We start from the raw sequence: 144179 nt of genomic DNA on the forward strand, positions 1-144179 counted from the left end.
AGCATTTACAACCATTTGTGCCATAATTGCAGAAGCTGTTTGTAAATAATTTCAGTGGGAAACCTAAAGTTTTTGACAAAATTTGTGAAAAAGTGAACTTTTTTTTTTTTTTATCGCATTTGGCGGTGAAATGGTGGCATGAAATATACCAAAATGGGCCTAGATCAATACTTTGGGATGTCTTCTAAAACAAAATATATACATGTCAAGGGATATTCAGGTATTCCTGACAGATATCAGGGTTCCAAAGTAACTAGCGCCCATTTTGAAAAAAAGTGGTTTGGAAATAGCAAAGTGCTACTTGTATTTATTGCCCCATAAATTGCAAAAAAAAGTAAAGAACGTGTAAACATTGGGTATTTCTAAACTCAGGACAAAATTTATAAACTATTTAGCATGGGTGTTTTTTGGTGATTGTAGATGTGTAACAGATTTTGGGGGTCAAAGTTAGAAAAAGTGTGTTTTTTTCCATTTTTTCCTCATATTTTATCTTTTTTTTTTAGTAAATTATAAGATATGATGAAAATAATGGTATCTTTAGAAAGTCCATTTAATGACGAGAAAAAACGGTATATAATATGTGTGGGTACAGTAAACGAGTAAGAGGAAAATTACAGCTAAACGCAAACACTGCAGAAATGTAAAAATAGCCATTGTCATTAAGGGTAAGAAAATTGAAAAATTGTCCGGTCATTAAGGGGTTAAGATAGTATGTCACAGACCTCCAGTGACACAGCTTATAACAATATTGTCATACATTAAATAAAAAAGGGGCAAAAAAGACAGGGCAACAACCTGAATTTCTGGAGATCGGTCCACAGGGATAAATACAGCAGGTTCTGATGGTGGTGCCTTTGGCTTCCGAGTTGTTTTCTCTTGTAATGAGTTTTCCTTGGGTTCTGCCTGAGTAGGCTCTGATGTACTAGGACCTTTAAGCTTTTCTATAGTACTGCTGCTCTCTAGATCTTTTTCCTGTATTACACTATCTGTTTCTACTGGATCATCATCATCTCCAGAGCTGATAAAAGTTTCTGAAAAGTCTGACTCTTCTGCCTCCTCCTCCTGCTCTACATTGTTTTTTCTCCTGCGTTTCTTGTTTGCACCACTGATGCTGCTGATTCGTCCTTGCAAGGAGCCGTCAACCTCATCTAGAGTCCTAAAGAGAAGCATAATTGGGGTCAATTAGTACAGAAGACAGTAAATTCTCAATGCCTAATGTAATATCCCAAAAAAAAAAAAATCAACAACAATGTATTCCTCCTAGAGCATACCCTCATAACAACTCTAAATATTAACATGGCTTATTTTGCCATGCAGAATTTATATACGGTATTAAGGTATGTAAAGACAAAATAATTTTCAAATGAACATGTTGTAATGTAATAAGCTGTTTAAAAAGGTCACAAAACAGAGGAGCTAGCTTTAAAGGGACAGTCTAGGCCAAAATAAACTTTCATGATTCAGAGAGCATGTAATTTTAAATAATTTTCCAATTTACTTTTATCACCAATTTTGCTTTGTTCTCTTGGTATTCTTAGTTGAAAGCTTAACCTAGGAGGTTCATATGCTAATTTCTTAGACCTTGAAGCCCACCTCTTTCAGATTGCATTTTAACAGTTTTTAACCACTAGAGGGTGTTAGTTCACATATTTCATATAGATAACACTGTGCTCGTGCGCGTGAAGTTATCTGGGAGCAGGCACTGATTGGCTAGACTGCAAGTCTGTCAAAAGAACTAAAAAAAGGGGCAGTTTGCAGAGGCTTAGATACAAGATAATCACAGAGGTTAAAAGTATATTATTATAACTGTGTTGGTTATGCAAAACTGGGAAATGCGTAATAAAGGGATTATCTATCTTTTTAAAACACAAAAATTCTGGTGTTGACTGTCCCTTTAATGCAACACTTCCTTGTCTTTATTGTATACTCAACTTTCCCATAGCTTAAATATATTTACATCCATCTCAGCATATTGTTCCAATTTCTCCCATATTGAATTGTAAAACATATGGAATTATTGATTACATTTTTTTCTGATTTTATATTTCAAGGTTATGGGACATATGTATTTTTATAGATTTTAACATTTTTTAATATTTAATACCACTTTTATATCAGAACAGCATCTCTTATGCAGCACATATTGCAGGGCTAAGATGGAAAAACCAGGCATGAACTTTTTTTGTGACAATTTAATCATACTCAGTGTTTAGTATTGCTATATCTGGAGCATAAGAAGTAACAATTTCTTACTTAAAATCATAGCTGTAAGAGCCAGGGGCTCAGTTACTGTAATTTACGTCTCTGTTTCATTTCACCGAAGACCATTTGTTCAGAAACCCTACTTTTTTTTTTTTATAATTTCTATTGTGGCACTAACAAAAATAAATCCCACACATAAAGCGGTCTTGAAAGGATTCAAGAGTAAGAATAAAACATACAATAAAAATTTGCAAACAAGGCTATATGGAACATAAGGTTGTTCAAGTAAATATCTAACAGGGTTTACAAGGCTGTTTGCATCGTCTTTGCTATTGCAAGGAAAGATAGATAAGGGGAAAACAAGCTTAACCATTAAGGTACCTAATACTTTATAGAAACTAAATCTTTTACACCTATATCTGCAATATTTAAAACAATTAATTTAATTGCAAAAAATATATCTACAAATTATTCTAAGGCTAATCTTTGCTTTGAATACATCATCATGTCTATCATATAATTTACTATTTACTATCGTTGAATCTCAACTACAGTTTAATAAAATGATAGTGGAGCTAATCATACATTAAATGGCAAAATTATAACTCTACTTATTTAACATTTTAACCCTGAAGACTATAGGACGTAAGTACTACGAGGCAGGGTACTTTGCTCAGCATACCCTGATACATATATATATATATATATTTTTTTTTTTTATTATTATTATTTTTTTTAGTTTTGTTTTTAATTTTACACATAGACACATACTATCCCTAAAATGCATACTGGCAGACTGTCTGCCAGTACCCAAGATAGTGGTGACAAGGGGGGATGAGGGAGGGAGGGAAGAGAGCTGTTTGGAAGGGATAAGGGGGTGGGAGATGTCAGGTGGGAGGGTAATCTCTACATTAAGCTAAAATTAACTTTACAAACTACTTTTTCATAACAACCCATATAATGCATAGAGACCTCCAAGCCCCACTTTAACCCCTTAATGACCGGACCATTTTTCAATTTTCTTACCCTTAATGACAATGGCTATTTTTACATTTCTGCTGTGTTTGTGTTTAGCTGTAATTTTCCTCTTACTCATTTACTGTACCCCCACATATTATATACCGTTTTTCTCGCCATTAAATGGACTTTCTAAAGATACCATTATTTTCATGATGTCTTATAATTTACTACAAAAAAAATAATAAAATATGAGGAAAAAATGGAAAAAAACACACTTTTTCTAACTTTGACCCCCAAAATCTGTTACACATCTACAATCACCAAAAAACACCCATGCTAAATAGTTTCTAAATTTTGTCCTGAGTTTAGAAATACCCAATGTTTACATGTTCTTAGCTTTTTTTGCAAGTTATAGGGCCATAAATATAAGTAGCACTTCGCTATTTCCAAACCACTTTTTTTCAAAATTAGCGCTAGTTACATTGGAACCCTGATATCTGTCAGGAATACCTGAATATCCCTTGACATGTATATATTTTTTGTTATAAGACAACCCAAAGTATTGATCTAGGCACATTTTGGTATATTTTATGCCACCATTTCACCGCCAAATGCGAGCAAATAAAAAAAAAAAACTTTACATTTTTCACAATTTTAGGTTTCTCACTGAAATTATTTACAAACAGCTTGTGCTATTATGGCACAAATTGTTGTAAAAGCTTCTTTGGGATCCCCTTTGTTCAGAAATAGCGGACTTATATGGCTTTGGCACTGATTTTTGGTAATTAGAAGGCCGCTAAATGCTGCTGCGCACCACACGTAAATTATGCCCAGCAGTGAAGGGGTTAATTAGGTAGGTTGTAGGGAGCTTGCAGGGTTAATTTTAGCTTTAGGGTAGAGATCAGCCTCCCACCTGACACATCCCACCCCCTGATCCCTCCCAAACAGCTCTCTTCCCTCCCCCACCCCACAAATGTCCCCGCCATCTTAAGTACTGGCAGAAAGTCTGCCAGTACTAAATAAAAGGAGTTTTTTGTTTTTTTTATAAAAAAAAATAAAATATTTTAGCTGTGATGGACTCCTGCCTTAGCCCCAACCTCCATGATTTCCCCCCCCCCCCAGCTCTCTAACCCTCTCCCCTATCTAATTGCGGCCATCTTGGGTACTGGCAGCTGTCTGCCAGTACCCAATTTGCCCCAAAAACAAGTGTTTTTTGTTCTTTTGCTTTTTTTTATTTTTTCTGTAGTGTAGCAGCCCCCCACAATACCCCTATCCCCCTCCCCCTCCCAGATCCTTTTATATTATTTTTTAAAAAAATATTTCCCCCCCCCTCTTCCCTCCTCATTGGTGTCAGTGTCAGTGCCAGCTAATGCGCGATCGCGCACCCCGCACGCTCCCGGCACCCGGCGTGCACATTGCACTTCAAGGAACCGGATGCCGGGTAGCGATGGGCCGCCCACCTGCCTCCCTGTTACGCTCCCACCCACCAACGAACCGGCACCATCGCTACCGGTGCAGAGAGGGCCACAGAGTGGCTCTCTCTGCATCGGAGTCTTCTAAATGGTATTGCAGGATGCCTCCATATGGAGGCATCACTGCAATACCCTGAGAGCTGCTGGAAGCGATTGCGATCGCTTCCAGCACTCTCTTAGACAACTGACGTACCAGGTACGTCCATTGTCATTAACTGTTAGTTAATGCATGACGTACCTGGTACGTCAGTTGTCATTAAGGGGTTAAAAAAGACCCTGTATAGGTTTAATAGCCAGGTGATCACTGCAGTAATAGTGATCATCTGGCATGAATAAATGTGCACTTATTTGAGTAGAGGCTCATGGAAGCCCTTAGGTGCATATCAAGAGTTACATAACCACACCCAAAGTATTTTGCTTTTAAGATGTTAATCTTCACAAAAATAGCCAGGAGATATCAAACTTAAACAAGTTTAAAAAGCAAAACATTTAAAGCTTGTAATTAAAACTATATTGTACTTCTCGCTACTAAACCTACACAGGCATGACTTACCTTTTACTACTGTACAAACGCTCACCAGTGCCAATTTTGGATGTGGTATAAAGTAGACTCAGCTCCTTCTCGGAAGCCTGAACTTCGCTAAGTTTACTTAGAATGTCAGATCGCTAGAAAATAAACAAACATACATTATGGTAGACTACTTTACTATATCTGCATAATAAAATATTAGCTATACGCTGGGTAAATCAAAGTTGTACGTTACCTACACAATTGAAAGACACTGTCATGGAATGATGTATTATATATATATATATATATATATATATATATATATATATATATATATATATATATATATATATATATATATATATATATATATATATATATATATATATATAAATATATAAAACATAAATAAGAATTTACTAAGTAATAAAATGTAGTATAGTGCCCAGAATTCTTTATTTTCTGTGTCAATGGCTAAACACATTTTGCCCTTCATACATGTATCAAATATATTGGGTAGGGTTATAGACATGATCCAAACCTAAACAAAAGTTTACTTTTCAAATATGGCTATACAAAAAAAAAAGGGGGGGGGGGGGAGTACGTTTTACTAACCTGATTTTTTTTCTCTTTCTGCTCCAAAATCTTTTGCAACACCTTCTTCTGCTTTCGACTTAATGGCTTTTTTCCTGTTCCGGAATCAATTACTTTTTTCCTTTTGGCTTTTTTGGATGGTAGGATTAGTGCATTGCTTTCATCCACTCCTTTTAGCTGCTCAGCTCCTGAAACAATCAACTATTTTATACACTAAAACCAATTATGACACTGAACAGAGTAATACACAGATATTACACTGTAAAAAGGCAGAGCATGCACTTTTATATAGTAAATTCTTCTGAAAATGTAAAATATATATATATATATATATATTTTACATTGGAAAAAGATTTAGAATATGAATGTCATGTTACGGCTTACACTGGACTTGGTGAATACATTTTAATAAAATGAACAAACAAACAAACAATCTAAGCGTGCAGTTGATAAACAAATTTCAGGGACACTGAACCCAAATTGTATCTCTCATGATTCAGATAGAGCATGCAATTTTAAGCAACTTTCTAATTTACTTCTATTATCAATTGTTCTTCATTGTCTTGCTATCTTTATTTGAAAAGCAAGAATGTAAGTTTAGATGCCGGCCCTTTTTTGCTTCACAACCTGGGTTATCTCTGCTGATTGGTGGCTAAATGCTGTCCAGGGCACTGAACCAAAAATAGGCTGGCTCCTTATCTTGGATGCCAACTTTTTCAAATAAAGATAGCAAGTGAACGAAGAAAAATTGATAAAAAGGAGTAAATTAGAAAGTTGTTTAAAATTGCATGCTCTATCTGAATCATGAATGAAAAAAATTGTGTTTAGTATCCCTTTAAGAGGCTGCAAAAACAAAAACAAAAAAAAAGTATAAAAAAAAAAAAAGGTGCCAGCTGCACACTTATGGAGGCAGAAAAGGGTCAATACATAGATATACATATAAAAATCCAACCAAGAAACACAGGTAAAACATTTTTTAGAGCTCCTTGGTTTATAATATATTCAAGTGTGGATGAAGTCTGGAATGAAAAGTTACCAGTCTACTCAAAAGTTAAAAGACAGCAAAAACTGCTACAACGTATGTATGTATGTATGCATGTATGTGTATATGTGTGTGTGTGTATGTGTATGTGTGTGTGTGTATGTATGCATGTGTATATGTATATGCATGTATGTGTATGTATGTGTATATGTATGTATGTGTATATGTATGTATGTGTATATGTGTGTGTGTGTGTGTGTGTGTGTGTGTGTGTGTGTGTGTGTGTGTGTGTGTGTGTATGTATGTATGTATGTATGTATGTATGTATGTATGTATTTGTGTATGTATGCATGCATGTATGTATGCACACATATATGAGTAGAGTGACTAGTAAATGTAGCCACCAGCGAGCTGAACCAAAAATGGGCTGGCTCCTAAGCTTACATTCCTTCTTTTTCAAATACAGATACTAAGAGAACAAAGAAAATTTGATAATAGGAGTAAATAAGAAAGTTGCTTAAAATTGCATGCTCTATCTGAATCATAAGTGAAAAAATTGGGTTTAATATCCATTTAAGGCCTTTTTTATAACTATCAGGCTTTCCTGTGAAGCACTGTATTATAAACAAACTAAGCAACAGAATCCAACCATCAAACTCTAAAGCATCACAAAGAAGATATTTCCAACTTTGGCTCCTAGCTACATGGATGAGTGGCGTGTAGTAACTATAAATGTTTATGGAGAGATACATATACTACACTGTAAATTAGAGGGCCATAATAGTGATAACATTACATTCTCTAATTTGTAAGAGCAAGTAATTTTAGGACTAGTGATGCTGCAAACCTATGTACTTAAAAACAGCAAAGGGGTAAAATCAAAATGTATGCTTACCTGATAAATTTATTTCCGGGCATGGAGAGTCAACGAAAAATTCTAATTACTAGTGGGATATTCACTCCTGGCCAGCAGGAGGAGGCAGAGAGCACCCCAGCAGAGCTGTTAAGTATCCTTACCCATAACCCTCAGTCATTTGGCTGAAGGAAACAGAAATAAATTATAACACAATTGTATAGAGGTGCCTGAGGACTATACAAAAAGAAAATGCAGTTTTAAACAGAATAAGGGTGGGTCGTGGACTCTCCATGCCTGGAAATAAATACATTTATTAGGTAAGCATAAATTTTGTTTTCTTTCCTATGGCATGGAGAGACCACGAAACATTCTAATTACTAGTGGGAACCAACACCCAAGCTAGAGGACACAGAATGAATAGGGAGGGAGAACAAGACAGGTGGACCTAAACTGAAGGCACCACCGCTTGAAGAATTTTTCTCCCAAAAGAAGCTGAGGCAAAAGTATCAAGTTTGTAAAATTTGGAAAAAGTATGTATGGAAGACCAAGTGGCCGCCTTACAGATTTGCGCCACAGAAGCTTCATTTTTGAAGCATAGTATCTATGAATTTCTCAGAGAAGCCACGTCTAGCCAAACTTAGACGTTCAATCTCCAAGCAGTCAGCTTCAGAGCAACCAGATTTGGATGAAGGGACCCTGAAGTAGAAGGTCCTTCCTGAAAGGTAACCTCCACGGCAGAAGAGATGACACTATCCCCAGATCTGCAAACCAGATCCTGCGAGGCCATGTAGGAGCTATTAGACTCACAGAAGCTCTCTCCTTGTTTGATGCGAGCAATTACTCATGGAAGCAACGCAATCGGAGGAAACAGGTATGGTTAGATTGAAGCTCCAAGGAACCACTAGAGCATCTACCAGAATGGTTTGAGAATCTCTTGGCCTTGAACCGTACTTTGGAAGCTTGGCATTTTCACAAGACGCCATCAGATCCAACTCCGGAACCCCCCCCAACTGAGAGTTGTTATTGTGAAAACCTCTGGGTGGAGAGCGCACTCTCTGGGATGAAAAGTCTGCCTGCTTAGAAAATCCGCCCCTGGTATGTGGATGACAGAGAGATGGCATTCGTGAGACTCCGCCCACTGGAGAATGTGAGTCACCTCCATTGCCAAAGAATTTCGAGTTCCTCCCTGGTGATTGATGTAGGCCACTGAGGTGATGTTGTCCGACTGAAAACTGATAAATCTCACCAAAGCTAGTTGAGGCCAAGCTATTAAAGCATAGAAAATTGCTTTCAACTCCAAAATGTTTATTGGAAAAGACGACTCCTCTGGAGTCCACAGACCATGTGCTTTTAAGAAACGCCAAACGACTCCCCAGCCTAACAGGCTGGCATCCGTGGTCACAATCACTCAGGAAGGCCTCAGGAAGCATGTGCCCCGAGACAGATGGTCCTGTGAAATCCACCATGAGAGTGAGACACTTGTTGGGGGAATACAAATGTATCTTCTGCGAGAGATCTGAGTGGTACCCATTTCATTGACCGAGCATGCATAGTTGCAGAGGTCTCAGATGGAACCAAGCAAAAAGGAATGATGTCCATGGAGGCAACCATCAGTCCAATTACCTCCATGCATTGAGCCACAGATCAACGAATAGCAGACTAAAGAAAGAGGAAAGAAACATGAAGTTTGGATTTTCTGACGTCCATCAGAAAAATCTTCATGGACAGGGAATCTATGATTGTTCCCAAGAAACACCCTTGTATCTGGAACAAGGGAACTCTTTCCCAGATTCACTTTCCACCTGTGAGAACGTAGAAAAGACAACAACGTCTCGGTATCAAATTTTGCTAGATGAAAAGATGGTGCTTGAACTAGAATGTCGTCTAGATAAGGCGCCACAGCAATACCCTGGTACCTCACCACTGCCAAAGGAGTCCCCAGAACCTTTGTAAAAATTCTGGGAGCTGTAGCAGGGCCAAAAAGAAGGGCAAGAAACTGGAAATATTTGTCCTGGAAGGCAAACCTTAGATACTGGTAATGATCCCTGTGACTAGGAACATGAAGATACACGTCCTTCAGATCTATGGTCATCATAAACTGACCCTTTTGGACCAAAGGAAGAATAGAACGGATGGTCTCCCTCTTGAAAGAATTGGTTGAGACACTTTAGGTCCAGAGTGGGACAAAAAGTGCCCTCATTTTTGGAAACTAGAAATAGATTTGAATAGAATCCTAGACCCTGTTCCTCAAGAGGAACTGGAACAATCACTCCCAGTGATGATAGGACCTTTACACAGTTTAAGAAGGCCTCTCTCTTTAACTGATTCACAGATAACCTTGACAGGTGGAATCTACCTCTGGGAGGACAAGATTTGAATCCTATTCTGGAACCGTGGGATACTATATCTATGGCCCAAGGATCTGGAATATCTCGTATCCAAGCCTGCCGAAAAAAAGAAAGCTTGTCCCCCACAGGATCGGGGACGGCCCCTTTGTGTTGATTTAGAATCAACGGAAGGCTTCTTGGCTTGCTTCCCCCTATTCCAAGGCTGACTGAACCTCCAAGAAGACTTGGATTGATCCGACTTGGAAGAGGAAGACTTCTGTCCCTTAAAGTTACAAAAGGAACGAAAATTAGAATTCTGGCAACCCATATGTCTATTCTTTTTATCCTAAGGTAGGAAAGAACCCTTTGCATCTGTAATGTCAGAAATTATTTCTGCCAGACCTGGTCCAAACAAGGTTTTACCCTTATAAAGCAGAGATAAAAGCTTGGCCTTGGATGTAACATCTGCAGACCAAGATTTTAACCACAGAGCTCTGCGAGCTAAAACAGTAAAACCAGAAATCTTAGCACCCAGCCTTAGAACTTGCATGTTGGCATCAGAAATAAATGTATTGGCTAGCTTGAGAGTCTTGATCATGTCTTGGATTTCCTCTATAGTAGTCTCTTCTAGGATAAGATTAGATAAGTCATTGCACCAATAAGATGTTGCTCCCACAACTGTAGCAATACTAGCAACAGGTTGCCACTGTAATCCATGATGAATGTACAACTTCTTCAAAAAAAGCCTCAAGCTTCTTATCCATGGGATCCTTGAAAGAACAACTATCTTCAATAGGAATAGTAGTTCTCTTAGCCAGAGTAGAGATAGCTCCCTCTACCTTGGGCACCGTGCGCCATGAATAATGAATAGCATTAGCAACAGGAAACATATTTTAAAAACAGGGGATGGGGAAAAAGGAATCCCTGGTTTATCCCATTCCATACGGCCTGGAACTACTTCCACAGATGAGGGTACATCATATACCCTATTAAGCTTACTAGACCGCTTTGGATTCTCCGCAACAGATGCGTCAGATTCTTCCAAAGTAGCAAGAACCTCCTTCAAAAGAACTCGAAGGTGTTCTAACTTAAATCTCAAATTAATCTCCACTGAATCTGCAGAATTGGTCACTACAGTATCAGAATGTGACAATTCTCCCTCAGAAACCACTGAAGATTCATCCTCATCAGATAATTGAGACAAACTGACTAATGCAGCCTTAGCGGAGTCAGCCTTACTAACATCAATAAGTTTAGATTTCCTCTTTCGTTTACCAGAAACCTTTGGAAAAGCTGATAAAGCTGCAGAAACAGCAGAAGTTATCTGCACAGTGAAAACCCCAGATAAATAAAAACACCCCCAGGAGGGGGAGAGGAACCGCAGGGCACTTCATGTGAAGCTTGAAGGGAAAGCTGAGGCGTAGCTAGGATAACACTATCCTGAGAAACAGGAGGCTCAGGGGAGAGACATCTTATCTTTAAACTTTAAAGTTTTATTTAAACATGAAGAGCAAAAACTGTACAGGAGGAATTATCTTAGCCTCCAAACACAATAAGCATTTTTCAAATTAATCAACTTCTGCATTAGTATCCATAATTGGGTATTAGTTCCTAGCAAATAACATTTATAAATGCCAAATTAGGTTTATTTATATGAAGCAATAAAACATAAATAAGCACCTAAAACCATCAGCTCTGCTGAGGTCTTACCCTTCCATAAGTTGCTATCCCACTAGCACAGAAAACCGGACACACCTGGTAGCAAAATACAACTCCTTGTTACTGGAACAGCCCAAATCCACTTGCAACTGTAGACAGAGGAAACTGCAACCACCACATTTGACACGGCAAACTCCAATCTTAACAGAGAAGCCGAAAACCAGAAGTGCAGGAGCGGTCATGTGACCTCAATTTAAAAAAAAAAAACTTTTTTTAAATTGCGCCAAACAAAAACGGCGCAAAAACCGACAGCAGCACAGCAAAAGTGATTGGGCCAAATAAGCGGAGCTAAAAAGCGATTGCAACAAGTTAAAAGTAGAACCAACACCTGTCAACGCTCTCCATCTCTGAGCCCCAATAAAATATGATGCCTCTTTTCACATATAAGCAGTGCCCATAAAACAGATTCAAAGGCTTTCCACAAGGATTTAACCCCTATAGTGCCGGTACCTTCAAACCTAGAAGGGAAAGCACTTACCTGTGGATCATGCTCTGTCAGGCAGGAGCTGTTTTCTGAGGATGTGGCAGCTTCTCCATTTCTACCAGGGACCTATAGAAAAGAAAAAAAAAAAGGAACAAAGTAACCAACCTTGGCTTTCTATAATAGGGGTAGCAATAATGTTAGAAGTTTAAGCAAAGACCACCTCGCCGTCTTCTAACTGCTAATAGCCACCATTACTCTAACTAAAGAGATTGACATGGACACATCTAGACCCCAATCCTTGCTTGCAGGGAAAAGTACTCATAAAAGGATTAAAAGAAATCTTTAGACACCATCTTAACCATCCTCCCGTGATCAAGGCAAAGAGAATGACTGGGGGTTATGGGTAAGATAAGTGATACATAACAGCTCTGCTGGGGTGCTCTTTGCCTCATCCTGCTGGCCAGGAGTGAATATCACACTAGTAATTAGAATGTTTTGTGGACTCTCCATGCCATAGGTAAGAAACACATAGTTAAACTACTTCTGATCTAATCAGGAATGCTTGCTACGCAGCTGGGTCGTGAAACTAGTGCTGCTAATTGGTTCAGCAATAGTTTCTGCTCTGGGCCAGCAGTGCTCTGCGGGTCCCAAGCAACACTAACTACTTATTTAACACCAAAAAGGAATTGCAGCTTCACTAGTGATAGTTATATAAGTTTATTACTGTAGTTGCCTTTTAAGGACAAACCAATAATACCTAAAATTAAAGTGATACTAAACCCAAATTTTTTTCTTTCACGATTCAGAAAGAGCATGCAATTTTAAGCAACTTTCTAATTTACTTATATTATTTATTTTTCTTGCTATCTTTATTTGAAAAAGCAGAAATGTAATCTTAAGAGCTGGCCCATTTTTGGTTCAGCACCTGGGTAGTGCTTGCTGATTGGTTGGCTAAATGTAGCCACTAAGTTCTACCCAAGTTCTGAACCAAAAATGGGCTGGCTCCTCACCATAGATTTCTGCTTTTTCAAATAAAGATAGCAAGAGAATGAAGAACAATTGATAGCAGGAGTAAATTAGAAAGTTGCATGCTCTCAGTGTTTCCCAACATACTGATAATACTAAACCCATTTTTTTTTCTTTCAAGATTCAGATAGAGCAGTGTTTCCCAACCACGGTCCTCAAGTACCCCCAACAGTCCTGGTTTTCAGTATAGCTGAACTAGAGCACAGGTGAAATATCAGCTGATCAGTAACCATAGTTATTAACCTGCTCTCATCCATCAGAGCATTAATTCACCTGTGCTCTAGTTCAGCTATAATGAAAACCAGGACTGTTGGAGGTACTTGAGGACCGTGGTTGGGAAACACTGCTCTATATGAATCATCAAAAAAAATGGGTTTAGTATCACTTTAAGTACTCTAAATGCTTTTTTTTTCAGTTATTCGTGATTTGCAAATACTACACATAAAGGAGCAATTACTGCTTGATCAGAACTAAGCGCTCACTCCCAACACACAAAAAGGAGTCATCTCCAGAGAAACAATAACCAAATGATCCCGAGTTTAACACAACCAGTGAATGGTAGTTAAGTGCATTTGCTGTCACTGACATGCCATGTTCAGCTATAATTAGGCTTACCATAATTTTTAGAGGTGAAACTGGGACCACCTGGTACGGTGCCAATGGGGGTGTGGTCAGGAGTGTGGTCAAGGGGGCGTGGCAATTACCGGTCCTTTTAAAGTAGTAGCTTTTATGTGTGTAATGTTTTGTGGATACTCTACCCTTCCTCAGTCAAACAAGTGAATCACACAGTTTAAATAGACCATAACACCACCCCCTAGTGAAAAAGACACCATTACGTTGTCATGGCAAATAAATCATCATCTAAATCTCAGATTCTAAATAATGCCAGACATCAAGCATAATTATCACTTTCATAATTATCAATTTCACAATGTAATATCTGCAGTGTAATATGTGTTTTGTGTGTCTAATTAAGGAACAGAGCCAAATACTGATAAGGCATAAATACAACATTGAATGAAAGTAAAAAAGAAACACGTACCTGCTAAAGCTGTTTAAGAGGCTACTCTATACCATAATGCAGGAAGATTACAGCCAAAATGCTATCCTGCCTGAAGTAAAGCAAGATCCAGGCCAAAAATCCTTCCTGTCTGTACTTCCTAGTCATACCCATATGATTCCCCTAAAGGTGTATTACCGGCAATGTCACCAGGGGTCGGGGGTGGGGATGTTAAATTCTTAGAAAAATAAACCAAGTAGTACTACAAAATTAAAAAAACCCTATGCTGCTCACTCAGCCTGTATCACTAAATGTAAACTTTGAAGGACACGAACGTTAAGCTAAGCAGGGCTGTATATAACAAAGTACCAGCATCCAACTATGCTGGAGAGTCACAGTCCAGTCATTTTGAATAATGTGTCTGGGTTTCAGGCGGTCTGAAAGCCGGACACATGATTTGAAACCTGGAGGTGGCATCCCTACTGGAACAGAATGAACAACTGGGTGGGACACTGGGACAGCGCCTCCAAACCGGGACAATCCCAGTAAAAGTGGGACTTCTGGTAAGCCTAGCTATAATGGACTACTAGTATATAGCTAACTGTGTGTTTAACCCCTTGTTATCATCCCTTTATTAGTTTATATATATATATATATATATATATATATATATACACACATACGCGCGTGTGTGTAAATTCTACCAGTAATAACACACCTAATTCAACTTCCACATGCTCCTGATGATCTGAAGTAGTCTTGATCTCGGTGGTTTGTACCTGCTGTCTTGCTTTCCAGTTATGTCTTTTTCTTAATCTCCCCATGGTGATAGAGATCTACAACATATCAGAGGTTAAAAGTATTACTGTAAATTCACAACTTGATTGTACTTCTCACTTACTACAAACATTAGAACCGGAACAACTCATAACTACTTATAAACAAAAAACACATACGATATCCACAGAATCACACTTCACATTTAGCACACATGGTACTTTTGAACAGGAAGAAGGGAGGAGCGAACAGAAAAATAGGCGGAAGTGACGTATTTACCTGGTAACAGAACTATTGGTCCCCAGCAACGAAACTTAATAATAATATCCGCTGCTAGTGTCTCATCATAGCAGTAAGGCTACAGTAATGGTCATCAACGTACTTAGCTAATGGAAATCTAGTGACTGGCTCGCTATTAATAACAGGGCATAACAGAAATATAGAAGTAGGGTTAGAATTGGTGCACGGAAATGCGCTATAAAGCACAATGATATTATTAATTAACTTCTTTATAATATTACTGACACGCTGAAATACATAATCGCCGTGTTTAAAAAATAAGATAGTATGCTCAGAATAGTTACATACATTAGAATATTCGATCTCATTTCAAATAAAAATAAAGTTAGTGAAATCTATTTTAACATAGTAATACAAGTATTCCAGTTAAAATGGAATATAATTAACGACAGTATGGGAAAATCGTCTTTTTAAATATTAATGGCAAAGCAGAAGTAATAGACAGCAATGGTTCTAGTCGATCATGGCTAAATGGTCTGTTAATATGGGGGGGGGGGGGGGGCTGAATTGTAGTTATCTAAATGCATTCTTAAAGGAGGTATAAGCTAAAGTATCTTTACTTAAAGCAGTCTAATTTTTATTTCACAGCTTATTTTGCTTAGAAAATTGCGGTTAGGTGATATATTGCAGTAATTGTAATAATAACAAATATGGGAGTATTAAATTATTTTATACACGACTAGCAGCAGCCCTTCTAAATAATTTTGCCACTTATAAAATTATCAAGACAATACACACATTTATATAAAAAAAAATAGGTTAATTGAAGCCACCATAGATAGGTAAGCTGCAAGCTGGTAATACATTATGTTGACTATTTACAAATATTGGAACCAGGAGATATTATTTCTTCTATCTAAAAGGAGCATCCATGCCACAAAACTATCAAAATAATTTGTGTTTTGGTTTAAAAATACTATGTTGCTTTAATAAACGTAAGACTTTTCCATGAGCGCTCTTACCGTATATTGGGGGCGGTAAATCCATCTTTTTTCCTGAACAAAATAAAATTATTTCTATTACAGCAATATAAACAAAGTGTGCCTTTTAATTTCATGGACCTTGCAGAATTATTTATTTACTATAACATGTCCAGGGGCCCAGGGGAACAAACTTTAAAAATGCTATTAAAAAAATATATATATACATGTTTTTATTAACGCATTTCAAAGTGTCACAATTTATTAACTATCCCTGCAGGCGGACAGATTTGAAAGTAGTGACAGCAAACCACAATTCAAAACTATTGTGATTTATTGCACTGGACGGCTCCAAAGTATCGGCATGTGATTTATTGCACTGGATGGGCATATTCATTTGTGAGTACCCGACTTATATTATACGCCATTGCTTCACTTGAATCTCTCAAGTTATTGCACCAAGGGCACCTCTTTTGTTTTCTTGTCTCCTAGGACTTGTTATCTATGCAAGTAGTTAACCTGTCCGTCTGCAATCGCCACTTGTAATGTTGCATCACACAGCAAAATGTATCATTACACAAGAGGATTCTTGTGCAATGCCCCCCCCCTCCGGTGCGCTAGAGCAGGGAATGTCGGGGTGATTGATCTTGCCACCTCTGAGGTGGCGGGCGGAGAGGAAAAGGAAGCAGTTTCTGCTACTTAAATATGAGCTAGATTTACTATCCGTGCAGGCGGACAGGTTCACAAGTAGTAAAAGAAGGCGCTCAAATGGTATAGTATTTCACTGCTCCACTCCACCACACAGCATTTCATACACGAGGAAGGATACTCCCAATTTGAAATGCACTAAAATAAGTGCAATATAGGCAGACTGGATGAATCAGAGCCCCCAGCTAGCTCCCTCCAGTAAGCACAGCTTGCTCAGGAACAGAAATACACTCCACTAGTATCAAATGGATATATTAAATCATCTAACCAATGTGATTGAGTGGAAAAAAACTAATGCACATAATGCAGTACTAGAAAACGAGTTGCAGTATTTTACTATTGTTTTTAAAGTTTTAATAAATAAATCCCCTGTGCCTTAGTTTTTTTTCCACTCAATCACATTGGTTTGGCGATTTAATATACCCATTTGATACCAGTTTCTGTACCTGAGCAAGCTGTGCTTACCGGAGGTAGCTAGCTGGAGGGCCCTGATTCACCCAGTCTGCCTTTATTGCACTTATGTTAGTGCATTTCAGATTGTGAGTATCCTTCCTCGTGTATGAGATGCTGTGTGTGGTGGAGTGGAGCAGTGAATACTATACCAGTGGAGCGCCTTTTTTTACATTTGAAGAAGAGCTGATCCTTGATGTGGTTTTAACCTTTGGATGGAAGCCTGAACTGGCGCCTTTATTATGTAAACTTCTTTACAGTGGGACACATTTTTTATATTCACAAGTAGTGAACCTGTCCACCTGCAGTCGCCATTTGCGATGTTGCATTGCTGACAAAATTTAATATTGAACAAGAATATTCTTGCGCAATGCCATCCCCCTGCTCTGGCGCAACCAATGGCACATAAGCAAGTGTTGGGGTTATTGATCTCGCCACCTCTTAGGTGGCAGAGAGGAAAAATAAGCAGTTTCTGTTTTTTTAAACGTGGCAGCAGGCTCGTTTATGCAAACCTACATAGCCGATAAAGCTGTGAATGCAACGTAAAAGGTTTACCTCACAAATAGATCACAGAAAACATAAAGCAGATCCGTGCCAAGTAGACACTATAAGCCAGAAGTGGAGAAGTAGTTTGTAGTTATTCACTGGAATAATTAGAGCCTGCAATTTGGAATTATCAGAAATAATCACTGATAGATAAGACTAGAGGTGTTTATATCACATTCTTAAGTCACAACCAGTTTCTTCACAACTCTATGACTTTGGAAAGGGCAAAAGTGCAGCTCATTCATGTGATTCTGAAACACTGCATCCATTCATAACAAAATCCATATAGGAATTTTGTACAATTTGGTTTATACTGATCATGTGTTACACTATTAAATCCCTTTAAATAGGAGTAGTTAAAATCAGAGGTTTATAATGATATCATTTTAAAGTTTATGGGCAGTGATATGTATATTTAGGATAAAAAAAAAAAAACATTAAAGAGACATTAAACCCAGAAATGTTCTTTCATGATTCAGATAGAGAACGCATGAAAGGACGTACGCCACACGTCCTCAAAAAAAATACAGTTAATGACCGAGGACGTGTGGCGTACGTCCTTGGTCTGGAAAGCAGCTGGAAGCAATCCTGCTCGCTTCCAGCTGCTTTCCGGTTATTGCAGTGATGCCTCGATATCGAGGCATCCTGCAATAACCCCCCTTGGCCATCCGATGCAGAGAGAGCCACTCTGTGGCCCTCTCTGCACCGGACATCGGTGGCCGGTATCGTTGGTGGGTGGGAGCAAGTCTGGGAGGCGGGTGGGCGGCCATCGATGTGCGGAGTGGAGGGGGGCGGGACATACGGGGGAGCGCGCGCATGCACGGGGTGGGAGCGGGAGGGAACCGCTACACTGCAGAAAAAAAAAGTTAAGAAAAGTGTTAATAAAAACAATTATAAATAAATAATACTGATCATCTAAGGGTTCCTGAAGGGGTGGGAGGTTGGTCTTGGGGGGGGGAAGCTACACTACAGAAAAGGGCAAAAAAAAACCCCAAAAACATACTTTTTGTTACTAAACTGGGTACTGGCAGACAGCTGCCAGTACCCAAGATGGCGCCCATTGGCAGAGTTTCTGCCAGTACTTAAGATGGCGGGGATAATTGTGGGGTGGGGGAGGGAAGAGAGCTGTTTGGGAGGGATCAGGGGGTCTGATGTTTTAGGTGGGAGGCTGAGCTCTACACTAAAGCTAAAATTAACCCTGCAAGCTCCCTACAAGCTACATAATTAACCCCATCACTGCTAGCCATAATACACGTGTGATGCGCAGCGGCATTTGGTGGCCTTCTTATTACCACAAAGCAACGCCAAAGCCATATATGTCTGCTATTTCTGAATAAAGGGGATCCCAGAGAAGCATTTACAACCATTTGTGCCATAATTGCACAAGCTGTTTGTAAATGAAAGTTTTTTTTAATTTGATCGCATTTGGCGGTGAAATGGTGGCATAAAATATACCAAAATTGGCCTAGATCAATACTTTGGGTTGTCTACTACACTACACTAAAGCTAAAATTACCCCTAAAAGCTCCCTACATGCTCCCTAATTAACCCCTTCACTGCTGGGCATAATACACGTGTAGTGCGCAGTGGCATTTAGCAGCCTTCTAATTACCAAAAAGCAACGCCAAAGCCATATATGTCTGCTATTTCTGAACAAAGGGAATCCCAGAGAATAATTTACAATAATTTAAGCCATAATTGCACAAGCTGTTTGTAAATAATTTCAGTGAGAAACCAAAAGTTTGTGAAAAAAGTAGTGAAAAAGTGAACAATTTTTTGTATTTAATCGCATTTGGCTGTGAAATAGTGGCATGAAATATACCAAAATGGGCCTAGATCAATACTTTGGGATGTCTTCTAAAAAAAAAATATATACATGTCAATGGATCATCATACGCCAATCTCTTCATGAAGGAAATTAAAGAAAATTGTGTATATCAAAATGCATTATTCAGAAAGTATGGGGCTGTATGGCTCCGCTACATTGATGATGTGTTTGGCGTATGGTGGGGCAACGTAGAGTCCCTCTTACAGTTCGTCAAAGAGCTCAATATGGAAGTAAGAGGTTTAGAGTTTACTGTAAACTACAGTGAGGAACATGTAGCTTTTCTGGACACGAAAGTCATCAAAGCAGGTAGACTCTTAGAGTTTGATCTACACTGTAAAGAAACAGACAAGAATAACCTCCTTCTTTATAATAGTTTTCACCCCAGGAATCTGATAGAGTCACTCCCTAGGAGTCAACTTCTCAGAGTTGATAGGATTGTGAGTACAAATGACAGGAAGTCTCACAGATTTAAAGAAATGAAAGAAAAGTTCACTAATAGGGGATACCCTAGTAAATTATTGGACAATACTTTGTCTAAATTGGATAGAATTAAGGACAGGAACACGGACAAGAACAGGGATAGAATGGTTTTTGTAAGCCAATATAATCCACTTAGTAACAAAATAGCAAAATTAATACGCCAGAATTGGCACATTTTGGAGGAATGTAACAAGGGAGTGACACAATTTAAAGAACCTCCTCTCATGGCATATAAAAGGGTTAAGAGCCTAAGGGACCAGCTTGTAAGGACAGATGTGGGGACCATGGGCAAAATACAACAGACTCTTACTGGTAAAAAGAGGGTAGGTACCTTCCCTTGTTACAATTGCATGAGTTGCCATTCGATCATCAAAGGAGAAAATTTCCATCACCCTCAGAGTGGTAGGAAATATAATATTAAAGGTTTTTATACCTGTGAGACAACTCATGTAATTTACCTCATTAAATGCCCGTGTTCTTTGGTATATATTGGTGAGACTACTCGTAAGGCCCGTGACCGTATGAGCCAGCACAGATCAAATATCAGGTGCAAAAATAAAGAGGCCCCAGTCTCAGGTCATTTCTTAGAGAAGGGACATAGTGTCAGCCAGATGAGGTGGCAGATAATAGACCATGTGGGCCCTAATAGGAATGGAATGGATAGGGAACGTCTCCTGCAACAAAGGGAAATGTGTTGGATACACCAACTAGCCACACTCCAACCTAGGGGTCTCAATAGAGACTATGATTTGTCTTGTTTTTTCTAAAGGTTATATTTAAATGTTTCACAACAAGATTTTAGTCTAATATTAGTCTGCCTTGTTTAGGCATTTAGAAATGTTGCGTAGGTGTGAACGGCAGGATATGGTAAGTGCTTGTATATGTGGGTTGAATGTGAGTTCTAAATCAAGACAGCGGACCTGGGGTGAGGTGTTAAGAGTAGAGTCTCCAACCGTAATAGAAATGTCAGGTGTTAGATGTCTCGAAGAGGGGGGAATAAGAAGCAGCTCAGTTTTGGACAGATCTCTTCGACAAAGAATAACATGAGAACGAAGGAAATTTGACAATAGAAGAACTTTTTAAAAATTGTACTCTCTTTCTCAAAAATGGAGAAATAAATTTGTATGTCTCTTTAACTCCTTCACTAACGGGAATTCCAGAGAAAAATTTGCCCAAAATACTGAATCATTTTATCATTTTTGCTGTCACTCCATTTAACAGATATAGACCCTTGGTTTTATTTTTGTTTACCTATCAAAACTGTTTTTTTTTTTAATAGACAGCCCAAGGTTCAGTTATAACACAAATGCATTTAAAAGCTTCTCTGGGGTCCGATTTGTTCAATAGTAGCAGATATGCATCGCTTTGCCATTGTTTTTTGGTAATTAGAAGGCCGCTAATTACAGCTGCCCACCGTATTTCGGAAATTCCTGGTAGTGAAGGGGTTAATTAGTTAGCTGCCAAGGGTTTTAGGATTTTACTAACTAACACCTCCCACTGCCTTGATCTCCAAACAGCTTTTACCACCCACACTCCTCACCACCATCTTAGGTACCATATAAAGTTTTAGGGCTTTTTTTTTTTCAATAAATTAATTTTTATTTTCTACAGTGTAGGATCCCCCTTACCATCCCACCTCCCTGATCCGTCCCAAACAGCTCTCTTACCCTCTCTTACCCTCCCCCCTCCTAATAATGTCCCCCATTTTAGGTACTGGCAGCTGTCTGCCAGTACTCAGTTTAGGTGCTTATTTATTATTATTTTTTATTATTATTTATTTATTTTCTGTAGTGTAGCAATCCCCTCCCTGTGATCACCAAAGTAGGGCCCCTCACCCTGATTCCCCATTTTTCTCTAGTGTAGCATCCCTTCACTCCCTTTTTATATTTTCTCTAGCGTAGGGCATGTCCCTCCCTCCCGCACCTCCCACCGGCACTGAAGGAGATTGCTACAGACAGTGACATGGACGTGTCACTCTCTGTAATGATATTATAATCTGAACTCATATGGTAAAGGAGCACCGATCGTGCTCTGTTACCATGAGGACAGATTGTCTGCAGCTCAGAAACAGAAGCTCTCGGCTGTCACTTTACAGTGGAGACCGCTTGAGCTTCCTGAAGCTGCAACGTATATATACGTTGTGTGGTACGATGGACTTCGTACTGCATGACGTATATGGGTTGGATTGGGTAGAGGGGTTAAATTACAGGAAAAGGGGCAAAACAAATAATAAAATATATTTAAATGCTATTTGTATAATTAAGCATTTTTGAAAAGTGTTTACTGTAAATTGTGGTATATTCCTTGTCCTTACAGTGGCTGGAGTACATTCAGCAGGATTCTGAATCTAGACTGGATTCTAAACATTATATGCTGTTATTTTCTTAATAGGTACAGCAGCTCCTTTATATATATTCTAAATTGGCCACAGCAAGGAAGTAAGATTAATGCTTCTCATGGGGCATTTCTTGACCCACTTTTGAGATCTTGAAATTATTAGACACCACTTTCGGTTAATTTAAACTACCGTATGTAATTTCAGTTTTCTATTAGCCAATCATATATATGTGTACACTATATAAATGGCAAGGAGTGTGACTGTTAACAGTCTTGAGAAAGGTCCATTTCTGGGCTGAAATGCGTAGACAGTCACTCCTATGATACATTCTATGGTGAGCAGATTTTATCAATTTTTGGTATTTGATATAAACTTTTCAGTATTGCACTATTATCTTTTCTTCTTTTATGTGATATTTGTAAACTATTTTTTGGACTACACCTTCAATTATTGGGACACACAATATTTATTTTTTAGGAACATTTTTAATACATTTCTTAGGATATTTCCTTTTTTATCAACACATTAGAATAATAAATCACTTTGGGATTACATCAGATATTAATCAATTTTTTTTGGGGGGGGGCTTTTTTTCTTGGGACAGATTTTGTGACAACACTTTTATTGCATTTTGATCTTTTTTATATGGATCCATATACATTTTGTGGTTTTTAATGTAACATTATACCAATTGTATGCAATACATTTAAATAATTTATTGTGTTTTTTTTATTGTTACACTTTATCCCTATTTGGGTATATTATTGCATTTACAAAACACGTTTTGTGTTTTGTATATGTCTAGGGTGATTACAAAGCCTGTGCACCCTTCACTTGTTCCAAGTTTGTTTGATTGAGAGCTTGCATTGTTTGGCTGTTTTAGGGACCCAGGTTTTGGATGGGACCTTGACATGGTACCTGGGCTTGTCCCATTTGGCCAGATGCGGTAACTAACCCTTCCATTTTTGCTTTTAATCTTAGCTGAGAGCTTGTGAGTGCTGGATTTTCTCTGTGTGTTGCATTTATATTATTGCATTGTCTTATGGGATATGTCCCCGGTCTGTAAACCCTGCAAATGTAGCTTACAAATTGCAAATAGAAGCTGATTAAACAAGTGATATACAGTTGTGCTCATAAGTTTACATACCCTGGCAGAATTTATGATTTCTTGGCCATTTTTCAGAGAATATGAATGATAACACAAAAACTTTTCTTTCACTCATGGTTGGTGTTTGGCTGAAGCCATTAATTATCAATCAACTTTGTTTACTTTTTTAAATCATAATGACAACAGAAACTACCCAAATGACCCTGATCAAAAGTTTACATACCCTGGTGATTTTGGCCGGATAACATGCACACAAGTTGACACAAAGGGGTTTGAATGGCTATTAAAGGTAACCATCCTCACCTGTGATCTGTTTGCTTGTAATTAGTGTCTGTGTATAAAAGGTCAATGCGTTTCTGAACTCCTGACAGACCCTTGCATCTTTCATCCAGTGCTGCACTGACATTTCTGGATTCTGATTGATGGAATATATACCTAGCGCCTGTGTAATCCTATATGCTCCGGCTGTCTTGACCTCTAGCTGTCAATAAGGAACTTTAAGAATATATGGATGTAGCCTGAGCACCTCAACTAGAAGTGGGCTAGAATGTGAATAGGTAGAACACTTGTATTTATTAATGACAATAAATGTTGACAGTTAAAACAATTAAAACAATAATTAAAACAAAAGTTTAAAACACTAAATAATATGCAATATGCAAAGGTACCTATGTGGAATATTCAAATAGTAAATTAACATGGATCCATGTTTATCAACATACAAAAAGACTGGTAAGATGTGAAAGTAGACAATCTTGATAATAATATGCAAATAAAAGCTATATATATATATATATATATATATATAAAAAATATATATATATATATACAGGGAGTGCAGAATTATTAGGCAAATGAGTATTTTGACCACATCATCCTCTTTATGAATGTTGTCTTACTCCAAGCTGTATAGGCTTGAAAGCCTACTACCAATTAAGCATATTAGGTGATGTGCATCTCTGTAATGAGAAGGGGTGTGGTCTAATGACATCAACACCCTATATCAGGTGTGCATAATTATTAGGCAACTTCCTTTCCTTTGGCAAAATGGGTCAAAAGAAGGACTTGACAGGCTCAGAAAAGTCAAAAATAGTGAGATATCTTGCAGAGGGATGCAGCACTCTTAAAATTGCAAAGCTTCGGAAGCGTGATCATCGAACAATCAAGCGTTTCATTCAAAATAGTCAACAGGGTCGCAAGAAGCATGTGGAAAAACCAAGGCGCAAAATAACTGCCCATGAACTGAGAAAAGTCAAGCGTGCAGCTGCCAAGATGCCACTTGCCACCAGTTTGGCCATATTTCAGAGCTGCAACATCACTGGAGTGCCCAAAAACACAAGGTGTGCAATACTCAGAGACATGGCCAAGGTAAGAAAGGCTGAAAGACGACCACCACTGAATAAGACACACAAGCTGAAACGTCAAGACTGGGCCAAGAAATATCTCAAGACTGATTTTTCTAAGGTTTTATGGACTGATGAAATGAGAGTGAGTCTTGATGGGCCAGATGGATGGGCCCGTGGCTGGATTGGTAAAGGGCAGAGAGCTCCAGTCCGACTCAGACACCAGCAAGGTGGAGGTGGAGTACTGGTTTGGGCTGGTATCATCAAAGATGAGCTTGTGGGGCCTTTTCGGGTTGAGGATGGATTCAAGCTCAACTCCCAGTCCTACTGCCAGTTTCTGGAAGACACCTTCTTCAAGCAGTGGTACAGGAAGAAGTCTGCATCCTTCAAGAAAAACATGATTTTCATGCAGGACAATGCTCCATCACATGCGTCCAAGTACTCCACAGCGTGGCTGGCAAGAAAGGGTATAAAAGAAGAAAATCTAATGACATGGCCTCCTTGTTCACCTGATCTGAACCCCATTGAGAACCTGTGGTCCATCATCAAATGTGAGATTTACAAGGAGGGAAAACAGTACACCTCTCTGAACAGTGTCTGGGAGGCTGTGGTTGCTGCTGCACACAATGTTGATGGTGAACAGATCAAAACACTGACAGAATCCATGGATGGCAGGCTTTTGAGTGTCCTTGCAAAGAAAGGTGGCTATATTGGTCACTGATTTGTTTTTGTTTTGTTTTTGAATGTCAGAAATGTATATTTGTGAATGTTGAGATGTTATATTGGTTTCACTGGTAAAAATAAATAATTGAAATGGGTATATATTTGTTTTTTGTTAAGTTGCCTAATAATTATGCACAGTAATAGTCACCTGCACACACAGATATCCCCCTAAAATAGCTATAACTAAAAACAAACTAAAAACTACTTCCAAAACTATTCAGCTTTGATATTAATGAGTTTTTTGGGTTCATTGAGAACATGGTTGTTATTCAATAATAAAATTAAGCCTCAAAAATACAACTTGCCTAATAATTCTGCACTCCCTGTATATATATATATATATATATATATATATATATATATATATATACTGTATATGGAAAAAGTATCACTAAAGAAATTACCACTAAAGCAGTACTACACCACCTTGGTACACAAATGGGGCACTAAGCGGTGTAGTGAGAAGTCATAAATTGTTCCTATCAATTGAGTGTAATTTGTAATCCCAGGTTCAGTGAAAATATGATGTAGAATTTCCAAGCGTATACTTAGGTAGAGTCAAATATAATTATGTTATAGATGAGCCCTCATTAGTGATGGTATAGGAGAAAAAAGGGGATGTGACTGAAAGCTCAAAAATAGTGCAAAATAGTGAGAGAGAGAAAAAAAAAGGATAATCCTTCAACAAAGGATAAAAATAAAAAATGTAAAAATGTGAATTTTGTTTTAGCAGAAATTGCCAAAAGATGCCATTGATGAAAAAAAGTGATGAAAGTTAGTGAATGAAAAATTATTCTCAAGGTTCAGTTGGGTGTTGCGAGATTAGTGCAGCTGGGTGCTGCAGGGTTAGTGCTGCGACCACAGGTGGAAATCCAGAGATTTTAGTGGATGTTCTGCTCCTAGCTGGATTTATCTGTAAAAGATAATCAATATAGTGTAGTATGCTCAAAGTAGATATAGATGTAGAAATAAGGCTTACCAGATGCTTGGTCAACGCATTTCAGCCTCCCACAGGCCTTTTTTCAAGACTGGTTTGTTGTATGTGCTGGTGGCCTTTTATACCTGTTTTCATAATTGTTTGCTTTGTGGTCACAAGTTGCTAAAAACATGTGATCATTTTTTTTTATTATAAGTGAATCTTATATATATCTTATATATACTCAAATCGTTTTTATAGCTTTATGATCTTTTGGTCTGTTTGTTTATTTATGATCACCATTTAAGTGCTGATGTCACATCAAGTATTTGTCTTCAAATGTTTCTCAAATCGTTTTTTATATATACACAAACATATTCATTTTTAATTGTTCTATTTTCTATGTTTTATGTCTATCCAAATTCAGTGTAAAAGTTTACTTTGTTTACGGCTGCCGGAATTCGGCTCTTTTCATTGGCTGTGACATCATCACCATGTTATTCTAGTGCTGGGTAGTCCTAGCCAGTTTTCTATTAGGTATTGTGTTTCCATATTTGTGATTGGGGATAGATAGCTTTTCCTCTCCTACCCTCCAGTACCTATTGATAATATTTTAAAAATATAAAAATACACTTTTAAAGGCACTAGATATGCCATATAATGCAGGACAGCAGTGTTTTTTGCAGCAATAGATTTTGCCATTGCGATAATCCTATTTGGTCTTATTTAGTGATGCCGATATTCGGCTATTCCTATTGGGTATGACGTCAACACCACATTGTGTTGACGATAGGTGTGTACATGCTGCCTAGTTCCAATTGGATATTAGGTTTTAACTTGCATATTCCTTAGAAAATAGAACAGTTAGTAATACGAAAAAAGATCGAGAAAAATACCCTCTATCTCTATATAAATATCGACATGTTAGGGGGCTGTGAGGACTTGTTATGTGGAGTTGTTCTATCTCTTTAGTGATGTTATTATGAGAGACTATTAGTATATTCACTAATTCCTGATGATTTTGGGCTGTTGTGATTGGCTATGTCGTCACCGCTCTGTTTACATTAGTGGTGAACGTATATTAATAGCCTAATTCATATGTTAGTGCTGTGTATAATTATATACAGGAATCCTCTTTCAGGGTAGTAACAATGCTTATACTAGTAGTATTCCTATTAAGCAATATTGCTTGTGATGTTCGTGGCAAGCCATGTTTACATTATTGCTTTATACAGTAATATCTGGTTTGGATACTTATGGTGGTGTATAGTATGGAGAGATAATTGTGTGCTTTTTATAAAAACTTCTGAGGATTTCTGAAATCTATTGCTGCAAAAAACACTGCTGTCCTGCATTAAATGGCATATCTAGTGCCTTTAAAAGTGTATTTTTATATTTTTAAAATATTATCGATAGGTACAGGAGGGTAGGAGAGCAAAAGCTATCTATCCCCAATCACAAATATGGAAACACAATACCCAATAGAAAACTGGCTAGGACTACCCAGCACTAGAATAACATGGTGATGATGTCACAGCCAATGAAAAGAGCCGAATTTCGGCAGCAGTAAACAAAGTAAACTTTTACACTGAATTTGGATAGACATAAAAGTCTATAACACATAGAAAATAGAACAAATAAAAATGAATATGTGTGTGTATATATAAAAAACGATTTGAGAAACATTTGAAGACAAATACTGGATGTGACATCAGCACTTAAATGGTGATCATAAATAAACAAACAGACCAAAAGACATAAAGATATAAAAATGATTTGAGTATATACTTTTTGATATAACATTATTACTCTGTGTACACTAATATGTTAATAAAGATTCACTTAAAAAAAAAAATGGTTACATGTTTTTAGCAACTTGTGACCACAAAGCAAACAATTATGAAAAACAGGTATAAAAGGCCACCAGCACATACAACAAACCAGTCTTGAAAAAAAGCCTGTGAGAGGCCGAAATGCGTTGACCAAGCATCTGGTAGGCTTTATTTCTACATCTATATCTACTTTGAGCATACTACACTATATTGATTATCTTTCACAGATAAATCCAGCTAGGAGTAGAACATCCACTAAAATCTCTGGATTTCCACCTGGGGTCGCAGCACTAACCCTGCAGCACCCAGCTGCGCTAATCTCGCAACACCCAACTAAACCTTGAGAATAATTTTTCATTCACTAACTTTCATCACTTAGACTTATATTGCACCTACGAATGTATGTATCCTAACTTCAACATATTTTTTCATCTTTTTTCATCAATGGCATCTTTTGGCAATTTCTGCTAAAATAAAATTCAATTTTTTTTCAAATTTTTACATTTTTATCCTTTGTTAAAGGATTATCCTTTTTTTCTCTCACTATTTTGCACTATTTTTGAGCTTTCATGAGGGATCATCTATAACATAACTATATTTCACTCTACCTAAGTATACGCTTGGAAATTCTACATCATATTTTCACTGAACCTGGGATTACAAATTACACTCAACTCATAGGAACAATTTATGACTTCTCACTACACCACGGCCAAGACCCCACTGGGCGCTTAGTGCCCCATTTGTGTACCAAGGTGGTGTAGTACTGCTTTAGTGGTACTTTCTTTAGTGGTACTTTTTCCATATATATATATATATATATATATATATATATATATATATATATATATATATATATATATATGTATATATAGCTTTTATTCGCATATTATTATCAAGATTGTCTACTGTCACATCTTACCAGTCGTTTTGTATGTTGATAAACATGGATCCATGTTAATGTACTATTTGAATATTCCACATAGGTACCTTTGCATTTTATTTATTGTTTAAAACTTTTGTTTTAATTATTGTCAACATTTATTGTCATTAATAAATACACGTGTACTTCCTATTCACATCCTAGCCCGTTTCTGGATTCTGAGTCATGGGGAAAGAAAAAGAATTGTCAAAGGATCTGTGGGAAAAAGGTAGTTGAACTGTATAAAACAGGAAAGAGATATAAAAAGATATCCAAGGAATTGAGAATGCAAATCTGTAGAGTTCAAACTCTAATCAAGAAGTGGAAAATGAGGGGTTCTGTTTGATAACATACTGCATTCATCTTGCCATCAATTCTGACCAAATTTCCTGTGCCTTTGTAGCTCACACATCCCCAAAACATCAGTGATCTACCTCCGTGTTTCACAGTAGGAATGGTGTACCTTTTATCATAGGCCTTGTTGACTCCTCTCCAAATGTAGCATTTATGGTTGTGGCCAAAAAGCTCAATTTTATTACAAGGCCAGAGACTCCTATTTTGCATATCTTTCTTTACTACTCATATGCAGCCTTTAAAAGTACACAATAACATATACTGAAATATAATAAGAAGCAAACATGAGAGCTGCTTATAACCAACAAGAAAAAAACAGCCAATCAGAGAAGGGAGATGACTATAAACAGACCACTATACTGTCAAACTTCCTCTTTCTTTTGCTGCTCATCAAGAGATAAGTATTCTAACACAACTGTATTTTTATTATTGAATAAAGAATTTCATTTACTTTTGTCATATTTATATATATTTATTTCATTTGTTTTTTCATATTTCATTTGTTATTTACTTTGTTTTTGTGCCTTACTGTCATTTGTTTCTTTCTATTTTCCCTTTTTATTATATTCCGTTTTTTCAAACTTTTATCCCCTGCTGCTCGCTTTATCTCCTTAGCGCTTTTAACTTACTTATTTTCTGTTTTCAGGTGCAGTTTAATCCGCCGTTTTTTCCTCAGCCCCCTAACCTGAGTATCCATTTCAGGTTTCTTCTTCTACTGCGCACATCGGCGCCGCCATTTTGGGGGCTGTCCTGAGGTTCTCTTCCCACTCTCTCTCCTGACATGTGGAAGAGACGCCTCAGTTCAGCTCCGGTGGCCATACTAGCAACTTTGTTGAATTCCGGTTTGTTGCTTTGGCCAATTAATTAAAAAATCTTTGCCGTTTTCTGGGTTTTGTTGCCATCTTGTGGCAAATATTGTATTTACATTACAATTTAATAACAAATTGAGTTTTACTGATAGAGTTTTTTCCTGAGGTAAAAAAGATTTTGCTTTAATATCTGTTACAAATTTTTTTATTTTATTTGCAAGTGTTATATTATAATTTGTTATATTATATATTTAATTATCAGCTGGAGATTTAAATTTATTTAATATTTTCACTTTTGACAAAAAAGTTTTAAATATATTTAAAATATGTCTGAAGTCCCTAAAGGGAATAACCCATTAACTGCACACTCTGTGCAAGTTATGATTGACTCTTCTATGAGTAAGTTATTTAATAAAATGACCAATTTAATGGGTATCAAGGATTCCAAAAAATCTCTAAAAAGAAAGAATCCTTCAATTGCTGTACTAGCAAGAAAAAAATTAATTGTTGAATCACGTCAGTTACTTTCTGACACCTTTCCTCACAGCAAAGGAAGCAAAACTGCTGTTAAACGAACCCTGCACCCCAAGGGTCCTCAAATGGGGAATTCTATGGAAATGTCAAAATCAAAATCCAAATTAAAAAATATTGAAAAAATCCCTTCCTCTAATTCAAATTCTTCAGATAAAAATGACTACACTGACATTAATTCTCCAGCTGCCAAAAAACACAAAAAGATGACAAAATTCTTAAAATTTTTTAAAGAGGAAGATGAATTTTTAGATTGTCTGGGAAACCCAAGATTTAACCCAGACGAATTACACCATCCCCGTTCATCGGAATGGTGCCCTTCAATTGATATAGCTAAATTTATTGATTTTCAGCTTCGCAAACACCTAAAGAAGCAAGCCAGAAATAAAATGAGGGCAGAATGCCCTCGCCCCCTTCTCCTAAAAAAATGCCGCCCTCACCCCCGAGGTTGACCCCAAAGTCCTAAAATTTATTGGCGCCCCAGGGTACAAATTAAAAAAGGGGGTTGACAGATCTTGGAAAATCTGTCAAGATAAGCTTTTCGACACAGTAGGTCCCCTTACTAAATTATTCGAGTTATCTGAAATGGGAGTTGCTGAAAATACTCCATTGGATCCTTTTGTGGTTAGAGAATGGGTCCAAAGACTCCTTTGTTTTGTTGGTAATACCAACTCTGCCATGTCTCTCGAGAGACGCCGCAACATTCTCAGAAAAATCGACCCAAAGATATGTGACTTTGCTTCTAATAGTATTGCCTCAGACAACAATGGTCTCCTCTTTGGAGACTCGTATTTAAAAGAGTTGAATCAATACGTCAACATCTTTTCCAACCTAAATAAAGTAAAATCCTCAGTGAAGAAAATCTTTTATCCATCTCAGAATTTCTCTGAAAGGGCCGGGAGAGGCAGAGGCCGCTTTCCCGGCCATCAACCGTTCATATCCAGGTCTCACTACTTCCAAGCTCACCAATCCCAATATTCCCCACAATTCCAATCTCATTACCAGAGGAACTACCAAGAACCCTCAGCTTCCTCCTTTTTCCTTTCAAGAGGGCACCCATGGAACCAAAGAAGTTTCAGGGGCAGGACAAGACGAAGACAAGCTCCAGGTATGTTCATTATTTCTTCCTCATGCACTTTTTTCCCCAGACAGAATTGGTGGCAGAATCGCTTTGTTTGCCCAAAATTGGGTTTCAATTACCTCAGACCCTTGGATTCTTCAAGTGGTCTCAGGCATTATAATAGAATTTGTTTCTCAACCTATTCAAATAAAACGTCCTCACCCTATCCAATTTTCAAAAAACGACGAACTGCTGGTTCAAAACGAAATCTCAACTCTTTTTTCCAAAAGAGCGATTTTGCCGGCTCTATCTCCTCACAATGCTTATTTAAGCAACCTTTTTCTGGTCAAAAAGAAAAACAATCAATTCAGACCAGTAATAAATCTAAAATCCTTCAACGCTTTTGTTCATTACCATCATTTCAGGATGGAGGGCATTCATCTTTTAAGAGAATGTCTGAGAGAAAACGATTGGTTAGTTCGCCTAGACCTCACGGACGCGTATTTGACCATTCCGGTTGCCCAAGAACATTGGAAATATTTGACCTTCGGTTGGAAAGACCAATTTTGGAATTTTACCTGCCTTCCTTTTGGTCTATCCTCAGCTCCTTGGATTTTCACTAAGCTATTGAAACCCGTGGTAGCTTGGCTGAGACTTCGTGGTGTTCGTCTCATAATTTATTTGGACGACATTCTTATTATGGATCAAGATTTCCTAGCTCTTCAGAATCACCTATATTCAACAATTTCCTTGTTGGAATCTCTAGGTTTTATCGTGAGCAAACAGAAGTCAATTCTCCTCCCTACCAGATCTTTGATTTTTCTAGGATTTCAAATAGACACAGTCTTATCTACCTTGAGTCTTCCTTCAGACAAAGTGAAGAATATCAAGAAAGAAATTTTGAAAACTTTATCCAAGGAGTCAGTCCCTATCAGGACTATAGCCAGGATAGTAGGGTTACTTTCATCCTCTATTCAGGCTATATTCCCCGCTCCATTACACTATCGCGAACTCCAGAGATTAAAAATTCTTCATTTGAGAAAAGGTTTTGGCTGGCTCGTTTGCAGTCAAAAGTTTTGCCAAATTCTCTTCTCCAGTTTCCATTCTCCTGTGTATGGACAATATCTCAGCGGTACGATATCTCAATTGTTTGGGAGGTACCAAATCCTGAGATTTATCCAATATAACCAAAGAGTTTATTCACCTTTGTTTAGACAGGACTATTTCTATCAAAGCAGAGTATATTCCAGGTCAATCAAATTCGGTGGCAGATTGGGGATCTCGTCATTTGACGGATTTCAGCAACTGGAAATTGGACAGGAACATTTTCCTTTCTCTCCAATCTCTCAGGGGTCCCTTTTGTTTGGATCTTTTCGCATCCACAATTTCAACTGTTCACAGGGATCTTCTTCGTTTAACGATTGTAACCCCCCTTTGTCCGACACAATCGTGGTACCCCTCTCTCCTTGAGATGTCCATCAATCTCCCGATTCTATTTCCTCCCCTGCCTCATCTTCTCACGAACCCGGATTGCAGTTTTCACAACCTTGTTCTCCAAGGCTCTCTTCTCCTAGTAGCATGGACGATCTCAGGGGACCCTGGTCTCTCCGAGGCCTTTCGGAAGGAGCTAAATCTCTCATCCAGGATTCCTGGGCCCCAGGGACTCGTAAATGCTACTTCGCAGCATGGTCTAAATGGTCTTGCTGGTGCTTGAGGAGAAATTTGGATCCCTTTTCTTCAGATGTAACTGACATTATTAATTACCTGTCTCACCTTTTTGATTCAGGTCTTGCTTACAGAACTATTAATGTTTATCGTTCAGCTATTTCTGCACAACATAATTTAATTAATAACCTTTCTGTGGGCAAGCATCCTATGATTTGTAGAGTTCTCAAAGCTATCAGACTAAAACGTCCTCCGGTGCCTAAACATGAGTTTTTCTGGGACGTTGATTTAATTTTTTCCCTTTTTAAATCCTGGCCCGATAACGCTTCCTTATCCCTAAAACAACTTTCTTCCAAACTCGCTACTCTTCTATGTCTAATTTCTTTTAGAAGAGTTACTGATGTTAAAGCTTTAGATTGGAATTCTAAAAAAATTTCCCCTGAAGGAGTTACCTTTTTTCTGTCTCGTAGGACTAAAACTCTTTCTACTTCAATTTTTTATCCTTACCTCCCTTCTGAACCTTCTCTCTGTGTGGTTGAATGTCTGAAGTCGTATGAATCTAGAACTCTGTCTTTCAGAAATCCTTCTGACAATCAGCTCTTGATTTCTTTTGCTCCTCCTTATTCTCCTATAACTTCTACTTCCATTGCAAGATGGATTAAATGGGTCATGAAAGAAGCCAGTATCGATATCTCTTTTACAGCTCATTCTGTTAGAGGTTCGGCTGCCTCGAAGACCTTTATAAAATCTGCCCCTTTTCAACAAATTTTGAGTGCGGCAGATTGGTCTTCGGATTCTATTTTTAAACAATTTTATTTCAGACCCATTCAACACGCTTCTCTTAATCTTTTTTCCTAATTTTTCTTATTAAGCTTTAAACTTGCAAAATAGGAGTCTCTGGTCTTGTAATAAAATTCCGATTATCCTAATTCTTTGAAGGTATAATCTAGATTTTATTAAAGACACAGAGACGAGTATTTTCCCACCTCAAATATGTTGTTATATCCCTCCCTTTTGTCAATTATATATTACTAATAAGCTTTTTGTCTTTAACAGTTTCCATCTGAATGCAATCCATTCTTTTTATCTGGATTTAATCCTTAATTTCAAGATACCCATCCTCCTTCTAAGAGATTTTGGACGACTTTGATTTCTTCAATCAATCTCATCAGTTCTAAAGAATTCTTCAATCAATTCTTCACCTCATTGGCTTCTGTGATTATATGCTGTTTTGGACTTTTTGGACTGTTTATGTTTATTAATATTATGTTCTTTGTGAGCATCAATTAGATAGAGGAGGTTTGACAGTATAGTGGTCTGTTTATAGTCATCTCCCTTCTCTGATTGGCTGATTTTTCTTGTTGGTTATAAGCAGCTCTCATGTTTGCTTCTTATTATATTTCAGTATATGTTATTGTGCACTTTTAAAGGCTGCATATGAGTAGTAAAGAAAGATATGCAAAATACTCATCTCTGTGTCTTTAATAAAATCTAGATTATACCTTCAAAGAATTAGGATAATCTGAATTTTGGTCTCATCACTCCAAATGACTTTGTGCAAGAAGGTTTGAGGCTTGTCTCTGTGCTGTTTGGTGTATTGTAAGCGGGATACTTTGTGGCATTTGCGTAGTAATGGCTTTCTTCTGACGACCCGACCATGCAGCCCATCTTTCTTCAAGTGCCTCCTTATTGTGTATCTTGAAACAGCCACACCACATGTCCCTGTATTTCACTGAAGTTATATGTGGGTTTGTCTTTGCATCCTGAACAATTTTCTGGTAGTTGTGGCTAAAATTTTAGTTGGTCTACCTGACTGTTTTTAATTTGATGTATTGTGGTTATTATATCAAATGAATAATTGGATTTTCAATGCATTTTAAATTTTATCTAATGGAATATATTTATTTTTTGTCACCTATATATGGATAAATTGATTCACATTGAATATTTTTTTATATTTTTTTATATATGTTAATTATTTCACATATGTTAAATATTTGTCTGATTGACAGTATGATGATTGCTCACTAGGTGGCGATATATTCAGTCATCAAAATGCACTTTAATACATGTTTGGATGTTATATTGTTGCTGTTCACTAGATGGCAACAGTGTACATTTTTAATCACAATATTTGGCGCCATTATGGCTATTTAAATGTTTGTTTAGTCATTTATGGTCAAGCTTGAGAAAGGGCCAATTGTGGGCCTGAAACATTGCTTTGTTTGTATCCCAGATTGCACAATAAAAGGTTTTTGCACCAGCTGGAACATTTCTGCTTTTTTCGTATTAATGCTGGGTTTGGTAAACCTGTTCCTTGCTGTGCAGTGAGTGCTGTGTTTCATGCTACATAGTTGCAGTCGTGGTTTGGTTTCAACAGAACCCCTCATTTTCCACTTCTTTATTAGAGTTTGAACACTGCTCATTTGCATTCTCAATTCCTTGGATATCTTTTTATATCCCTTTCCTGTTTTATACAGTTCAACTACCTTTTCCTGCAGATCCTTTGACAATTCTTTTGCTTTCCCCATGGCTCAGAATCCAGAATCGTCAGTGCAGCACTGGATGAAAGATGCAAGGGTCTGTCAGGAGTACAGAAACTCATTGACCTTTTATACACACACACTAATTATAAGAAAACAGATCACAGGTGAGGATGGTTACCTTTAATAGCCATTCAAACCCCTTTGTGTCAACTTGTGTGCATGTTATCAGGCCAAAATCACCAGGGTATGTAAACTTTTGATCAGGGTCATTTGGGTAGTTTCTGTTGTCATTATGATTTAAAAAGAGTAAACACAGTTGACTGATAATAAATGGCTTCAGCCAAACACTAACCATGAGTGAAAGAAAGATTTATGTGTTATCATTCATATTCTCTGAAAAATGGCCAAGAAATCATAAATTCTGCCAGGGTATGTAAACTTATGAGCACAACTGTAAGTATACAAAAGGGCCCTTACCCCTTTGATGTACGCACATCGCAGCCTGCAGGCGCATGACAAGACAAGATATTTTTGTCATGCAGGGGGATCGCAGTTAAATGCTGTTTTCGGCAATCCCCCGCACTACATGCCGGAGATTGTTGGTGTCCTAGTGGGAGGCACCCCCAGGCTTTATGGGAGTGCCCGTAATGTCACCAAGAAAGCAGGTGGTGATGTCACAAAGGGGCTGAACCAACTAGCTGCAAGGAGGCTGCAAGGGGGGGGTATTCAAACAGCTCAATCTCAGCTCTTTTAGCAGCTGGAGCAGTAATATCAAGCAGATCCTTTTTTTTTTTTAAGTAAAAAGAACCCTTGCAGATTTGCTTGAAGATGCTACATTATATTCACAATAAAAAAAATATGGTCTGTCTAGAGATACTTAAAGAAACAGAAATAAATTGGCACTGTGACAGTGATATATGTAGGAATTGAAGGATTAAGTAATCCCTGGTGCTCACCCTTAAACTGATATGTAGTATCTTAAATGGAAAGGGGAAGTAGGACAAGAAGGGGTTAAATAGCACTCATTCCAATACGTATTGTAATACTGTTGAAAGATATTTCAACTATAAAGTTAAGCTAATTTAAAAACTTAAATTTTATTGTACACTTATTAAAATGTAATCAATATAACCACCAGTAGATTAATCCTAATATATTAGATAAAGTCTCCCAAAGACCAAATAATGCGGCGCACTATAGAAGGAAAGGAAAGCACAGTGCAACCACCCCCCCTGTATTCCTGGCTGGTATCAGGATACCCCGGCTTCAGGTGACAGGGTTGGCCAAGGACACTGAGTTCCTAAGGTAGCCACAAGCTAGAGAATACGGAGACTGCTGATATATTAAATATTAAAAACAACAACCATTCACACCATCACACAAACGCGTTTCGGCCGAGTAGCGGCCTTTCTCAATGTGCTTTTTAAAATTGACAAGACGAGTGGTATGTGGGAAGGTCCTTAAGTACCCTGTGTTATTCTCCAAGAGCCAATCATTGAGCGAATAACACGCAATGTGATGTAAAAAGGAGGAGAGCGGGTGTCGTGTATAAACGTGTGTGTTGATAGGCTGCTGGTATATTGTACCTTAGCCAATCCAAAACTCAACACTTCTTGTTTTGTTTACATGCAGCGTGATCACTGCTATACCACGATCATCATCATTTAAGTCCTTGCCAAATATCTCAGGTTTACTTTCCCAAACTTTGCGTGCACTTTAGGAAGCGAATGCATACGCCGCCATGTATATCCAAAATGAAAGCTTTTTTGTATGATGTACATATTAAGATTACATCAAGTTATATTTATAATTATTGCTTTCGTAAGTTATCTGCGGCGAGGAAAAAATTGCTATTCCTAAACTGTGTCAAAAATAGCCGTAGGATGATTATTAAAACTTCTTACACAGTATACATTGTAATAACCGTTGTGAACCACATATTATTTGAAAAAATTATTATGTAGTACCTAAATCACAAGGTGTAATTTAACTGTTACGATAGAAATTATTTCAGACATATCTCTGTAATTTAAAAGGTTATAATGCCTTTACAGTAGAGGAACTTCAAAATCAAAGAGTATCTGCAATATAGAAAAAAGTGTAAAATAACTGCTGTATATATCAGGTTCATAGTATCTTTCCCGTTTTTGTGCAATATTATGATGTACTATTTGCACCTATAGGGTTAATGAACATTGGAGGTATGAACTGTAATATTAAAAAAAAAATGTATTTATATAAAGAAATTACAATATACAGCTCCTATTATTTAGATAAATTTGACATGATGAATGAAAATTTCTACCAGGATAACACTTTAAGTGATAGAGTTTGACCTAAATCACCAGCTATATGAAATATGCGGCCTGCACTTCAGTCACACTCCCAGGCCTGGAGACAAACAAGGAGGAGGAGTAGGAATTCTCCTGTCTCCTCACAGTACCTTTCACTGCATTCCTTCACCCCCCTCTCTTTTCTTCTCATCTTTTGAAGTTCACGCTATCCGCCTCTTCTCCCCTATAGCTCTTCGTGTTGCAGTTATCTATCGCCCCCCTGGCCCAGTATCACAATTTCTGGACCACCTTGAAGCCTGGCTTCCACATTTTCTCTCTTCTAATGTCCCTTCTCTCATCTTAGGGGACTTCAACATACCCCTTGATAAGCCCAACACGCCTGCTGCCTCTAAACTTCTATCCCTTACCACCTCTTTAGGCCTGTCCCAGTGGACAACATCTCCAACACACTGTGAAGGCAACTCCATAGACCTGGTCTTCACAAATCTCTGTGCTGTTTCCAACTCCCTTAACTTCCCCTTTCCTCTCTCTGACCACCATCTATTAACTTTCTCTCTCACTCTACCTGCTACATCTTTGCAAGCCACCAAAAAACTGCTACCTCACAGGAATTTAAATGACTTGGATCTCACAGACTTTTCCACTCAACTGAGTCCTCTGCTCTCTGACATTTCATCCCTCTCTTGTCCAACCCTCGTGACTCTACAGTATAATTCGGCACTAAAATCAACACTTGACAAAACTGCACTCTCCACTCTTCGACGTACATCAATCACTTGACGGCAACCGTGGCACACTAAACAGACCAGATATCTTCAGCGATGCTCACGGGCCGCTGAACGGCAGTGGAGGAAATCACGCACCTTTGCTGATTTCCAACATTATAAATTCACCCTTAAGTCCTACAACTCTGCGCTCAGCCTGGCAAAACAAGTCTATTTCTCCTCCCTCGTGTCATCTCACGCATCCAACCCCAGAAAACTGTTCTCAACCTTTAACTCCCTTCTACGTCTGCCTGCCCCCCCCGCCCACTACCAACCTCACTGCTCAAATCATTGCTGATCACTTCAAAAATAAAATTGACACCATTAGAAAAGAGATCTGCACCTCGCACGCCGCAAACCCAGCGATCCTACCCACCCCTTCTATTAACAAAAATCTATGCTATTTCCCTCCTGTAACAGAGGAAGAAGTCTCTGCACTCCTATCCTCGGCTCATCTGACAACCTGCCCACTTGACCCTAGTCCTTCACGACTTATTCCCCCTCTCTCTGCTTCACTAACCCCTACCCTAACTCATCTCTTTAACCAATCCCTCACTGCTGGCACATTTCCTGACACATTCAAGCATGCGTCAATCATACCAATCCTAAAAAAGCCCTCGCTTGACCCCTCCACGCCTTCTAACTATCGACCGGTCTCCTTACTTCCCTTTGCTTCAAAATTATTGGAACGACTAGTCTATAATCGGCTAACTCAATTTCTCACAACTAACTCCTTACTTGATCCACTACAATCTGGTTTCCGCCCTAAACACTCAACAGAAACCGCTTTTGCTAAAGTAACAAATGACCTGTTATCAGCCAAAGCAAAAGGCCATTACTCATTACTAATTCTTCTTGACCTGTCCGCAGCTTTTGACACAGTTGACCATCCTCTCCTCCTAAAAATACTACATTCATTTGGCATCCGAGACACAGCCCTCTCCTGGTTTGCATCATATCTTTCAAACCACTCGTTTTCAGTTTCCTTTAACAACATATCTTGTGATCCTATGCCTCTCTCAGTTGGAGTACCGCAAGGGTCTGTCTTAGGTCCCTTGCTTTTCTCTCTTTATACATCCTGCCTTGGAAAACTTATAGCCTCCTTTGGATTCCAGTACCACCTATATGCTGATGATACCCAAATCTATCTTTACTCTCCTGATATCTCTCCCTCTTTACTCAACCAGATTTCTGACTGCCTCTCTGCAATTTTCTCTTGGATGTCTTCACACTACCTCCAACTCAATCTGTCCAAAACTGAGCTGCTTTTTATTCCCCCCTCTTCGAGACAACCGACACCTGACATTTCTCTGATGGTTGGAGACTCTATTCTTAACACCTCACCCCACGTCTGCTGCCTTGGGGTCACACTAGACTCAGAACTCACATTCAACCCACATATACAAACGCTTACCAAATCCTGCCAGTCACACCTACGCAACATTTCCAGAATTCGTCCCTTCCTTACTCATAATACTACAAAAATACTTATTCATTCCCTCATCCTGTCACGCATTGATTATTGCAATCTACTCTTAAATGGCCTTCCAAAACACCGCCTCTCCTCCCTCCAATCTATTATGAATGCTTCTGCTAAATTCATCCACCTAAGCCGACGATCTACATCAGCTGCTCCGCTCTGCCAGTCTCTACACTGGCTCCCCATACACTCCAGAATACAATTTAAAGTATTAGCCCTAACCTACAAAGCACTCAACAGTCTAACTCCCAACTATATTTCCTCTCTCATCGTGAAATACTCCCCATCCCGTCCTCTTCGATCAACCTCTGACCTACGTCTCTACACTCCTGTTATCTCTACATCCCACTCCCGCCTCCAAGACTTCGCACGTGCTGCTTCTGTCCTCTGGAACTCTCTACCCCGCTCCATCAGACTGTCTCCAACCTTGTATAGCTTCAGAAGATCCTTGAAAACCCACCTATTCAGAGAGGCTTACCATCTCTCCTCCATCCCGCATCCGAACCAAGCTAATACATGTACATGAACTGCCTGACTCACTGCTGCAAATACAACCGATGTAACAAGCTACCCCAACCTTATGTCTCTGCACCCTAAACCTATAGACTGTGAGCTCTCCGGAGCAGGGCCCTCTTCCTCCTGTGCTAGATTTGTTTAGTCTTGTTATGTTTTGTATTGTATCACAAATCTTTGTCATTGTATACCCCTATCATTGTACCCAGCGCTACGGAATTTGGCGGCGCTATACAAATAAATGATAATAATAATAATAATATGTTAGGACTGTTATTTATGGATGCAATAATAATAGCATTTAGACACAAAAAATTTTGTTTGTTAAATCAAACAAAATAATTTTTGTTGTGATAGCTTCTGGGTGCACGTCAAAAGATGGGAAAAATTTGCAGACTATTAGAGAGTACATACTATTAATATTAGGTTAAAAACATTTATTTATAGGAACACCCAAAAATTGATGTCCTCATTCATGCCATTGGGCATTACAGAGTTCAAATTAAAGATCCATTTTGCTTCCTTTTTTTAATAAGGCCTGCTCTATGTCTCCACCGCGGATACCAGGTCGTAGTGTTTCTAATCCCCAACACCTAAAAGTACTTGTTTTTCCATTATGGTGTTGTAAGAAATGCCTTGCAACACTGGTAATTTGCTTACCATTTTCAACATCTTTAGCAGCATTTCTAATGTTGCTGAGATGTTCAGTCATTCTTTTGCCCATTGGTCTGGTCGTCATGCCCACGTAAAATAAATTACAACTGCAGGTCAAACAATATATTACATTCATGGTTTTGCAAGAAATATGTTTTTGGATAGTCCATTTCTTCTGGAACCTATCTAACATATTTTTCATTTTAACCATATGTGTACATATTTTGCAGTTGCCGCAGGCAACTGAACCCTTATACAAAGGTTTTTTTTTGGCATTTCTATCGAAATGACTGACCGTTAACTGATCACTGCAGGCTCGTCTATAGGTGAACAGTGGTTTCATAGGGAGTATAGATTTGAGATGCTCATCCGATTGTAAGATGTGCCAGTGTTTCAATAACACATTAGATACCTGGTTACTTTGACTGCAGTATGTTGAAATTAATCTTAAGTGATTAGTATTCCCATCTTTGTTTTTTGGTTTTAAAAGTTCCTGTCTGTTTTTGTTTAAAGCCCTCTGATAGGCCCTTTTTAAAGACTTATTAGAGTACCCTCGTTGTAGCAACCTGCTTCTCAGTTCATTTGCAGCCTCCTGGAAAGATTCCAGTGATGAACTATTCCTACGGATTCTTAAATATTCACCCATTGGTAGACTTTTAATCGTGTTTGGGTGATGATAACTGCTTGCACTTAAGATATTATTTGTTGCCGTAGGTTTTCTGAAGGTGTCAGTTTCCAGATGGTCATTCACTTTCTTAATAATTAGATCTAAAAATTCCACCTTTGTATCATCATGTGTCATAGTTAGATGAAGTCCAAAAGGATTATTATTAAGTAATTAAATTAACTCATTCAACAGTTCAATAGACCCCTCCCATACAAAAAAGATATCATCTATATACCTGGACCAGTGGGTGATGTATTGTGTGTACTGTTGTAAAGTTTTGTGAAATACAACAGTTTCCTCCCACCAGCCCAGGTATATATTTGCGTACGTGGGGGCACATGATGTCCCCATCGCCGTACCGCACGACTGTAAATAAAATTTCCCATCGAAAACAAAATAATTATGTCCCAAAACAAATTCTAACAAATCAATTATGAATTGTTTGGCTTCATTAGGTATATTATCAAACTTAATAAAAAAATGGGAAATAGCTTTGCAACCCCAGTGTCTCTCTATACTGGTATATAGTGACTCCACGTCACAGGTGACGAGAGTTGACTGTTGGGTTACAGTTAGTGTATTGATTTTATTAAGAACGTGCATCGTGTCTTTAGTATGTGAGGGTAATGAGTCTGCAATATGTCTGAGCCTAGCATCCACATATTTACTGGCCTTTTCCGTTAGGGACCCAATGACAGAGACAATGGGTCTCCCCAGTGGGCATTTTTGTACATCATACAAAAAAGCTTTCGTTTTGGATATACATGGCGGCGTATGCATTCGCTTCCTAAAGTGCATGCAAAGTTTGGGAAAATAAACCTGAGATATTTGGCAAGGACTTAAATGATGATGATCGTGGTATAGCAGTGATCACGCTGCATGTAAACAAAACAAGAAGTGTTGAGTTTTGGATTGGCTAAGGTACAATATACCAGCAGCCTATCAACACACATGTTTATACACGACACCCTCTCTCCTCCTTTTTACATCACATCGCGTGTAATTCGCTCAATGATGGGCGTTAACGGCGCATGCGATCCGATTGGCTCTTGGAGAATAACACAGGGTACTTAAGGACCTTCCCACATACCACTCGTCTTGTGAATTTAAAAAGCACATTAAGAAAGGCCGCTACTCAGCCGAAACGCGTTTGTGTGATGGTGTGAATGGTTGTTGTTTTTAATATTTAATATATCAGCAGTCTCCGTATTCTCTAGCTTGTGGCTACCTTAGGAACTCAGTGTCCTTGGCCATCCCTGTCACCTGAAGCCGGGGTATCCTGATACAGGCCAGGAATACAGGGGGGTGCTTGCACTGTGCTTTCCTTTCCTTCTATAGTGTGCCGCATTATTTGGTCTTTGGGAGACTTTATCTAATATATTAGGATTAATCTACTGGTGGTTATATTGATTACATTTTAATAAGTGTACAATAAAATTTGTTTTTAAATTAGCTTAACTTTATAGTTGAAATATCTTTCAACAGTATTACAATACGTATTGGAATGAGTGCTATTTAGCCCCTTATTGTCCTACTTCCCCTTTCCATTTAAGATACTACATGTCTAGAGATACCTAATAAAGTTTATTTTCTAGTAGACAGGTCCCTCTCTTAAAAAAATATATGTTATGGGTAAAGTCAGATATTGGGTAATCCTAGGATTACCCAGGTAAAACGGACATTACACAAGCGGCTGTGGGTAAAGCCTGATGTAAAACCATCATCCACTGCATCAAAGTCCCCCTTGTAAACCTCATTCCACAAGGTTCAGTTGCGGTGGATAACAGATGATTACAGGTATTTACAAAAATCAGTGCATATTTTATTTAAAGTTTTTTGCCGCAGCAATCTCGCACGCCATGAATTATAAATAAAATAATCGGAGATTGTGAATCTCCTGGGGAAAAAAACAATATGTAATTTGTGTTGGTCACTCACTGAAATTTTAGGGTTTAAATTTAGGTAGCCAAAAAAAGCTAAAATTTGTCTCAGCATTAGATTAGGGTGAAAAAAGGTTTAGCAGCTAAATGGTGAATAAGCTGAGTGCTAACTTGCTCATAAGCAAAACTGCTAGAGTTTTTTTTTTGATGGGCAGTGATACACCTCACAAACATAAAACAAATATCTCAAACATTTTACAAATATTTTTTTTTAAACCCGCACTTTTAAAATACGTCAACGCACGTTTAAGGCATTCCAGATGTCTACACCTTTTACTAAAAAACAAGCGAGAGAAAAAAACCAACAACAAATAATTGGATGCGTTTCTTTCATACCCATGTTATTTTATATTAAATGCATAAAAGAAAGCAGTATCAGCCTTCAATTTGGCTTTAAATCGGAGCCAAAGGTTCACGCCGACAGCATGGAACAGAGCCCAGCATACGCGTTAGTTTAGGTGTAAACTAGATTTATACACATAAGAGCCCACAATCATTCACACGATGACGTAAATAAAGAGCACAGACTACAGACATAGAATATTTACATATTTATTAAATGGGTAAATATTGAATGAATTAAAAAAACAGCAATAATCCAAGATGTGGGGGCGGAGATCTGTTCATTCTGACTGTCACACACAGCAGGAGTTCGAATCGGAACATAGGAAGGGGCCGTGCTTCCGGCTCGGTGAGGAAGCGAAGGAAGGTGTTGCTGCTCGTACAAAGCATTCCTTGCACATTTCTATCAGTCAGTGCTGCCCGGACATGGATCTCCTGCGCCCCAAACTGTCATGCCTTCTGGTTTTGTTACTCATCTCCGGGGCCCTGTGTGCCCATTCAGCCAGGAGCCGTAGCCCTGAGAAACAGAATAACGCATTCCGCAAGGCTGCAGCCGGCTTCTATCAGACCATGAGCAATATTTTCGGGGAGGACAACGTGAGGGCTGTACAGAAGGTGGGATGACACTGCTACTGTTTGACCACAATTACTAGCAAACAATGCATTTTAGGCCTCATGGGTGGTGGTAGAGGGGTTAATAATTTATATGCTTGCTGCAAAACAGAATAAAATAGGATATTATTTGACCCACTACAGTCTAGCCCATATGTTTAGATCTCTGATCATGCATACCAGTCATTGTCTTATTAGACCGTCGTCGACATATGCCACTATGCCCACTTAGAGATAATATGACAATTATTAAAATGCTCCAAATAAGTGGCCTTGCGAGTTAATACCAAATATGGAGCTAATATTTCCTGATACATATTCCTTTACATGTGTTTCCATTTGTTAAATAATTCAATGTTTGTAACATTTCTGTGGTAAAAGAGCTGCACGCTGTATTTTATTTGCAAGACAAAACCTATAAGTATTTTATAATTTCTTGTAAACCATTATTAAATATTATTTGAAGTTTACTTTTATTTCCTTTAAACTAAAAATGAAAATCTGCAATATTATTAGTAGTAGGCTTACCATAATTTTTAGAAGTGAAACTGGGACCACCTGGTGCGGTGCCAGTGGGGTTGTGGTCAGGAGCGTGGTCAAGGGGGCGTGGAAATTACCGGTCCTTTTAAAGTAGTAGCTTTTATGTGTGTAATGTTTCGTGGATACTCTACCCTTCCTCAGTCAAACAAGTGAATCACACAGTTTAAATAGACCATAACACCACCCCCTAGTGAAAAAGGCACCATTATGTTTTCATGGAAAATAAATCATTAATCTAAATCTCAGATTCTAAATAATGCCAAACATCAAGCATTATCATCACTTTCATAATGATCAATTTCACAATCTAATATCTTCAGTGTAATATGTGTTTTATGTGTCTAATTAAGGAACAGAGCCAAATACTGATAAGGCATAAATACAACATTGAATGAAAGTAAAAAAGAAACACGTACCTGCTAAAGCTGTTTAAGAGGCTACTCTATACCATAATGCAGGAAGATTATAGCCAAAATGCTATCCTGCATGAAGTAAAGCAAGATCCAGGCCAAAAATCCTGTCTGTCTGCACTTCCTAGTCATACCCATATGATTCCCCTAAAGGTGTATTACTGGCAATGTCACAAGGGGTCGGGGGGGGGGGGGGTGTTACATTCTTAGAAAAATAAACCAAGTAGTACTACAAAATTAAAAAAACCCTATGCTTCTCACTCAGCCTGTATTACTAAATGTAATCTTTTGAAGGACACAAACGTTAAGCTAAGCAGGGCTGTATGTAACAAAGTACCAGCATCCAACTATGCTGGAGAGCCACAATCCAGTCATTTTGAATAATGTGTCCGGGTTTCAGGTGGTCTGAAACCCGCACACATGATTTGAAACCTGGAGGTGGCAACCCTACTGGGACAGAATGAACAACTGGGTGGGACACTGGGACAGTACCTCCAAACCGGGACAATCCCAGTAAAAGTGGGACTTCTGGTAAGCATAATTAGTAGTGCACATACTTTAGATGTATTATAACCAGTAATCTGGATAATGTTATACTATTTTGGTTGAAGTAATCTACATATTTTGCAATAAAGTCTGTTACACACACACTCATTTAAAGGGACATTCTATCCCAAATTGGACTCCACATGGGTGCATTTCAGTTTTGAATAGAAGCTTTATTTTATTTTTTGTAATATAGATGCATTAGCAAAAATGCTTCTAATAAAAGCTATAGCTGTTTCAAGTGTTTTTGGGACCAGGGCTATTTTTACATTTCTGCGGTGTTTGCGTTTAGCTGTAATTTTCCTCTTACTCATTTACTGTACCCACACATATAAATGGACTTTCTAAAGATACCATTATTTTCATCATATCCTATAATTTACTATAAACAAAATTATAAATTATGATAAAACAATTGAAAAAACCCCCCCACTTTTTCTAACTTTGACACCCAAAATCTGTTACACATCTACAATCCCCAAAAAACACCCATGCTAAATAGTTTCTAAATTTTGTCCTGAGTTTAGTAATATCCAATATTTACAAGTTCTTTGCTTTTTTGCAAGTTATAGTGCAATAAGTACAAGTAGCACTTTGATATTTCCAAACCATTTTTTTTTTTCAAAATTAGCAATAGTAACACTGTCAGGAATCCCTGAATATCCCTTGACATGTGTATATATATATTTTTAGTAGACAACCCAAAGTATTGATCTAGGCCCGTTTTGGTATATTTCATGCACCATTTCACCGCCAATGTGATCAAATAATAAAAAAAAAATAATAATAATAATTTTTTCACAAACTTTAGGTTTCTCACTGAAATTATTTACAGCTTGTGCAATTATGGCAAATGGTTGTAAATGCTTCTCTGGGATCCCATGTGTTCAGAAATAGCAGACATATATGGCTTTGGTATTGCTTTTTGGTAATTAGAATGCCGCTGCGCACCACACTTGTATTATGCCCAGCAGTGAAGGGGTTAATTTTAGCTTTAGTGTAGAGATCAGCCTCCCACCTGACACATCCCACCGCCTGATCCCTCCTGACCCCTTTCAAACAACTCTCTTCCCTCCCCCACCCCCACAATGTGCCCATCATCTTAAGTCCTGACAGGAATGTCTGCCAGTACTAAAATAAAAGAAATGTTGTTTTTGTTTTTGTGTTAAAAAAAATGTATGTGTGTATATGAATTGGCTTTTTTTATTAAAAAATAATAATCCCAATTTTTCTGTAGTGTAGCTGCCCCCCCCCCTTTCCAGATCCCTTGGATAACATTTATCCCCCCTCTCCCTCCACTTTACAAGTTCCATAGTGTAGGTGGTCCCACCCTGTTTCCTCCCCCGTGCGTCCTCCCGCCCGCGCATCCCGTGCATGCTCCCGGCACCCCCGCATGCGATCCGCCCCCCTCTACCGGATATCCTCCAGCGATGGGCCACCCACCCGCCTCCCTGCAATGGCTCCCACCGGACGATCGGCACCATCGCTGGCCGATGCAGAGAGGGCCACAGAGTGGCTCTTCTTCATCGGGGGTTAAAAAAAAAAAAGATATTGCAGTGATTCCTCAATATCGAGGGCATCACTGCAATACCTTTTAAAAGCGGCTGGAAGCGATCACGATCGTCTTCCACCGCTTGAAACTCCAGAGGACGTGTTAGGCACGTCCTTGGTCCTTAAAGTGAAGGTAAACTTTGAATGAAAGCCAGTTTTTAAAAAAATACTATTAAAAACGGGCAGTCTCATTCATCAAGGTTTACAAAGCAGCAGTTTTGTTTAAAAAAATTTCCTCTCTTCACACGTGAGCAATGACTAATCTGGCTTCTTACAATCACGGCTTTCCCCCAGGGGGCAGTCATTGCCTGACGGCCATGCTGTGATTGGAGGAAGCCGGATTAGGTCATGATGACGTGTGAAGAAAGGATTTCAGGAGGGGGAAGCTGCTCTGGCTGTGCAAAGAAGAGAGGTAAGTTTTTAAATCAAACGGCTGCTTTGTAAACTTTGATGAATGAAAGTGCCCCTGTTTTTAATAGTATTTTTAAAAAACGGGCTTTCATTCCATCAACGTTTACCCTTCACTTTAACTGTATTTTTTTTGTTAGGACGTGCCTGACACGTCCTCGGTCGCCAAGGGGTTAAGAATGCACCGTGCACCAGCGTTTTAAACCCAGCACTTGCTCAGAGAGCCTAAGATGCTTGTACCATCTGGTAATGACTTAATTTGTTAATTGCTCACATAATACAAGCCTCACTGGTGCTCTGAGCAACTGCATTATATAAAGTGCACTGAGAATATCTATCTATGCTTCACATGCAGAGAAAAATGTTAACACTAAAACAGTGATAACTTTTACTCGAAGCATTTTTGCCAATACATGTATATAGCAAATATGTTTCTATGCAAAGATGAAATTCATCTATGTGCATTTAAATTTTGACCGGAATGTCCCTTTAAATAGTTTACAGTAAAGTCAAAATTAAATGTTCGTGATTCAGATAGAACATTCAATTTTATGCAACTTCCTATTTTTCTTCTATTATCAAATTAGTTTTGTTCATTTGGTATCCTTTGTTGAAGAGTAATCCTAGGTCAGCTGATAGGAGCATGCACATGTATTTAGCATTCTAGGGCAGCAGACTTTGCAACCATGTATAACATTGCTATAAACATTGTTACGAACACTGCTGCAAGATGGCTAACGACGTGCACGCTCCTGAGCTTACAGGAGCACTATATGGCAGCATTTTTGCAACAATGTTATGCGTTATCAAGAGCACTAGATGGCAGCACTATTTACTCTCATGTAGAGCTCCAGAACTGTGCGCTGTACCTATTCATATATATCTTCCACAAAGAATAGCATGAGAATAAAGCAAATTTGATAATATAAGTACATTTGAAACTTTTTTAAAAATTGTATTTTCTATCTATAAAATGTGGGTTTCTATTCCCTTCAAAGAGAATCCAGTTTCACAGTGATTTTACTGTGCTTTTGAAAAGAGAGTGTGGCATAAATGATTATGAAATCAGGCCGTGTAGCTGAAACATGACTTTCTGGTCTAACTACTTTCTTAAACATCAGACATGTTTGGTTTTGAAACATGTGCTATGCCTTGGCATGTTTGTGGGGTTTGTTTTTCTGTTGGAAAACATTTCTACTGTTCATTTTGTATCCACTGCAATAAATAAGGACATTCATTGTCATAACAAAAGGTGCCTAGTAGATTGTGATTTGATGTGCAGCATTCATATCAACAACTCAAAGATTTGGGTACATACATTGGGTATGCTATTTACATATTCTCAAAATTTGAATGTTACATTTGAAGCTGTAACAAAAAAATGTACATTAGACCTTGATGTTCGGTATATTTTTGACCCCCTTACGTAATTTTGTAGTAGTAATGGAAATACTGATTTAAACAACATGCTGTATGTTTTCTCATTTGTAATTAATACATATTGTGCTAGCTACGTGTTTTGTTGGATCAGATGTATGAATCCTGTGTCCTTCATCATGCCATCTCAGAGCCCAAATTAGATTTGATCAAATGAATGGCTCCTGCAGCCTACTATTCCAGTTATATTTCAGATTGAGACCAGTTACACCATTAAATGCATAATAAAGGCACTGTAAAAACACTTATTCTGAATTTGAAATGAGTAGTAGATTTTCTTTTTCTGTCAACTTTCAACATTTTCTCTAATTTCCCCTGCTCCTTTATCACATGAAAGCCATCAGCCAATCACAATCTCATATGTATGCACTGAATTCTTGCACATGCTATGTTTAGTAATCAAAAGTTTACATTTAAACTGTAGAAACATTTTGAATATAAGACTGAACGTCAAGGGGAACATTTTGTTCTGCTGTTTTTAAATGCCAAAATAGACATTCGCCTATCCTCAACCAAGATCTTCCAGGTCTTGTCTTGACGTCAACAATTCCTTTTGACTTCCATTTCTTAAAGGAACAGTAAAGTCAAAATTTTAACTTTCATTATTCAGATAGGGCATGCAATTTAAACAACTTTCCAATTTACTTTTATCATCAAATTTGCTTTGTTTTCTTGGTATTCTTTGTTGAAAGCTAAACCTAGGTAGGCCCAGGAGCAGTGATGCCGTCCTGGAAGCTAGCTGCTGATTGGTGGCTCCACATATGCCTGTTGTCATTGGCTCACCAGTTGTGTTTAGCTAGCTCCCAGTAGGGCATTGTTGCTTCAACAAAGGAAACCAAACGAGTGAAGCAAAATTTGATAATAGAAGTAAATTAAAAAGTATTTTTTAAAATGATATGCTCTATCTAAATAGTGAAAGAAAAAATGTTGGGTTTCATGTTCCTTTAAGGTCTGGAACTGTCACCACTAGACTTAGTTCAAGGCCTAACAAATTTAATTTAAACAATTTAGGGTTCTGAAACCTTAGGCGGGGGAAATCGCTAGAGGATCAACTTCTGCAAATTTTAATGTACAATTACTATTTTCTGAATTTAATAGATCGAAAATAAAATAGTATATATAACATTTGCAAGAGTGTGTCAAGTTTGTTCACTGCAGATGTTCTGTTAACCTTTTCACTTGGAAAATTTAACACTATTTTTTGGCCAAGGGTGCCCAAACGTTTGCATTCAGCTGTATATTCAATGGGCGTTTGTCCAAAACATTTTTGGCTCGTAACTTTTTGGGCTCACTCCTAGATTTCTGACTTTAGTTAAAAAGTAGTATCAGGTGCCCTGGTCTGATGGTCTTTCCAATAAATATTACAAAACTTTGAACAATCTCTTGGCTCCACACCTATTAGCCTTATTTTGTTCCATTGATAGGAATAGCCAATTACCCCAATCTTGTTTAGAAGCCCATGTCTGTTATCCAAAAACCTGGAAATCTGAACTATCTCCTTGGCAACTATAGGCCAATTTCCTTATTAAACACAGATTTTGAAACTTTATTTAAAAAATTATAGCTGACAGGCTTAATACAGGTTTATCCCTGTTAGAGAAGCCAGGGATAACCCTATTCATGCATTACAACTAATAGACGTTGCCAAGTTCTCTAATTTAAAACAGTCCTAATCTCTACAGACGGCAAAAAAGGCTTTTGATCGATTAAATTGGGAGTTTTTATATGCCACCCTTTAGAAAATAGGATTAGGTAATATGCTCAAACACATTCAAAGCCTATACCAACAACCCACAGCAAAGGTTAGAGTGAATGGAGTCCTTTCAGAGAACTTCATCATCCATAATGGCACAAGACAAGGATGTCCCCTTTCCCCTTTGCTTTTTATACTCTGCATTGAAATTCTGGCCTTACATATCAGAAATAATCAACAAATCTCATGTATGAAATTAGAAACTAATAACTTCAAGGTCTCCATGTACGCAGATGACATCCTCTTTACAGTGACCAACCCTATTTTATTCCAGAGAGCGAGAATTCTGAGCGTTTAGCAAATTCTCACATTTTTCTATTAATGAATAGAAATTCGAAATGCACAATAGAAATTTATCAAAAACAGAATTTGATAATGTACTCTCTATCTGCCCATGCAAACCGGCTGCTAGATCTTGTTGCTTTGAGAGCTGCTCGATAGCTCAGGTCTGATCTGTTCACACTGATTAAATTCAGCCTGCTTGGCTTACATATCTTTGCTGCAACACAATCGGACAGCTCCACCTACTGGACTGCCCTTATTTTAATCAATGTGCTGCTTCTCAGTGCTTTTCATTAGCAGTCACATGACTGAAAATAAAGGGCGTTATTCTGAAACGGCGCAAATTGAACCGGCGCAAAACGAGGGCCACCTGTACATGTTAGTTTAATTCTAGTTGAAAACTTTCATTGCAGTAATAGAAAGGTAAAGGAGGCATTATAATGACACGCATAAAAGTATCAAATTACATCACCTGATGAAGAGGCGTGGAGCTTGTGTACGAGTCGGCCGGCCGTCTGCGTTTGTCCTTCAACCACTTGCTTTTATCATGGTGATTTTTGCCAACTTTAAGTGCAAGTATTTCTGTTAGTTTTAAATATTGTATTGTACTCTGTATATTTGTATGACTATTAAATTCTAGTAGCAACATATGTTTGAGTTAGCATTTATTTTTTAAAAAGCACTGTCATTTAGATTTTCACTGTTTGACTAAAAGTGAGAAATAAGTTTATTTCATCCCTTTTTTTTTTTTTTTTTTTTAATATAGCTGCTTACATTTTATATATTTTATATTAATTTATCACTAATAGAAAAAATACTATTTAATTCTGTAGGCAGATATATTTTACAGCATTGGGTGCGCTCTAAGGTATGTGTGTGTGTGTATATGTATGTATCATAAGTATATATGATGAGATTGTACAAGGTAAGGTCGCTTCTGTCCTCCTTATACATTTTAATTTGCTTTAATATAAGGTTTTTCAGGTTGGAGCGTGAGTGTTGCTATTTAGTGGAAGATGGGCATCTTGTCTTTTTCAATATAAAGGGATAAGGTTTTAAGTGCAGCGTAACATAATTTTAATTAAGGCAAATCTGTATTTACACGCTAAAATGGGGAGAGAGTAAGCGCTAAAAAGCTTAAAAGGCTAGTAAAAGGTACATTTTAATACATATAAAAATTTACAAATGGCAATCAGACGCATGGATCCATGTCTGACTTAACAAAAAAAAAAAATATATATAATAAACAAATCTAAAAATATCCAATGGAGTATAGCATGTGACGCTGACTTAGTGAGCCAGTGATGAGGAGTTAGGACATGTACATTCAATAATATAAACAACCTAAGTGAGTGATTGAGTGCACACAATAGCTTTCAACAAAGAAAAATAGCATTCACAAAAAATAGTGTTCACAAAAATTGGCGTACATAAAAAATGTTCAAATGTTCAACCGGTTATATGTAAGTGAATCCAGTAGTGTTTCCTCCAAAGTGACGTGTAGAAATATAACGTGAAGTCAATAATAGTAGAATGTAAACGTTGAGTGGGTCAAATTATTGTGGTTCAGCTGCTAAATTAAAAAATTGTAAATCCGTGAGGTGTATAAAAATAAAAATAACTTGTGAAAAAAATCCACGTGGAAAACTTGAATTCAAATGATAGACAAAGGTCAAAAATCAAAAGACAAAAATATCAAAAGACAAAAATAGAAAATCAGTGATAATATTAAAAAGCACTAAAGATCTAGTGAAAACAAATCCTTAATTCAGATGTTAAAAATCCTTGGTAAGATCCATAACAAACAAATACATCGATAAAATACCTAAAAGGGAACAAAAGAGAAACAAATAGTGCAACACTGTATATGATATATAATATAGGTAATTAAAACCAAGCTCACCAGTATGCCAATGCGTTTCGGCCTAGACTAGGCCTTTCTCAAGACTATACTGTATCAGAAAATCTGGGAGCTTTAAGTAGGGTCAGTGTTGAAATGATTGGTGCTGTTTTGGCGCCATTTTTAGAGGCACCTCCCTTTCCTGTTTCACCCATTGCATCTCTGGGATATTTCCTATGTTATGTTTCCTGTTTCACCCATTGCATCTCTGGGATATTTCCTATGTTATGTTTATGTTTTCCCATCTTAAAGGTTAATTGGTTCCTATTATTGCCACAAATTCTAGTATAAATCTAGATTTTCCTATTTATTTGTTTTTTATTTTCATTATTAGGTAATAGTAGCGTTTTGTCAATGTTGTTATTATTATATTCTGTGTTAACTCTGCTAGTTTTCTGGGCGGGTTTCCCCTTTCTTTGGGCTCAAATTGCTTATTTATTTACATGGACTGGTTCTCATTTATGAATTGCCCCTGTTGATGTCAAAAACTTAATTTCAAATGCGATCTTATTTTGAAAATTGCTATGACCGGAAGTGGCCTGGTATCGTGGCATCAACTTCCGTTTTAGCTTTTGGGAGACATTGTTTATTCGATTCACCGGTCTCTATCATGTGACCGGAAGTTCTTTGGTCCACCGGTCTGCATCATATGACCGGAAGGTGCAGCATCATATTCCCCATTAGTTCCCTCACTTATTAGGACTACAGATCTTTCTCAGATATTCGGTATTACCCGATCTTACTATGGCTCATTGTCTCTGTGTCTATAACATATAATGTCAGAGTCAATGTGCCAATATGTAATAGAATCGGTTACTGGGAATAGTCAATTCTTTGAATAATGTATGTAATTTCTTACAATGCTAATCTGTCACTGCTTATAGTAAAACTGCTTCTAATAAAACTCGCTATATTAATTCTAAGCACATTCTTGGATCCTAATAAAACTCACTTTCTTAATTCTAGGCACATTCTTGGATCCTAATATTGAATAGCTTTACAATTTACTTTTATTTGTTCATACTTTCGTAATGGATAGCCGTTTCACTGCTTCCTTCTAGTTCTTTTGAAAATAAAGCCTATGGGTATTCTCAAGGAGCCATTGAGTCATATATGACCTTGATAAAGTATAGACCTGCAATGTTTATCTAACTTAACATTGTGAGACGTTTATTGCATCCTAATGCTGTATCTCACCGCCGATGGTGGGATGACAAACTGTAATGTCTCAAGAGGGATCAAGGATCTTCCTATCTGTTCACAGTGAAGGTGTAAGCTCAAATCTAATTGGGAGGGTTTCATTACATTTGTACGTGTATATAAAGGACTTTAGGTGACCATTAACCAGAAATCAGCTGGTGTAAGATCAGACGTAAATACACTCAAAGTGATGGCTTCTGTTTGACTTTGGGGCAGACGTGGGGTAGAGGATACAAGATACAAAATCTTCAAATTATGATATTTCATTTCACACATTAAGTAGTCCTACATTGGATTGTTATGTATAGACCAGTGTATGAATACAGGTTTTTTTCTTTTCTATGATACTTTTTTAGTTCAATATGACAATTTTAAAGTTGTCATACTGAATGTGTTCAGTTTGACAAAGCTGGGTGTATTCAATACGACATTGTCGCAATTCTTTAGGTCTATTATTCCCGTGTATGGATCTGTTGCCAGGTGTTAATTACTTGACAAATGTACTTATGCTTGTATATTTACTCATTGGTGCTGATGTATCTTTGTGACCAAATTGTCCTATGCCTGATGTTATGTTTCTCTCTCTCTGATATGATTTTGTTCTTTAATGAGCGACTAACATTTTGTAATACAGAACAAGTATTATGCCCACTCTGAATTTTTACATTTCCCTTGGTTTTTATAGGAAACGGAGAGGGTTAGTATTTTCGATTTTCACTTCCACTCTAGTTTATAGCTTTCATGTATTCGATCTCCCTTTTATAGGTACATAGAAAATAGTGATGAATGCAGAGGTAAATATTTAGTTGGGATACTGTGTGGGGTAACCAACTTAGCGGTCGCATGTTGGGATCCTATCTCTCTTAACTTAGGTCATATCATATTTGAACACTCAGAGATGGATGGTGGTTGTTATTTAATAGATGTCATTTAATGGAGATCAGGTGTGCAAGGTCTTCTTTCTGATTTAAACCTCTAGGGTATAGACAGTCCATCATAAATATCCATCTTGACTCATTGAATAGTAGTTTTTGCTCATGGTTTCCTCCTCTCCAGTCTTTTTTGACCTTCTGTATCCCAAAATAACTAAAATCTTTCAGATTCCCCTTGTGGGTAGTTGCAAAATGCTTGTAGAGTGAGACAATGAGCCATAGTAAGATCGGGTAATACCGAATATCTGAGAAAGATCTGTAGTCCTAATAAGTGAGGGAACTACATATCCCATAAGTCAATGGGGAATATGATGCTGCACCTTCCGGTCATATGATGCAGACCGGTGGACCAAAGAACTTCCGGTCACATGATAGAGACCGGTGAATCGAATAAACAATGTCTCCCAAAAGCTAAAACGGAAGTTGATGCCGCGATACCAGGCCACTTCCGGTCATAGCAATTTTCAAAATAAGATCGCATTTGAAATTAAGTTTTTGACATCAACAGGGGCAATTCATAAATGAGAACCAGTCCATGTAAATAAATAAGCAATTTGAGCCCAAAGAAAGGGGAAACCCGCCCAGAAAACTAGCTGAGTTAACACAGAATATAATAACAACATTGACCAAACGCTACTATTACCTAATAATGAAAATAAAAAACAAATAAATAGGAAAATCTAGATTTATACTAGAATTTGTGGCAATAATAGGAACCAATTAACCTTTAAGATGGGAAAACATAAACATAACATAGGAAATATCCCAGAGATGCAATGGGTGAAACAGGAAACATAACATAGGAAATATCCCAGAGATGCAATGGGTGAAACAGGAAACATAACATAGGAAATATCCCAGAGATGCAATGGGTGAAACAGGAAACATAACATAGGAAATATCCCAGAGATGCAATGGGTGAAACAGGAAACATAACATAGGAAATATCCCAGAGATGCAATGGGTGAAACAGGAAAGGGAGGTGCCTCTAAAAATGGCGCCAAAACAGCACCAATCATTTCAACACTGACCCTACTTAAAGCTCCCAGATTTTCTGATACAGTATAGTCTTGAGAAAGGCCTAGTCTAGGCCGAAACGCGTTGGCATACTGGTGAGCTTGGTTTTAATTACCTATATTATATATCATATACAGTGTTGCACTATTTGTTTCTCTTTTGTTCCCTTTTAGGTATTTTATCGATGTATTTGTTTGTTATGGATCTTACCAAGGATTTTTAACATCTGAATTAAGGATTTGTTTTCACTAGATCTTTAGTGCTTTTTAATATTATCACTGATTTTCTATTTTTGTCTTTTGATATTTTTGTCTTTTGATTTTTGACCTTTGTCTATCATTTGAATTCAAGTTTTCCACGTGGATTTTTTCACAAGTTATTTTTATTTTTATACACCTCACGGATTTACAATTTTTTAATTTAGCAGCTGAACCACAATAATTTGACCCCACTCAACGTTTACATTCTACTATTATTGACTTCACGTTATATTTCTACACGTCACTTTGGAGGAAACACTACTGGATTCACTTACATATAACCGGTTGAACATTTGAACATTTTTTATGTACGCCATTTTTGTGAACACTATTTTTTGTGAATGCTATTTTTCTTTGTTGAAAGCTATTGTGTGCACTCAATCACTCACTTAGGTTGTTTATATTATTGAATGTACATGTCCTAACTCCTCATCACTGGCTCACTAAGTCAGCGTCACATGCTATACTCCATTGGATATTTTTAGATTTGTTTATTATATATATATTTTTTTTTGTTAAGTCAGACATGGATCCATGCGTCTGATTGCCATTTGTAAATTTTTATATGTATTAAATGTACCTTTTACTAGCCTTTTAAGCTTTTTAGCGCTTACTCTCTCCCCATTTTAACTTTTGTATTGTTAGCCTACTAGGAGGCTATATAGTTAGTAAGCTTAAGGCCCTGGGTGTAGCGCTCGGTCCACTTCTCCTGTATTTACACGCTATTTTAGGGGATAATTTAAAAGCATATGAAGTCAATGTTGCAACCAAGTGTTCATTTCATGTGACTGATTACCTAGGACCAGTAGGTCTTAATCACAAAAATAACTTCTTTTTTTTTTTTTTTTATAAACCATTTAAATAATTTATTGATTGCAAAGAGCTAAAGGCATTAAGGCTGAACTCTACAATAAGGAAAACAAAAAAGATCCATAACATGTCTAGACTACAGATCATTATTACATTGTTGTATATCTGAAGCTAAAAAAAAGGCCTGCAGATGGTGTCCCCATTTTACTGGCCAATAACTGGATGCCTCAGCATCAGTTGGGGGCACCTTTGAGCAAAACAAAGGTAAAAGAGCAAAATAAAAACAAAGAAAAGTATATGTTTATCCGACTTTTTTAAATAAAAGCCGGACCAATCAGGGAAGAGTCTGTACCTTAGAATCCACTTTTAATTGAATTATTTTAACAGCTAGATTTAGAGTTTTGCGGCCAAAGTGGTGCGTTAGCTACGTGTGTTTTTCCCCCCCCCCGCACCTTTTAAATAACGCTGGTATTGAGAGTTCTCTGAAGGGCTGCGTTAGGCTCCAAAAATGGAGCGTACAGGCATATTTACTGCCACTTCAACTCTCAATACCAGCGTTGCTTACGGTAGCGGCTAGCTGGAAAAACGTGCTCGTGCACGATATTCCCATAGGAAACAATGGGGCAGTTTGGGCTGAAAAAAAACCTAACACCTGCAAAAAAGCAGCGTTCAGCTCCTAACGCAGCCCCATTGTTTCCTATGGGGAAAAACTTTCTAAGTCTGCACCTAACACCCTAACATGTACCCCGAGTCTAACACCCCTAACCTTACACTTATTAACCCCTAATCTGCCGCCCCCGCTATCGCTGACCCCTGCATTTTATTGTTAACCCCTAATCTGCCGCTCCGGACACCGCCGCAACCTACATTATACCTATGTACCCCTAATCTGCTGCCCCTAACATCGCCGACCCCTATATTATATTTATTAACCACTAATCTGCCCCCCCCCCCCACGTCGCCGCTACTTTACCTACACTTATTAACCCCTAATATGACCGGACCTCGCTGCCACTATAATAAATGTATTAACCCCTAAACCGCCGCACTCCCGCCTCGCAAACCCTATAATAAAGCGACACCTAACTTCAAGTATTAACCCCTAATCTGCCGACCGGACCTCGCCGCTACTCTAATAAATGTATTAACTCCTAAAGCTAAGTCTAACCCTAACACCCCCCTAAATTAAATATAATTTTTATCTAACGAAATAAATTAAATATTATTAACTAAAGTCTTCCTATTTAAAACTAAATACTTACCTGTAAAATAAACCCTAATATAGCTACAATATAACGAATAATTATATTGTAGATATTTTAGAATTTATATTTATTTTACAGGCAACTTTGTATTTATTTTAACAAGGTACAATAGCTATTAAATAGTTATTTACTATTTAATAGCTACCTAGTTAAAATAATTACAAAATTATCTGTAAAATAAATCCTAACCTAAGTTACAATTAAACCTAACAGTACACTATCAATAAATAAATTAAATCAATTAACTACACTAACTACTAAACTAAATTACAAAAAACCCCACTAAATTACAAAAAATAAAAAAAGATTACAAGAATTTTAAGCTAATTACACCTACTCTAAGCCCCCTAATAAAATAACAAAGCCCCCCAAAATAAAAAAATTCCCTAATCTAAATTAAAATAGTTAACAGCTCTATTACCTTACCAGCCCTTAAAAGGGCTTTTTGCGGGGCATGCCCCAAAGAAATCGGCTCTTTTGCCTGTAAAAAAAAACACAATACCACCCCCCAACATTACAACCCACCACCCACATACCCCTACTCTAACCCAAACCCCCCTTAAATAAGCCTTACACTACCCCACTGAAGATCTCCCTACCTTGAGTCGTCTTCACTCAGCCGAGCAGCGATGGACCAAAAGAAGACATCTGGAGCGGCAGAAGTCTTCATCCTATCCGGGCAGAAGAGGACATCCGGACCGGCAAACATCTTCATCCAAGCGGCATCTTCTATCTTCATCCATCCGACGAGGAGCGGCTCCATCTTCAAGACCTCCGGCACGGAACATCCTCTTCTCCCGACGACTAGACGACAAATGAAGGTTCCTTTAAGTGACGTCATCCAAGATGGCGTCCCTCGAATTCCGATTGGCTGATAAGATTCTATCAGCCAATAGGAATTAAGGTAGGAAAAAATCTGATTGGCTGATTGAATCAGCCAATCCGATTCAAGTTCAATCCGATTGGCTGATCCAATCAGATTGAGCTCGAATTCCGATTGGCTGTTCCGATCGTCCCTATAGATAAAGATATAGGTTGAAGAAGACAGTTCTTAAAAACAAGTAAGCAAAGTTGCAAAATCTCTTAAAGGATCAGTAAAGTCAAAAATAAAACATTCCTGATTCAAATAGAGAAAATTATTTTAAAAAATACTTTTCAATTTACTTCTATTGTCAATTTTCTCTCTTGATATCCTTTTGTTAAAGAGTAATGCTAGGTAGGCTGATAGCTCAGGAAAGGGCAGGTGTCTTTAGAAGTCTATGGCAGCAGTGTTTGTATAACAATGTTTCAAACACTGCTGCCAGATGGCTAGAGACACATTTTTGCTTCTCAGCTCACTTAGGATTACCCTTTAACAAAGGATACCAAGGGAGCTAAGCAAAATTGGTAACATAAAGTAAATTGGAAAGTTTTTTTTTTTTGTCATTCTATATTCCAATCCATTTAAAGGCACACTCAAGTCAAAATTAAAGGGACAGTCAGGTCCAAAAAAAACTTTCATGATTCAAACAGGGCATGTAATGTTAAACAACTTTCCAATTTACTTTTAGCACAAATTTTGCTTTGTTCTCTTGGTATTATTAGTTGAAAGCTAAATTTAGAAGGTTTATATGCTAATTTCATAGACCTTGAAGGCTACCTCTAATTTTTAAATGCTTTTTGACAGTTTTTCACCACTAGAGGGAGTTAATTCACGTGTTTCATATAGATAGCATTGAGCTCATGCACGTGAATTTACCGAGGAGTGCGCACTGACTGGCTAAAGTGCAAGTCTGTCAAAAGAACTGAAATAAGGGGCAGTCTGCAGAGGTTTAGATACAAGGTAATACAGAGGTAAAACGTGAATTATTAGAACTGTGTTGTTTATGCAAAACTGGGGAATAGGTAATTAAAGGGACATAATACTCATATGGTAAATCACTTGAAACTGATACAGTATAACTGTAAAAAGCTGACAGGAAAATATCACCTGAGCATCTCTATGTAAAAAAGGAAGATATTTTACCACACAATTTCCTCAGCTCAGCAGAGTAAGTTCTGTGTAAAAAGTTATAATCGGCTGCTCCCAGCTGCAGGTAAAATTTTTAAAAAAAATGAAGAAATGAACCGCAGCCAATCAGCATCAGCAGTGCTGAGGTCATGAACTCTTTTACTGTGATCTCATGAGATTTCACTTAACTCTCATGAGATTTCATAGTAAGCTTCCTTTACCTGATTGGTGAAATAATATGAGAGTGCATGAGGCTCATCCCCTAAGCTGTCCTAGGACAGACACACTAAAATGCTGCTTAGAAATCCTTTACAATGGGAGGTGGCTACTGAGGAACTTTTGAGGTAAAATATCTTTCTTTTTTACATAGAGATGTTCAGGTGATATTTTCTAGTCAGCTTTTTACAGCTATGTGAAAAAAGAAAAGAGAACAGCGGAGTCTCTATAGAAGTGCGCAAATGATCAACAGCATGTAGAAAATGGCGGATTCAGCAACCAGCAATCCAAGCAGCTCTCTTAGAAGTTGTAGATGAACGTCGGGAACCTGTGGATGACAGATAGAAGAGGCGCCTCATGGGACAAGTATCGTCTTGAGCAACAATGGAGAACAGAAACAGCGAACCCCCCCCCCCCCACAGAGTATTACTCACAAGAGCGGCGGTACAAACGTGTACCCAAACATACAGGACGGAACCAAAAGTCGCCCATCAGACAGCGCAAGCTCAGTGAGCTAAGGCAGACGTCACTCAGCAGACAGCGTCAGTCGACCCAGCAGAGGAACCAATAGAGTTGATGGAAACTCGGCACAGCGGACCTCCAAGGGGGAATCAGGAACAGAACCAAATTTGCACCAACGGCAACAATAATAGAAATAATGCAGGTGTGATATACTCAAAGAAATATTTATTGAGTATAAACAGATAAAAACATGCGTCCAGCAACGTGTTTCTCAACATATAGTCGTTTCATCAGGCTGATACTAATACATGAATGTACCTGCTCTATTTATAACACACCTGTGCCAATCACAAAACTCCAGCTGCTGACACACCTCCGTATGAAGATAGCTTAGTGATAGGATGTTAATCATAGAGGGAGGTGTCTAAGGAGCCGGAGCTAATGATGGACTGGGAACAACAATTGACATGCTCAAAAAATGAATATACATTAATAACATTCTGGATCAACATTGATTGTTCATATTTAATCTATCCATACAGATCATACATATAATAGATATTCCTATAACAACATAAAACATAAAGAATTGAATCGCTCAAAAATTAAGATCATAATTTAATATAAAATCGGATAACATGAGTATTAAAAAAGTGACAGTATATCATAATATCCGAGTGTCAATAAAAAACTCGAATCAAGGAAGTAATAAATAACAAAGAAGGTACTGTTAAAATATCAGGAGTATGTGCCAATGGTCCAATCTAATTGGATAAAGGGAGGCTAGATGGCAATTACTAAATAAAAGGGGATAGTTTTAAAAAGGGACGATCAATGGAGGGGAGATAAATAGAAGTGGGATAGGACTGGAGAGACCAACATAAAATCAAAGGAACATATAAAAGGACAATTTACAGGTCCAATAAAATTTTGGGTCCTATATACAGCCTGCTACTAATGTAACTAAAATAAATCAGACAGTATTACGAGTCACTGATCGCTAACTGAACTAGGTACTAGGGTGGAAGGGGTATAGTGTGGGATAGGTAACTGGATACAGCTCTAGTGGTTGGCCCTAGTTAATGGAAGGCTGCTAGATCAATACACAAATTTAACCCATCTGGATGCATACATTTCAAAACATGGATCCAATATGTTTCTCTTTGTCTTAATCTAAAATACCTATTATAGATATAGGATTTAGGTACATGTTCTAAAGGGGTCACAGAGAAGCAATTGGTATCACCATTGTGCATGATGTTACAGTGTCTAGAGACACTATGGTGTTTGTAATTCTTCCTCATATTACGTTTATGTTCAGACCACCTTGTGCTGAACCGCCTACAGGTTCGGCCCACATATTGAATGCCACACAAACAGGTGAGTAGATATACAACATAAGTTGATGCACAGGAGATGTGTCCAATGATAGAATATGATCTATTGGTAATAGTAGAACGGAAAGATTTCTGTTTGGTGTCAATCAAATGACACATCTTGCATCTGCTCGCTCTACATCTGAAAGCACCAAAGATTGGTGCAATCGGCTTAGATGTTGTGAGAACTGATTGTCTCTTGTGTTTAACTATCTTGCTAGGAGCAAGCAGGGTCTTTAGGGTGGGAGCTCTCCTGTAGACAACTTTTGGTTTGGTGCCTATCGACTTACCCAAAATGGGATCCTTAATCAAAATGTCCCAATGTTTAGCCAGCACATTTCTAATCAGTTCATGATTAGAATTATATTGCGTAATAAAAAGAGGATTTTCATTAAAAATATTAGTTGCTTGTCCCAAATGTTTGTTTGAATTGGTAAAATACCCGTTCCTATCATCTAATCTAGCCCTTCTGTAGCTTTTATCTATAATACTAAGTGGATAATTTTCTTCTGTTATGTGTGATCAGTCCACGGGTCATCATTACTTCTGGGATATAACTCCTCCCCAACAGGAAATGCAAGAGGATTCACCCAGCAGAGCTGCATATAGCTCCTCCCCTCTACGTCACTCCCAGTCATTCTCTTGCACCCAACGACTAGATAGGATGTGTGAGAGGACTATGGTGATTATACTTAGTTTTTATAACTTCAATCAAAAGTTTGTTATTTTACAATAGCACCGGAGCGTGTTATTGCCTCTCTGGCAGAGTTTGAAGAAGAATCTACCAGAGTTTTTACTATGATTTTAACCGGAGTAGTTAAGATCATATTGCTGTTTCTCGGCCATCTGAGGGAGGTAAAAGCTTCAGATCAGGGGACAGCGGGCAGATGAATCTGCATTGAGGTATGTAGCAGTTTTTATTTTCTGAATGGAATTGATGAGAAAATCCTGCCATACCGTTATAATGACATGTATGTATACTCTACACTTCAGTATTCTGGGGATGGTACTTCACTGGATTACTCTGTAAAAAGTACATTAAACCTTTTAATAGGTATTTATTATGTTAAACGTTTTTGCTGGAATGTAGAATCGTTTGCATTTTCTGAGGTACTGAGTGAATAAATGTTTGGGCATTATTTTTCCACTTGGCAGTTGCTTGTTTTAATTGTGACCGTTTCGTTTCTCTCTCACTGCTGTGTGTGAGGGGGAGGGGCCGTTTTTGGCGCTCTTTGCTACGCATCAAAAATTTCCAGTCAGTTACTCTTGTATTTCCTGCATGATCCGGTTCATCTCTAACAGAACTCAGGGGTCTTCAAACTTCTTTGGAGGGAGGTAGATTCTCTCAGCAGAGCTGTGAGACTTATATATTGACTGTGATTAAAAACGTTGCTCTGTAATTTTTATGTTTCAAATTTAATTATTGTTACGTTACTAATGGGAACAAACCTTTGCTAAAAGTTGTGTTGTTTTCAAGGATTGATGCTATAACTGTTTTTCAGTTCATTATTTCAACTGTCATTTAATCGTTTAGTGCTTCTTTGAGGCACAGTACGTTTTTGTTAAATAAGATTGTAACCAAGTTGCAAGTTTATTTGCTAGTGTGTTAAACATGTCTGATTCAGAGGAAGATACCTGTGTCATTTGTTCCAATGCCAAGGTGGAGCCCAATAGAAATTTATGTACTAACTGTATTGATGCTACTTTAAATAAAAGCCAATCTGTACAAATTGAACAAATTTCACCAAACAGCGAGGGGAGAGTTATGCCGACTAACTCGCCTCACGCGGCAGTACCTGCATCTCCCGCCAGGGAGGTGCGTGATATTGTGGCGCCTAGTACATCTGGGCGGCCATTACAGATAACATTACAAGATATGGCTACTGTTATGACTGAAGTTTTGGCTAAATTACCAGAACTAAGAGGCAAGCGTGATCACTCTGGGGTGAGAACAGAGTGCGCTGATAATACTAGAGCCATGTCTGATACTGCGTCACAGCTTGCAGAGCATGAGGACGGAGAGCTTCATTCTGTGGGTGACGGTTCTGATCCAAACAGATTGGATTCAGATATTTCAAATTTTAAATTTAAATTGGAGAACCTCCGTGTATTACTAGGGGAGGTTTTAGCGGCTCTTAATGATTGTAACACTGTTGCAATACCAGAGAAATTGTGTAGGTTGGATAAATACTTTGCGGTACCGGCGAGTACTGACGTTTTTCCTATACCTAAGAGACTAACTGAAATTGTTACTAAGGAGTGGGATAGACCCGGTGTGCCGTTCTCACCCCCTCCAATATTTAGAAAGATGTTTCCAATAGACGCCACCACACGGGACTTATGGCAAACGGTCCCTAAGGTGGAGGGAGCAGTTTCTACTTTAGCTAAGCGTACCACTATCCCGGTGGAGGATAGCTGTGCTTTTTCAGATCCAATGGATAAAAAATTAGAGGGTTACCTTAAGAAAATGTTTGTTCAACAAGGTTTTATATTGCAACCCCTTGCATGCATCGTGCCGATTACGGCTGCGGCAGCATTTTGGATTGAGTCTCTGGAAGAGAACCTTAGTTCAGCTACGCTGGACGACATTACGGACAGGCTTAGAGTCCTTAAACTAGCTAATTCATTCATTTCGGAGGCCGTAGTACATTTAACCAAACTTACGGCTAAGAACTCAGGATTCGCCATTCAGGCACGTAGGGCGCTGTGGCTAAAATCCTGGTCAGCTGATGTAACTTCTAAGTCCAAATTACTTAATATACCTTTCAAGGGGCAAACTTTATTTGGGCCCGGTTTGAAAGAAATTATCGCTGACATTACAGGAGGTAAGGGCCACGCCCTGCCTCAAGACAAAGACAAAGCTAAGGCTAGACAGTCTAATTTTCGTCCCTTTCGGAATTTCAAAGCAGGAGCAGCACCAACTTCCACTGCACCAAAACAGGAAGGAGCTGTTGCTCGTTACAGACAAGGCTGGAAACCTAACCAGTCCTGGAACAAGGGCAAGCAGGCCAGGAAACCTGCTGCTGCCCCTAAGACAGCATGAATCGAGGGCCCCCGATCCGGGACCGGATCTAGTGGGGGGCAGACTCTCTCTCTTCGCCCAGGCTTGGGCAAGAGATGTTCAGGATCCCTGGGCGCTAGAGATCATATCTCAGGGATACCTTCTAGATTTCAAATTCTCTCCCCCAAGAGGGAGATTTCATCTGTCAAGGTTGTCAACAAACCAGATAAAGAAAGAAGCGTTTCTACGCTGTGTACAAGATCTGTTATTAATGGGAGTGATCCATCCGGTTCCGCGGTCGGAACAAGGACAAGGGTTTTACTCAAACCTGTTTGTGGTTCCCAAAAAAGAGGGAACTTTCAGGCCAATCTTAGATTTAAAGATCCTAAACAAATTCCTAAGAGTTCCATCGTTCAAAATGGAAACTATTCGGACAATCTTACCCATGATCCAAAAGGGTCAGTACATGACCACAGTGGATTTAAAGGATGCTTACCTTCACATACCGATTCACAAAGATCATTACCGGTATCTAAGGTTTGCCTTCTTAGACAGGCATTACCAGTTTGTAGCTCTTCCATTCGGATTGGCTACGGCTCCAAGAATCTTCACAAAGGTTCTGGGTGCCCTTCTGGCGGTACTAAGACCGCGAGGAATTTCGGTAGCTCCGTACCTAGACGACATTCTGATACAAGCTTCAAGCTTTCAAACTGCCAAGTCTCATACAGAGTTAGTTCTGGCATTTCTAAGGTCGCATGGATGGAAAGTGAACGAAAAGAAGAGTTCTCTCTTTCCTCTCACAAGAGTTCCATTCTTGGGGACTCTTATAGATTCTGTAGAAATGAAGATTTATCTGACAGAAGACAGATTAACAAAGCTTCTAAATGCATGCCGTGTCCTTCATTCCATTCAACTCCCGTCAGTAGCTCAATGCATGGAGGCTTAATGGTAGCAGCAATGGACATAGTACCCTTTGCACGTCTACATCTCAGACCGCTGCAATTGTGCATGCTGAGTCAGTGGATTGGGGATTACTCAGACTTGTCCCCTACTCTGAATCTGGATCAAGAGACCAGAAACTCTCTTCTATGGTGGCTTTCTCGGCCACATCTGTCCAGGGGGATGCCATTCAGCAGGCCGGACTGGACAATTGTAACAACAGACGCCAGCCTACTAGGTTGGGGCGCTGTCTGGAATTCTCTGAAGGCTCAGGGACAATGGAATCAGGAGGAAAGTCTCCTGCCAATAAACATTCTGGAATTGAGAGCAGTTCTCAATGCCCTTCTGGCTTGGCCCCAGTTAAAAACTCGGAGGTTCATCAGGTTTCAGTCGGACAACATCACGACTGTAGCTTACATCAACCATCAAGGAGGGACAAGAAGCTCCCTAGCAATGATGGAAGTATCAAAGATAATTCGCTGGGCAGAGTCTCACTCTTGCCACCTGTCAGCAATCCACATCCCGGGAGTGGAGAACTGGGAGGCGGATTTCTTGAGTCGCCAGACTTTTCATCCGGGGGAGTGGGAACTTCATCCGGAGGTCTTTGCCCAAATACTTCGACGTTGGGGCAAACCAGAGATAGATCTCATGGCGTCTCGCCAGAACGCCAAACTTCCTCGCTACGGGTCCAGATCCAGGGATCCGGGAGCGGTTCTGATAGATGCTTTGACAGCACCTTGGAACTTTGGGATGGCTTATGTGTTTCCACCCTTCCCGCTGCTTCCTCGATTGATTGCCAAAATCAAACAGGAGAGAGCATCAGTGATCCTAATAGCGCCTGCATGGCCACGCAGGACTTGGTATGCAGATCTAGTGGACATGTCATCCTGTCCGCCTTGGTCTCTACCTCTAAGACAGGACCTTCTGATACAGGGTCCATTCAAACATCAAAATCTAACTTCTCTGAAGCTGACTGCTTGGAAATTGAACGCTTGATTTTATCAAAACGTGGTTTTTCTGAGTCGGTTATTGATACCCTGATACAGGCTAGGAAGCCTGTTACCAGAAGGATTTACCATAAGATATGGCGTAAATACCTATACTGGTGCGAATCCAAAGGTTACTCCTGGAGTAAGGTTAGGATTCCTAGGATATTGTCCTTTTTACAAGAAGGTTTAGAAAAGGGTTTATCGGCTAGTTCATTAAAGGGACAGATCTCAGCTCTGTCCATCTTGTTGCACAGGCGTCTGTCAGAAAATCCAGACGTCCAGGCCTTTTGTCAGGCTTTAGCTAGGATCAAGCCTGTGTTTAAAACTGTTGCTCCGCCATGGAGTTTAAACCTTGTTCTTAACGTTCTACAAGGAGTTCCGTTTGAACCCCTTCATTCCATTGATATAAAGTTGTTATCTTGGAAAGTGTTATTTTTAATGGCTATTTCTTCGGCTCGGAGAGTCTCTGAGTTATCAGCTTTACATTGTGATTCTCCTTATTTGATTTTTCATTCAGATAAGGTAGTTCTGCGTACTAAACCTGGGTTCTTACCTAAGGTAGTCACTAACAGGAACATCAATCAAGAGATCGTGGTTCCTTCCCTGTGCCCGAATCCTTCTTCAAAGAAGGAACGTCTTCTACACAATCTGGATGTAGTTCGTGCCCTCAAGTTCTACTTGCAGGCAACTAAGGATTTTCGACAAACGTCTTCCCTGTTTGTCGTGTACTCTGGTCAGAGGAGAGGTCATAAGGCTTCGGCTACCTCTCTCTCCTTCTGGCTTCGTAGCATAATTCGTTTAGCCTATGAGACTGCTGGACAGCAGCCTCCTGAAAGAATTACAGCTCATTCTACTAGAGCTGTGGCTTCCACTTGGGCCTTTAAGAATGAGGCCTCTGTTGAACAGATTTGCAAGGCTGCAACTTGGTCTTCGCTTCATACTTTTTCCAAATTTTACAAATTTGACACTTTTGCTTCTTCTGAGGCTATTTTTGGGAGAAAGGTTCTTCAGGCAGTGGTTCCTTCTGTATAATGAGCCTGCCTATCCCTCCCGTCATCCGTGTACTTTTGCTTTGGTATTGGTATCCCAGAAGTAATGATGACCCGTGGACTGATCACACATAACAGAAGAAAACATAATTTATGCTTACCTGATAAATTCCTTTCTTCTGTTGTGTGATCAGTCCACGGCCCGCCCTGTTTTTTAAGGCAGGTAAATATCTTTTAAATTATACTCCAGTCACCACTTCACCCTTGGTTTCTCCTTTCTCGTTGATTCTTGGTCGAATGACTGGGAGTGACGTAGAGGGGAGGAGCTATATGCAGCTCTGCTGGGTGAATCCTCTTGCATTTCCTGTTGGGGAGGAGTTATATCCCAGAAGTAATGATGACCCGTGGACTGATCACACAACAGAAGAAAGGAATTTATCAGGTAAGCATAAATTATGTTTTTTTCCAAAAAACGTTCCTTCAAAACATGACTTTGGGAATCATAGTCAGATAACGTGCTGCAATTGCGGCGAATACGTTTAAACTGACCATATGGTACATTTTGTTTCCAAGCATGAAAATGACAGCTTTTGAAGTCCAAATAGCTGTTACAGTCAACCGTTTTAAAATAGGTTGTACTAGTCACCTTACCTTCATTAAAGCTTAAGTTCAGGTCCAAATATACAATAGATCTATTATTTATTGAACATAGACACCTCCCTCTATGATTAACATCCTATCACTAAGCTATCTTCATACGGAGGTGTGTCAGCAGCTGGAGTTTTGTGATTGGCACAGGTGTGTTTTATAAATAGAGCAGGTACATTCATGTATTAGTATCAGCCTGATGAAACGACTATATGTTGAGAAACGCGTTGCTGGACGCATGTTTTTATCTGTTTATACTCAATAAATATTTCTTTGAGTATATCACACCTGCATTATTTCTATTATTGTTGCCGTTGGTGCAAATTTGGTTCTGTTCCTGATTCCCCCTTGGAGGTCCGCTGTGCCGAGTTTCCATCAACTCTATTGGTTCCTCTGCTGGGTCGACTCTGACGCTGTCTGCTGAGTGACGTCTGCCTTAGCTCACTGAGCTTGCGCTGTCTGACGGGCGACTTTTGGTTCCGTCCTGTATGTTTGGGTACACGTTTGTACCGCCGCTCTTGTGAGTAATACTCTGTGGGGGGGGTTCGCTGTTTCTGTTCTCCATTGTTGCTCAAGACGATACTTGTCCCATGAGGCGCCTCTTCTATCTGTCATCCACAGGTTCCCGACGTTTTTACAGCTATACTGCATCACTTTCAAGTGTTTAAACATTTGGGTATTATGGCCCTTTAAGGGATTATCTTTTAAAACAACAAAAATTCTGGTGTTGACTGTCCCTTTAAACTTTCATTATTCAGATAGAGCATGTCATTTTAAACAACTTTCCATTTTACTTCCATTAAAAAAGTGCAGTCTTTTTTTATATTTAAACTTTTTAAATCGGCTCCTACTGAGCATGTGCAAGAATTCACAGAATAAGTGTATATGCATTTGTGATTGGCTGATGGCTGTCACATGGTACAGGAGGAGTGGAAATCGAAACAAGTTAAAATTGTCAGGAAAAAAAAATCTAATATTAATTTGAAGTTCAGACAAGTGCTATTGCATTGTTTTGTTATCTTGCATTTGATTATACATATCTACTGTGTTGACTGGTCCTTTTAAAAAGGGACAGTAATCTCAAATTTAAACTTAAAGAGACAGGAATTATAAATACAATTTGGAGGATATTAGTCCCAAAATGTACAGGCCCTATTAGTGCAATCAATTACCTGAATTGGGACCTCATAAAAGTATGTTTGGAAATCATTAAAACATAATTTGCAAGCACTATTATCAGAACTAATGTGTAGCAATACAGCCATAATTTATAGCAAATCAACAACCCTAACTTACAGAAAATAAAAAACCACTAACATTACAACAAAAAAACAGTAAGGCCTATCCTAAAACTAAAGTCCCCAAAATGAAAAAACCTATACTAACACTAAAACCTACTCTATAAAAATTGCCCTAAAAAAGGCATTTTGTAGGGTATTGCCCTAAAGTGGTTTAGCTCTTACTTGAAAAAAAATAAAATAATCCCTATTCTAGAACTAAAGTAACACCCCACAAATAAAAAGCCTATCTTAAAAAAAACTAAATTAAAAATTGTCCTGATATGGGCATTTGGTAAGGCATAGCACTAAAGTGATTATAGCTCTTTTTTTCTTTAAAATATAACATTCTAATACAAAAAAAAGATTGCCCTAAGAAGGGCATTTGGTGGGGCAGTGCCGTAAAGGGATTATAGCTCTTGTGTCCTGAAAGAAAAAGAAATGCACTATTCTAAAACAAAATCCTATCCTAAATCTAAGGGGGAAAAACCTTATGCTAAAAAAAAAGCCCAACTTGACTCCGGTTCTGGTGGTGTTCCTCTTCTTTCTTGATGCTTTTTGTAGCTTCAACCATGGTGGCACTCTTCCACCCGATGCGTCTTCTATCTTCTTTCAATGTTTTGAATATTGGGGCCTAAGTCTCTATTAGTTTAGCATATCTAGACTTTGGAATTGTATCCCATTCTTCTTTGTAAAAAAAAAAAAGCGTGTTCAAATTGTGAGGGCATCTCCTGTGTGGAGCTCTCTTTAGGTAATTCCACAAGTTTTCGGTGGGATTGAGGTCTGGAATCTTACTGGGCCATTCCAAGACTTTGCTATTCAATTTCTGAAGCCATGCCTTGGTGTCAGAACTTTACCTTTAAGGAGTCCCCTCCCACAGAGGCTATAAATTCCCAACGCACCTGCAACCAGGTGCTTAGTATTCCGTTAGCAAGCTCAGGAGTTCTGAACACTCTTCCTTTTCCTACAACATAGCACTTGCCGGACTTCTACATTTAGAAACACTTCTGGAATCCAACTTTGTCAGCATACCTGCTCATAAAGGTGGATCTGCAGTATACGCTGAAGACACAGTTTCTCATGTTAACAGGCCGTGAGAACTCTCCACTGCTTGTTGCTATTAACAGCTCCTAACAGCACTAATCCAACTCAGTCTGAAAGACATTCATAGAACCACCTCCGTAACATTCTCACAACGGATTCCGCTAATACTGCTAAGGGACCGGAGCATAACCACACCCCCCAGTGACGTAACAGGGGATTCCTTCCAGTAAGGTAACTCGCTCTGAATTAGACCTGCACAACTAAACGGTCGTAGACCACAGATCTAAACGTTGCCTTTTCTCCTGTGAAGTAACAGAGGATTCAACGAACATAGCAGTTACTCTGAAGTCCGTCTCTGCTAGCGGCGTATAGCCACGCCCCCTCCGATACTCCCGCAAATCCCCGGAATCCTATTTCCCAGCACCTCAGTTTTACTGAAACAGGCTGCACGATATAGGAAAGAGAAGTCACGGGCACACGTCCACAGCAATTCCTAAGTTACCGCGCTGATTGTAACACACTTGCTTTCCAAGGTTACATTACCCAGTATTGCCTATAGCTGTGCTGTTCTGCTATTCTAAGATCTCTTACCAATAATTCACAAGTTTGCTGTACCTATGCTACTCACACATAGTAGCAACTTTGCAACATTGTGATACATACAACTTATACTAAGTTTGTACATATTTGGTTATTACTTAGTTCTGCAGCTGAGATTCTAACCACAGCCAAATAAATAGGGAGATTATTATTCCATCTATCTTTACAAGACCCCTGACCCAGCTAGGAGAAGCAGCCCAAAAGTATGTTACCACCACCATGCTTTAAAGTCGGTATGGTGTTCCTAGAATAAGGATCTTTATTGGCTTTGCTCCAAACCTATGTTTTACAATTTAGGCCGAAAAGTTCAACATTTGTCTCATCAGACCATAGCACATTTTCCCCCATGTTGAGTGACTAAATATTTTGGTATAATTTAGTCAGGCTTGGATGTTTCTTTTTGTTAGAAAATGTTTGTCTTGCCACCCTACCCCATAGCCCAGACATTTACAGAATATGAGAGATGGTGGTCACATGCAAGGAGTGGCATGTAAATGCCAGAAACTCCTGTAGCTCCTTTTTAGTGTTGATGTTGGACACTTGGTAACCTCCCAGATAAGCTTTCTCTTCGTCCTCTCATCAACTTTAGAGGCTTGCTTTTACCTTTGCAATGTATCCGTGGTGCCACATTTCTCCACTTATTGATAATGGTTTTGACAGTGCTCTATGGTTCATCCAGTGCCTTTATTATTCTTTTTATATCCCTCTCCTGATTGCTACTTTTCAACAATTGGCTCTCACAGTTTATTTGGCAACTCTTTGCAGACCATGGCTCCCCCAATAGGATGCAAGCCCAAACATTCAAGTAAATCCTACAGTAACAGCTTTTATTGATGGCAGGAGTATTCCATTTGCCTACAGGCATGATTTAGAATGTGATTAGTTAACTGTGCACACAGCTAGAACCCCACTATGACTTATGCAATCATGGTGGTGTTGTGTTTTTATTATTATTTAAAATGTTCATAAACTTTTTTTTTTTTTTTTTTTTCTTTTGCATTTGTATTTGTTTGAACATCACATTACAATTGAAAAAAGTCTTGACATGTACAATCTTGTTCTATTTTTACATTTCAAAAACCTACAATTTCATGAGTTTGTATACTTTTTATATCCACTGTAGTGCATATACACTTTTTGTTTGCATTTTTGGTATTACCTGTTAACTCTTAACTCATATATATATATATATATATATATATATATATATATATATATATATATATATATATATATATATATATATATATATATATATATTTAAGTGAGTTGAATCCAGCACCATAGATTTTAGTAAGATTTCTTTCCCACCTGTGTGCACGTTACCAAGGAGTATCAGCCAAACTCCAGCATATACAGTCCATGTAAAAAACAAGGTAACAGCACACAATCTTCTTTTAAAGATTTTTCACCTTTAAAAGAAGATTGTGTGCTGTGGTGCTGTTACCTTGTTTTTTACATGGAAAGGTAAAATACTCAGATTAAATTTAAATATTTATATGCAGTGGTAAATAACCATCTATAAGGTTAGGGAAAAAATAACTAGTCTTATACTGTCCTGAACAAGTAAACGTCTGTAGACGTCCTTTAGGCTAAGGACATGACCATAAAACACAATACCATGTGCAGGAGTTTATCTGAGTGAAGCAGCTGTGGCCATCAACTAATCACAGACCAACTAATCGATAATGAGATTCGTTGATAACTATTTTTATAATCGATTGTTATCAATTCGTTTTTGCAACTCTAATTAGTATTAAGAAATACATCATAATTAAAAAAAAAAACATGAATTACTTACAATCAAGTATATGTGTATGTCTAGACTTATTAAACCAAATGCTTTAAAAGGACAGTATACACTCATTTTCATATAACTGCATGTAACAGACACTACTATAAAGAATAAGATGCACAGATACTGATATAAAAATCCAGTATAAAACTGTTTTAAAACTTACTTAGAAGTTCTAAGTTTAGCTCTGTTGAAAAGGTAGCTGGAAAGCCCACTGCAAGTGGGAGATTAGACACCCCCCCCCCCTCCTTTTGCATATGAAAAGACCCTTTACACAAACAGGAGCAAGCTGGAGAAGGTAGCTGACGGTATTCACATAAAACTTTGGGGCTTGGTTAGGAGTCTGAAAATCAGAGCAATGTTATTTAAAAATAAGCAAAACTATACATTTTTTTTTTTAAAAAAAAGAAAACTTTAGGGGCTATATAAATAGATCATCTACAAAACATTTATGCAAAGAAAAAATGAGTGTATAATGTCCCTTTAAGCATGTAGTCTACACCGTAGCATCATATTCTTGGCTGATATGATGTAGGCATACAACATTGTGTTCTCATGTTATTTCACTTATCAATAGCTTATATGCAGTAACATAGCTTTTTAAACATTATAGATCTTCAGTTGACAGTTATGGTGTATGCAAAGTAATGTCCCCCTGCTGGATAGTAAATACCAGTCATAAAATACTTTTTTTTTTTTTTTTTTTTTTTTTTTTAAATTTTATTTCAAAGTATCTATCTCTGTAAATATAACCTTAGTAATAGCATACAGTGTGTGTATTTTTTATTTTTTTTTAAATGGGAAAAAAAAGTACCACAAATCAAGACAAGGCATAAAGCGATAAGGCACGTGACAGTTGGAGAACATACTTAAATGATATTATTAGTTTACAGATTTGTTGTAACAAAAAAAAAAAATATTGGTGTGAGGACGGTGGTTAAACACAGAAACGTCACACAAGTAAAGAAAATCTTTATTCAAATCCGGAGAGTGCCTTCTTTGCTGAAAAGGTTTTGTACATTTGTTTGTTGTGCACCCCGGTAATTATGGGATCACCGTGAGTGCTAGGGTTTGTATTATTAAATAAATAAATAAAACACACATACATACATACATACATACATACATATACATACATACATACATACATACATACATACATACATACATATATACATACATACATACATACATACATACATATACACACACATATACATACATACATACATACATATACACACACATATACATACATACATACATACATACATACATATACACACACATATACATACACGCATGGACTGGCCTGGGTACACATCCTTAGCCACAGCAAACTCCACAGCCCTGAACACTGACAGACAGCTGCAAAGTTCCCGGCAACCCAGGCAGTTAACCCCAGGGCAGCCTGGGTGACAGGCCCGCAGGGAAGCATTACAAACATTATCAACACAACCAGATTCACAGTAATGTTTAAAAGCAAAACTAGGGGACTATATATATCAAATTTAATTCAAAGCAAATCATCAAACGTCACATTTATTGTAGTAGTTTAAAACCGCACATTCTCCAAACGTTTCAGTACCAACCAGGTACCTTGTTCACTGGTACAAGAAAAAGTGTTAGAACGCTTTTTCTTGCACTTTGATGTCCCAGTAAACAAGGTACCTGGTTGGTACCGAAAGGATTTACTAAAATACTAAAACCAGTGAGTGCAGTGCCTATTCTTGAGTGAATGGAATGTAACTTGCTGTATCTGATTACACAGCACCTCGGGAGCTTATATAAATATATATATATATATAGTACACAGGCAATGGGAAGGCACTCACCGTAATAAAAATATAACTCTTTATTTCATTGTTAACGTTTTCGGGGTCACCCCCGTCCTCAGACCAACAAAACAAATGTAAAACTCACCTATTTAAAAGGAACCCATCACCGTGCAATCCCAAACAGCTGTGACCCTGCACGTCTGCCAAGCACTACTGCGCAAGTGCAGACCTGCTATGGAACACTGCAGAGGGCAGAAATAGCATAGAAACAACAATCACCATAGAGATGTCACCACATTACTGTGAAATCACTAAAGATTACAAATCCAACCTAGTCGAGTACTATGCATGTAAACCACCAACAACGGCAATATTGAGGAGATAAGAATAATATTAAAAACATACAGAATATGATACAATCCACCCCATGATCCATACTTCGCAAACCGGCTACATATGGTTGCCTAGCAACCAACTAACAACAAAAACAACATAAGCCGTATGAGGTATTATGCTTGAACGAGACGGACACTCGTATCCCCACTTATAGTACACGCTTCATCACCTCAGCAAAAAGAAGTAAGCCAATGCAAAAAACAGTACCATCTTGCAAAGCAACCGTACTACGCAAACACCCCCATCCGCAATGAGAATTCAAAACAAACTGACACATATCGCATATCATCACTCAAAACACCACAATGCCGCAAAGTGCCGGTCTAATGCACAGCCATACTAACATCAACCAGGCACACTAACACCACAAGCACACACAAAGCAACCACCCATACTACATGCATAACGGACCTCGTATATCGCAAACAACATAGTCGCCACATAATCAACATATTAACAAACGCATCCAAAACCATATGCCCATCTTATCCTGAATCATACTCGATCATAACAATAAGAAACCTTAATGGTCACAAAACATACCTTGCCTTCCCATTGCCTGTGTACTATTTATGCTATATTGAAGAGCACCCTGGAAGTTGTTTGTTAAAAGTGTGTGCTGGTTCCCCTCTGCATTCTACTATGTGTGTGAATGTATATGTGTTATATATATATATATATATCTGTCTCCATGTAGCCCTCAGTTTACGCCGGGGTTAGGTTCCAGAAGGAATGGTTGTAAATTGAAACCCAGTTTATAATGTAAGTCAAAGGAAAGTGAGGGAGTTAGGTTCCAGGCCCCTCTCAAAATTGACATAAGTAACACCCAATACATTATTTTTAAAGCTTTGAAATTAAGACTTTAAATGCTAAACAGCATTATAAACCTAATTAAATAATCGCACAACAGACTGTATCATTAAACTAAGTTTAATGAACAAAAAACATTTTTTTTACTTGCATTTTTCTGCAAACAGTTCTCTGCATTGTTAGCATGCTAGATAATATTGGGTCTGCACCAGTGTTCCCTCTAAGGCCAGTTTCTTCTGTTATGTGTGATCAGTCCACGGGTCATCATTACTTCTGGGATATAACTCCTCCCCAACAGGAAATGCAAGAGGATTCACCCAGCAGAGCTGCATATAGCTCCTCCCCTCTACGTCAGTCCCAGTCATTCTCTTGCACCCAACGACTAGATAGGATGTGTGAGAGGACTATGGTGATTATACTTAGTTTTTATGACTTCAATCAAAAGTTTGTTATTTTACAATAGCACCGGAGCGTGTTATTACTTCTCTGGCAGAGTTTGAGGAAGAATCTACCAGAGTTTTTTACTATGATTTTAACCGGAGTAGTTAAGATCATATTGCTGTTCTCGGCCATCTGAGGGAGGTAAAAGCTTCAGATCAGGGGACAGCGGGCAGATGAATCTGCATTGAGGTATGTAGCAGTTTTTATTTTCTGAATGGAATTGATGAGAAAATCCTGCCATACCGTTATGACATGTATGTATACACTTCAGTATTCTGGGGATGGTATTTCACCGGAACTACTCTGTTAAAAGTCACTAATCCTTTTAATAAGTATTTATCATGTTAAACGTTTTTGCTGGAATGTAGAATCGTTTACATTTCTGAGGTACTGAGTGAATAAATATTTGGGCATTATTTTCCACTTGGCAGTTGTTTGGTTTTAATTATGACAGTTTCGTTTCTCTTCACTGCTGTGTGTGAGGGGGAGGGGCCGTTTTTGGCGCTCTTTGCTACGCATCAAAAAATTCCAGTCAGTTACTCTTATATTTCCTGCATGATCCGGTTCATCTCTGACAGATCTCAGGGGTCTTCAAACTTCTTTAGAGGGAGGTAGATTCTCTCAGCAGAGCTGTGAGAATTTTATATTGACTGTGAATAAAAACGTTGCTCTGTAATTTTTATGTCAAATTTAATTATTGTTATTTTTCTAATGGGAACAAACCTTTGCTAAAAGTTGTGTTGTTTTAAAGTTTGATGCTATAACTGTTTTTTCAGTTCATTATTTCAACTGTCATTTAATCGTTTAGTACCTCTTTGAGGCACAGTACGTTTTTGCTAAAAAAGATTATAACCAAGTTGCAAGTTTATTGCTAGTGTGTTAAACATGTCTGACTCAGAGGAAGATATCTGTGTCATTTGTTCCAATGCCAAGGTGGAGCCCAATAGAAATTTATGTACTAACTGTATTGATGCTACTTTAAATAAAAGTCAATCTGTACAATTTGAACAAATTTCACCAAACAGCGAGGGGAGAGTTATGCCGACTAACTCGCCTCACGCGGCAGTACCTGCATCTCCCGCCCGGGAGGTGCGTGATATTATGGCGCCTAGTACATCTGGGCGGCCATTACAGATAACATTACAAGATATGGCTACTGTTATGACTGAAGTTTTGTCTAAATTACCTGAACTAAGAGGCAAGCGTGATCACTCTGGGGTGAGAACAGAGTGCGCTGACAATACTAGGGCCATGTCTGATACTGCGTCACAGCTTGCAGAGCATGAGGACGGAGAGCTTCATTCTGTAGGTGACGGTTCTGATCCAAACAGATTGGATTCAGATATTTCAAATTTTAAATTTAAATTGGAGAACCTCCGTGTATTACTAGGGGAGGTCTTAGCAGCTCTCAATGATTGTAACACCGTTGCAATACCAGAGAAACTGTGTAGGTTGGATAAATACTTTGCGGTACCGGCGAGTACTGACGTTTTTCCTATACCTAAGAGACTAACTGAAATTGTTACTAAGGAGTGGGATAGACCCGGTGTGCCGTTCTCACCCCCTCCAATATTTAGAAAGATGTTTCCAATAGACACCACCACTCGGGACTTATGGCAAACGGTCCCTAAGGTGGAGGGAGCAGTTTCTACTTTAGCTAAGCGTACCACTATCCCGGTGGAGGATAGCTGTGCTTTTTCAGATCCAATGGATAAAAAATTAGAGGGTTACCTTAAGAAAATGTTTGTTCAACAAGGTTTTATATTGCAACCCCTTGCATGTATCGCGCCGATTACGGCTGCGGCAGCATTTTGGATTGAGTCTCTGGAAGAGAACCTTAGTTCATCTACGCTAGACGACATTACGGACAGGCTTAGAGTCCTTAAACTAGCTAATTCATTCATTTCGGAGGCCGTAGTACATTTAACCAAACTTACGGCTAAGAACTCAGGATTCGCCATACAGGCACGTAGGGCGCTGTGGCTAAAATCCTGGTCAGCTGATGTTACTTCTAAGTCCAAATTACTTAATATACCTTTCAAGGGGCAGTCTTTATTTGGGCCCGGTTTGAAAGAAATTATCGCTGACATTACAGGAGGTAAGGGCCACGCCCTACCTCAAGACAAAGCCAAAGCTAAGGCTAGACAGTCTAATTTTCGTCCCTTTCGGAATTTCAAAACAGGAGCAGCATCAACCTCCTCTGCACCAAAACAGGAGGGAGCTGTTGCTCGTTACAGGCAAGGCTGGAAGCCTAACCAGTCCTGGAACAAGAGCAAGCAGGCCAGGAAACCTGCTGCTGCCCCAAAGACAGCATGAACCGAGAGCCCCCGATCCGGGACCGGATCTAGTGGGGGGCAGACTTTCTCTCTTCGCCCAGGCCTGGGCAAGAGATGTTCAGGATCCCTGGGCGCTAGAGATCATATCTCAGGGATACCTTCTAGACTTCAAATTATCTCCCCCAAGAGGGAGATTTCATCTGTCAAGGTTGTCAACAAACCAGATAAAGAAAGAAGCGTTTCTACGCTGTGTACAAGATCTGTTATTAATGGGAGTGATCCATCCGGTTCCGCGGTCGGAACAAGGACAAGGGTTCTACTCAAACCTGTTTGTGGTTCCCAAAAAAGAGGGAACTTTCAGGCCAATCTTAGATTTAAAGATTCTAAACAAATTCCTAAGAGTTCCATCGTTCAAAATGGAAACTATTCGGACAATCTTACCCATGATCCAAAAGGGTCAGTACATGACCACAGTGGATTTAAAAGATGCTTACCTTCACATACCGATTCACAAAGATCATCACCGGTATCTAAGGTTTGCCTTCTTAGACAGGCACTACCAGTTTGTAGCTCTTCCATTCGGATTGGCTACGGCTCCAAGAATCTTCACAAAGGTTCTGGGTGCCCTTCTGGCGGTACTAAGACCGCGAGGGATTTCGGTAGCTCCGTACCTAGACGACATTCTAATACAAGCTTCAAGCTTTCAAACTGCCAAGTCTCATACAGAGTTAGTTCTGGCATTTCTAAGGTCGCATGGATGGAAAGTGAACGAAAAGAAGAGTTCTCTTTTTCCTCTCACAAGAGTTCCATTCTTGGGGACTCTTATAGATTCTGTAGAAATGAAGATTTACCTGACAGAAGACAGGTTAACAAAGCTTCAAAATGCATGCCGTGTCCTTCATTCCATTCAACACCCGTCAGTAGCTCAATGCATGGAGGTGATCGGCTTAATGGTAGCGGCAATGGACATAGTACCTTTTGCACGCCTACACCTCAGACCGCTGCAATTGTGCATGCTAAGTCAGTGGAATGGGGATTACTCAGATTTGTCCCCTACTCTGAATCTGAATCAAGAGACCAGAAATTCTCTTCTATGGTGGCTTTATCGGCCACACCTGTCCAGGGGGATGCCATTCAGCAGGCCAGACTGGACAATTGTAACAACAGACGCCAGCCTACTAGGTTGGGGCGCTGTCTGGAATTCTCTGAAGGCTCAGGGACTATGGAATCAGGAGGAGAGTCTCCTTCCAATAAACATCCTGGAATTGAGAGCAGTTCTCAATGCCCTTCTGGCTTGGCCCCAATTAACAACTCGGGGGTTCATCAGGTTTCAGTCGGACAACATCACGACTGTAGCTTACATCAACCATCAGGGAGGGACAAGAAGCTCCCTAGCAATGATGGAAGTATCAAAGATAATTCGCTGGGCAGAGTCTCACTCTTGCCACCTGTCAGCAATCCACATCCCGGGAGTGGAGAACTGGGAGGCGGATTTCTTGAGTCGCCAGACTTTTCATCCGGGGGAGTGGGAACTTCATCCGGAGGTCTTTGCCCAAATACTTCGACGATGGGGCAAACCAGAGATAGATCTCATGGCGTCTCGCCAGAACGCCAAACTTCCTCTCTACGGGTCCAGATCCAGGGATCCGGGAGCGGTTCTGATAGATGCTTTGACAGCACCTTGGAACTTCGGGATGGCTTATGTGTTTCCACCCTTCCCGCTGCTTCCTCGATTGATTGCCAAAATCAAACAGGAGAGAGCATCAGTGATTCTAATAGCGCCTGCATGGCCACGCAGGACTTGGTATGCAGACCTAGTGGACATGTCATCCTGTCCGCCTTGGTCTCTACCTCTAAGACAGGACCTTCTGATACAGGGTCCATTCAAACATCAAAATCTAACTTCTCTGAAGCTGACTGCTTGGAAATTGAACGCTTGATTTTATCAAAACGTGGTTTTTCTGAGTCGGTTATTGATACCCTGATACAGGCTAGGAAGCCTGTTACCAGAAGGATTTACCATAAAATATGGCGTAAATACCTATACTGGTGCGAATCCAAAGGTTACTCCTGGAGTAAGGTTAGGATCGCTAGGATATTGTCCTTTCTACAAGAAGGTTTAGAAAAGGGTCTATCAGCTAGTTCATTAAAGGGACAGATTTCAGCTCTGTCCATCTTGTTACACAGGCGTCTGTCAGAAAATCCAGACGTCCAGGCCTTTTGTCAGGCTTTAGTTAGGATCAAGCCTGTGTTTAAAGCTGTTGCTCCGCCATGGAGTTTAAACTTAGTTCTTAACGTTTTACAGGGTGTTCCGTTTGAACCCCTTCATTCCATTGATATAAAATTGTTATCTTGGAAAGTTCTGTTTTTAATGGCTATTTCCTCGGCTCGAAGAGTCTCTGAGTTATCAGCCTTACATTGTGATTCTCCTTATCTGATTTTTCACTCAGACAAGGTAGTTCTGCGTACTAAACCTGGGTTCTTACCTAAGGTAGTCACTAACAGGAATATCAATCAAGAGATTGTTGTTCCATCCTTGTGTCCAAATCCTTCTTCAAAGAAGGAACGTCTTCTACACAATCTGGATGTAGTTCGTGCCCTCAAGTTCTACTTGCAGGCAACTAAAGATTTTCGCCAAACTTCTTCCCTGTTTGTCGTTTATTCTGGACAGAGGAGAGGTCAAAGAGCTTCTGCTACCTCTCTCTCTTTTTGGCTTCGTAGCATAATACGTTTAGCCTATGAGACTGCTGGACAGCAGCCTCCTGAAAGAATTACAGCTCACTCCACTAGAGCTGTGGCTTCCACTTGGGCCTTTAAGAATGAGGCCTCTGTTGAACAGATTTGCAAGGCTGCAACTTGGTCTTCGCTTCATACTTTTTCCAAATTTTACAAATTTGACACTTTTGCTTCTTCGGAGGCTATTTTTGGGAGAAAGGTTCTTCAGGCAGTGGTTCCTTCTGTATAATGAGCCTGCCTATCCCTCCCGTCATCCGTGTACTTTTGCTTTGGTATTGGTATCCCAGAAGTAATGATGACCCGTGGACTGATCACACATAACAGAAGAAAACATAATTTATGCTTACCTGATAAATTCCTTTCTTCTGTTGTGTGATCAGTCCACGGCCCGCCCTGTTTTAAGGCAGGTAAATATCTTTTAAATTATACTCCAGTCACCACTTCACCCTTGGTTACTCCTTTCTCGTTGATTCTTGGTCGAATGACTGGGACTGACGTAGAGGGGAGGAGCTATATGCAGCTCTGCTGGGTGAATCCTCTTGCATTTCCTGTTGGGGAGGAGTTATATCCCAGAAGTAATGATGACCCGTGGACTGATCACACAACAGAAGAAAGGAATTTATCAGGTAAGCATAAATTATGTTTTTGTGTGCGGCCCAGCAGTGAAACAGTTAATTAGGTAACCACACCCGGCAATTAGCAAACACTGCACAATGCAGATGGCAAGGTATGGTTCTCTTGTTAACTGTTTCACTGCTGGGCTGCACACAAAACTGGCCTTAGAGGGAACACTGGTCTGCACCTATTCTATGCATTTCAATCTGGAGTGAATAATAGGCAGTTAGGCACCCTTAGCTCAAGCAGCTAGGCAGGAAGATAATAGGGAAGTGGCTGCTAGATCTTGTTGCTCGATAGCTAAGGTCTGTTCTGTGTACACAGATTAATTTCAGTCTGCTAAGCTTGCATAACTTTGCTGCAACACAAGCGGACAGCTCCACCTACTATTTTAATTAGTGCACTGCTTTTCAATAGCAGTCACATGACTGAAAAAAAAAGGTTGTTATTCTGAAACGGCACAAATTGAACTGGCGTAAACCGAGGGCGACCTGGGTATGTGTGTGTGTGTATATGTGTATATATATATATATATATATATATATATATATATAATTTGTTTTCATTAAACTTTTTGTGCAATAATTTTAAAGATTTGAAAAAAATAGCTTTCTAGTGCCCAGTGGTGTGTGTGTTGTGCTTTTGTAGCATTTGGATAGCAGTATTACAGCTATATTGCTTGTTTGTTGTATTTCTGAAATAAATGCATTATTACAAGGCTGCACATTTTCCGATCATTACTTACTGGTTGCTTCTGTATTTTCTCCCCTACAGTTCTTCTCCAGACTGACAGAGAGATTTGTGTATGGAGTGGATGTGCTGATGGACACACTGTGGAGAATTTGGACCGACCTCTTGGATGTTCTTGGAATTGATGGTTAGTTTGGGATATCAAATTTACTTTTTTAGATTTTTTTTCAACTTATTTCATTCAATGATAAAAATGTAATTGACAGATCTCCCTTCCTCATATAATTTGATTTCCCCAAACAAACAGAAGAACAAATGTTCAGAAATATGTCTGTTTTCTTCTTGTTTGGGGCATCACATATACATTGTGCCATTACGCCTACAGTAATCCCATAAAAATTACCTTTGCACCCTTTCATGTTGGTAGTGGAAGGGAATAATGACAGTTTTTCCCTCTTTGTTGCATGTACTCACACAGTCCATAACTTAACTCTCTGCCCAAGGTAGTGTTCTGCCTGGAGGTCACTGTTTATGGTTTCAGATAACGGAGATAAATCTCTAGTGTACTTTCTGGAAAATCAGGGGGAAATAGTACTGCACATGTGTATTGAGCATTCAAGGAGTGAGGACACCTATGCTGGGAGCTAGCTGCTGATTGGTTGCTGCACATATGTTTATGATTGTCTCACCTGATGGGCTCACCAGTGCATTGCTGCTTTTGGAAAGTTGTTTAAAACTGTATGCACTGCCTGAATCATGATTTATTTATTTTTTCGGGGGGGTGTTCATATACCTTTTTTAATAACACCTTTTATTTGCAATTTGCTCATTAAAGGGACATAAAGCCCATTATTTTTTTCTTTCATGATACAGATAGAACATACTGTTTTAAACTACTTTCCAATTTACTTCTATTATCAAATTGTTTTTCTTGTTATCCTTTGTTGAAAAGCAGGAAGGTAAGTTCAGGGATGTGCATATGTCTGCAGCACTATATGGCAGATGTTTGCAACAATGTTATACATTAGCAAAAGCACTAGATGGCGGGCACTATTTCCTGTCATGTAGTGCTCCAGACATGCTACACATCTAGACATCTCTTCAACAAAGAATAACATGAGAATTAGGCAAATTTGATAATAGAAATAAATTGGAAACTTTTTTAAATTGTATCCTATATCTGAATCATGAAAGAAAACATATATAAAATGGTATAAAATTCTAACTTTATGTCTATAAAATAGTCAGTTCTGTCCACTGTCTAAAACTAGCCAGTAACCAATCGGGAATGGCGTTTAGATTCCGTATGTATTTTGTACACACTTCAGCTTGATTTAGGAATCGGGATATGGAAATGCAGCCCTGTTTTTTTTTTCATACAGTGGGGCTTTTGAGATTTTAACAGCTGCATGCACTATCAATAAAGACAACTCAACTTAAAATCTAAATCAGAGAACAGTTATGCTATATATGTTTTATAAAAAGTAATTTTTCTGTGTAATAACCTTTTCCCAGTAAGTACAAAGCTTTTGAAGGGACATTGAACTGCTGAGTACAGCTACAGTAGCATGGTTACTACTTACTATGCTATTGTTCTTCCTTCAGTACATGCGGCTTTCTTTAACGATGTGCTCTTATTTTAACGCATTAGAGCCAGTTGGTAAAGCTCTGCATCTTTATACTGGGCGTTGACATCTTAATATGCGCGTATTCTTGCATCCTGTGCTAGGGGCAGTGTGCATTTACATATCGGTGACGTTGCCGGCTTTTGACAGCTGTGTCTTGCACTTTACATTAGCTTGCACAATAGAAAACAGAAAAGGTGTTTTTGTTTTTTTTGGGGTTTTTTACAATTTAAAAGCTACATAAATATAAAAACCCCTCCGGAATAAATGCAGCTATTTGAAACAATGTGCAGCTCCTGCTCTGTATTTTGCACATTAAAATCAAATGCATGATGCAGCTTTTCAAGAAAACAGCTATATCGCAGATCTGTGAATGTGTGCATCACTTCTGTCACAGGGTACAAGAATACTTAAAGGGACAACATGAAACCCAAAAAAGTTATTTCATGATTCAGATAGAGCATAGAATTTTAAACCACTTTCCATTTTACTTCTGTTATCCAATTTCCTTTATTCTCTTGGTATGCTTTGTTGTGAAGGAGCAGCAATGCACTACTGGTAACTAGCTGAACACATCAGGGCCCTGATGAGCAAAGGATTCTCCAGTTTGGAGAGAAATTGTAGTGCATACTTCACATGGGGTGAACTCACTGAATGCTAAAAGAAAAAGGGCAGAACTCTCCAGCACTCTCACAAGATTCCAGACAGGCACATTTTGCTTTTCATGTCTAAGGGGTGTTCTCTGCATTTCTGTATGCGAAGAAGAGAGAAGCCAAGTGCATTATAGCAATGCATGATATGAGAGTTACTTTAGCAAATTAGGATCATACTATGTATATTTCTGTGTATCTTTTACAAATTACATTGCACTTTGTTTTTCTCTATTTAAAATAAAACAGAACTTTAGAAAGAGGAAGGGACAGGGAAGTTCCCAAGGTATGTCTGAAGCTCTCTCACAATTCTTGTGAAATGCTGTAAGCAGTTTATACAAGCTGGTCTCACTGAATTATCCCGCCAGCTGTATGCAAGTGAAGATTGCTCAAAATTCACAATACACTTATTTAGAGGAACATTAAACACTTTGAGATTTGTGTATGTATATGTGTGTGTGTATATGTGTGTGTGTGTATATGTGTGTATATATATATATATATCTATACCTATGCACATATATATGCTCTCAGCTGCGATTACAAGCGAAAATGGAAGTTAGTTACCGCATCTGGCCAAATGGGACAAGACCAGGTACTACGTCAAGGTCTCTCCCAAAACCTGGGTCTCTAAAACTTCCAAACAATGCAAGTTCTCAAACAAACTGGGAACAAGTCAAGGGTTCATAGACTTATGTAATCACCCTTGACCCATACAAAACACGGAAGGGGACTGCACTCTCATGGACTGGGTACAAATCCTATGACCCTGCAACATGCACAGCCCTGGGTGCTCAATAGCACTCTGTGGCAGCTGCACTGTCCCCAGAGTCACAGGCAGTTAACCCCAGACAGGTCTGGGTGCAAGGCCCATAGGGAAAATTACAAAACAAATCAATACAGCACTCGGTTGCATGCTCTCAGTTAGGATTAAAAGCAAAATTGGAAGAGTTGGTTACCGCATCTGGCCAAATAGGACAAGCCCAGGTACCACATCAAGGTCTCTCCCAAGACCTAGGTCCCTAAAACTGCCAAACAATGCATGCTCTCAATTAAACAGACTGGGAACAAGTCAAGGGTGCATAGGCATATGTAATAACCCTAGATACATACAAAACACGGAAGGGGACTGCACTCTCATACTAGACTGGGTACACATCAGGCCGCATGTGAGCCAATGACAATAGGCAAATATGTGCAGCCATAAATAAACGGCTAGCTCACAGTGCACTCCTGCTCCTAAACCTACCTGGGTATGCTTTTCAACCAAAGGATACCAAAGGAATGAAGTAAATAAGATAATAGATGTGATTTGGAAAGTTGTTCAAAATTGCATGTTCTATCTAAATAATTATATAGTAGCTCTGCACCATGTGATTAATTTTCCAATGGTCTTTAAAGGGACATCTTAAACAGTTTAACACTATTAAAGTTTATTTCTACTCTGTTTGAGGTACAAAGAAGATCGTCTCCGGACAATACTTCTACAATTACTATAGTGCACAGTGTTGCATAGTAACATTTTATAAATCACAAATTACTCTTGTACTTTAAAGTATGAATTTCGAAGTGATTTTTTTCACATCCAGTGTACTTAAATTACGATTTAAGCTGTGCATATGTGTAATTTACATACAATTATCAAGTTTTTGATAAATTAAAATTTTTGTTGAAGAATTTTATGATTTTTGATGCACCTATTGACGTCTGGAAATTACACTAAACGCCCCCACATTCAATCGTGCATGCGTGTCTCATTGAATGTACTCCGTGTCTAGAAGAGCGTCCATGAGACACGCATGCGCATAGAGCTCTAAAGGGAAACGGCCAATGACTTAGATACTTTGCCACTAAGCACACGTGCGCAATAAATTTTACCGCTTAAGAATGCGCACGGGTGAACATGTAAAAGTGGGCGGGATCGTTCTTAGGTGTAAAATAACAAAAACAGGAAATTAAAGGGGGGCGGAGGAAGTCAGACGTTAATAAGGGATGTAAGTATAATATATTAAAAATAGGAAGGAATACCAAAAAAAAGTTAGCGACTAGATATAATAGGATAATTGTAATCCATGGCATTAATGTTGATTGTTAAAATTTACTTTCACTGATTAGTGGGGCGGAGCCTAGCCGAACAGAGATGGCTGCATGCTGTGCGAGCTCCGTAGTCCCTAACGTCTTTGCACTTCAATCTGTGCATTCAAGCTCCAAAGATCCCTTGTCGCAGCTGTCGCCTGCGGGGTTGAACACGCCGCTCATCTGTTACACCGTTTTCACAGACCGGACACAATGGCGCAGATGAACACAGGCTGCTGAGGGCAAGACGCATCGGGAAGCCCCGGTGGGGTGGGAAGTGTCGAATTGCATACTAGAGCTGCGGAAGAGAAACCACTCTGCCGTCAAGCAGGCCACCAGCTCCAGGTACCTTTCGCGCCTCTGAGCCCTAACAGAGCAAATAGCTGAGTCTGCGCTTGAGCCCATATAGGCCGTAACTGGCCCCACTATCCACGTCGCAGTGAGGAGACTGGTGGGTGGCGGGACATAGCTGGCAGCAGAACAACTGTGAGAGTTGGCTTGGCATTCTCAAACTGCTGATACACCTCCAGCCGCAAGCACATGTGAAGATTAGCAGTTGAGTGACTGGGGGTAGACACGCCATAATATCTAGCATAGCTATCTAGCATAAATTCAGGGGCCTTATCTCCTATTCATCTGCCAGTACAGTAAGGCTTACCAGCAATCAGCCTGGGGACATACATATAGAATATAGACTGCATAGCTTTCAAACCAATACACCTGGATATAGCAGGATTGCAGCTAAGTCTTAATTCCCTTGCTGATTATTCAGAAGCAAGCATAGAGTGTCTGTTTTCAGAGCCCATACCTGCCCCTGCATAGACCCATAAGGAATTTAAGAACTCATATATTGTGCCCCACTGGAGGCCTAGTACTCCAGAATGACAAGCAAAAGAAATACTAGACCAACGAAAGGTGCACACACCTCAGTTATGAAAAATTATCTAATAACTACAGATTCTGCCCCGGCCAGCACCAGGGCCTTGCAGGAGCCAAATAAACATACTGCCACGGCACAAGCTCACGGATCTGAGGCTCAGACCCAACACCAAAACTATATTACTAAAGAGGACATCAAACATCTGTCTTCTAAAGAAGATATCAAAGAAGCTATGCTAGATTTCAAGTCGATGTTTGGAGAATTAAAGAAAGATTTAACAGCTGTGGACCAGCGTGTAACCCAGATGGCAGAAAAACACGAAACTCTCAGCTCGGACCTCCAGCACCAATCCAGCATTCTGCAGGCCCAAGAGGGTGTAGTCCAGAATCTTATGGCACGCATCAAGGATTTAGAAAACAGGAGTCTGAGGAATAACCTCAGATTGCAGGGTGTTCCTGAGTCAGTTGACCCCCCTTCCCTGCAAAAATACATCCAGGAGTTCGTCAGATATCTTAAAAATGCAGATTCTGCTCCAGAGGTCCAAATAGAGCACACAGGGCCCTGCGCCCCAATACCACAAAATAGAGCGCCCCCTAGAGACATCATAATAAAGTTACTATCCTTTTAAAGATAAAGAGGACATCCTGAAGTTTGCTAGGATAAAGCATCCTTTGGAATTCAAAGGCTCTGAAATACAGGTGTACTCAGACCTATGTCCGACTACCCTACAAAAGAGACAGGACTTGAGGTTTATCACATCAGTATTGAAAGAAAAGAAGATACTGTACAGGTGGGGTTTTCCCACAAGTCTCATTGCCACCAAGAACAATGCAAGCCCTGGGCATTGACATAAGACCACCTCTGTCTGCTGCTCCGGCACTCCCACCCGGAGAAGACCCAAATGAGATCCTGCAACTTCCTGGCTGAGAGACACTGGCATTAAGCCATAGCTGGTACTAGTCCTTTCTCTTCCAAAGCCTAGGGGGAAATCAGTTTAACCCCCCCAAGGGACTTATTTGATATGTTCACTGTGGTCACTGAAGGGCAGTTCAGATAAGTCAATGTGTATTGTTGTTTACTACTGTTTGCAATGTTTTATGTCTTAGATAATTCACCTCCCTAGTGGGAATACCCAAGAATCCAGATGGTTGGGGGGAGCTGCTGTCCTCAATCTCGCCCTGAAAGCCCATAGCTTGTAAACACTTGCTACATAGAACCAGTACAATGTACACAACACTTAGTTATACCCATATTGCACTGCTATGGTTGGGCCAATAACAGGCACAATCTAGATTTGTGGCAAACTATTTGGCGCAAGATGTTGATTATAATAAGGACATAGCTAGGGGCCACGGTGGAAGCCTTAAAGGGACAGTCTACACCAGAATTTTTATTGTTTTAAAAGATAGATAATCCCTTTATTACCCATTTCCCAGTTTTGCATAACCAACACAGTTATAATAATATACTTTTAACCTCTGTGATTATCTTGTATCTAAGCCTCTGCAAACTGCCCCTTTTTTCAGTTCTTTTGACAGACTTGCAGTCTAGCCAATCAGTGTCTGCTCCCAGATAACTTCTTGTGCACGAGCACAGTTATTCTAGGTTAAGCTTTCAACTAAGAATACCAAGAGAACAAAGCAAAATTGGTGATAAAAGTAAATTGGAAAATTGTTTGAAATTACATGCTCTATCTGAATCATGAAAGTTTATTTTGGCCTAGACTGTCCCTTTAACGCTGACTCCTCATTAATATATGTTGGAGACCCGCTGGGGTGAACAGGTTTATATTTTAAATAGACTCAACAGTTTAAACATGTTTGATTGCACTGTTCTGAATGTATTTAGCTGCACTATAGTTCTCAAACACTAGATTAGATAGGCTATAGAAACGACACCCATATCTCAGGAATGCACAGATTTTTTTTATGTGAAGATGTGGGGAAAACTACCCCTGATTTGTTGTTGTAACACTTGTTGTATACCTTTTTTCCGCACTTACTGACTGCGAGGATTGTATATTAACTTATTGTTTTCAGCGCAGTACTTGCACTGGTCTTTTCTCTTGACTCAGAAGTCAATTCACTCTACCCCTTCCCCCCCCCCCCCATTTCTTTTTTCTTCTTTTTTTTTTTTCCTTTTCCTCACCATTTCCTTGCCCCATCCCCAGCATGGCCCCACAACGAAACCGCATTAAACTACCTGTAAAACTTCTCACTATAAACGTTAAGGGATTTAATAGCCCTAGCAAGCACTCTATAGTTCTAAGAGACCTACATAGATTAGGGGGAGATTTGAGATATATATATATAGATAGAGAGAGACAAGAAACGCGAAACGCACTACTCCGCTACACACAAACCCAAATCGTTTAGTCACCGATATCCTACTGCACACTTTACGTCAGGTCCCGAGAAAAAAAAATGGTGTGGCTATTCAGCTTAGCGCTAAACTGCTATTTCAGCTCACGCAGGCGCATCGCGACCCAGAGGGCAGGTACCTGATTCTCACTGGCTCCCTCTTCGGAAGACCCATCACACTGGCAAACATATATTGTCTTAACCAATCCCAGCATTCTTTCCTTCAGAACATCACCCGTAAAATCCTTGAAATACAAACGGGTATTTTGTTCTTGGGCGGGGACCTCAATGCATCCCTAGACCCCACCCTAGACACATCAAACGGTATCTCCAGCACTCCCCACAAGACACTTAGGCGCATGGCCTCCTCCTTAAAAGAGTTGGCACTTAACGATATCTGGGGCACACAGCACCCTACCTCAAGGGATTTCACCTTCTACTCCAATCCTCATAGAAAATATTTGAGGATAGACTACCTATTTACCGACCCAACAGGCCTCACCACCACCACTAGTAGTAACATTCATTCTATCACTTGGTCCGACCATGCGCCAGTTAGCTGTTCCATCCTCTGGCCCAATGTCCCTGTCACACCCTTTGTGTGGAATCTAGATGATACACTACTTGACAACCAGTTATTCAAAATAGAAATTCAAGAGGCGTTGGTAGACTATTTCCAACTCAACACTGATGAAGGCATTAAAAATACAAATATTTGGGAGGCACATAAGTGTACCATCAGAGGCATTCTTATCAAACGGAAGGCTAAACTTGTCGGACAAAAAAAAGATCGCTATCACACACTCCTGTCCCGGGTCACGAACGCAGAGCACACCCACAAGATGCATCCGGCGGATGAAGCTCTCCAGGCATCCTTAACCCTGGCTAGAATAGAACTTCTGCACTTTTTGCAGGAGGAACATCAAAAGAAAGATTTTATTCTTAGGCAGCAATTTTTTGAGCAGGGAGACAAAGCAGGGAAACTACTGGCCAGGGCTATCTTGCGTAAAAAACTAAAATCTTACGTCCATCAAATGACGGGCCAAGCGGGTACCGTCAGTGCTGATGGGAAATCTGACATTTTTAGCACTTATTATGAATTCCTATATAATATAAAGCACCACCATGAAGAAGGTGGGGACCAGGGTATTTCGACTTATCTATTTATTTAATGTTTAGTTGCCTAGATTATCTAAGCAAGACGCTGATTCACTGGATACCCCCTTCACGCTAGAGGGAATTAAAAAAAAAAAAAGCCATTAAAGATTTCCCGATAGGCAAAAGCCCAGGGCCAGACGGCTTTGGAGCTAGGTACTATAAATTATTCGTAGACATTCTGGCCCCTGAGTTACTGAATATTTTCAAGGTCCCGCTTGCACTCGTTTCAACAGATGCTGAAAAAGAATTTGACCAGATTAATTGGTCCTTCATGCAACATACTTTGAGCAAATTCGGCTTCGGGCCTAGGTTCATTAAGAATGTGATGTCATTATACTCTACGCCGAAGGTGAGGGTAAATGGCACCCTATCCAAAACATTCCAAATTAAAAACAGTACAAGGCAGGGATGCCCCCTCTCACCACTTCTATTTGCCCTTACTATTGAGGTACTAGCTTGTAAAATTAGAGCCAACCCACAGATAAAAGGCATCAATATAGGTGGCTCAGAGCACAAACTTGCAATGTACGCGGACGATGTCCTCTTGACGATATCTGATTCAGTCAGGTCACTGCTTAAAATCCGAAATTCTAAACATCACGGAACCCCCTAGCATCTTTGATGCCGTTAAATCCAACTGTCCTATAAAAATTGCCCATCACTCCATAAAATATCTTGGTATCACGATTACACCTGAATTGGGGGAACTGGTAGAACTAAATTTATAAACGCATACAAAATTAAATCATTAGCGATTGTGCTAACTGGAAAAACAAAACCATTTCCTGGCTAGGGTCGGGTTGGTGTCAAGATGAACGTGCTATCAAGAGTGTTATACATCCTACAGACAGTCCCTTTGTCTGCATCACACTGTCTACATCACATACAATCAGCTATGGAAGCCTATATCTGGAATGGGCAAAAACCTAGAATCAGGAGGAAAACTATCTACCTGCCTAGAAATAGAGGGGGAATAGGGGTCCCACACTTAAAAGAATACCAAAGAGCCATAACCCTACAGAGACTAGTAGAATGGAGTCAAAATTCACTTAATAGAGCATAGATAGATAAAAATATATATATATATAAATAGATAACGAAATCCTCCAGAGGAGAAATGTAGGATTGATCCGTACAGAGTCTTTTATCTCTACTTTCAGCTCGCCAGTCCCACCTATCAATGAAAACCCCGACCTAGGTATAGAATTCAGACCACATATCCCTGGCAGATCATACCCTTTTGCAGATTCCTCGATATCTAACATACACCAACAAGGTAAAATAAAAACACAAGAGGAGTTAGCTGAGTGGGACCAAACTATCTTCATGTCATGGTTCAGAATGGCGCAAATCACACACTACTTTAATTCCCATAAAGAAAAATCTTCATTAACCAGACATAAAACAATCTTTGAGGTCTTGTGTATAATGTCTCAGGCCCCATCACACTTAATATCGCAACTTTACAAACTCTTATTGGCAAAGGGAGAATCCACCCTTCCGACATATGTACAAGCCTGGCGGGCTGACGTGGAACAGGACATAGAATTTGAGGATTGGCTTAAGATCTTTGAAAAAGCTATAAGAGCATCCGTATCTGCTAGAATACAAGAGATGCTCTACAAATTTTTAAGCAGATGGTATTTGACTCCCCAACGACTTAGAAAAATTTATCCTAACACAAGTGGTGAGTGCTGGAGGGGATGCGGGGAGGAGAGTACCCTCTTACACATTTGGTGGCCGTGCCCACACATACGCCCTTTCTGGGAGGAGACTCTGAGAGAGATGGGTAGGATTCTCAAGATTGGTATCGCTCCCAGGTCAAGTTATCTTATTTATCATGAGCTACCCAAGGTCATCAGAGAAGACGGGTACCTGCTCTTTCTGCTAATGCTGAGTGGAGCAAAAGGATTAATACCATTATACTGGAAAAAGCAGCATATCCCAAGCTTGCAGGAATGGAGAGACAGGGTAGAAGAATTGCTCAGACTCAAGATATCACTATCTCAAAACTGGCAAATTAGGCACACATGAAATTATGCTATTGACTTGGGAGGGACAGGGATTGTAATACTCACTCAGAGCTACGCTCTGTTCCGGATCACACACTCGCTCCCGCCCCCTTCTCCTTCCCACACTTCAATTTTTATTTTTTTCTTCTCTCTTTCTTCTTTCTTCCTCCCTCCTAGCTCTTTCCTCCTCCTCTCTTCTCTCTCTCCCACTCCCAAGGGTGACCACATCAGGTAACCAGTTACTCTCAGCTGTATGTAGTAAGTAAGTTGAAGATCTGTATTGTGTTGTTAAGATGAATACCTGATGTACTCTTTCAAGGTCTCATACTACAAAAATGAGCTGTTCTATTACAACACATGAGAAACACTAAAATGTGGTTACAAGCTCAAAGTTAATGGACTTGATTCAACTGCTCACTCTCGGATGACAACCAGATTTAAAATATTAAATATTCTAGACTTATATTGTATAGAGTGTGTCATAAAGAACCACTTACATGTAAAAGTATATGCGGATGTTTATGTTATCATTTTGCTGTACATGTAATGCTACAACCCGTCTCATTAATAAAGCTTGTTTCGTTAAAAAAAAAAATTACTTTCACTTTAAAAAAAAAATAAAAAATTTCCTTTTGTATTTTTATGCGAATGGTTCAATTATTCGTTTTGTAATATTTTTAAAATACAAATTTTATTGTGTGCTTTTGTAATGTATATGCATCTCCTCCCCGTACAAAAATTAAGTATATGCCCCTTAGCAAGACACTAGCTTTAGATCATTCCACTAGGGAAATAGAAGTCCTGGCGAACATTCTTTGATAATCTCACCAGCCCAGAGACCTTTAGATCATCGGGCCCAAGGTCCAATAACCAGCCAAAACCTAGGTTTCTTGTACCCTAATAAAAGGTATATTGTACACTAATCACAGGTATATTGGTATTTGCTTACATTTAAATAAGAACGCCATGCTCTAACTCCTGTTTTTGTGGTTTTTAAATAGCTCATGCCAAAAAGACTAAACCAAGGACTTAGACAAGAAATACAGTCAAATCCTGATAAATGAAGCACAATATTATCTAACGCCCTCTAGCTGTGAAAAACTGTCAAATGCATTGAATTAAAGGGATACTAAACCCATTTTTTTTTCTTTACTGATTCAGATAGAGCATGCAATTTTAAACAACTTTCTAATTTACTTCTATCAATTTTCCTTCGTTCCCTCTCTAACTTTATTTGAAAAGCAGGAATGTAAAGCTTAGGAACCGGACCATTTTTTGGTTCAGCACCTGGGTAGAGCTTGCTGATAGGTGGCTTAAACGTAGCTTAAAGGGACACTAAACCCACATTTTGTCTTTCATGATTCAGATAAAACCTGCAACTTTCTAATTTCTATTCCTATTATTATTTTTTCTTCGTTCTCTTGCTATCTTTATTTAAAAGGCAGGAATGTGATGCATAGGAGCTGGCATAAATTTTTGGTTGAGAACCTGGGTTATGCTTGCTTATTAGTGGGTAAATGTAAGCCTCCAATAAGCCAGCGCTATCCATGGTGCTGAACCAAAAATGGTCCGGCTCCTAAGCTTTACATTTCCTGCTTATCAAATAAAGATACCAAGAGAACGAAGAAAAAATTGATAATAGGAGTTAATTAGAAAGTTGCTTAAAATTTCACGCTCTATCAGAATCATGAAAGGAAAAAAATTGGGTTCAGTGTCCCTTTTAAGCTGTAGAGTTTTGCACACTTTTTTTCTCCCTTGCCCCCAGTAGTTTTTGTTTTCTTGAAGGTGGTTTATTTTAATGGTTTCAAAGCTAATTTTTAAACCTTTCCATAGTTATGTAAAGGACTGGAGATTTGGAGGGACATTATACATATGGTGTTTTACAGAGAACTAATGTGTTTTGTGCCAGGGAAGAGCGCCAATTGTACCTATTGGGGAGAAAACCAGAATGCTGTGAAATCAAATCACATTTTATTGAACATGTATGCTAAAGTAAAGCAATGAGAATACTGGATTATTAATTGATAAAGATGGCATCTGCTGGCAAGAAGACCGATCATTGTAATCCTACACAGAAGGAACTTCCTCTTATCAGGCGACAAAACACTTGGTAGAAGATGTTGAGCCAAGTCTCATATCAACAGGAACAGTCTAGATTTTTTTTTTATCTGTGATTTTAACTCAGAAGCAACTCTGCTAATGTGTCAGAGAGCTGTAGTTGCTGTGTACCCGCAGCTGTGACCTCCCTTTCTTTCTTGGCACACACAGAACTTGACATGAGCCCAACAACAAAATAATCTCTCAGCACTAGTTTAAAAATATATTTATCATTCAGTGATGTAGCCATTATTCCTACAAGAGTGTTAATAAACATGTGTGTTAGTATTTTGCACACTGAGCAGCAAAGTAAAAAAAAAAAAAGCTTCATTTTCTTGCCAAGTATCCAAAGCCTTAGCTAGCCTGCAATATTATTTCAGTGATATGTTCATTAAAAGCAAATGAACTGCTAATTATTTGAGCATGGAATCATGAAAAGTTTCCAATCCCTTAGAGAATGCTGGATTTTATTATTATTATTGTTATATTACTTTTTATTATTATTTTCCCTCAGGAGGAGAGACCAGATAGTAACCTGTTTTATACTTTATAAATTTAAAAAGGTTAAGCTTTGATTTGAATACATTCTTCTGTCTAGCATTTTTTTAGTGGTAGTACTTGTCTTGGGTATAATAGCTCTGTTTATACTAGTGATGTAACGTTACATTTTTAATGCACATACAATTCTTTGATTGTTGCTTGTATACACGTTTTGAAGAATGGGTTTTCTTTTGCAGTGAAAATCCATTCCTTTTAATTTTTGTGCAAGTACCCTACATGTTAACTAATCACTTAGGGGTAGATGTATTAAGCAGCCAATGCTACATTCTACCCCCAAAGTTTCTGGCTAGCCGGAAACAGAAGTTAATCAGCGGTCGTAAGACAGCTGCTTCTTAACTTGTAAGCCACCTCTGAGGCGGACAGCAATCATCCTGATCAAATACGATTGGAATGATTGACACCCCCTGCTAGCGGCCGATTGGCCATGAATGTAGAGGGGGCGGCATTGCACAAGCATTTAACCAGAAATTATTAATTATTAAATAATTGTTAAATTCCGACATCAGATGCTGTTGGCATTTAGAGATGTCTGGTGGACATGATTCGCTATAGCGAATCATGTCCGCCCGCCATTTGTTAAATCGGCCCCTATATGTTGAGATTTTAGCTGCTATATGTAGGGATGTGCTGTATGACAAACTTGACACTGAATTTATGCATTAACAGTATTTAAAGGTATAGAAACGTCAAATTTAAACTTGAATGATTTAAATAGAGAGTGTTATTTTAAGACACGTTTAAATTCACTTCTATTTTCAAATGTGCTTCGTTCTCTTGGTATCCCTTGTTGAAAAATAATACGCACATAACCTGCCCTAGTGGGAGCTAGCTGCTAGTAGTGCAATGCTGTTCCTTCAGCAATGGACAACAGAATTAAGCATATTTGATCATAGAAGTACATTGGAAAGTTGTTTGGAATTGTATGTTCTGTCCGAATCATGAAATGTTAGGGTTTCCTGTCCCTGTAATTCTGTTAAATATTAATATAATTCATCTGAATGTAATAAAAATGCCTGATGTATAATTGAAACTAGGTAAGCAAATCAATTATGATCATTTGAACACAAGTTTTGTAAAGCAGTCACAATTGGCTATCGTACTTGGTTTGAATCATGCCTGCTTTCTAAATTATGTTTTTTTCCCCCTAAAAAATGTACATACATTTTTGCCTAATTTTAGACTTAAAGATACACTGTTGGGAAAAAAAGGGCATGCTCTAATTTCTTGCACCACTCACCGTAGAAATCTGTGTTTAACCCCCACAAACTGGTAAACATGTTGCTAAAGTCTCTCTTGTCAGCCCAGAAGCATGCTCCTGAGCTGAACACAGCAGGTTTACAAAACAATATCAAAGTTACGGGCCTAGTACCTTTTAGACAGCAGTTTAGCATCAGCATATTTTCTCTCACACAGGTTCTAAAAGCCCTAGCACACACTATTTAACAAGATCTAATTGACATTAAAGGGATAGTGAACACCAAAAATGTTATTGTTTAAAAAGATAGATATTCCCTTTTATTTACCATTCCCCTGTTTTGCATAACCAACACTGTTATAGAAATATACTTTTTACCTCTGTAATTAGTAATTACCTTCTATCTAAGCTTCTGTTAACTGCCTTCTTATCTCAGATATTTTGACAGACTTGCATTTCAGGCAATTAGTAATGACTCTTAAATAACTTCACATGCGTGAGCACAGTGTTATCTATATGAAACACATGAACTAAATAGGGGTAGACCAATATCGTGGTCTTCAAGGCCGATACCGATTATCGGCCGCCTTTCAGGCCGATAACAGATATCAGGGTCCGATATTCTGTACATTTTAAAATTAAAATTATTTGCAAACTTAGCATAATACAGTGTCATCTGAAAGTGAGAGTTAAAATGTGTTATAGCCCTCCATTTTGTGCAATGTATGAAGCAAGATAACTTACAATTTGGTCTTACAAGGGGACTTTTTATAGAGGAATATCAATATATCCTATTGTGAATCCTATTTAAAAAACAAAACAAAAAACAACAACATTATTTTCATGTTGACCCACAACTCCAGAGACTTCCTTCAGTGGCACTTAGTGGTGTTGGAAGTATATTCCCATATCGCACTACAGACCAGATTTATAGTATTCTGTAACACTTTATGCCAAGTGTAAACCTATATCACACTACAGACCAGATTTATAGCTCCCGGTACCCCTTTATGCCAAGTGTAAGCCCATATCGCACTACAGAGTATGTTTATTTCTTCTATAAGGTACGACGAGTCCACGGATTCATCCTTTACTTGTGGGATATTATCCTCCTGCTAACAGGAAGTGTCAAAGAGCACCACAGCAGAGCTGTCTATATAGCTCCTCCCTTAGCTCCACCCCCAGTCATTCTCTTTGCCTACTCTAAGTACTAGGAAGGGTAAAGTGAAAGAGGTGATAAAATGTTAGTTTTTATTTTCTTCAAGCAAGAGTTTTTTATTTTAAATGGTACCAGTGTGTACTATTTACTCTCAGGCAGCAGATGGATGAAGATTTCTGCCTGGAGGCTGATGATCTTAGCATTTGTCACTAAGATCCAGAGCAGTTCCCACAGAATGGCTGAGGGGTACAAGAAACTTCAGTGTGAGGAACGTTTTCATGCTATATAGTAGTGAGGTATGTTCAGTAATTTTTTCTGGAGAGACTGTGTTATTTCAGAAAGGCTGACAGTATCCCCATGAGGGTAAGGGTAAGCAGTAATCCTAAGAGATATAGAAGGGTATTACTAGGCTTGCATAAGGGGCTTATAAAAAAATGGTTGACACTGAGTTTGGAATGTTTGTGGGCAAATGTTTTGTGAGCTGGGAGTGCCGTTTACGTTTTTTGGGCAATAACGTTTTTTGGAGACTTTATTGAGGGTACACTTTGGCTTCTTTTTGGGTCTCAGAACCCACATGGCTAGTTTGAAACCGCTCTGGTGCGGTTCATTTAGGCTGACAAAACATTGAGATGGGCGGGGCCTATTTTCGCGCCTCAGATGCGCAGTTGTATTTACAAAGCAAGCAGCAAGCTCCAACTCAGAAGGGCCCTTGTGGAAGTTTTGGGCCAAATCGAAGCTTTAACCCCATTTTTCCAATCCCTGAGGGCAGGTAGGCGCGACAGCAGGGCTATGGCGAGGTGCAGGGGGTGTTTTTTTTCCGGATTTAGGCTCATTAACTATCCGGTTTTCACAATAAAGGGTTAAGTGTGTTTTGTTTCTTGTGGGGCAAACTTAACTGCATAAATTGAATCTTATATAAAAAATTGGTGTATTTTAAAGCAGTTTTGCAGAACGTGTATGCTTTTTTTTTTTCTTTCTCTTAAAGGCGCAGTACCGTTTTTTAAGATTATTTTTTCTCTAAAAGTGTTTTCAAGCTTGTTTGTGGTCATTACTAGCCTGTTCAACATGTCTGACATTGAGGAAAGCCAATGTTCAATGTGTTTAGAAGCCATTGTGGAACCCCCACTTAAAATGTGTCCCTCATGCACTGAAAGGGCAATAAATTGCAAAGAACATATTTTAGCTACTAAAAGTATGTCGCAGGATGATTCTCAGTCAGAAGGAATCAGGTTATGCCATCTAATTCTCCCCAAGTGTCCCAACCATTAACGCTCGCACAAACGACGCCAAGTAATTCTAGTGCGTCTAATTCTTTCACCCTGCAAGATATGGCCGCAGTTATGAATACTACCCTCACAGAGGTTTTATCTAAGCTGCCTGGGTTGCAGGGGAAGCGCAGTAGGTCTGGTGTGAGAACAAATGCTGAGCCCTCTGACGCTTTATTAGCCATATCCGATGTACCCTCACAATGTTCTGAGTTGGGGGTGAGGGATTTGCTGTCTGAGGGAGAGATTTCTGATTCAGGAACGATGTTCCCTCTGACAGACTCAGATATGACGGCTTTTAAATTTAAACTAGAACACCTCCGCTTGTTGCTCAGGGAGGTTTTAGCAACTCTGGATGATTGTGACCCTACTGTAGTTCCAGAGAAATTGTGTAAAATGGACAGATATCTAGAGGTTCCTGCCTACACTGATGTTTTTCCGATCCCTAAGAGGATTTCGGACATTGTCACTAAGGAGTGGGATAAACCAGGTATTCCGTTTTCTCCCCCTTCTACTTTTAAGAAAATGTTTCCCATATCAGACACCATGCTGGACTTGTGGCAGACGGTCCCTAAGGTGGAGGGGGCTATTTCTACCCTGGCTAAGCGTACAGCTATACCTATTGAGGACAGTTGTGCTTTCAAAGATCCTATGGATAAAAAATTAGAGGGTCTCCTAAAGAAAATTATTTATTCATCAGGGTTTTCTTCTGCAACCTATAGCGTGCATTGTTCCTGTAACTACTGCAGCTGCTTTTTGGTTCGAGGCTCTGGAGGAGGCTCTTCAGGTTGAGACCCCATTGGATGATATTCTGGAAAGAATTAGGGTTCACAAGCTACCCAATTCTTTCATTACAGATGCTGCTTTTCAAATGGCTAAAATGGCGGCAAAGAATTCAGGTTTTGCCATTTTAGCGCGTAGAGCGTTATGGCTTAAGTCCTGGTCTGCACATCCCTATCCACAAGGATCATCACCAGTTCCTCAGGTTCGCCTTTCTGGACAAGCATTACCAGTTTGTGGCTCTTCCCTTCGGGCTGGCCACAGCTTCCAGAATTTTCACAAAGGTGCTAGGGTCCCTTCTGGCAGTTCTAAGGCCGCGGGGCATAGCAGTGACGCCTTATCTGGACGATATCTTAATTCAGACGTCAACTTACCAACTAGCCAAATCTCACACTGACATCGTGTTGGCTTTTCTGAGATCTCACGGGTGGAAGGTGAACGTAAAAAAGAGTTCACTTCTCCACCTCACGAGAGTTCCATTCCTGGGAACTCTGATAGATTCGGTAGACAGAAAATTTTTCTGACGGAGGTCAGGAAATTAAAGATTTTAACCACCTGCCGAGCTCTTTATTCCATTCCTCGGCCTTCCGTAGCTCAGTGTATGGAGGTAATCGGACTAATGATAGCGGCAATGGACATAGTTCCATTTGCTCGCTTGCATCTCAGACCACTGCAACTATGCATACTCAAACAGTGGAATGGGGATTATGCAAATTTATCTCCTCAGATAAATCTGGATCAAGAGACCAGAGACTCTCTAATTTGGTGGTTGTTACAGGATCATCTGTCCCAGGGAATGTGTTTCCGCAGGCCAGCATGGGTCATAGTGACGGCGGACGCCAGCCTATTAGGCTGGGGTGCAGTCTGGAATTCCCTGAAAGCACAGGGAGTGTGGACTCAGGAGGAGGCTCTCCTCCCGATTAAATATTCTAGAATTGCGAGCGATATTCAACGCGCTTCAGGCGTGGCCTCAGCTGGCTTCGGCCAGATTCATAAGATTCCAGTTGGACAATATCATGACTGTAGCATATATCAATCATTGGGGGGGGGGAAAAGAGTTCTCTAGCGATGATAGAGGTTACCAAAATAATTCGATGGGCAGAGACTCACTCTTGCCATCTATCAGCAATCTATATCCCAGGAGTGGAGAACTGGGAAGCGGATTTTCTAAGTCGTCAGACTTTTCATCCGGGGGAGTGGGAACTCCATCCGGAGGTGTTTGCACAATTGATTTAATGGGGCACACCACAATTGGATCTGATGGCGTCTCGTCAGAACGCCAAACTTCCTTGTTACGGGCCCAGATCACGGGATCCTCAAGCAGTACTGATAGATGCTCTAGCAGTACCTTGGTCGTTCAACCTGGCTTATGTGTTTCCACCATTTCCTCCCCTCCCTCGTCTGATTGCCAGAATCAAACAGGAGAGAGCTTCGGTGATTTTGATAGCACCTGCGTGGCCACGCAGGACTTGGTATGCAGACCTGGTGGACATGTCATCTCTACCACCATGGACACTGCCACTGCGACAGGACCTTCTCATTCAAGGTCTGTTCCAGCATCCAAATCTAGTTTCTCTGCGACTGACTGCCTGGAGATTGAACGCTTGATTTTATCTAAGCGGGGATTCTCTGAGTCGATCATAGATACCTTGATTCAGGCTCGAAAGTCTGTCACTAGGAAAATTGATCATAAGATATGGCGTAAATATCTTTTTTGGTGCGAATCCAAAGGCTACTCATGGAGTAAGATCAGGATTCCTAGGATTTTGTCCTTCTCCAAGAAGGATTGGAGAAGGGGTTATCAGCTAGTTCCCTAAAGGGACAGATATCTGTTTTATCAATTTTACTACACAAGCATCTGGCAGATGTTCCAGACGTTCAGTCGTTTTGTCAGGCTTTAGTTAGAATCAAGCCTGCATTTAACTCCGCCATGGAGTTTGAATTTAGTTCTTCAAGGGGTACCGTTTGAACCTATGCATTCCATCTTCTATCTTGGAAAGTTCTGTGTTTAGTTGCTATCTCTTCGGCTCAAAGAGTTTCTGAACTATCTGCATTGCAATGCGACTCACCTTATCTTGTTTTCCATTCTGATAAGGTGGTTTTGCGTACCAAACCTGGATTCCTTCCTAAGGTTGTTAATAATAAGAATATTAATCAGGAAATTGTTGTTCCTTCCCTGTGTCCTAATCCTTCCTCTAAGAAGGAGCGTCTGTTGCACAACTTGGACGTGGTTCGTGCTTTGAAGTTTTACTTGCAAGCGACCAAAGATTTCCGTCAAACATCTTCTTTGTTTGTTGTCTATTCTGGAAAACGTTGAGGTCAAAAAGCTACGGCTACCTCTTTCTTTTTGGCTGAAAAGCATCATCCGTTTGGCATACGAGACTGCTGGACAGCAGCCTCCTGAAAAAATTACAGCTCACTCTACTAGAGCGGTGGCTTCCACATGGGCTTTTAAAAATGATGCTTCTGTTGAACAGATTTGTAAGTCTGCGACTTAGTCGTCACTTCATACCTTTTCCAAATTTTACAAATTTGATACTTTTGCTTCTTCAAGGCTATTTTTGGGAGAAAAGTTCTTCAAGCAGTGGTGCCTTCTGTTTAGCCATCTGTCTTGTCCCTCCCGTTCATCCGTGTCCTATAGCTTTGGTATTGTATCCCACAAGTAAAGGATGAATCCGTGGACTTGTCGTACCTTATAGAAGAAAAGTAAATTTATGCTTACCTGATAAATTAATTTCTTCTATGGTACGACAAGTCCACGGCCCACCCTGTAATTTTAAGACAGATTATAATTTTTTATTTTAAACTTCAGTCACCTCTGCACCTTTTAGTTTCTCCTTTTTATTCCTGTACCTTCGGTCGAATGACTGGGGGGTGGAGCTAAGGGAGGAGCTATATAGACAGCTCTGCTGTGGTGCTCTTTGCCAATTCCTGTTAGCAGGAGGATAATATCCCACAAGTAAAGGATGAATCCGTGGACTTGTCGTACCATAGAAGAAATTAATTTATCAGGTAAGCATAAATTTACTTTTTATAGCATATTCTCTACCACTTTATGCTAGGTTTATGCCCATATCACAATACAGAGCAGGTTTAAATAGTATCCTGTACCTCTTTATGCCAAGTATATGCCCATATCAAAGTACAGACAAGATTTATAGTATGTACTACCCACTGGGAAGTAATACTCTCCAGCCCACAGAGAGTGAGAGCCCCAAACTAGACAGTGATATCTTTGCCCAAATGTGTTAATGCACTGCTGCAGAGGACATTGAATAAATGTATAAGCCTCAGCTACATCAGCTCTTGACTGGCACAGGCTTAGAAAAATGACTGGCACAGGCTTAGAAAATAACTAACCCGGCTTGTACAACACATCAGCTGAATTGCTTTTCCCCTATCATATAACTGTGTGGCCGGTTGTGCAGAGCTGCTACAGTACATGCCTCTAATCCTCTACCGCTGTGCTGGGAGCTCCGCCTGCAGGGTTTGTAGGGGTGACTTTGAAGACGTCATGACGTGGTGCGGCTCCTCAAATGCTATCCGCAGGAGCAAATTCATTGAGCTTGATATCGGGCATATCGGTGAGTTTGGTGCCAATAACGTTAGAAATTGGGGATATCGGCCCAAAATATTGGCAGCACCAATTATCGGTCGACCCCTAGAATTAACGCTCTCTAGCTGTGAAAAACTGTCAAATGCATTCAGATGAGGCGGGCTTCAAGAGCTTAGAAATTAGCATATGGGCCCATCTAGGTTTAGCTTTCAACTAAGAATCGCAAGAGAACAAAGCAAATTTGATAATAAAACTAAATTAGAAAGTTTTATAAAATTGCATGCCCTATCTGAATTACGAAAGTTTAATTTGGACTTTACTATCCCTTTTAATTAGCTGCTGGTGTAAAACTTTAGCTTGTGGGGAAAACCTGAACTCACCTGCCGCATCCAAATTGTGGATACTGTCCCATAATACGCAATTAATACATTTTCATTTCCACCAAGAATGTTTCAGAATTTGTGGGGAAACATATACTCCATTTGTACAACATCTCTTGAGCTCTGTCATAAAGTATATATAATGTTGTGGGGGGGGGAGTGTGGGGCGACCGTGGGTGTCTTGTGACTCAAGTTCAGAGCGCCAGGCCCTTATTTTAAGATGACAATTTTGCACTAGAATGTCCCTTTAATCATTCAGCTGTTGGCAAGTATGCTTTGCAATTACTGCAGAAATTTTGTCTTCATGTTTAACATGTTGTTCCACTTTATTTTATATTTTTCAGCTTCCAACCTGACACACTACTTCAGCCCAGTAGCTGTCGCTAGTAACCCTACCAGAGTCCTCATGCTGGTAGTTGCAGTCCTTCTGGCCTATTGGTTTGCCTCTTTGTTCCTGGGATTCTTTTTCTACATCTTGCATTTTATTTTTGGACGCTTCTTCTCAGTGGTCCGCGTGATTCTTTTCGCTCTCTCCTGTGTGTACATTCTGCAGAAATATGAAGGAGAGCCAGAACATGCCATGATCCCTCTGTGCTTTGTTGTTGCCATCTATTTTATGACAGGACCTGTTGGTCTTTACTGGAGAAGAAGCAGCAACAACTTAGAAGAGAAAATTGACCACCTTGACAACCAAATTAGGCTTCTAAATATCCGTCTAACAAGAGTCATTGAAAGCCTGGATAGAGCTGGTGAACAATAGTCCTTATGTATTATTCACTCTACACCAGCTAGAAAAAAAGCACCATTCTGTTGATACACAATTTCAGAGTGTGACTAAGATATGAATGAATTAATGATTTAAGTTTTCTTTGTTTTTGTTTTGTTTTTTTCTATAGGGAGGTTTATATGAATAGAACAGCTGTAGTTCATTTGTTTCAATTCTTTAATGCTGAGGTTCTGTATTTTCTTGCCTCCAGAATGTTAAAACTAGAAGAAAGCAAGAAATAGTTAAAGGGATAGTAAACCCAATTTTTTTCTTTCATGATTCAGATAAAGCATGCAATTTTAAGCAACTTTCTAATTTACTCATTTTATCAATTTTTCTTTGTTCTCTTGGTGTCTTTATTCAAAAAAGCAGGAATAAAAGCTTAGGAGACGGCCCATTTTTCGGTCCAGCACCCTGGATAACACTTGCTGATTGGTGTCTACATTTAGCCACCAATCAGCAAGCACTACTCAGGTGCTGAACTTAAAATGGTCCGGCTCCTGAGCTTCCTTTCCTGCTTTTCAAATAAAAATACCAAGAAAACAGAAAAAATTATAGTAGTACTGTAGTAGTAAATTAGAAAGTTGCTTAAATCTGCATGCTCTATCTGAATCATGAAAGAAAAAATTTGGTTTTTGTATCCCTTTTAAGTGCAAATATACTTTGTTGATAAATTTCTTTTTACACCGTTACCGTATTATGTGTGTTTTATTATATAAAAAATATGTAATCTAAATCAGTTGCCTACAAATCATGTATTACTTTCTCTCAAAAGAATTTTATTTGATGAATGATTTTTGTTTTTTTCCAGTTGGAATAGAACTGTTTATACTAAATGGAGGAAAGCTTTGATGGATAATTTACATGGTCACAGTGCGCAGCTTCGAATGACTGTTTAAACAGTATGAATTCTTTATTTTAATTGATAGCACAATTTTATTAAGATTTTTCCCACCCTCTGGGCTTCTTTAAACACTGTGTTCCTCTAAACATACCCATATACACTATTTGGGAAGATGAGTCTGTGTTTTAAAATATGTTCTATAGTTTAAATATACAAATATTCTATTGTTACGCGTGCATTGATGTGACTGTCCTTTTAATCGTGTCTGTACGTATGATTTTATGTACCTGTGTAATGTTAAAGCAACTCACTGCCTAACAAATCTATGTATATACTGATTTATATATATATTCTTGCCATTTAATTTCATTTCCTACCTGTTTTTAAGGCTTGATTTTTAGATATACATGTTAATCAAATGTTTTAATATATATATATATATGTATTGGGAGCATATTGTATTTCAATTTTTATAATTAGTCTCTTGCTTGCAATAAGTAATTTTCACACAGTGCTGTGGATTAAATAATGTAGATGTATTTAGTATATATCTAGCTAAGGCCAAGAGTAGATTGTGGTCAGAATATGGCTTTGTAGAATTGTTGGGGGATTTTTATGTACAATTATGTATTTTTATTGTTAGGAGTAGAAGTGCATTGAGTCTGTGTAGCTTAGACATGTTAGCAGCCAAATGTTTAGTATCTATTGCTGCTTAAAGCTTTCTCAGGGTCAGTAAGCAGCAATAAAGTTTTGTGCTGGTATTTCTCAAACAGCATTTTTTTGTAGTTCTGTTTGTAGGTAATTTTAGTGAATTTGTATCTTAATTTTTGGTTGATTGTTTTATTACTCAAATATATTTTGCTGGATTTATTGTGGTTTAAACAAAGGAAAACTTGAATCAATTTAAAAAAAAAAAAAAACTTGTTGCAAAGTAAACTTATGGGAAACAATATGTTTTTCTCACCTGTGTCAGGCATTTGGTATTTTGTTTGGTGAGTGATTGGTAGCTACATGCTTATGCCTCTTCTGATTGGCTCATGAGTGATGTATTCATGCATTACAAATCCTAATCCAGCTTGTGCCTACGTAACACCTTTGGATGTTTTTAACACGTAGTTGGCAGCAATCATTTGTTTAATACATTGTTGCACTAAAATGCTATTTGGTAAACCCTATATTGAATGTGTAAATCTTAGCCTGTTACTGCGCTATATACACTCTTATATAAATGTGTGTGTGCATTCTCTGTGTCTGCAGAGCGAGCCTGTATGGTCGTCATTGTTCACTTTTCTACAGTTGTTATTTATGGTTTTCAAATTCTGCAAAGATTTCACATTGCAGCACATCATTTATGCTAAAAATACTAAATCATTGCTGCACAGAGGGTGTAAAACTGGATTTGGTTGCCATTTTGTAAAGTAGTAATCGGATTTAACCTCATGTCATTAGTAAGGACAACTCTCCTGTCCCTTCAAATAAATCCAAAAATGTATGGCACTGGCATTTTTTTTAAAGTTAAAATAATAAATAAGTATACTTTAAGTATTGTTAAATATATTTTTATTTCTAAAAGCATAGAGATTTTCTAAATGTAATAAATTAAGGCAAATAAATAAAAATCTAATGAAATTCCTTTGCATTTAAAGACATCTTGGGCTGATTACACAAATGTTCACAGTACATATCTCTTTATATGGTCAGTTTCATTGTTCCTATATAAATAGGAGAGAAAAATCATAGTGTAACGTTGCTTAAAGGGACAGTATACTATAAAATAGTTTTTCCCTTAATGTGTTTCCAATTACTTTTTTTTACCAGCTGCAGAGTATAAAATGTATGAGATGTGCTTTTTTTAAGGCTTATTTGTGTATAAGAATTAGCTGATTTTGTGTTTTGAAGCCACAACCTAACAAAATGGGTTGAGCTTGTAGGTATAATCAGATCTCATTACTATATCAAATTCTATACATAGATCTGCTTCTTTATCTTATATCTGTCCATAAACCAATCACCAGTACTTGGCGAGAACAATGGAAAATTAACATTTTATTACCTTATCTCTTCTACCCACTGGGAGTGTAATTTCTTATACTGGCTGTGTTTGCCAAAATCTTTCAGGATGGGTGGGGATACCACAGGCTAAATAATCAATTTCAAATGCCAATATAAAGGTAATGGAAATACTTGTAAACAATTTAATACACTACAACAGGTAAAGTGGATAATTGGGAACAAATTAAAAGGGAGAAAATGTTTAAAGGTAAACTGTCCCTTAGTTATTCTTGCAGTATTTACATACATGTTAATGCACAGCACTTCTGTCTGCCTGAAAGGTTTTAAGTGATTGTGCAATGTTCAGTAACACTTGTATTACATTGACACTTAAATAATTGCATCGTTATTATAGTCACAGGTTAGCAGTGCAGTAAAAGATGTAAAGTCTTAGAAAAAGTAGTTACACTGCTTAAAGGGACAGTTTACTCAAAAAATTTCTCCCCTTTAATTTGTTCCCAATGATCCACTTTACCTGCTGGAGTGTATTAAATTGTTTACAAGTAGCTCCTTTACCCTTATATTGGCATTTGAAATTGTTAATTTAGCATGTGGTATCCCCACCTATTCTGAAAGTTTGTGGCCGCGCGTACCAGCTATAGATAAGCTTTGTAAACACAGCCAGCAGAAGAAATTACACTCCCAGTGCGATATAGCAGAGATAAGGTAATAAAATGTTGATTTTCCATTGTTCTCTCAAAGTATTGGTGATTGTTTTAAGGACAGATATAAGATAAAAAAGCAGGTATATGTACACAATGTGATACAGTAATGAGATCTGATTATACCTACAAGCTCAACCTATTTTATTAGGCTGTGGCTTCAAAACACAAAATCAGAGCTTTAATATACAGAAATAAACCTTAAAAAGCTAATTTTCATACATTTTTTACTCTGCAGTTGATAAAAAAAGCAATTGTAAACACATTAAGGGAAAACTATTTTACAGTATACTGTCCCTTTAAGTTACCTTTTAGTTGTACTCTGTTTGGGAAACTGCAAAGGCAGAAGGTCTTTCAAATAGAATCTGCCAAATCCTAATAATTTATGTCTGATTTATTCCACATATTTATAGTGCATTTTACATGTATATAGAATACCATTCGCACACATTTTATTTGAGTTTAAGTTTAAAATGTGTCATCTCTCTAGTATTACAGCTACTGTCTCCTATAGGATAACTACTGCTGTTTTGTTTATTGCTGCTATCTAAACCATGTTTGATTTTTCTTCTTGATATTGTGTTTGGGTACTCGGTATGCCCCGGGCACTGTACACAGAGTAGAGCACTGCTGTAGTGATATTTCAGTTTAATAACCTTTAAAAGGGGAGCTATGGTTAACTTTAAAAAGCCCGGGTTTATTCTATAATTATGTAATTATGTGTCGAGAGTGTTACTGTACATCATAGCCATATCTAAAGTATTGTGGGTTTTTATCATCTTTTATATTTACCATACTTAATTCTTTCTTGAGCCTGCACAGTGTTATACGTTTTTGCAACTGGCAGGTAACTTTTTAACTAGGCATGGGCATTCAGATGCTTTTTTATCATCCAAATGCGGAAGAAGTTGGCCGCTCGTGGCGTTTGGTTATTTTTTTTTTGTGTGTGCCAGATTCATTTCTTGTGAAATTGCAACATACTAAGATCTGTGGAAATTCTGAACTTAGTGTATTGCACTTTCACAAAAAGACATCTGGCACCAAAAAGAGCCGAACGCCACAAGAAGCTGCCGCCTTCCATATTTGGGTGAATGCCCACACCTTCTTTTAACCCTTTCACGAATTGCTGGCATATTGTCCTCAAATGGATTCATGTATAACTACTTTTTTTAAGGAGAGATGAGGGTTTAGCTGGTGTTAATTGTACAGTTGATATGTGTTGAAATTTCATTTTCTTTCAGACGAACTGCTAAAAGCTTCACCTTTTATTCTGATATTCTCTGTGTATGTCTACAAAAGTGAAACATTTCTGTAATCCAATATGGCCTACTGTCACATGTATTACTACAGAGGTCTGGTTACTGTAGAAGTGAGAAGTTAGACGTGATGCAATAAGTTGTAAGATCAGTATGTGATGCAATAAAAATGCATTTCTACATGTAGTAAATTAAGCTTTCATACAAATACATTGTATATAATGTTTGTCCTGCTGTTCATAGAAATGAGCTAGTTAAATCTAAAGATTATTGTCCAGAATTTCTTAAATATTTTATAATAGGACTCCATATAAGATAAATTATCTACATATAGTGTTTTGCATATAACATTAGTAGTAATATCTCCACTGATATGTATATTATTTCAGTATTTCAGAAAACGTACATTCATTTATATCAAATTTGATGGTTGTCGAGCTGAATATATAAAAATGTTTTCAATATTGTCTAATGAATCTTGTATTAACTTCGATTTTTAAATTATTCTCTTTCTAGTGGCAAAGTGTGTACTAGAACCATATTAAAACCTGTCAGAATTATACCCCACTAACATGCTTATACTTTGTAATTCTTCTATTCTCTATACCTATGTACTGTATTTTCATTTACAAATATTATATTAAACACAGTACTCTGCAATATATAAATAACAAAAAACTAAAAATGAAGAAATTACTGTCATGCAGTATATAAAATAGCTGAAACATAAATAACCAAATATACTGCACTTGAGTGAAATTGTTTAAGTATACACATCATACTACATTATTTAAATTCATAGTTCTAAAATAATATAATATTTATACCAGCATAATGTATATTCTAAGAATTTAAGTCTTATACATCTCTTCAAAACTCTGATAATTTGGTTGGGACATTGCAAAATACATTTTTTTAAAAAACCATTCTAGCACTTCTAAACTGTGGGTGAGTGTTATTGGTAATATTAAATATTTTTTTCTTTGCAAAATGAAGGGATTAAGTAGTTTTGGTTATAGCATAGACTATTGCTGCTGTGCACTGAAAATATTAATGTCAAAATTAATCTTTATTAATATAGTTCTATTTTTCTGTGCTTTTATGATTATTATTATTCTTAAATTGTGTTTTTATATGAATTACCAAATACCCTTTAAGATACATATTTTGCACTATCAATAAGTGGTAACTAAGAAAGTATGTGCAAGTTTGATTTGCATATGTGCTTTAATTTTCTCACAATAGCACGTCTGCAAAGTCTCCAAACGAATCTCCTCTTCAAGTGCTCAACTTTTAAATATATGTTGTATTGCAGCCTAGATAATTAAAGAGTAAATTAAATATTTAAGTGTCGGTTAATAATTTTATTAGTTCATTACTTATAAGAAACCTGTGTTTCCAATATAGTGTATGTATGGACTACTACCAATAACCTTATTTAACAAAGTACTGCCAGTTAAATGCATGGATATTTCTTGAAACATTGTTTAATGTCCTGTCCACACACTAATATATATATATATATATATATATATATATATATATATATATATATATATATATATATATATATATATATAATCAAATACACTGAATGTTACCACAAATTAATATAAGTGTGTGTGCAATAAATAACCTGTCAAAAATGTAAAAATGCTCTTGAAAAGTAATAGTTTTTCTTCTGTTATGTGTGATCAGTCCACGGGTCATCATTACTTCTGGGATATAACTCCTCCCCAACAGGAAATGCAAGAGGATTCACCCAGCAGAGCTGCATATAGCTCCTCCCCTCTACGTCAGTCCCAGTCATTCTCTTGCACCCAACGACTAGATAGGATGTGTGAGAGGACTATGGTGATTATACTTAGTTTTTATGACTTCAATCAAAAGTTTGTTATTTTAAAATAGCACCGGAGCGTGTTATTACTTCTCTGGCAGAGTTTGAGGAAGAATCTGACAGAGATTTTTTACTATGATTTTAACCGGAGTCGTTAAGATCATATTGCTGTTCTCGACCATCTGAGGGAGGTAAAGGCTTCAGATCAGGGGACAGCGGGCAGATGAATCTGCATTGAGGTATGTGGCAGTTTTTATTTTCTGAATGGAATTGATGAGAAAAGCCTGCCATACCGTTAAAATGACATGTATGTATACACTTCAGTATTCTGGGGATGGTATTTCACCGGAACTACTGTGTTAAAGGTCACTAATCCTTTTAATAACTATTCTCATGTTAAACGTTTTTGCTGGAATGTAGAATCGTTTACATTGCTGAGGTACTGTGTGAATAAATATTTGGGCATTATTTTCCACTTGGCAGTTTTTTGCTTTAATTGTGACAGTTTCGTTTCTCTTCACTGCTGTGTGGGAGAGGGAGGGGCCGTTTTTGGCGCTCTTTGCTACGCATCAAAAAATTCCAGTCAGCTACTTTTATATTTCCTGCATGATCCGTTTCATCTCTGATAGATCTCAGGGGTCTTCAAACTTCTTTGAAGGGAGGTAAATTCTCTCAGCAGAGCTGTGAGAATTCTTATAGTGACTGTGAATAAAAACGTTGCTTTGTATTTTTTATGTCAAATTTAATTATTGTTATTTTACTAATGGGAACAAACCTTTGCTAAAAGTTTTGTTGTTTTAAAGTTTGATGCTATAACTGTTTTTCAGTTCACTATTTCAACTGTCATTTAATCGTTAGTACCTCTTTGAGGCACAGTACGTTTTTTGCTAAAAAAGATTATAACCAAGTTGTAAGTTTTTTGCTAGTGTGTTAAACATGTCTGACTCAGAGGAAGATATCTGTGTCATTTGTTCCAATGCCAAGGTGGAGCCCAATAGAAATTTATGTACTAACTGTATTGATGCTACTTTAAATAAAAGTCAATCTGTACAATGTGAACAAATTTCACCAAACAGCGAGGGGAGAGTTATGCCGACTAACTCGCCTCACGCGGCAGTACCTGCATCTCCCGCCCGGGAGGTGCGTGATATTTTGGCGCCTAGTACATCTGGGCGGCCATTACAGATAACATTACAAGATATGGCTACTGTTATGACTGAAGTTTTGTCTAAATTACCAGAACTAAGAGGCAAGCGTGATCACTCTGGGGTGAGAACAGAGTGCGCTGACAATGCTAGGGCCATGTCTGATACTGCGTCACAGCTCGCAGAGCATGAGGACGGAGAGCTTCATTCTGTGGGTGACGGTTCTGATCCAAACAGATTGGACTCAGATATTTCAAATTTTAAATTTAAATTGGAGAACCTCCGTGTACTACTAGGGGAGGTCTTAGCAGCTCTCAACGATTGTAACACCGTTGCAATACCAGAGAAACTGTGTAGGTTGGATAAATACTTTGCGGTACCGGCGAGTACTGACGTTTTTCCTATACCTAAGAGACTAACTGAAATTGTTACTAAGGAGTGGGATAGACCCGGTGTGCCGTTCTCACCCCCTCCAATATTTAGAAAGATGTTTCCAATAGACGCCACCACTCGGGACTTATGGCAAACGGTCCCCAAGGTGGAGGGAGCAGTTTCTACTTTAGCTAAGCGTACCACTATCCCGGTGGAGGATAGCTGTGCTTTCTCAGATCCAATGGATAAAAAATTAGAGGGTTACCTTAAGAAAATGTTTGTTCAACAAGGTTTTATATTACAACCCCTTGCATGTATCGCGCCGATTACGGCTGCGGCAGCATTTTGGATTGAGTCGCTTGAAGAGAACCTTAGTTCCTCTACGCTAGACGACATTACGGACAGGCTTAGAGTCCTTAAACTAGCTAATTCTTTCATTTCGGAGGCCGTAGTACATTTAACCAAACTTACGGCTAAGAACTCAGGATTCGCCATACAGGCACGCAGGGCACTGTGGCTAAAATCCTGGTCAGCTGATGTTACTTCTAAGTCCAAATTACTTAATATACCTTTCAAGGGGCAGTCCTTATTCGGGCCCGGTTTGAAAGAAATTATCGCTGACATTACGGGAGGTAAGGGCCACGCCCTACCTCAAGACAAGGCCAAAGCTAAGGCTAGACAGTCTAATTTTCGTCCCTTTCGGAATTTCAAAACAGGAGCAACATCAACCTCCACTGCACCAAAACAGGAAGGAGCTGTTGCTCGTTACAGGCAAGGCTGGAAGCCTAACCAGTCCTGGAACAAAAGCAAGCAGGCCAGGAAACCTGCTGCTGCCCCAAAGACAGCATGAACCGAGAGCCCCCGATCCGGGACCGGATCTAGTAGGGGGCAGACTCTCTCTCTTCGCCCAGGCCTGGGCAAGAGATGTTCAGGATCCCTGGGCACTAGAGATCATATCTCAGGGATACCTTCTAGACTTCAAATTATCTCCCCCAAGAGGGAGATTTCATCTGTCAAGGTTGTCAACAAACCAGATAAAGAAAGAAGCGTTTCTACGCTGCGTACAAGATCTGTTAACAATGGGAGTGATCCATCCGGTTCCGTGGTCGGAACAAGGACAAGGGTTCTACTCAAACCTGTTTGTGGTTCCCAAAAAAGAGGGAACTTTCAGGCCAATTTTAGATTTAAAGACTCTAAACAAATTCCTAAGAGTTCCATCGTTCAAAATGGAAACTATTCGGACAATCTTACCCATGATCCAAGAGGGTCAGTACATGACCACAGTGGATTTAAAGGATGCTTACCTTCACATACCGATCCACAAAGATCATCACCGGTATCTAAGGTTTGCCTTCTTAGACAGGCACTACCAGTTTGTAGCTCTTCCATTCGGATTGGCTACGGCTCCAAGAATCTTCACAAAGGTTCTGGGTGCCCTTCTAGCGGTACTAAGACCGCGAGGGATTTCGGTAGCTCCGTACCTAGACGACATTCTAATACAAGCTTCAAGCTTTCAAACTGCCAAGTCTCATACAGAGTTAGTTCTGGCATTTCTAAGGTCGCATGGATGGAAAGTGAACGAAAAGAAGAGTTCTCTCTTTCCTCTCACAAGAGTTCCATTCTTGGGGACTCTTATAGATTCTGTAGAAATGAAGATTTACCTGACAGAAGACAGGTTAACAAAACTTCAAGATGCATGCCGCGTCCTTCATTCCATTCAACACCCGTCAGTAGCTCAATGCATGGAGGTGATCGGCTTAATGGTAGCGGCAATGGACATAGTACCTTTTGCACGCCTACACCTCAGACCGCTGCAATTATGCATGCTAAGTCAGTGGAATGGGGATTACTCAGATTTGTCCCCTACTCTGAATCTGAATCAAGAGACCAGAAATTCTCTTCTATGGTGGCTTTATCGGCCACACCTGTCCAGGGGGATGCCATTCAGCAGGCCAGACTGGACAATTGTAACAACAGACGCCAGCCTACTAGGTTGGGGCGCTGTCTGGAATTCTCTGAAGGCTCAGGGACTATGGAATCAGGAGGAGAGTCTCCTACCAATAAACATTCTGGAATTGAGAGCAGTTCTCAATGCCCTTCTGGCTTGGCCCCAGTTAACAACTCGGGGGTTCATCAGGTTTCAGTCGGACAACATCACGACTGTAGCTTACATCAACCATCAGGGAGGGACAAGAAGCTCCCTAGCAATGATGGAAGTATCAAAGATAATTCGCTGGGCAGAGTCTCACTCTTGCCACCTGTCAGCAATCCACATCCCGGGAGTGGAGAACTGGGAGGCGGATTTCTTGAGTCGCCAGACTCTTCATCCGGGGGAGTGGGAACTTCATCCGGAGGTCTTTGCCCAAATACTTCGACGTTGGGGCAAACCAGAGATAGATCTCATGGCGTCTCGCCAGAACGCCAAACTTCCTCGCTACGGGTCCAGATCCAGGGATCCGGGAGCAGTTCTGATAGATGCTTTGACAGCACCTTGGAACTTCAGGATGGCTTATGTGTTTCCACCCTTCCCGCTGCTTCCTCGATTGATTGCCAAAATCAAACAGGAGAGAGCATCAGTAATTCTAATAGCACCTGCTTGGCCACGCAGGACTTGGTATGCAGATCTAGTGGACATGTCATCCTGTCCGCCTTGGTCTCTACCTCTAAGACAGGACCTTCTGATACAGGGTCCATTCAAACATCAAAATCTAACTTCTCTGAAGCTGACTGCTTGGAAATTGAACGCTTGATTTTATCAAAACGTGGTTTTTCTGAGTCGGTTATTGATACCCTGATTCAGGCTAGGAAGCCTGTTACCAGAAGGATTTACCATAAAATATGGCGGAAATACCTATACTGGTGCGAATCCAAAGGTTACTCCTGGAGTAAGGTTAGGATCGCTAGGATATTGTCTTTTCTACAAGAAGGTTTAGAAAAGGGTTTATCAGCTAGTTCATTAAAGGGACAGATTTCAGCTCTGTCCATCTTGTTACACAGACGTCTGTCAGAAGATCCAGACGTCCAGTCCTTTTGTCAGGCTTTAGCTAGGATCAAGCCTGTGTTTAAAGCTGTTGCTCCACCATGGAGTTTAAACTTAGTTCTTAACGTTTTACAGGGTGTTCCGTTTGAACCCCTTCATTCCATTGATATAAAAATGTTATCTTGGAAAGTTCTGTTTTTAATGGCTATTTCCTCGGCTCGAAGAGTCTCTGAGTTATCAGCCTTACATTGTGATTCCCCTTATCTGATTTTTCACTCAGACAAGGTAGTTCTGCGTACTAAACCTGGGTTCTTACCTAAGGTAGTCACTACCAGGAACATCAATCAAGAGATTGTTGTCCCATCCTTGTGTCCAAATCCTTCTTCAAAGAAGGAACGTCTTTTACACAATCTGGATGTAGTTCGTGCCCTCAAGTTCTACTTGCAGGCAACTAAAGATTTTCGCCAAACTTCTTCCTTGTTTGTCGTTTACTCTGGACAGAGGAGAGGTCAAAAAGCTTCTGCTACCTCTCTCTCCTTTTGGCTTCGTAGCATAATACGTTTAGCCTATGAGACTGCTGGACAGCAGCCTCCTGAAAGAATTACAGCTCACTCCACTAGAGCTGTGGCTTCCACTTGGGCCTTTAAGAATGAGGCCTCTGTTGAACAGATTTGCAAGGCTGCAACTTGGTCTTCGCTTCATACTTTTTCCAAATTTTACAAATTTGACACTTTTGCTTCTTCGGAGGCTATTTTTGGGAGAAAGGTTCTTCAGGCAGTGGTTCCTTCTGTATAATGAGCCTGCCTATCCCTCCCGTCATCCGTGTACTTTTGCTTTGGTATTGGTATCCCAGAAGTAATGATGACCCGTGGACTGATCACACATAACAGAAGAAAACATAATTTATGCTTACCTGATAAATTCCTTTCTTCTGTTGTGTGATCAGTCCACGGCCCGCCCTGTTTTAAGGCAGGTAGATATCTTTTAAATTATACTCCAGTCACCACTTCACCCTTGGTTACTCCTTTCTCGTTGATTCTTGGTCGAATGACTGGGACTGACGTAGAGGGGAGGAGCTATATGCAGCTCTGCTGGGTGAATCCTCTTGCATTTCCTGTTGGGGAGGAGTTATATCCCAGAAGTAATGATGACCCGTGGACTGATCACACAACAGAAGAAAGGAATTTATCAGGTAAGCATAAATTATGTTTTTTCTGTATTTAGTATTGTTTATTTTTTCTAGTGGGACATTACCTGTTCATTACATGATATCACCAAATCACATTTGTTTGCTGTAGTGACATATTTTGCAATCAAAACTTGTATTAAATTTTGTCAAAGGAAAACAGTCTGTTGTTTTTTTTTATTTATACACAAGTTGTATATACATACAGTAAATATTCATGCATATGCCAGTTTTGCAATTCCAATCCCATGCAAAATCTCAGGCTATTTGAAGCTTTTCCTGTACACTAAGAAACCAAATTCTTCACTTGAAAACAACCTGGCAGAATTATTTCAATACTTCAAAAATCTCCATTCTTTCAGGTTTTCCTAAAGACTTCAGATTTTACAGCTTTAACCTCATGAAATTATCTGCGCTGATTGATGAAGGATCCCCTTTTGCTATCTCTGTCTTTGAGGTGCACATATTCATGGTGCCCAAACCTGGGAAACCTCTTGACTCCCTAGCTAATTTTAGGCTTTTCTCACTGTTTGATGTGAACTACAAATACTATTAATTTCTCCAACATTGGTGTGTCCGGTCCACGGCGTCATCCTTACTTGTGGGATATCTCTTCCCCAACAGGAAATGGCAAAGAGTCCCAGCAAAGCTGGCCATATAGTCCCTCCTAGGCTCCGCCCACCCCAGTCATTCTCTTTGCCGTTGCACAGGCAACATCTCCACGGAGATGGTTAAGAGTTTTTTGGTGTTTAAATGTAGTTTTTATTCTTCTATCAAGTGTTTGTTATTTTAAAATAGTGCTGGTATGTACTATTTACTCTGAAACAGAAAAGGATGAAGATTTCTGTTTGTGAGAGGAAGATGATTTTAGCAGACAGTAACTAAAATCGATTGCTGTTTCCACATAGGACTGTTGAGATGAAGTAACTTCAGTTGGGGGAAGCAGTTAGCAGACTTTTCTGCTTAAGGTATGACTAGCCATATTTCTAACAAGACGATGTAATGCTGGAAGGCTGTCATTTCCCCTCATGGGGACCGGTAAGCCATTTTCTTAGTCAAACAAACAGAATAAAGGGCTTATTATGGGCTAAAAAACTGGTAGACATTTTTATGGGCTAAATCGATTGCTTTATTTGGGCATTTTATTCATATTTATGCTGACAATTTGCATTTATAAACTTGGGGAACGTTTATTAAACGGCAGGCACTGTGTTAGACACCTTTTCCAGTCAGGGGGCCTTCCTAGTTGTAGACTGAGCCTCATTTTCGCGCCATTACTGCGCAGTTGTTTTTTGAGAGCAGGGCATGCAGATGCATGTGTGAGGATCTAAAAATTGCTGGAAAAGCTTCTAGAAGGCGTCAATTGGTATCGTATTCCCCTCTGGGCTTGGTTGGGTCTCAGCAAAGACTATAGCTGGGACTGTATAGGGGTTAAATGTATAAACGGCTCCGGTTCCGTTATTTTAAGGGTTAAAGCTCTGAAATTTGGTGTGCAATACTATTAACGCTTTAAGACACTGTGGTGAAATTTTGGTAATTTTTGAGCAATTCCTTCATACTTTTTCACATATTCAGTAATAAAGTGTTTTCTGTTTAAAATTTAAAGAGACAGTAACGGTTTTGTTTTAAAACGTTTTTTGTGCTTTGTTGACAAGTTTAAGCCTGTTTAACATGTCTGTACCTTCAGATAAGCTATGTTCTATATGTATGAAAGCCAATGTGTCTCCCCATTTAAATTTATGTGATAATTGTGCCATATCGTCCTAACAAAGTAAGGACAGTACTGCCACAGATAATGAAATTGCCCAAGATGATTCCTCAGGTGAGGGGAGTAAACATGATACTTCATCATCTCCTACTGTGTCTACACCAGTTTTGCCCACGCAGGAGGCCCCTAGTACATCTAGTGCGCCAATACTTATTACCATGCAACAATTAACGTCTGTAATGGATAACTCCATAGCAAATATTTTATCCAAAATGCCTACTTATCAGAGAAAGCGCGATTGCTCTGTTTTAAACACTGAAGAGCAGGAGGGCGCTGATGATAATTGTTCTGTCATACCCTCACACCAATCTGAAGGGGCCATGAGGGAGGTTTTGTCAGATGGAGAAATTTCAGATTCAGGAAAAATTTCTCAACAAGCTGAACCTGATGTTGTGACATTTAAATTTAAATTAGAACATCTCCGCGCACTGCTTAAGGAGGTGTTATCTACTCTGGATGATTGTGACAACTTGGTCATTCCAGAGAAATTATGCAAGATGGACAAGTTCCTAGAGGTTCCGGTGCACCCCGACGCTTTTCCTATACCCAAGCGGGTGGCGGACATAGTAAATAAGGAGTGGGAAAAGCCCGGCATACCTTTTGTCCCCCCCCCCTATATTTAAGAAATTATTTCCTATGGTCGACCCCAGAAAGGACTTATGGCAGACAGTCCCTAAGGTCGAGGGGGCAGTTTCTACTCTAAACAAACGCACTACTATTCCTATCGAAGATAGTTGTGCTTTCAAAGATCCTATGGATAAAAAATTGGAAGGTTTGCTTAAAAAGATTTTTGTACAGCAAGGTTACCTTCTACAACCCATTTCGTGCATTGTTCCTGTCACTACAGCAGCGTGGTTCTGGTTCGAGGAACTAGAAAAGTCGCTCAGTAGAGAGACTCCATATGAGGAGGTTATGGACAGAGTTCACGCACTTAAATTGGCTAACTCTTTTATTTTAGATGCCGCTTTGCAATTAGCTAGATTAGCGGCGAAAAATTCAGGGTTTGCTATCGTGGCGCGCAGAGCGCTTTGGCTAAAGTCTTGGTCAGCGGATGTGTCATCCAAGACAAAATTGCTTAACATCCCTTTCAAAGGTAAAACTCTATTTGGACCAGAATTGAAAGAGATTATTTCAGACATCACTGGGGGAAAGGGCCACGCCCTTCCACAAGATAGGTCTTTTAAGGCTAAAAATAAGTCTAATTTTCGTTCCTTTCGCAATTTCAGGAACGGACCGGCCTCTAATTCTGCATCCTCTAAGCAAGAGGGTAATGCCTCACAACCCAAACCAGCCTGGAAACCGATGCAAGGCTGGAACAAGGGTAAGCAGGCCAAGAAGCCTGCCACTGCTAACAAAACAGCATGAAGGAGTAGCCCCCGATCCGGGACCGGATCTAGTGGGGGGCAGACTCTCTCTCTTTGCTCAGGCTTGGGCAAGAGATGTTCAGGATCCCTGGGCGCTAGAAATAGTTTCTCAAGGTTATCTTCTGGAATTCAAGGAACTACCCCCAAGGGGAAGGTTCCACATGTCTCACTTATCCTCAAACCAAATAAAGATACAGGCATTCTTACATTGTGTAGAAGACCTGTTAAAGATGGGAGTGATACACCCAATTCCAATAAAGGAACAAGGAATGGGATTTTATTCCAATCTGTTCGTAGTTCCCAAAAAAGAGGGAACTTTCAGACCAATTTTGGATTTGAAGATCCTAAACAAATTTCTCAGGGTACCATCGTTCAAGATGGAAACCATTCGAACGATTCTACCCACTATCCAGGAAAGTCAATTTATGACTACCGTGGATCTAAAGGATGCGTACCTACATATTCCTATCCACAAAGAACATCATCAGTTCCTAAGGTTCGCTTTTCTGGACAAGCATTACCAGTTTGTAGCCCTCCCATTCGGGTTAGCCACTGCTCCAAGGATTTTCACAAAGGTGCTAGGGTCCCTTCTAGCGGTTCTAAGACCAAGGGGCATTGCAGTAGTACCTTACTTGGACGACATTCTAATACAAGCGTCGTCCCTGTCAAAAGCAAAGGCTCATACAGACATCGTTCTGGCCTTTCTCAGATCACACGGATGGAAGGTGAACATATAAAAAAGTTCTCTGTCTCCGTCGACAAGAGTTCCCTTCTTGGGAACAATAATAGATTCCTTAGAAATGAGGATTTTTCTGACAGAGGTCAGAAAATCAAAACTTCTAAGTTCTTGTCAAGCTCTTCATTCTGTTCCTCGTCCTTCCATAGCGCAGTGCATGGAAGTAGTAGGGTTGATGGTTGCAGCAATGGACATAGTTCCTTTTGCACGAATTCACCTAAGACCATTACAACTGTACATGCTCAAACAGTGGAATGGGGATTATACAGACTTGTCTCCAATGATTCAAGTAGATCAGAAGACCAGAGATTCACTCCGTTGGTGGCTGACCCTGGACCATCTGTCCCAGGGAATGAGCTTCCGCAGACCAGAGTGGGTCATTGTCACGACCGACGCCAGTCTAGTGGGCTGGGGCGCGGTCTGGGAATCCCTGAAAGCTCAGGGTCTATGGTCTCGGGAAGAGTCTCTTCTCCCGATAAACATTCTGGAACTGAGAGCGATATTCAATGCTCTCAGGGCTTGGCCTCAACTAGCAAAGGCCAGATTCATAAGGTTCCAATCAGACAACATGACGACCGTTGCGTATATCAATCATCAGGGGGGAACAAGGAGTTCCCTGGCGATGAAAGAAGTGACCAAAATAATTCAATGGGCGGAGGATCACTCCTGCCACCTGTCTGCGATCCACATCCCAGGTGTGGAAAACTGGGAGGCGGATTTTCTGAGTCGTCAGACATTCCATCCGGGGGAGTGGGAACTCCACCCGGAGATCTTTGCCCAAATAACCCAATTATGGGGCATTCCAGACATGGATCTGATGGCGTCTCGTCAGAACTTCAAGGTTCCTTGCTACGGGTCCAGATCCAGGGATCCCAAGGCGACTCTAGTAGATGCACTAGTAGCACCTTGGACCTTCAACCTAGCTTATGTATTTCCACCGTTTCCTCTCATTCCCAGGCTGGTAGCCAGGATCAATCAGGAGAGGGCCTCGGTGATCTTAATAGCTCCTGCGTGGCCACGCAGGACTTGGTATGCAGACCTGGTGAATATGTCATCGGTTCCACCATGGAAGCTACCTTTGAGATAGGACCTTCTTGTTTAGGGTCCATTCGAACATCCAAATCTGGTCTCCCTCCAGCTGACGGCTTGGAGATTGAACGCTTGATTCTATCGAAGCGTGGGTTTTCAGATTCTGTGATAGATACTCTGGTTCAGGCCAGAAAACCGGTAACTAAAAAGATTTACCATAAAATATGGAAAAGATATACCTGTTGGTGTGAATCCAAAGGATTCCCATGGAATAAGATAAAAATTCCTAAGATTCTCTCCTTTCTACAAGAAGGTTTAGAGAAAGGATTATCTGCAAGTTCTCTAAAGGGACAGATCTCTGCTTTATCTGTCTTACTACACAAAAGACTGGCAGCTGTACCAGATGTTCAAGCATTTGTTCAGGCTCTGGTTAGGATCAAGCCTGTTTACAGACCTTTGACTCCTCCCTGGAGTCTAAATCTAGTTCTTTCAGTTCTTCAAGGGGTTCCGTTTGAACCTTTACATTCCATAGATATTAAGTTACTATCTTGGAAAGTTTTGTTTTTGGTTGCAATTTCTTCTGCTAGAAGAGTTTCAGAGTTATCTGCTCTGCAGTGTTCTCCGCCCTATCTGGTGTTCCATGCAGATAAGGTGGTTTTGCGTACTAAGCCTGGTTTTCTTCCTAGGGATGTTTCTAACAAAAATATTAACCAGGAGATAGTTGTACCTTCTTTATGTCCGAATCCAGTTTCAAAGAAGGAACGTTTGTTACACAATTTGGACGTAGTCCGTGCTCTAAAATTCTATTTAGAGGCTACAAAAGATTTCAGACAAACTTCTTCCTTGTTTGTTGTTTATTCTGGTAAAAGGAGAGGTCAAAAAGCGACTTCTACCTCTCTTTCCTTTTGGCTTAAAAGCATCATCCGATTGGCTTATGAGACTGCCGGACGGCAGCCTCCTGAAAGAATCACAGCTCACTCCACTAGGGCTGTGGCTTCCACATGGGCCTTCAAGAACGAGGCTTCTGTTGACCAGATATGTAAGGCAGCGACTTGGTCTTCACTGCACACTTTTGCCAAATTTTACAAATTTGATACTTTTGCTTCTTCGGAGGCTATTTTTGGGAGAAAGGTTTTGCAAGCTGTGGTGCCTTCCGTTTAGGTAACCTGATTTGCTCCCTCCCTTCATCCGTGTCCTAAAGCTTTGGTATTGGTTCCCACAAGTAAGGATGACGCCGTGGACCGGACACACCAATGTTGGAGAAAACAGAATTTATGCTTACCTGATAAATTACTTTCTCCAACGGTGTGTCCGGTCCACGGCCCGCCCTGGTTTTTTAATCAGGTCTGATGATTTATTTTCTCTAACTACAGTCACCACGGTACCATATGGTTTCTCCTATATATATTTCCTCCTGTCCGTCGGTCGAATGACTGGGGTGGGCGGAGCCTAGGAGGGACTATATGGCCAGCTTTGCTGGGACTCTTTGCCATTTCCTGTTGGGGAAGAGATATCCCACAAGTAAGGATGACGCCGTGGACCGGACACACCGTTGGAGAAAGTAATTTATCAGGTAAGCATAAATTCTGTTTTGATATGTTAAAAAAAAAAATCCACTCCCTTCCTAATATCTTTCTTTAAACGTGCTGAAAAAGCCTTTGATCGTGTAGATTGGACATTTCTCAAATTGACCTTAGAACACTTTGACTTCTTTGGCCTATTGATTACTAGGCATTTTCTTGTTCTATATTCTCACCCCACTACTAAAGTCAAACTACTTCCCATAAGAAACAGTAAAATTCACGTTGTCAGCTGTCTCCATTATTATTTAACTTATCAATAAAGTTTTATCATCCATGTTAAGATCTAATGATGAAGTGAAGGGAATTCATTGTAGAGAAGCCTATTACAAAATGGTCTTGTTGATGATGTCCTTGTGTCTCTTGTGGCACTATTGTGTTTTCTTTCCTAATATATGGTGAGTCCACGGCTTGAGTAATTACTGTTGGGAATAACACTCCTGGCCAGCAGGAGGAGGCAAAGAGCACCACAGTTAAACTGCTAAGTATCACTCCCTTACCCACAACCCCAAGTCATTCTCTTTGCCTTTGGTGCATTGAGGAGGTGAAGTTTAGGTGTCTGAATTTTTTTTTAAATTTAATCTACAAACAAGTTTTGGGGTTTAGCTGTATTCCACGTCATTCCTTGCAGTCGGGTAGTGCTAGCTTTAAAGCAATTAAAGCAAACAATTGCTGCCCTAGTTTAGAAAGCCAGAGTTGGCTACTCTGTTATTTCTTTTTCAAAGGTCTCTGTGAAGAATGGTGTCCTCTCATACTTTGTAACTGTCTACATGCCGGACAGCGGAGCAGGTAAGTGCTTTTTCTTCCAGTTGGGCAGACCATGCACTTAACAAATTAAAAACACTACTTTTTATTGGGACATATATAATCCTGTTGTATGGGTTACACTGGGGCATGAAGCAGGCACTTTCTTTAAAAAGAAAGGGTAAAATGTTTTTATTAGGCTTTTTTTCTGACATATTTACTTGATAAAACAATACAAGTTTAAACTGAAAGTAAGGCTGAATTTTCTATTTTAGCAGCTTATTCATTTCCCATTTGCTTTAAAATAAAACGATGCAACATTTTAAACTGTCAGGTTTGAAAAAAGTTATTTATTTCCTAAGATATGGTGAGTCCACGGAGTTTGCAATATCTCTCCTGGCCAGCAGGAGGCAGCAAAGAGCACCACAGCAAAGCTGATAAGTACCACTCAATGTAAACAATGAAGTTAGCGTGGTTGCGCCTATAACTGCTCTCCCTTGTGGGACAATCGGAACAGTCTAAAAGTGGATAATACAACTATAACCTAAAATAAAAACTCAAAACTCAGTTATAAGATATATAAGATAATATATTAATTAATTAATATATGATAATCGATACATAAATAGTCATACCAATAAACGTAATACTCCCTTTATTTAATAATATAACCTTTAAAAATATCTGTCAGTAATAAAAATACAAAAAAAAAAAAAAAAATCAATGGTCTTTAAATAAATGACTGGCCAGTCAAGTAAAACTAACTAAATATATTGATACACTGCATCAGTAACCTTAGGGAACCATTAGAGCAGTATACACAATAAATACAGTTGTTTGAAAAATATAAATATAGAAACTAGTCTAAATCAAATAAAGCCGTATGTAGATTCTAAAAGAACAAGTTAAAATAAACAAGAGGCTGTAATGTTATTTAAGAAACTATGAACAATAAAAAACTGTAGGTAACAATATATAATATCCGGATTACAATGTCCTCATAATGTATATCAAACTATAGAACCTTCTTGCAGAGTAGGGCAAAAACTTTCCAACTATGCAAGGTATCCAAATAATCAGTCTTAGATAATGTCTCAGCAAATACCGGTAAATGCTTATAAAATTGTAAATCCTTTTGTTATATTACTGTTTATAGTATGTAATATAGCCCAACGAGGTCTTACTTTATGTTGACAACGAACAATCTCCTGTGTGGCTGTAGTCCCTGATGCCTCCGCTCTCTTGGTTTGTAGCTGTATTTTTTACACGCTAGCGGAAGTGGGCTCAGAATACAGGGGCTTCCGTTCCGTTATTCGTCCGTCTTGCACGTTGTTGCAGTATTGTAATTTCCGAGTGTCCCAAATAACTGTTTTCCCCAGACTTTGTTGCTTCCAGCAGCAGCTGCACAGGAAGTAAATGGGAGGGGAACAACAGAACAAAACACTGGAGCTCCACTATAGACAGGAAAAAAGTACCACTCCCCTTCCCACAATCCCCAGTCATTCTCTTTGTTTTCAGTGCAAGGAGATGTGAAGTTAGGTGTCAAATATTTTTTTTCTTTAAGATTTTATTTTCTTTCATGTAAGTGGCAAGAGTCCATGAGCTAGTGTCGTATGGGATATACATTCCTACTAGGAGGGGGCAAAATTTCCCAAACCTCAAAATGCCTATAAATTCACCTCACTCATACCTCAGTTTTACAAACTTTGCCTCCTTGTGGAGGTGGTGAAGCAAGATGTGCTTGATTTTCTTCTGTGAAATGAGCTTCTATGCATTTTAAAGTCCAATTCCTCTCTAAGTACAGTGTTTGTCTGAGGGATGTGAAGGGAGTATTGCCTCATGATACAATTTTTTCGCCTATGGGAAATCTATTCTAAGGCTCTCTGTAAATTGGTCGCAGGGATTCTTCTGCTGCCTCCCTTCTCCCTTCTGTTAAGTATATATACATTTTTAAGACACTCTCAGCTATGTTTGGAACTTTATATTTTAAAGTTTTTAATGTATATTGAATATATTTGCCATGAGTCAGGTCTGTGTATTTCCCTTTGCAGTCTAACAGTTTTAGGGGTTCCAGTTAGTTGTAGCTTGGAGTCTGTTTTTTTCAAAAATTTCGTGGGCTAAAAGGCTCGCGATGACGCAAAATGCTACTCTTTATTGCTTAATTTTTAGCGTGAAGTTGCGTCTGTCGCATTCGCATAATTTCTGGCGTCTTTATTGACACGCCTTTTTTTATGTTGCGCCTGTTATGACGCGAGTTGCGTCATTTAATTTGTTAGCTTTGGCGCCAAGTTTTTTCCTGCATTTGCGGCGTCTTTGGTGCCAAAATTTGTTATATTAAGTCTCTCCCTCTTTTGTTCACTGCTCTCATTTTTTTATAGAGGGCTATGATGTTTGTTTTGATTTTACTTTTGTATAAGAATTTTGTCAAGCATTTTTTCCCATTACTGAAACTATTTTGAGGAAATTTGATATTTTGTTTAACTGTTATTTTTTCTTTTTTGTTACATTTTGCAAGATGTATCAAACTGATCCTGACTCCTGATGTTACTATAAGAACTAAGCTGCCTGAACACAATTCTACCAAAGCTAAGTGTGTATGTTTTAAATTAGCTGATCTTACCTCTTCAGCTCAAATATGTGGCACTTGTTATAGTAAATTATTACATGCTTATAATGTTTCTATAAGTACAAATACATCTACTGTTACTCCTTCAGTCTAATGTACATGATATTCCTGCAGATGTAAAAAATTATATTGCTGCAGCCATAGAGAAGGCTATGACTGCTATTCTACTTTCAAATAAACGTAAAAGGTCTTTCCAAACTTATAATAAATCTGATGAAATTTGTATTGATCGACAGCATACTGAATTATCTTTTGCTGATAAGGATTTCTCTGGCTCAGAGGATTCTGCTTCAGAGACTGAAATTGACAAATCAACTTTTCTTTTTAAGATTGAATATATTCGTTCTTTATTAAAGGAAGTATTGTTTACTTTGGGTATTGAGGAGTCTAGTCCTCTTGATAACAAAACTAGCAAACGTTTGAATTCTGTTTTTAAAACTTCTGAGGTTACTCCTGAAGTTTTTCCTATTCCAGATGCTATCTCTAATATGATTACTAAAGAATGGTCTAAGTCTGGTGCTTCTTTTAACCCTTCTATATTTAAAAAGCTATATCCTTTACCTGTGGCCAATTTAAAGTTTTGGGGAAAAGTCCCTAAGGTTGATGGGGCTATTTCCACTCTTGCCAAACGTACTACTATTCCTATGAAAGATAGTACTTCCTTTAAGGATCATTTAGATAGGAAGATTGAATTTTATCTTAGAGCATATTTACATACTGGCTTTATTCTTAGACCTGCTATTTCTGTGGCTGATGTTGCTGCTTCAACTTTTTGGTTGGACAGCTTAGCACAGCAGTTATCAGATCCTGAAATGTCTAGCATTGTTCTTTTACTTCAACATGCTAATCATTTAATTTGTGATGCTATATTTGATGTCATTATGATTGATTTTTGATCTATGTCTTTAGCTATTCTTACTAGAAGAGCTTTATGGCTTAAATCTTGGAATGCTGATATGGTGTCTAAATCTAGATTACTATCTATCGTTTCAGGGTAATAAATTATTTTGTTCTCAATTGGGTTCTATTATCTCCACTATCAATGGGGGAAAAGGGAGTTTTTCTGCCCCAAGATAAAAAATCTAAGGGTAAGTTTTAAAGCTCCCAATCATTTTCGTTCCTTTTTTCAGAATAGAGAACAAAAGACCTCTCCTTCCACTAAGGCCTCTGGCTCTAATTGGAGACCATCTCCGAATTGGAATAAATCCAAGTCTTATAAAAAAAACAAATCCAGCCCCTTAAACTGCATGAAGATGCAGCCCTCAAACCAGTTCAACTGGTGGGGGGCAGATTGAAATTATTTCAAGACATTTGGACAGATTCTCTTCAAAATCAGTGGATTCACGATATTGTTTCTCAAGAGTATCGAATAGGTTTCTTTCTCATTTTCCAACAAACCATGTGAAGGCTCCAGTGATGTGTGGTGATGTCAGAAGCTGGTGAGGCACTAGATATGATACGTCGGAGAAACACACATATTGCGGGCCGCAAGTACCCCCAACAGGGCAGGTTTTAATTAAAGCTGAACCAGTAAACAGGTGAAATAATCAGCTGATGGTTGAGAGCAAGTTAGTAACCACTGTTACTGATCAGCTGATTACTTCACCTGTGCACCAATTCAGTTATAATGAAAACCTGGCCTGTTGGGGGTACTTGAGACCATGGTTGAGAAACACTGCATTTAAGCACCAGCTCATCTGAATACCAGCAGATAAAAGCATTTAGTAAAACTAATGCATATATTTAAAATACAGCTCCAATACCAGCAGATAAAACCATGTAGTAAAGTTATAAATATATCTCAAATTCAGATCCAATACCAGCTCCAATATATTGACCTCTCCTGCATTATATTACTCACTTAATAAAGGATCTTGCACTGCACTGTGCAAACTACAAATTGCTTTTCTGCTTTCCTTTAACTAGTTAGGTGTCAGAATGTTCACATCAGAAACTTCACACTAAAGGGAAAATGCAGAGTAATTAAATTCTATATTTCTCGTGTTAGGTGTATCCAGTCCACGGATCATCCATTACTTGTGGGATATTCTCCTTCCCAACAGGAAGTTGCAAGAGGATCACCCACAGTAGAGCTGCTATATAGCTCCTCCCCTAACTGCCATACCCAGTCATTCTCTTGTAAACTCTCAACATAGCTGGAGGTAGTAAGAGGAAAGTGGTAAAATAATTAGTTTTTACTTCAATCAAAAGTTTGTTTTTAAATGGTACCGGAGTGTACTATTTTATCTCAGGCAGCATTTAGAAGAAGAATCTGCCTGCGTTTTTCTATGATCTTAGCAGAAGTAACTAAGATCCACTGCTATTCTCACATATGTCTGAGGAGTGAGGTAACTTCAGAGGGAGAATGGCGTGCAGGGTATCCTGCAATAAGGTATGTGCAGTTAAGTTTTTCTAGGGATGGAATTTGCTAGAAAATGCTGCTGATACCGGATTAATGTAAGTTAAAGCCTAAATACAGTGATTTAATAGCGACTAGTATCAGGCTTGCTATCAGAGGTATATACTCTGATTAATGTGCAATATAAAACGTTTGCTGGCATGTTTAATCGTTTTTATATATGCTTTGGTGATAAAACTTATTGGGGCCTAGTTTTTTCCACATGGCTGGCTTTATTTTTGCCTAGAAACAGTTTCCTGAGGCTTTCCACTGTTATAGTATAAAAGTTACAGTTGGTGCAGTTAAAATTGTGACATTCAGCTTCCCTCAGCAGTCCCCTGCATGCTATAGGACATCTCTGAAGGGCTCAAAAGGCTTCAAAAGTAGGAGCTGTGGCAGTTATGACTGTTTAAAAAACATATTTTTCGTTTTGTTAATCTGTTTTTTGTATTAAGGGGTTAATCATCCATTTGCAAGTGGGTGCAATGCTCTGCTAACTTGTTACATACACTGTAAAAATTTCGTTAGTTTAACTGCCTTTTTTCACTGTTATTTCAAATTTTGGCAAAATTTGTTTCTCTTAAAGGCACAGTAATGTTTTTTTATATTGCTTGTTAACTTGATTTAAAGTGTTTTCCAAGCTTGCTAGTCTCATTGCTAGTCTGTATAAACATGTCTGACATAGAGGAAACTCCTTGTTCATTATGTTTAAAAGCCATGGTGGAACCCCATAGGAGAATGTGTACTAAATGTATTGATTTCACTTTAAACAATAAAGATCAGCTGTTATCTTTAAAAGAATTATCACCGGAGGATTCTGACGAGGGGGAAGTTATGCCGACTAACTCTCCCCACGCGTCGGACCCTTTGACTCCCGCTCAAGGGACTCACGCTAAAATGGCGCCAAGTACATCAAAGACGCCCATAGCGATTACTTTGTAGGACATGGCGGCAATCATGGATAATACCCTGTCAGCGGTATTAGCCAGACTGCCTGAATTCAGAGGAAAGCGCGATAGCTCTGGGGTTAGACGTAATACAGAGCGCGCAGATGTTTTAAGGCCCATGTCTGATACTGCGTCACAATATGCAGAAGCTGAGGAAGAGCTTCAGTCTGTGGGTGACGTCTCTGACTCGGGGAAACCTGATTCAGATATGTCTACTTTTAAATTTGAGCTTGAGAACCTCCGGGTGTTGCTTGGAGAGGTTTTAGCTGCTCTGAATGACTGTGACACAATTGCAGTGCCAGAGAAATTGTGAAGACTGGATAAATACTACGCGGTGCCGGTGTGTACTGACATTTTTTCCAATATCTAAAAGGTTTACAGAAATATTACTAAGGAGTGGGACAGACCCGGTGTGCCGTTTTTCCCCCCCCCCCCTCCTATTTTTAGAAAAATGTTTCCAATAGACGCCACCACACGGGACTTACGCAAAGCGTACCACTATCCCTGTCGAGGACAGTTGTGCTTTTTCAGATCCAATGGATAAAAAATTAGGTTACCTTAAGAAAATGTTTATTCAACAAGGTTTTATCCTGCAGCCCCTTGCATGCATTGCTACTGTCACTGCTGCTGCTGCGGCGTTCTGGTTTGAGTCTCTGCAAGAGGCCTTTTAGACAGCTACTCCATTGACTGAAATACTTGACAAGCTTAGAACACTTAAGCTAGCTAATTCTTTTGTTTCTGATGCCATTGTTCATTTGACTAAACTAACGGCTAAGAATTCTGGATTCGCCATCCAGGCGCGTAGGGCGCTATGGCTTAAATCTTGGTCAGCTGACATGACTTCAAAGTCTAAATTACTTAACATTCCCTTCAAGGGGCAGACCCTATTCGGGCCTGGTTTGAGGGAAATTATTGCTGACATTACTGGAGGTAAGGATCATACCCTTCCTCAGGACAGGGCCAAATCAAGGGCCAAACAGTCTAATTTTCGTGCCTTTCGAAAGTTCAAGGCAGGTGCAGCATCAACTTCCTCTGTTACAAAACAAGAGGGAACTTTTGCGCAATCCAAGCCTGCCTGGAAATCTAACCAGGCCTGGAGCAAAGGCAAGCAGGCCAGAAAGCCTGCTGCTGCCTCTAAGACAGCATGAAGGAACGGCCCCCTATCCGGCAACGGATCTAGTAGGGGGCAGACTTTCTCTCTTCGCCCAGGCGTGGGCAAGAGATGTTCAGGATCCCTGGGCGTTGGAGATCATATCTCAGGGATATCTTCTGGACTTCAAAGCTTCCCCTCCCACAAGGGAGATTTCACCTTTCGAGATTATCTGTAAACCAGATAAAGAGGCATTCTTACGCTGTGTGCAAGACCTCCTAATAATGGGAGTGATCCATCCAGTTCCACAGATGGAACAAGGACAGGGATTTTAAAAGAGGGAACCTTCAGACCAATTTTGGATCTAAAGATCTTAAACAAATTCCTCAGAGTTCCATCGTTCAAGATGGAAACTATTCGGACAATCCTACCTATGATCCAGGAGGGTCAGTACATGACCACAGTGGATTTGAAGGATGCTTATCTTCACATACCGATTCACAAAGATCATCATCGGTTCCTAAGGTTTGCCTTTCTAGACGGGCATTACCAGTTTGTGGCTCTTCCCTTCAGTTAGCTACAGCCCCAAGAATTTTTACAAAGGTTCTGAGGTCTCTTCTGGCGGTCCTAAGACCACGGGGCATAGCAGTGGCCCCTTATCTAGTCGACATCCTGATACAGGCGTCAAACTTCCAAATTGCCAAATCTCATACGGACATAGTGTTGGCATTTCTGAGGTCGCATGGGTGGAAAGTGAACGAGGGAAAGAGTTCTCTATCACCCCTCACAAGGGTTTCCTTCCTAGGAACTCTGATAGATTCTGTAGAAATGAAAATTTACCTGACGGAGTCCCGGTTATCAAAGCTTCTAAATTCCTGCCGTGTTCTTCACTACATTCCGCGCCCTTCGGTGGCTCAGTGCATGGAAGTGATCGGCTTAATGGTAGCGGCGATGGACATAGTGCCATTTGCGCGTCTACATCTCAGACCGCTGCAATTATGCATGCTCAGTCAGTGGAATGGGGATTACACAGATTTGTCCCCTCTGCTAAATCTGGATCAAGAGACCAGAGATTCTCTTCTCTGGTGGCTATCTCGGGTCCATCTGTCCAAAGGTATGACCTTTCGCAGGCCAGATTGGACAATTGTAACAACAGATGCCAACCTTCTAGGTTGGGGTGCAATCTGGAATTCCCTGAAGGCTCAGGGATCGTGGACTCAGGAGGAGAAACTCCTCCCAATAAATATTCTGGAGTTAAAAGCAATATTCAATGCTCTTCTAGCTTGGCCTCAGTTAGCAACCCTGAGGTTCATCAGATTTCAGTCGGACAACATCACGACTGTGGCTTACATCAACCATCAAGGGGGGACCAGGAGCTCCCTATCGATGTTAGAAGTCTCCAAGATAATTCGCTGGGCAGAGACTCACTCTTGCCATCTATCAGCGATCCATATCCCAGGTGTAGAGAACTGGGAGGCGGATTTTCTAAGTCGTCAGACTTTTCATGGGGGGGAGTGGGAACTCCATCCGGAGGTGTTTGCTCAATTGGTTCATCGTTGGGGCACACCAGAATTAGATCTCATGGCGTCTCGCCAGAACGCCAAGCTTCCTTGTTACGGATCCAGGTCCAGGGACCCAGAAGCGACGCTGATAGATGCTCTAGCAGCACCGTGGTTCTTCAACCTGGCTTATGTGTTTCCACCGTTTCCTCTGCTCCCTCGACTGATTGCCAAAATCAAACAGGAGAGAGCATCAGTGATCTTGATTGCGCCTGCGTGGCCACGCAGGACCTGGTATGCAGACCTGGTGGACATGTCATCCTTTCCACCTTGGCCTCTGCCTCTGAGACAAGACCTTCTACTACAAGGTCCTTTCAATCATCCAAATCTAATTTCTCTGAGACTGACTGCCTGGAGATTGAACGCTTGATTTTATCAAGGCGTGGCTTCTCCGAGTCAGTCATTGATACCTTAATACAGGCACGAAAGCCTGTAACCAGGAAAATCTACCATAAGATATGGCGCAAATATCTTCATTGGTGTGAATCCAAGAATTACTCATGGAGTAAGGTTAGGATTCCTAGGATATTGTCCTTTCTCCAAGAGGGTTTGGATAAAGGATTATCAGCTAGTTCTTTAAAGGGACAGATTTCTGCTCTGTCTATCCTTTTGCACAAGCGTCTGGCAGAGGTTCCAGACGTCCAGGCATTTTGTCAGGCTTTGGTTAGAATTAAGCCTGTGTTTAAACCTGTTGCTCCTCCATGGAGCTTAAACTTGGTTCTTAAGGTTCTTCAAGGAGTTCCGTTTGAACCCCTTCATTCCATTGATATCAAACTTTTATCTTGGAAAGTTCTGTTTTTGATGGCTATTTCCTCGGCTCGTAGAGTCTCTGAGTTATCAGCTTTACAATGTGATTCTCCTTATCTGATTTTCCATACAGATAAAGTAGTTCTGCGTACAAAACCTGGGTTTTTACCTAAGGTAGTTTCCAACAAGAATATCAATCAAGAGATTGTTGTTCCATCATTGTGTCCTAATCCTTCTTCAAAGAAGGAACGTCTTTTACATAATTTGGACGTAGTCCGTGCTTTAAAGTTTTACTTACAAGCGACTAAAGATTTTCATCAAACATCTTCCCTGTTTGTTGTTTACTCTGGAAAGAGGAGAGGTCAAAAGGCTTCAGCAACCTCTCTTTCTTTTTGGCTTCGGAGCATAATACGCTTAGCCTATGAGACTACTGGACAGCAGCCCCCTGAAAGGATTACAGCTCATTCTACTAGAGCTGTGGCTTCCACCTGGGCCTTTAAAAATGAGGCTTCTGTTGAACAGATTTGCAATGCGGCGACTTGGTCTTCGCTTCATACCTTTTCAAAATTTTACAAATTTGACACTTTTTTGCTTCTTCGGAGGCTATTTTTGGGAGAAAGGTTCTACAGGCAGTGGTCCCTTCAGTTTAAGTACCTGCCTTGTCCCTCCCTTCATCCGTGTACTTTAGCTTTGGTATTGGTATCCCACAAGTAATGGATGATCCGTGGACTGGATACACCTAACAAGAGAAAACATAATTTATGCTTACCTGATAAATTTATTTCTCTTGAGCTGTATCCAGTCCACGGCCCGCCCTATCCTTTTAAGGCAGGTCTAAATTTTAAACTACAGTCACCACTGCACCCTATGGTTTCTCCTTTCTCGGCTAGTTTCGGTCGAATGACTGGATATGGCAGTTAGGGAAGGAGCTATATAGCAGCTCTGCTGTGGGTGATCCTCTTGCAACTTCCTGTTGCGAAGGAGAATATCCCACAAGTAATGGATGATTCGTGGACTGGATACACCACAAGAGAAATAAATTTATCAGGTAAGCATAAATTATGTTTTTTTAATAAATATATTTCAGACAACTCATGACTACAGTGTGTATATGTGTATGTAAACTGTGTGTGTATGAATATGTGTGTATGTGTGTTTTTGTATGTGTGTATATATGTAGGACTATGTATGCATGTTTTTGTGCGTGTGTGTGTGTTGTATGTGTAATATGTATGTATGTGTGTGAGAATTTCACTTATAAAATGTTTAGTTGTAGCACATAATTAGCAGTGTAATGACTGTTTTCCTACCAATTGATATGTCAGTGTTACAGAATAGGGCTTGTAAGCATAAGCAAGCTAATACAAAGATTACAAAGGGGGTAATACAATGGGATACCCTCTGCATTTCCCATTTTATTCTCCCTTTACATCTGACCTGGAGAATTGGTTGGGGTGTGTTTGAGTTTCAGCTTCCAAAGAGTTTGCTGAGCTACACAGCAACCTGAGAAATTTTAAAGGAGGGTGGTACTGCCCCCCCCTACACACCCCCACCTCATGACCCTAAAAATGCCTCTTTCTGTTTTTTAAGAAAATACACATCCTCCGCGTGAGTCCCATACAAGCACTAAATGAAACATCAGCTGCATGATCAGCACATCAATTATAAAATAAACACTCCTTACTGTAAGACAGGCAAATTAGGCAACTACAATTTAAAGTTACCTTTTCCTCCCTCCCTCGCCTCGCCACGCTTGCACAGCCCCTGCAAATGCAATATGTGGACCGGGTGACTGTGGATTACTCCGGTGACCGGTCCACATATAAATCACCTCCAGGCGCCACCGAGTCCACCAACTCACCAAGTGGACTCGCTGGAGGTGATTTATATGTGGACCGGTCACCGGAGTAATCCACAGTCACCCGGTCCACATATTGCAGAGGCTGTGCTAGTGTGCTGTATGCTGCCAATCGCCATGTCACCTCTGGCTTCTTCCACTGTCTTGACTGTTCACGACAGACCTAACTTCACTGAGGCCATGATGACTCACGTCACTGCTCACTGGATGCATCTCTCTCCGCGCCTCTGTTCTCTATTTCCTGCCCTGCGCCCAGAGCCAGACAGACCCACTTGGTAAAAGAGAGAGGAGCTTATTGGCTGTGCCCCTGCCGAGGCTGCTAATAAACAAAGCCTCTGTATTGAGCATATGGGCCGAACAAACTAAAGAGACTTAAGCCTTAAGTGCCACTGGCTGAGTCCTCCAGGTGGGAGTTCTTATAATTAGAACATGGCCTAGAGACCTGCAGCCACAGTGAAGACAGACTGTAGTGTCGGCATCCCTCCTCATGGGACACAATGAGGAGCAACACTTGCAGTTTGCTGAGACCGGGTCCCTCTGCCCTGGTTCTCACACACACACTGTCCAGCTACAAACCTTAGATTCTAAAATTGAGCAGCTTACTGAGATGCTAAAGCTTTTATGCAAATTGCTCAACTCGGCCTACTTCTGGAACTGCTTCCAGGCCTTGTTCACCTATACCTGAGAAGTATGATGGCACACCTAATGAATGGAGAGGCTTTTTAAATCAATATAGATTGCATTCCAAAAATAATCCATTGTCTTTTACCAACCCTGCTGGGAAAGAGCAAGAAGACCCACTGAACCTAATATATGGGAAGCTCCACAATTTCCATCTCCCTTTCAGGTTCTGTTAAACTGTTTGAAGAACCTATAAAAGTTGGAGTTAATCAACTTCCCGGGGCGGAATGACAACGAAGACGTTCCCTAGGCTTATGTCTGTATTGTGAATTAAAGGGACATCTATTGCGCAACTGTCCCACAAGCCCAGTAACAGCCCACACTTAATTTTGATTGTGGGTGTTAGATTAAGCTATATTCCCAAATTCACCACCTATAAAATGAAACTCTTCTTACCTATTTCACTTACCCTTGCAGAGAATACCTATGATATTTTTCATACAGGTGGTGAGAGTCCACAATCCATTACTCCTGGGAATTACTCTTCCTCGCCACTAGGAGGAGGCAAAGATTCCCAAACCCCAAGATCTCTATGAAACTCCTCCAACCTCACAGGTACCTCAGTCTTGTCTTTGCTTCTGCTGGAAGAGGTTGAAGAATGAGGATAGGCATTTGATTCTTTAGTGAAAGGAGTTTTCAGACCAAATTGAGGCCCATTTCCCCTTAGAGTACAATGATTGTTGGAGGGATGTATCTGGAGTATAAGTAATGGTATGTTTCTCACCTGTTGGGATTTAGTCATAAGCTTTTCCACAGGTGTTGCAGGTACTTGTCCTTTGCCTCCTCCTATTGGTTCGTTGATATACTCCTATTCCAGATCCTCTGCTATTATGTTTCAGCACTGGTTTTGGCTTGCTATTGGTTTCCACCAGTAGTGGGTGCCTATGGGTAAGTACTATATTTTCTATTATTTGGCCCCTATAAGCATTTTAGGTTGTTTTATTTTTATATATATATATATATATATATATTTCATGTAATTAGAGTCCATGAGCTAGTGACGTATGGGATATACATTCCTACCAGGAGGGGCAAAGTTTCCCAAACCTCAAAATGCCTATAAATACACCCCTCACCACACCCACAAATCAGTTTTACAAACTTTGCCTCCCTTGGAGGTGGTGAAGTAAGTTTGTGCTAGATTCTTCGTTGATATGCGCTTCGCAGCAGGCTGGAGCCTGGTTTTCCTCTCAGTGTGCAGTGAATGTCAGAGGGATGTGAAGAGAGTATTGCCTATTTGAATTCAATGATCTCCTTCTACGGGGTCTATTTCATAGGTTCTCTGTTATCGGTCGTAGAGATTCATCTCTTACCTCCCTTTTCAGATCGACGATATACTCTTATATATACCATTACCTCTACTGATTCTCGTTTCAGTACTGGTTTGGCTTTCTACTACATGTAGATGAGTGTCCTGGGGTAAGTAAGACTTATTTTTGTGACACTCTAAGCTATGGTTGGGCACTTTTATATAAAGTTCTAAATATATGTGTTTAAACATTTATTTGCCTTGATTCAGGATGTTCAACATTTCCTTATTTCAGACAGTCAGTTTCATTATTTGGGATAAATGCATTTGAATAATCAATTTTTTCTTACCTTAAAATTTGACTTTTTCTCCTGTGGGCTGTTAGGCTCGCGGGGGCTGAAAATGCTTCATTTTATTGCGTCATTCTTGGCACTGACTTTTTTGGCGCAAAAATTTTCTTTGTCATTTCCGGCGTCATACTTGTCGCCGGAAGTTGCGTCATTTTTTTTACGTTTTTGCGCCAAAAATGTCGGCGTTACCGGATGTGGCGTCATTTTTGGCGCTTAAAGTATTTAGGCACCAAATAATGTGGGCGTCTTTTTTGGCGCTAAAAAATATGGGCGTCATTATTGTCTCCACATTATTTAAGTCTCATTGTTTATTTGCTTCTGGTTGCTAGAAGCTTGTTCATTGGCATTTTTTCCCATTCCTGAAACTGTCTTTTAAGGAATTTGATCAATTTTGCTTTATATGTTGTTTTTTCTATTACATATTGCAAGATGTCTCAGATTGACCCTGAATCAGAAGATACTTCTGGAAAATTGCTGCCTGATGCTGGATCTACCAAAGTTAAGTGTATTTGTTGTAAACTTGTGGTATCTGTTCCTCCGGCTGTTGTTTGTAATGAATGTCATGACAAACTTGTTAATGCAGGTAATATTTCCTTTAGTAATGTTCCATTTCCTGTTGCTGTTCCATCAACATCTAATATTCAGGGTGTTCCTGTTAACATAAGAGATTTTGTTTCTAAATCTATTAAGAAGGCTATGTCTGTTATTCCTCCTTCTAGTAAACGTAAAAGGTCTTTTCAAACTTCTCATTTTTCAGATGAATTTTTAAATGAACATCATCATTCTGATTCTGATAATGATTTCTCTGGTTCAGAGGATTCTGTTTCAGAGGTTGATACTGATAAATCTTCATATTTATTTAAAATGGAATTTATTCGTTCTTTGCTTAAAGAAGTCTTAATTGCATTAGAAATAGAGGAATCTGGTCCTCTTGATACTAAATCTAAACGTTTGAATACGGTTTTTAAACCTGTAGTTATTCCAGAGGTTTTTCCCGTCCCTGATGCTATTTCTGAAGTAATTTCTAGGGAATGGAATAATTTGGGTAATTCATTTACTCCTTCTAAACGGTTTAAGCAATTATATCCTGTGCCATCTGACAGATTAGAGTTTTGGGACAAAATCCCTAAGGTTGATGGGGCTATCTCTACTTTTGCTAAACGTACTACTATTCCTACGGCAGATAGTACTTCCTTTAAGGATCCTTTAGATAGGAAAATTGAATCCTTTCTAAGAAAAGCTTACTTATCTTCAGGTAATCTTCTTAGGCCTGCTATATCTTTGGCGGATGTTGCTGCAGCTTCAACTTTCTGGTTGGAGGCTTTAGCACAAGAAGTAACAGATCATAATTCTCATAGCATTGTTAATCTTCTTCAACATGCTAATAACTTTATTTGTGATGCCATCTTTGATATCATTAGGGTTGATGTCAGGTATATGTCTTTAGCTATTTTAGCTAGAAGAGCTTTATGGCTTAAAACTTGGAATGCTGATATGTCTTCTAAGTCAACTTTGCTTTCCCTTTCTTTCCAGGGTAATAAATTGTTTGGTTCACAGTTGGATTCTATTATTTCAACTGTTACTGGGGGGAAAGGAACTTTTTTACCACAGGATAAAAAATCTAAAGGTAAATTTAGGTCTGCTAATCGTTTTCGTTCCTTTCGCCACAATAAGGAACAAAAGCCTGATCCTTCCCCTACAGGAGCGGTATCAGTTTGGAAACCATCTCCAGTCTGGAATAAATCCAAGCCTTTTAGAAAGCCAAAGCCAGCTCCCAAGTCCACATGAAGGTGCGGCCCTCATTCCAGCCCAGCTGGTAGGGGGCAGATTACGATTTTTCAAAGAAATTTGGATCAATTCGATTCACAATCTTTGGATCCAGAACATTGTTTCACAAGGGTACAGAATAGGCTTCAAGATAAGGCCTCCTGCAAAAAGATTTTTTCTTTCCCGTGTCCCAATAAATCCAGTGAAGGCTCAAGCATTTCTGAAATGTGTTTCAGATCTAGAGTTGGCTGGAGTAATTATGCCAGTTCCAGTTCTGGAACAGGGGCTGGGGTTTTACTCAAATCTCTTCATTGTACCAAAGAAGGAGAATTCCTTCAGGCCAGTTCTGGATTTAAAAATATTGAATCGTTATGTAAGGATACCAACATTCAAAATGGTAACTATAAGGACTATTCTGCCTTTTGTTCAGCAAGAGCATTATATGTGCACAATAGATTTACAAGATGCATATCTGCATATTCCGATTCATCCAGTTCACTATCAGTTTCTGAGATTCTCTTTCCTAGACAAGCATTACCAGTTTGTGGCTCTGCCGTTTGGCCTAGCAACAGCTCCAAGTATTTTTACAAAGGTTCTCGGTGCCCTTCTATCTGTAATCAGAGAACAGGGTATTGTGGTATTTCCTTATTTGGACGATATCTTGGTACTTGCTCTGTCTTCACATTTAGCAGAATCTCATACGAATCGACTTGTATCGTTTCTTCAAGAACATGGTTGGAGGATCAATTTACCAAAGAGTTCGTTGATTCCTCAGACAAGGGTAACCTTTTTAGGTTTTCAGATAGATTCAGTGTCCATGACAAGAGACGTCTGAAATTGGTTTCAGCTTGTCGAAACCTTCAGTCTCAATCATTCCCTTCGGTAGCCTTATGCATGGAAATTCTAGGTCTTATGACTGCTGCATCGGACGCGATCCCCTTTGATCGTTTTCACATGCGACCTCTTCAGCTCTGTATGCTGAACCAGTGGTGCAGGGATTATACAAAGATATCTCAATTAATATCTTTAAAACCGATTGTACGACACTCTCTGACGTGGTGGACAGACCACCATCGTTTAGTTCAGGGGGCTTCTTTTGTTCTTCCGACCTGGACTGTGATCTCAACAGATGCAAGTCTGACAGGTTGGGGAGCTGTTTGGGGGTCTCTGACAGCACAAGGGGTTTGGGAATCTCAGGAGGCGAGATTACCAATCAACATTTTGGAACTCCGTGCAATTTTCAGAGCTCTTCAGTCGTGGCCTCTTCTAAAGAGAGAGTCGTTCATTTGTTTTCCGACGGACAATGTCACAACTGTGGCATATGTCAATCATCAAGGAGGGACTCACAGTCCTCTGGCTATGAAAGAAGTATCTCGAATACTGGTATGGGCGGAATCCAGCTCCTGTCTAATTTCTGCGGTTCATATCCCAGGTATAGACAATTGGGAAGCGGATTATCTCAGTCGCCAAACGTTACATCCGGGCGAATGGTCTCTTCACCCAGAGGTATTTCTTCGGATTGTTCAAATGTGGGGACTTCCAGAAATAGATCTGATGGCTTCTCATCTAAACAAGAAGCTTCCCAGGTATCTGTCCAGATCCAGGGATCCTCAGGCGGAAGCAGTGGATGCATTGTCACTTCCTTGGAAGTATCATCCTGCCTATATCTTTCTGCCTCTAGTTCTTCTTCCAAGAGTGATTTCCAAGATTCTAAAGGAGCGTTCGTTTGTTCTGCTGGTGGCTCCAGCATGGCCTCACAGGTTTTGGTATGCGGATCTTGTCCGGATGGCTGCTTGCCAACCGTGGACTCTTCCGTTAAGACCAGACCTTCTATCGCAAGGTCCTTTTCTCCATCAGGATCTCAAATCCTTAAATTTGAAGGTATGGAGAACGCTTGATTCTCAGTCATAGAGGTTTCTCTGACTCCGTAATTAATACTATGTTACAGGCTCGTAAATCTGTATCTAGAAAGATATATTATCAAGTCTGGAAGACTTACATTTCTTGGTGTTCTTATC

At 39.3% G+C, this 144179-nt stretch overlaps 2 protein-coding genes across 2 annotated transcripts in view; one reads left to right on the plus strand and one right to left on the minus strand.

The window, feature by feature from the left end:
• The window catches only part of DHX37 (DEAH-box helicase 37), a 324396-nt gene extending 309284 nt beyond the window's left edge, over positions 1-15112 (minus strand). The window contains exons 1-5 of the mRNA XM_053701847.1: positions 15030-15112; positions 14792-14909; positions 5761-5927; positions 5188-5300; positions 796-1156 (exon numbers count right to left, since the gene is read on the minus strand). Of these exons, the coding sequence (XP_053557822.1) occupies positions 796-1156; positions 5188-5300; positions 5761-5927; positions 14792-14897 (747 nt within the window). The 5' untranslated portion in view covers positions 14898-14909; positions 15030-15112. The remainder of the gene's footprint in view (positions 1-795; positions 1157-5187; positions 5301-5760; positions 5928-14791; positions 14910-15029) is intronic.
• A 30062-nt stretch (positions 15113-45174) lies between these two features.
• BRI3BP (BRI3 binding protein) lies at positions 45175-109807 on the plus strand. Its single transcript, XM_053701848.1, has 3 exons — positions 45175-45438; positions 84899-85001; positions 106913-109807. The coding sequence occupies exons 1-3, from the start codon at positions 45250-45252 to the stop codon at positions 107326-107328; spliced, it is 708 nt and encodes a 235-aa protein (XP_053557823.1). The 5' UTR covers positions 45175-45249; the 3' UTR covers positions 107329-109807.
• Positions 109808-144179: the final 34372 nt, after the last annotated feature.

Source organism: Bombina bombina, chromosome 2 (assembly GCF_027579735.1).
Source record: "Bombina bombina isolate aBomBom1 chromosome 2, aBomBom1.pri, whole genome shotgun sequence".
NCBI lineage: Eukaryota > Metazoa > Chordata > Amphibia > Anura > Bombinatoridae > Bombina > Bombina bombina.

What these genes read in the sequence shown, in the direction of transcription:
- BRI3BP (XM_053701848.1), top strand. Translation starts at nt 45,250, where the DNA reads ATGGATCTCCTGCGCCCCAAACTGTCATGCCTTCTGGTTTTGTTACTC. An exon ending in ACGTGAGGGCTGTACAGAAG is followed by an intron (nt 45,439 to 84,898) that starts GTGGGATGACAC and finishes TCTCCCCTACAG; the next exon opens with TTCTTCTCCAGACTGACAGA. An exon ending in GGATGTTCTTGGAATTGATG is followed by an intron (nt 85,002 to 106,912) that starts GTTAGTTTGGGA and finishes TATATTTTTCAG; the next exon opens with CTTCCAACCTGACACACTAC.